At 37.2% G+C, this 144179-nt stretch overlaps 1 protein-coding gene across 1 annotated transcript; it reads right to left on the bottom strand.

The window, feature by feature from the left end:
• Window positions 1–35677: 35677 nt before the first annotated feature.
• Window positions 35678–142605, bottom strand: Pth2r (parathyroid hormone 2 receptor). The gene is made up of 15 exons (XM_077795092.1): window positions 142409–142605; window positions 138286–138371; window positions 123623–123658; window positions 118271–118378; window positions 109028–109138; window positions 108785–108900; window positions 99397–99494; window positions 97202–97391; window positions 95931–96084; window positions 89675–89735; window positions 81447–81510; window positions 55520–55614; window positions 48250–48388; window positions 46789–46830; window positions 35678–37046 (listed from the first exon to the last, which is right to left on the bottom strand). Exons 1-15 carry the CDS (start codon window positions 142603–142605, stop codon window positions 36654–36656), a joined length of 1890 nt encoding a protein of 629 aa, XP_077651218.1. The 3' UTR covers window positions 35678–36653.
• Window positions 142606–144179: the final 1574 nt, after the last annotated feature.

Here is a 144179-nt window from a genome sequence, read left to right as displayed (position 1 = left end):
AAACTCAAGATGAGCTTTAGAACGTGATGAGATCAAAGTTAATGTGATCATAGATCCAGTTAAATACTAAAATAATATGTTATTGTTACACTTATTTGGCTATCCCACAATAGAAACATTGCTTCCCTGTAGAAGCAACTACATCTAGTGAAAGCCTGAGAAAATAAGATTGGATTCTGGCCCAGAAGTTTAATCTCTTCCTAGACACCAAATTCGATTTTTTAAAATGTTTTGCTAGTTGAATTGTACTTCATTCCTTTTGTCAGGCAAAATAGGGATGGATTTGTTTATTGAAACCAAATTTGCTGATGAGAGATTAGTCATAGATAGCAGGGCTCTATTTCCTCCACAAATAGTAACAGCTCCTCCCCTGGATTCAGGACAACGGTTTAACCTTCATGGAACACCAAAGGCTCAATGTTAATAATGCAATTCATTTTGCTCACCAGGGAGGTATATAAGAGACTAGGATGTAAACATGGATACATCTGCCAAAACGCGACCTTGTCAATGACAAAGCTCCTGTTTCAACTTGAAATTCTATTTCAAAGGAACTGATTTATATTTATTAAAAGCTTGGAAAGGCTACATATGGTTAGGGAAAATTATGAGCAACCCCTCTATGTAAAGAGAGTATAACAAGAATTAGGGAGACACCAAGGGAAAAGGCAACATCAGCTCCAATACCAGGACTAAGGTGAGTAGTGAGGAGCATCAGGTCACCCAAGGTCCTGGATGGTAAAGGATTTTTTTTTTCCCCAAGTCCATAATGGTAGGGAAAAGGTAGGAAAATCTGAAATAATGGTGAACAGGAAACAGTCTTCATTTTTCCTTTTAGAGATAATGGGGCTTGGTAAATGAGTGATTAGTGAGGTATATAAGAGCTATACATCACAACCTTCCTTGGCCACTGGTTTCCTTCTTGTTCAGATACCTAGCCACCACCTCAGTTCTCTTCATACAGCCTCCTTGTCAGACCCTCGACTGTGAGTCAAGGTTCTTGCCTTCTTGAAACAGTAGACCTTTGGGAGATACCCTGTAATTTCAGTTGTCTCAGCAAAATGCTATTTGATCATCCTTAGCCAAGTTCTCCATGCTTTCTGCTTCCCAGGGAAAGGGACCTAACTCATCTCTTAGTTAGAACTGGAATGTATCCAAATTGTTATTGGCCTCAATTAACATGAAACTGTATCAGTCTTCAAAAATCGTTAATAATCCTACATACTGAATAGGATAATGGTGAAAGCATCTATAATGATCTTATGAGTTGTTAGGGTTTGTCTGACCAAAGTTATACATAACGATTGTTTGTCCTCTTTTTATTAGCAAGCTTTATACAAAAATTCTTAGTAGTACTTCCTAACCAGAGGAAATAAAATGATTTGATGTTGTTTTGTTATGTTTTGTTTTAATATGTGCTTTGGGGGGACCAGGAGAGGGGGAAAGGCCTATGGTTGCTACTAATAAATTTCCAGAATCCTCACCAGCATTTCTAAAGTTTGACTTTTACTTTCACAGTATTTGAGGTGCTTATTAAAAATTCACATGTCACAGTTCCTAGATAAGATTTTTTAGGCGCTGGATCCCAGGAACCCACATTTTTCACATATTCCCAGCTAATTCCAAATGACATAGATATCTAGAAATCCATAAGCTACATCTTCTCCATGTCCCGCATTACCCTGTTTACCAAGAATTGATTATAACATTTTTCATTAAAAATCCTTTTCCCACTCAACTGTATAAATGATTCTCTCTCAGATTCTATTTCAACCAAATTTATCATCATTCTTTTCCATTCATTAATTAGTTGAAAAATCTTTGACCCTTGTTCATTTTGTATTTACATAAGAATCACATATTTAGCTTTTGAAAAATATACTTGGAACTTCTTTTAAATTTTACCATAAGGTTAGTAGAGGATATTGGTTTTTTCTTCTCTCTCCTGACATTCCATGAACCTTGTTTATCTGAAAGCTTTCATCTTTTTACTCATTCTGAGAAATTCATCTTAATCATTCTTTCAAATATTTCCATTGCTTTCTTTCCTTTCCGTTCACTCCTGGAAACCTTCTTATTCATACATGAGCACTGTTATTGTTCACCTATATATTTTATGTTTTCTTTAATGTTTTTTACCTGTTCCTTCTGGGAGAGTGCTTTAGACTCATCTCCCATTTTCTTTATCACTGTTCACCCTACTCTTTAGGTACATGCTACATTAGGTAATGCTACATTTCAGGTTATTTTCACCAGCAGGTTTTTCGTAACATATATCCACTTTCTTATAATCTCATTTTCACTTTTATTTACTAATATTTTCCACTTCTTTTCAAGAATATCTAATACACTTAATTTTACATTACTTTTCCATTCATTATGTTAATTCAGCTTGAGGTGAAATATGACGCTTAGCATTCCTCCTCTATGGTGGCTGAGATCCTCAGCTGTTCATCAGCTGGAGTGATGAGCCTGTGTGTTTTCTGAAGGCATTCCGCCTGTGTTTTGCAATATGGAGGGGCTTCAGACCTCTCCCTAGCTTTTGTCAGTCTATAAATTTAAGGAAAGTAAAAAGATATGCTTTGGGGTGGAAAGAGCCCAGGAACCACAGAATTACTGCCGTGCATCCCTTCCTCTGCAGACCTTCCACCAAGCACACCACTGTGTCAGGTTTTTACTTTTTAACTCTTTAGAAGGTGCCTTGCTTTGAGATGGAGTCTTCTCAAATGTACCTAGCAGCTCTAGGGATTGGACAAGCCCAGGAGTGTGGGTTCCTGGTCAACTTACTCCTGCTTTTTTCCACTATTGCTCTCAAGAAGGCTTGGCACTGCCCTGATTTTTCCCTGCTGGCAGCAAAGACCAGGGGTAAGGCTGCCTTGTCTCTATAGTGAAGGGGCAGGCCATGACTGCTCCTGAGCAACACCAGAGAGAGAAAAGAGTGGAACTCAACAACCTGTCTACAACCTGTTCCCTGAATGCCTTTCTGGAAGCTTCTACCCCCAGCTGCCATCATCCACCTCCCATCCCTGGGGAATCCATCATTTACTGTTGGTTTTGTTATTGCTATTGTCAGCTGCTAGAACTTATGCCTCTCTTTTAAATCTATAGCTTCCTAAGGGTAGATTTTGGGAGATGGGAGTCATGGTTGTCAGAAACTGCATGGTGTCAAGCACCATCTTGACGAGGACCTAAGAGATCTGTTCTGTGAATAGTGGCTTCTTACCGTCTTCACTGCCTAACAGAAGCCTCATGAGTTTGTCTGCTGGGTGGGCCTCAGGTCACGTGCCTTTGCCAGCAATAAAACAAGGTTAATTCTGGCTTTTAACCTCAGTTGGCAACCCTAACCATATGGAAAATATTTCCAAATATTTTGTGAAAGATATTCACAAAACAGTCAATGACCATAAAATTCACAAAAGTCTACCATACCACACCAATGAATTATCCTACAATAAATCTAACCATTATATTAGCATGCAAGTTAACATTTTCCTTGAAGATCTTTAAAGAAATATATGTGAAAGGGATTAAAACATTATATATTTTCTAGCAAGAATGAAAAAATAATTGAATGCAATTAATCATTCCTGCAACAGATTTTAAGATAACATGTAATAACTTCAAAAAATTGAAGAATTTACTAAATGCAGAACCAACAGAGCTAATTAAAGATTAAAACGTGAATGTAATTAATCATAAATTATTTCTAATTTTTTTCACCTTTCTGTTGTCAGTCTTTCATTTCCCAAATACCCTTTAAAATGTCATAGTTCCAATCAGTAAGAGGTACAAACAAAGTAAAGGAAGTAGTGTAAACTCTTCAGTCACTTTTTGTCTCCAGTTTTCTTTTTTTTTTAAATACTTTTTAAATCATAGATGGACCTTCATTTTATTTATTTAAATGCAGTGCTGAGAATCGAACCCAGTGCCTCACCCATGCTAGGGAAGCGTTTTGCCACTGAGCCACAACCCCAATCCTTCAGTTTTTTTTTTTTTTTTTACAAATGCAGCTAACTATTGAAAGGATGTTAACTACATATTGGCATTTCTAGTTATCTTATAATTTATTTCATCTACATCATAGTCATAAAAAAGTCATTGCATGCCATTCCTATAGGGGGCGATTCACTTTCCATATATCTCTGTCTCTAGGTTTCTGCTTTTCTCCTGTGTAAGCCAAATGTTTTGCATATTTGCAAAAACTCAAAAATGTTTTCTAAAATTTTTTTTTCATTTATTGTGAAACAGTATTCTCAAGTGTTGTCTGCATTGCCACCAAGTATTTCCTTTGCCTTCTGTTCTATGTGGATGATTTTATTTATCCATTTTTTTGTCCTCAGCTTTCTCCAACATCAACTTATGGGTCTCGAGATATTCCCTTTTTAGATATGTGATGAATATAGCTTTCAGCTCAGTTTGCGGTGTCTGTCAGTTATTTATCAGGGGTGGGTCTGCTGGATAAGGGTTAGATATTTCCTGATCTGGTTGTCAGAAACTGCAATGACTTGATCCCACATATTGGAATATTTAGTTACAACCCATATGCCAATGGAGAGGAAATTAGGTTTGACTATTTAACAGAGCAAGATGCAACCAGACCAGGAGAGGAAGAATCTGTACAGAATTTGTTTAGAAGTCTAATGATTCACAGTTCCTACCACTACAGCCTTTTGTTGCATGATGTGAAGTGCCTTGTGAGCAGACGCAGGTGAGCTGCACTGGACATAATAATCCTTAGAAAGGACAAAACGATTTGGAGTATTGAAACTAATAGTGGAACAGGAAGAAAACAGTGTCCACTCCTTATCCTCCTTGCTTATATAAGAAAACAGGAAATTAGGAAAGGAGGGAATTTATCATAAATGAAGACAGAATGCAGGTATATAAGTTTAGTTGAATCATGGAATTCAGATTGGGTTCTAGAATAAAGTAATACTTTTAGTTATTCAAATTATCATCTGATCTATCCCCTGGGAAACTTTTGCTAAGGTTTTGAAGAATCACAGACAATGTTAAGAGGAAGAATGATGATAAATTAGGTCCATCAGTCACCAAAAGGAAAAGCATCCTGAGAAATATATGAGAAACTGAAAGCCCTCAAGCCGATTGTCTGGAGTTGTGGGGTGGGAGGTGGGTGCAAGGGTTCCCACCCAGTGCCATGCATTGACTGTTGGATCATAGCTCTGGAGGGCAGCCAATGGTCATGGACAGAAGGAGCTCCTGAAGCAGCAACAGGAAACAAGAAGCACCACTCACTATTCAGTGACTATTAGAAAGGAAAGCATGCCCCAAGGTGGTCAGAGGGAAGATACAATTCAGTAGCCCAGGAGCCATCCCCAAGGACTCTCAATGACAAAGAACAGCAGTGAGCATCAGAGCTTCCACCAGAAGATGACAATGCTAGTTGTGACTTGGCCTATCATTGGTACGCCAAATCACTGCTGCTTCCAGCTTCCTGGTTTGCACCTCTGCTTGAAAGGGAAATCACTGGGTAACTTTTGAGGATGAACTTTATTTTAAAGTCTGAGAACATTAGTATAGATAACTTGCCACTGGCAAGAAATTTCAGAGTGGTTTTCACAACACACTAATGAGTCCCAGCAAACTCAGAACCATCCAACATGAGACAAGGATGATCTGCCATGGAATATACTAGCTTTAAAAGTGGAAAGACTAGTTCAGTGACATGAGATTATGTAATTATGATTAATGAGAATTCCATTGTCTTCCGTTGGAAAAAGAAAATAGAATGTGACCTACTTTGCCCCATGTGAAGATAATTTAGTAGGGAAATAGTAGTAAGTAGCTGCAGTATCTATCCAAGAAAACTGAAGATGGCATTGTAATTATGTGCAGTGGAAAAGAGGTCCTTTTGAACTTGTTCACAGACTTTCCCTCTGACATGTTAACCTCACCGTACTGAGCCATCTGCTTTAAATTCACTCCGATTAATCTCATTTGGGGGTATTTGAAATGGCGATTTCTCTCTTTTTGAAGACCATGACGAGAGAACAAGAAAGGTACTAAAATATACCCATTAGCCCAATCTCCAATTCCCTATCCAAATAAAAGTAGAGAAAATAACTAATTTAGGCAAAACCAGCTAATAAGATAGAAAATTTAATTGGTATCTAAGATATCTGTCTTTTCAAAAATCAGTATTCAAGTTTGATGATCATGAGCCTAAAATATCCCCAACTCTTCCTCCTTGTAATTCAGACACCAAATGCTTAAACTAAAATACTGCTACTGCTTTGGAGGGGCAGCATGGTGAGATGACATGAGCTCTGGCCTAAACCAAGGTCTAGGTCTACCACTTACCCACTGCCTGACCCTGGGCAGTTTGTTTAATATTGATGGTCCCTGTTTTCTCAGTTGCAAAATACCAATGATATCTGTCTTGAGATAATGTATATGGAGCATTCTGAAAGGAAGGATCCAAGTTAGTTTATAAATAGAATACCAAGGAAAATAGGAGGTAAACCAGAAAAGGATGCTAGAGCTGAGAAGGAATTTTTAATTATAAAGCATAAAGCACATATAGGAACTTCTGAGAAGATGGCAGAATAGAGGGGTCGCTTCCCTGGTGGTGTGGAGGCATGAACCAAGAAAAGCTCACAGGCAGCTTTTCAACAAGGTGAGGAAATGATCAAGAATTAGGGGAGACTTTACTGGATTTTAATACTGAACATTCAAAACAGATTGGGGACTCGAGAGATCTTATGTAATAAATAAGAGGGAATGATCCCTTATTGTGCACAGCAGCAGCAGCAGCTGTAGGCACAAGCCAGAACAGTCCCTCCATGAATGCAGTAAAGCAATAAAGGAAGTAAAGTAATCCCCCATTCTCAGGAAGACAAGGCCTGTCGGGATACAGAGAGCTTAGAGATCCAAGACACTTCCCACCCCCACCCCCACCCCACCCCCCAAAAAAACAATAAGCTGTGCTGCACAGTTTCCATGTAGTGGAAAGAAGCCACCATCTCTCCCAGCAGTGTGCACAGAGGACAGAGGAAGGAACCATTCTGCAGTCATGGGGGGGGGGGGCAGATAGCTAGGGGAGCTGATTACTGGAAGACTCTAGTCTAGCTTGAAAAACAAGCCAGGCAAATCCACCCTGCATGACAAAACAGTGCACCTGAGTGACCAGGAGAAAATCAAGCATGGAAGAGGTTTACACAGGAAATACTGGTCACAGAAAACCCCCTGGCTTCCCCTGCCCCTTCTAACCCAGTTGCTTGCCAGACTGGCTGGGAGAGAAGCACCTAACCAGGAATCAAAAAGGGCAGGGGCGGGATTGACTGAGTTTGGAGACTGAATCAGAGACCAGGAATCGTGGGGTCTGCAGGCAATGTAGTGGTCTAAGAACAGGTTCCTACAATCACAGGAGAAGAACCAAAAGAAGATTCCTGGGGTCCATTCTTCCAGAGTAAACTGGCAACTGCTGGGCCCTAGAGGGGGGCTGATTTAAAATCTCCAGACCAATTGGCACCCAGCAAAGAAACCTGAGCAGAAGTAAGCTTACATCCCCACCCCATTCTGCCCTCTTATCCTGGCAACCACACCCATCCTGAGGGTGGAGCTAACATCATATAACTGACAACCCCACCTACCTGCTGAGAAACTTTTGAACTCTGATGGACATAGTTGTTTAATTTTTCATCAAAATCTTTTTTTTCTTTTTTTTTTCCTCTCTCACATTTCTAGATCTGGAGATTATTGGATCAAATGAAATAAGCCAATCCCCAAAGAAAAGATTGAATGTTTTCTCTGACATACAGAAGCTAACTCACAATAAGGGGGTGGGAGGGAAAGAGTAGAAGTGCAACAGAGTAGGCAATGGGGGATGGAGGGAAGGGGGGATAGGAAAAGGAAAGACAGTGGAATGAATCTGGCATAATTTTCCTGTGTGCGAATATGAAACCATCACAGCAAATCCCACCATCATGTACATCCACAAGAATTGGAATAGATATATCTATAACTAAATAATTGTATAGTTATATGGATTCTATTATGTATAATTAAAAGAACCAATAAAAAATTTTGATTGATAGTCATGTTTTTACTTCAAAATTATTTTGTACCTCTTCCTTCTTTGCCCTACCCAAATTCCAAATGAGTTGATCAATATCTCTTATAAGCAGTTAATGATATTTACTACCAGAAATTTCCACCTATAGAATGTGTCTTAAATGCCTGGATTGTTTTGGGTAAATAAACCTGCAATTTATGGAGTACTTCTGGTTGGACGATATGGGAGTCATGAAAACTGATTAATACACTGTGTTCTTTCAAGACACACTGTGTCTACATGCATTGCTCAAGAATTCTTAAGGATGCAGAGCAAGAAGATATTTTGGGGAACTGATCTGAATGTGAATGGTTCCAGTATCTTCTGGGGATGGACATTTTGTCTATGCTTGATACTTGCCTGTATCTAATTAATCATGGCCAGAAAGTTTGATTTGGGGTAAGTTTCAGTTCATATGACTCTACCTTGACAATTTAACTTGTTATGTTGACACACAAGGCAACTTAAGAAAGACAAAATAATTAAATATGAATTTTAGCACTGCTCAAAGTATCAAGTAAACATGTCTCAGTGTTTGCCAGGAAAGAGATATAGCTTTCCCATCTCTTTGGGGATGCAGCTAGTTACAACCTCACCTTTGCAGTTGTGTATAATTTTGATTACACTTGAGATGAAAATAGTGACAAGAACAGCAACACAAATCAGGGGGAAATTCTCTAACATCACATTTGGTTGTGGTCTGACTGAATCATGTTTGAACAACACCAAATAAATAGCAGGTTCTTAAATTATTTTAGTTGCAAAGCTTGTAATTAATGTCAGTTTATAATTGAAATTTTATCTATTGCAAACAACATCTATAATATTGAGGTGCTTTATTAGCAACATAGGTCAAGAATAGCAATGGTACAGAGATATTGATTTAAATTTTTGAGAGATGAAAACATAGGCTAATAATTAAATATCAAAAAGATAGTATTTTTGATATTTTAATTATGGTAAAAACAGTTTCAAAAAGAAGCAAGCAGCAATAATGTCCTAGTTCTTCAAAATATGTTTTGTTTTGGAGAAAGACTAATAGTAACACACAAGAATTCCTAGATTGGTAATCAAATACACAAGACTCCCTAGATGGGTAATCAAGAGACCTGGGAATTTTATTCATGGCTCACTGCATATAAAATGTGTGCTCTTGCATGAGTTGTTACGTTAAATTGAGTTTCTGGGATTGGGTCCAGAAGCCAACCCCAGAAAAAGAATTTGAAGCAAATGGCATATTAGAGGTGATGCCAGGAAGCACCCTTAAGGATGTGAGAAAATGTGACACAGAAGGGAGAGGAGGCAGTAGAGAGAGGGTGTGTGACTAAGCAGATCACTGCAATGGGCAAACCCTTGAGGAATGCAGGGAGGCTGCCTGGAAGGTGTGTTGGAGTTAATTTTACATGAAGGTGAAGGGGCCGGATGATGTATCCTCCACCTCCTGTCTATCTTTGTTAAGTGTTGCTCCATGGCTTTTTCTTTTTCTTTCCACCCATTTGGTACTGGAGATTTAACCCAGGGGCCACATTCTCAACCCTTTTTATTTTCTGAGACACAGTCTAATTTTCCTAGGGCCCTGCTAAATTGCTGGGGCTGGCCTCAAACTTGATATCCTCCTGCCTCAGCCTCCCAAGTTGCTGGTATTGCAGGCGTGTGCCACCCCCAGCTCTATATGTTTGAGATTACCCCTCAGTACTTCTGGTAGCCATAAAAAGCCTGCAAGCAAAAAAATGGCAGGTGCTTGCAGTTGGAAGTCATATGATCAATAAGCACAGAAACAATGACTCCAGTGAAAATGTGGCCAGGGAACCAGCAGCTTCTGCTACAGGTCTTTCACCTCCATGGTCTCGGTTTCCCCATCTACAAAGCAGTAATGCAATGCTGAGTGCACGTACCATTCAGTTCATAGAAGAATACAGGTGAGTATATGAGAAAAGGCATTTATAAAGTTTTTATTTAAATACACACAAAATATTACCTATAATGTAAAAAAAAAAATCAGGGTAGATAATGCCTAGATTTCTTTCATACTTGTACTACATGAATCATTACTTTTCCCATAAACTCCAGACAGCTAAGACAGGCAGAACCTTCCGGATAATACAAAGCAAATTGAAAAGATGAAGTACATGATTTTTACTGATAGGGTTTTAAACTTTTAAATTAGTAATCCATCTTTACATGTGACATCTGGAAGCATTTACTCCAGGATGATCAGATGGAGGATATCTAAATTTTTGTGATCCATCGCCTGTCATCTTATATACAAAAAGGTAAAAATTCTGTATCAAAGAAATTACTATCTCAAGTTGTATTTCTGTTGCTTATGTGACTCATACATTTAGTCTTTCTTTGGAATCATTGTTTTTTATAATCAGAAAGCTACAGTCTCTGCCATAGATCTTGTGGTCTCACTGAATTTGGAGATATAGTTCCTATTTAGTAGCTACTTTGTAGTATACCAGGGTACCAGTGGCTAGTCTACAGGTCCTAGGATTCTGAGACTCAAGGCAAGCATGCAACATTTAACTGTGACAATTTTACCTTCTTTTCCATCAAACTAAACTTTTGCTTTATTTAACAAATAGGGGTATAGAATATACATCCTTGTTGTCTGTTTTTCCTAAATCAACACACGAGCCTTTGAAATGATCATTATGGCTGACTGTCCAACATGCATCAGAGGATGGAACTAACCCCATAATGACAAATTATTTTCTCTTGACCCCCACTCCACTTCTTGACATTTAATAGGTCCGCTTCCATGCATAATCTTGGCTTTTTTGTTGTTGTTGCTTTAATTCATTTAGTAAGGGTTCATGTTTCTAGCTGTCCAGCATGTACTGAGGAGCAGCTTAAAAATGTGATCTCTAGATATAGCTATCAGTGCTATAGGAAAAGCACATGATCCAATGAAGGTCAAGGAGAAAGTCTGCAGGTCTGGAAAGTATCCCTTCACAGTGAGGAGGGAGTTAAGAAATAATAGTTCCTTTGCCGGTTTTCCTATTGTATCTTTATCCTTTGGCAGTTCAATAAAGTCTTTTGCTTCTACATATTAGGCAATACTAAATCTAATTGTCGTAATTAGCTGTCTTTGATACGAGTTACAAATATCCATCCTTTTTTAAAACTTTATTTTTCATAGGTTCTAGAGTACAGTTTTTTGTTTGGGGGTTTTGTTTGTTTTGGTATCAAATAATTTTTGAGGGGTTCTGTCTTTCAAGTCAGTTAGACAAGACTTTTTCACTCTGAAGCAGTAAAAGAATTTTCCCCAAACTTCTGCTACTTTTTTACTTTAACTTCTTTCTAATAATTATTTGATCTATCTTGAATTTAGCTTGGCAACACATATGAGACAAGAGTCCTTGGCTCTTACTCTTTTCCAGATTCATAGTCCTAAAATTTGTTTATCACATAGTACTTAAGTGGAAAGTTTACTGTTTTCAAGCCTCCATGTTTCCCACCTTTGTCTTAATAATGCTGCATTTATAAGTCCTGTGCTCTAGTATTATTACAGTCATCTTTTACCATTTTCCAATCACTCATTTTCACTAAAAACAAAGGGGAAATGAGTTAAAATGTTCAAAAAGATTCCTTAAGAGTATTATAATGCTGCTACACTGAACTGTTCTCTGGCAGACACACCACCAACTATACAGTGTGAAATGTTTATTCACGAATGATTTATAGAAGCAGCTCTTGGGCAAAGAAATAAAGATGGTTTAGGGATGTTATTGTAAAGTCTTTGAAAATTATAGTAAAACAAATATCAAGCATGTATAAGAATATATTACCTATATAAGATAATATATATGATTCAAAATATGATCTATAATTTTTCTAATAATTTAGAAGTACATTGAAAAAGATTTAAAATTGACTGTTAAATGTGATAAAACACAACCCTTGATTCTGTTAAATTTAACTGATTTTTCTATATCAGATAGAAATGAGTCTGCTAAATTTCTTTGAAACTGACACATCCTAGGTATCACGGTTTAGATATGAGTTGTCTCCCAAGAGCTCACATGTGAGAAAATGCAAGAACACTCAAAGGTGAAAATATTCAATTATGAAAGTTGTAATCTAATTAGTGGATTACTCCACTGAGATGAATTAATTGTTTTAACTGTAGGCAGGTAAAGTGTGGCTGGAGGAGGTAGGTCACTAGTGGCATGCCTGTGGGCTATATATTTTGTTTCTGATGAGTTGAATTTTCTCTTTGCTTTCGGTTTGCCATGGCTTTGTTGAACTCTTGACACAAAGACCACCGGCTCCAATTTTAAACAAAATTATATTGTGTACACAAGAAAGCTGGCCAGTGACTGTCTCACCCAAAAGCTAGGATAGAGAACAGCCTCTGATCTCAGTGCAGGAAGGTTTTTATAGCACAAAAAGTTACAAAGGCAGGTATCTTGGGAACTTACAGCTAACAGGGTTCTGGCAAGCATAATACGAGGGCAGATTGCAGGTTAATGATCTATATGGCTTAATATTTCCAGGTAGAGAGTAAATTGAAATGCCAACATCAGAATTTATGAGGAGCTGCTGAGGTTTTAGAAAGGGTTTTTATCTGGTCAAGGAGAGCCAGAATTTATGAGGGGCCACTAAGGTTTTAGGGAGGGTTGTTATTTGGTCAAGGAGAACCAGGCATAGGTGAGTTCAGAGCATGGGCAGGAATTCCAAACAAGTTTAAACATCAGAGAATGGTCAGGTCAAATAAAAACCTTAGTATTTTATAGTAGAACAGAAATGAATCTTTTCATGACTTTGTGATGAGATGACTCACAATCTTAAAATGGAATTAGGCTGGGTCATCGGCTTGAGCTGCCTTCCTCCACCATGCCCTGCCACCTCCGGCCCAGAGCTATGGAGTTGGCCCATCATGGACTGCAACTTTGAAACCATGAGCCCAAATAAAGTTTCCACCTCTAAGTTGTTCTTATCAAGTATTTTGGTCACAGCAACAAAAAGCTGACTAATCACCAGGCATACCTAATGGTCAAATGAAGACATTTCTACACTGTTCAAGTATCTGTGTATTGGGTATTACTTGCTTCCTACCAAGAAGAGTCCTTCGTTACTATTTCCCCCAGTGATCTCTCAACTCTTGTATCAATAGCAACTCGTTGATGCTTCTGAGCAATGTTTCTGGGATATAGTCTCCACGTAATCAACCTGGAGAAGATTTTGGGGGAGGAATTCAAACTCGTAAGCCCGGAAAATAACAGATTAGATCCCTAAACAGCTGTGCCATACCAGAAAGAGAAGCGGACAGAGATTGTCAAGCCCTTCACCTTCCAATCAGACGGAGAACTCATATTACTGGTCATGCTCATTCCGCATTCTCTAGAAAACTCATCTTCTCCAAGTTGTTTAGGTTTTCTGATTTTTTTGGTTGGTGTTTTTGGGTCTGTTTTGTGAACAATCACCTCAACCTGAATTTAATCAGTGGTTTCAGTTAAATGCTTTTTTAAAAAAGAGGTTTTTGTATGCTAATAAATGGAAAAGAAATGAACAAAAAAAAATAGTAAGCAAAAGAAAGAGACTACCATTGTGTATCCACATTACAAGAAACTATCCTTGGAAATGTACTGCAGTATCTTGGTGAAATTTCTTCATAAAAGAATGTAATGAGGTCTAGGGTTATGGATCTGTGGTAGAGCACTTGCAAAGCATGGGTGAGGCCCTGGGTTTGATCCCCAGCCCACATAAATAAATTCAATAAATAAAATAAAGGTATTGTGTCCATCTACAACTAAAAAATAATTTAAAAAAAAGAATATAATGAAATTTCTAAGAACACAATATTTTTTAAGCCTAATCTTTTGTCATCCAGAAATAATAATTAATATAATTTAGTCATTTACTTTGAAGACATGATCTATCCAGAGTGTTTTTTCATTAGTAGCAAAAATTCAGAATTCATATCCTACAAAATTCTCTCTGTTTCTTACAAGAGGGGATGAAATCTACCAAACAGTAGGGTAGAGATAGGAATTTGTTTCTGTCTGATAACAGCATGTTACTTTAACGACTTACATTTTCTTTGACACAAAATGTTGATGAGTTTGACAAGAAATGGCTCTCAGAGGGAAGAATTAAGTTCTCCTGTTGCTAAGGAGATAAAATCTGAATCTCAGACAGCAGAGAACATTTAGAAACACATCCAACACTTCACAGGTACAGCTTTTAACAATATTGAGGATTCCATTCTCCAGAGCAGGTTTTTTAATGCAAATTTTACTGTAAAGAACAAGGCCTCTACTCCCTCTAATGCAGTCCTCAGGAATGAAGAAAAGACAGTAGGGAAAAGGAGGAGTCAGAATATCTTCCTCATAAAGGGAGTTGCTGCAGGAAGAACCACCACAAATATGACTTAATTTTAAGCCTCAAGAAACTACAAGACCTGAAAGAGAGGCTGACTATAAACTTGTGCCAAAATGCATGGTTGGTTGAGTGTTGAATGACTTCTAACCTCCCACATAGTTAAATATCTCTAGAATGAGAATTTACTATCCCTGGCTACACATCTCTGCCCACAGCTTGAGTACCTGGTCTTTATACTGTTCCCCAATCAAGATGCTTAACCTTCAATACCTCTCCTGGAATGCTTACTGGTTTTATAGATAGCATCATGGGAAGAGGTCTACTTCCTCTTCCCTGGTTTCCTTCAAGACATAGCTACCCTTTGCTCAGCTCCTATCTAGAGAAAAATAAGATCAGGCAATTAACTCATGAACAAATGAGAAAGTAGGTGGTCAAGGTAATTTTCACACTGATAAGTCTCCTTGTTTTATCTGTAATTATAGAGACTTTGAAATGACTGCTCAGAAAATAATCAAGAACAACTGAAACCATATAGAACATACCTTTTCAACTGGAGGAATATTGACCCCAAAAGGAAAAATTGGTTTGGGCGTGAGAGGCAGGGAATTTTACAAATTACAATGATTTATAATTTACCTAACAAAGTATTATTCTTTAGTATTCAATTTTTCTCATTAGAGAAAACTTAAGTTAATTAATTTCTTCTCCATATGTACCTGATAATTTAATAATGGGTTGAAAAATACAGTAACAGAATAATAATTTACTAAATATAATTTGTGTACAATATCAGTTAGCTAGGTACCAATACTTACAAATGATATTACCTTTAAATCATGCATTGCTAAGGATTATCTGACTGAAGAATTTGTCCTGCCTCTGGGGGGAGGGAGAGAAGAGAACAGTCAGTGTAGGTAATAAATCATTGGATCAGGAAGCCTAGTGCTGATTCAAGAGGGAATAACATGCTAATACCTTCAGGTCACTTCCCTCTTCTCTCAACCTGTTGCCAAGGTTAATTGCCTCCAGGAAATGTTTCCTCTCAGCACGCAGGGCCCCCCCTGGGCCCCTCCCTTCCTGCCTATAACCCTGGGCAGCTTCATTCTGGGTAGCTTCATTCAGGCCTTGGGTCACTACACCTTTTGGCCCATCTTTTGATCACTAGTCACTTAGGCAAGAAAAGAGGAGAAGGGGACAGGAGACCAAAGGAAATCTGAAACCTATAAAAGGGGCAGGACACCCCACTTCCTGGTCACCCCTCTCTTCACAGAAGTCTATCTCTGTTCTATCCCTTAAATAAAACTTGCTTTCTGCGCTTGCCTAGGCATTTCTCCAGTGTTCAATCTTCACATCAGGGAAACAGGACTCTCCCTACCCCTCTCTGTCTCTCTCCTTCCTCCCCCATCCTTCTAACTGTAACAGGGTTCCCTTGATGCTTTGACTCTATGCCCTGTGATTTGGAACTTACATGTTTTATTTTTTCCCCCAATCTTCTTTTCCCTAAACTTCTCCTCCCTGATCTCTCCTCCCTAAATTCATTTCCTCTGAATCTCCTCTATAAAAAGGCCCTGTGTCTGCTGATGAACAGAGTCACAGCCTTTGGGTCAGGAGTCCCCTGTGTTTCTCTTTTGCTAGCAAAACAATAAAGCTTCTTTTTCCTTTTTCTCAAAACCATGTCCTCGTTATTGGATTGGCATCAGGGACAAGGACGGAGCTTTCAGTAACGGAGGAGCTGCTAGCATTGTTATTTTGAGTCACACGGTTCTAAGAGTATGAGGCAGTTTTCAGTTTGCATTCAGTTTTCAAAATGATCCCCCATCAAGCTGAGGTGTGGATACCATAAACCTTCTCTAACAGAACCTTAGACGAGTCCCTCTTATAGCAGCACCCCCTCCTTCACAGAAAAAGATTAATTAAACTTCTCCAGAGACCCTCACCATAACTGTTCTTAGACTCTCAGCAAGAATTCTGCAAAAAAAGGGGGGGGGAGGTGGTTTTTATTTGTTTGTTTTGTTTTGTTTTTTGCAGAAGTGTGTTTACATAGAAGCAGACTGGTAAGGGAGACTAACTCAAGCTCTCTAACCAGGCCTGGAGCCTTCACAGAGACATTTACATTTCAAAGGACAGTAGTTAGAGCCTAAGGAAAGTCCTTTACAATCCAAAAGATAAGAGTAAATGGTACAAATTAGATTCCCTGAAAATCCGGAGGTGGGGAAAGCAGAGGGGAGAGCTCCCTTTACCAGGCACTGACTTTTGCAGAATGTCCTTGATTTATTTTCTAGTCCTGGGTTAATTGCCCAGAACAGTAGGAAAAAACCTACTTTTATATGTATTTATGCAGATTGTGAGCCTCTGAGCTCCCACTCCCACTACACATTGAGTATGAAGTTCTAAACATTTTGAACTCCAGGTTCAGAGGGACCAATTGGTTTAGGCGAAAGCACCCCCTGGACTTGGCTGCAGTCAAGAAACCAGCTTCCTGCTATTTCCTCGGGTCCAGCCTCCTCTGTCCTACAACACTCTAACTGCTGGTAGTTAAGGTTTCACTCCAACTCTGACTTCTTTGAAGGCTACACTTATTGTTGAGTTGGTTTTAAGTTTTAAACTTTCAAGTTTAAACTGTTTAATGAACAGTTATTTATTGGACGTGACTGCTAAAAGAGAAAAAACTGAGATTTTACCCTCAAGATGGTTTTAAAACCATCTTATTGTACAAAGTCTACATTTGACCAACTTGATGGACATATTTTTAGCAAAGAATCATTTTGCTAACTCCTTGATTCAGCCAAGTCATCCATTCTCTTTGATATCATTACAACCTTACTTAAAATTCATGAAATAAACACTTAACAAAGTTATTTTGCGTTTTTTCTATTTCTTAAGTCAGAGAAACAGGAAACAACATACATACATACAATTTGACATTGTAACCCTTGATTTTAGGGAAACAATAAAAAAGTCAATGGTGAAAAGACAAATTTCCATTAGGTACACAGAAAAGAGGACTATAGAAATAATCTAGTCACATATGCCTTATTATTGCTTATTGAACATCCCCCAAAAGAAAACAATTAGAAGTTCATTGCATTTATAGTTAATTGTACCAAACTAGTTTTCTTACACCTGCTAATTTGTTTAATAAGCACAGTTGGCCATCTGCTATACAGACCCTATTTTGTATTTTAGAGACAATATGTTTGAACATAATTCTTGCTACAAAGAATTTACACTTCTTGGAAGGAAAGAATTCAGACTACTGTGTAATTTTTAAAAAGGAAGATAATGATTCAAAAAGGAATTTAGATGCCTAAATGCAATAATAATAAAATAATAATAATAATAATAATAATAAATAAAAATTAATAGCAACTGTAAAAGAGATGTGGTATGAAAATAAGAGCAAATGTCCAAGTAATTGTTTTGCCCCATTTTGCATACTCATGACATTTCACTGTCTAAGTCACATAACACCAAAAAAATTATTTGGAAATGTATTGTTAATTTAACTTAATAGAAGTTTGTCAGACAACTAGGATAACAAATACCCAGGGTTCCAAATATTTCCGTTGTTTATTCTAAGAATGGTATGAATTTTCATACCTTTATGCCAGTTAGCACCATGAAACTACATCAAAATATATGCTTGAGACAATAAACTCAGAATTCTATTTCCTTGGACTCTTAAGGAGAAAAATATATTTTTTCTGCTTGGTAGCAACCATGTCAAGTTTTTCTGGTCTCGGGACCCTCAAAAATTGAGATCCCGAAACAGGTGTTTTTTTGGGGGGGGGATTATATTCATCAATATTTATATCATCAATATTTATTTTTATATATATTTTATATATTTATATATAATATAATCAATATTGATTATATTCATCAATATATATCGATTATATTCATCAATATTTAATACATTAGAAATTAATACTATGATATTTAGGAATATTGTTTGTAAGTCATTATAAAACAGCAATATTATTCACGTTGTTTATGATATTCATTATATTCAACTTTTTATGAAGAATGACTGTTTTTCAAAAGAAAATCAAATATAGTGGGACTAACATTGTCTTCTATTTTTGAAAATCTATTTAATGTTTGATTTCAGAGAAGACAGCTAAATTTTTGTAGCCGATTTTAATTATAATTAATTATGATATATCATTTTTGATTAAAGTAGGTAACGGATCTCTGGCCTCACCCTGCAGATTAGAAGCTTACTGACCCAGTAAAACGGTCTTGGTGATACCTCAGTAGTCCTGGGAACACCTGGAAAACAGTGACTCTACAGCAGACCAGCTGAAATGGAGAAATCACTCTAGGTTTACAAAATAAAAGAATGTTTTCTGCACCCATAGTTGAGTAACTATTTAAAATCCTTGCTAGCAAGACAGATTAGCAGCAAAATTAAAGTCCTATATTTGCTTACTTTGTATTGCTAATGGGGGTCAATTTTTGCATAGTTCCTCCCTTTTAGCAAAGTGCCTGATGAAAGTGGAGAAAGACTGCAACATCTGCTTTCATGGTTCACTAACTTACACAGGAACAGGAAGAAGCAGTGTTGTCACATCTAGATGAAGAGAAACTGAAGAGGAGAAAAATGCACAGAAACAAAACAACCCATAGGTTTTAGTCAGCTTTTTTGTTTCTGTGACCAAAAAACCCAACAAGAACAATTAGAGAAGGAAAAGTTTATTTAGGGCCCATGATTTCAGAGGTCTCAATCCATAGATAGCAAAGTTCCATTTCTTGGGGATCAAGGTGAGGCAGAACATCATGGTGGAATAATGTAGTGAAGGAAAGCAAGTCAGGACATGGTCACCAAATAGCAGAGAAAGCTCCATTCACCAAGGACAAAATATAAACCCAAGGGCATGCCCCCATGACCCATCTCCTTCAGTCACACCCCACCTGCCTACAGTTACCAGCCAGTTAATTCCTATCAGGGAATTAATTCTCAGATTAGGTTAAGGCTCTCATAACCCAATCATTTCATCTCTCAACTCTCATCATTGTCTCTCACATGAGCTTTTGGGAGATATCTCACATCTAAACCAAAATACCATGTAAAAGGAAACTGGAACCTGCTCAGTGATGGGACAATTCTTAGGGAAAGTGCACTCAGGAGCATGATAAAATATAATAATAGGTTTATACTGAAAGAGATATTTCCAACCCTCATAACATCACAATTTCCTCTTAGGAATGTGGCTTAGGCTGAGAATGATATGATAAACAGTATCATCCCTAAGAGTTCTTTAACTAACTCAGAGTAAGAAAAAAATCAAAATATTGACATAGGCTCAGAAAAATAAGCATTAAAAGCCTACATGCATATGCTCTATATTCCATATTCCCTCTCACTTTAAAACCACTTCAACTTAGCAAACATTTTAAACATCCACTTCATTTAAAGATGTGAGGCTTTTTAAAAATGAAGAATACATTTAGCCTTTCATTTTTATAAAAAAAAACTATCAAGGAGAACAGCATCAAAACACAAATGCATTTATTTATAACACAGAATACACACAGTCATGCGCTGCATGTTTTAGTCAGTGAAAGACCACTTGTATATAATGGCTTCATAAGATTATAAGGGAGCTGAAGATTTTTCTATTGCCTAGTAACTTCATAGCCATCATAATGCCCTAGCACAACACATTACCAAGTGCCTGCGAAGATGCTGAGGGAGATGTAGAAGGGCTGAGGCAGTTGGGGAAGGATGGCAAGTGAGGAAGTGGTGGGCACAGGACCAGAACAAAGGATCACGGAGAGGATCTCCTGATGGAAGTCGACTTCTGCTTAACAAAAGTGTTTATGGACACAAGTGGATGATCCAATCAGAAAGACTATTCCTGTTCCCAAGTGGGAGATACAATAAAAAAAAAGCAGACACTTGGACATGGGGGTACCAATCAATAATAGTGAGGAATGCAAAGACAGAGGAGGAGAAAAGGATAGGAGGAAATTCCAGAGACCATAAAAAGAACAGGACAAACTCCCCCACCAGATTCCCAGCTCCCTGGGACCCCATCTCTTCAGTGAAGTCTACCTCTAAATCTCTAAAACCTTTGCAATAAATCTGCATCTTGCTTGCTATCTCTGTGTCCTGTTCTTCTATTCTTTGCTGAATGGAGACTATGGAGACCCAGTAGCCCTAGACAGTAATAATACTCATGTAAACAAATTTACTGTTGTCGGTCATATCAAATACAACACACACATAATAATTGATCATTATAATAATGGTTACTGGTTTATGCATTTATTACACTATATCTTTTTTCACTTTAGACTGTATCTACTTTTAAAACAGGTTGCTGTGTAGCAGTATACTGTTTCAGGTAAGCAACAGCCCATGTACCTCTCGTTTACCACGGGTCTTGATTGCATCTAGAGGTTACAAGATTAACCTACATATACCATCTTATTTTGGGTAATTACACTCTGATATTAACAAAAAATTGTCTAACACATTTCTCAGAATGCATCTCCATTAAGTGATACATACACACACATGCACACCTTGATCTCATTAATCCATCAACAAAATACTAAGCTCTTACCTACTGAGGACCCAATAAATTGGTGATTGTGATATTATTCATGTTAACAAGAATCAAAGGAAACCAAGCTAATCTCCACCCCCTTTGAACCCAATATAGAATTTTGTTGGCCCCATATACTATGAAATAGTGCTAGAGAGGTTGGCAGTAAATTTTCAAAAGGAGGTCATTTCTTTCTACAAATTGATATCATAAAATAGATGCATAGCTTTAGCAAAAATTGTATTAGCTGTGTGTATAATAGCACCACATACTTTAAAACATCATTGATCTTTTTATCAAGAAATGTTCTAATTTATATTTCATAACTTCTTGATTTTAGGCAATCAACTATTCTGAAAAAGTGTTCAATTATCACTCATCTATGGAGACATGGGAAGACCTAAAAGTTAGAAAATGACTACTTAGGGGTAAATCAGATATTAAAACCTCCAGTACTATTGTGCAGTCAGTCATTTGCTACCTGGCAGAGGTAAAGAGCCCCTGGTTGCTGCCCAGGAGTGCCAGGCTGTGCTGCCAGAGACTCCTCATCTGAGCTCCTGGAGGGCTCTTCTGCCCAGCTGTCCTCCCCACAGTTAATTGGGAGCAGGTGGGAAATGTGTTCCATGTGCCATAACACGACACCAAAGTAATTAGAAAACACCCTGTTAAATTTGGTATTTTCTTATTTTTTCAAAATGGAAAGATTAAGTATTATCCACAGAAAATATTTTTAGACAGGAAGATTTCAAATGGAAAGTCTGCACGTGAGAGCACCTGTTTTAGAATGGCATACCTAATAACCTCATGAGGCTTCCTCTCCCTGGCATCCAGCCCTGCATAGCTTCTATTTAAATGTGGTAAATTCCTTCATTTTCTAGTTTAATCCCAGTTGAGCAAGCAATTAGCAATTATGGTAAAAAATCATTTCTCAACATAAAAATCATCAGTATAACTATTAACATTAGCCTATGAATAATGACCTTTTAAGCCTGCCTATCATACTGTGGGTATCAATTGCATTGTGGTAAAGTAGGAGTCTGGTGATAACTGACGTCTAGCACAAGGTGGCTTCTCAATAAGTAGTCTCACTTGTTTACAAAACAATATTTGATTTGATCTACAAATAGGATGTTTATGTACACAGCGATGCAAAAGAAGGCAATATTTTCTGTCTTGGTAGCAACTCCTTTAAGCCTTAAGTTTTTAGGGCTAATATAGAACTATGAACTCTGTAAGAATTCAGTATGACTGACCAAGCAAGAGCATGAAAATATTGTTTTCTCCTTAAGAAGAGACAAGGCTATCTGACTTAGGCATTCATTGGTCACATATATTTAAGTAGATTTCATATTTTATTTCCTATTGGTGGCTGTTCCTGCCACCAACATTTCATCCCTTTCTTGAATGAAAGGATTAAATGAAAAGGGGTAACTGACCAGTTTTTCATCATGTCTTTATCCTTCTAAAAGGTCTAAATGAAACCCTGTTCTCTGATTCATGGAAAGTAACTTTATTTTTTATTGATTCTTAATGTCACTGTGATGAACACGCACATATTTTCAAGTGTTCTGTTTTAATATCTTTTCTATACTTAATAATATCTTTCATAAGGGCATTAATTTAAACTTATGCACATTTTTTCTGATGAGGACATATTATTTCCCAATATAATGTCATTGTCACATGAATCAGATGCTTCACATTTTTAGATCTATGCAGAAACTTTAAAATTAATCATAGGGACTATTGAAGTATTCTCACTGGATGTACAACTGCTCTTAAATTGAGTGTATTTCTGTACAAATTAAGCTTTTTGTTAAATTTTCAATTAAAGCACTACATATTTACCATGTTTCTCATTGACCCTGAGTTTGATTAATAATGTACAGCTTCATCATCTACAGTCATAACTTCTGCTGAATTCATTCATAAGCAGACACACATACACGCTCCCTACATCTATACACACACACACACACACACACACACACACACACACACATACACGTGAACACAAACACAGTAAGAAATGAGGAAGGAGGATATGGCTTATCCTGTTCCTTTGTATCTACGTTATGTCTTACTAATTTAGGATCATGGTTCTTTCCATGACTATAATGACTGTGGTTTTTTAATATTACTCATAAACTAAGGCATAGACCTTGACTAGGAAACCTCATTAGAGGGAGAGTAAGGTAATGATCCTTGACACTTCCCAAAACCTCCTAATCATGGAGGCTCCTAACTCCTAACTGATATGAAATTGTCATTCAGTTTTCATACATGATATGTCTATTACAATGTGAATCACATACCATTTACATATGCATTCTCTATCCTTGTTCATTGTCAAATTCTAAATATATCCTACAAAGTTCAATTCTTCACTTGAAAACAGCTTATGACACCTTCTAACTTACTCATCACCATGACAGTGACTTTTTGAAAAAAAAGAAGAAAGAAAATATGCCTTATCTTGCCCACTATACCTGTGAGAGATTAGTACAAACCATGTCATTACATATTTCCTTGGGTTGTAATCCCTTACCTCACCGACTCACTGTTTTCAATTTCTCTCTTCAACTAGGTTTCATTTGGATATTTACAAAGAGATGTTTTATTGCTTATAGAGCCATCTTTTGCTATTTCTCTTCACAAAAAAAAAATGTTTTTTAAAGGTTATCATGGTTATACATAGGCCAGAAGCCAGTTTTGTTTTAACTTTCTATACATAAAATAAGGATAGGACTGAAATTTCTAAAATGGATGGATCCTTATATCTCAGGATTTCAGGCAATGAATGTTTCCCTAGAAAATGAGTACAGCTGCTTGCTGTTTATTTAATATTCACAGAGTTTTCCTATTTATCAATGCACATCCTAAGTCTGACTTCTTTCACCAAGTCTTCCAGCTATAGAAACCTAATATACTTCATGGAATTGTTTGACTATTTACTTCTCAAGAATTAATCACCCACCAAATGATCATTATAAGAAGCACTTGAAATGGTTGCTTAGCATCCCAGTTCCTAAGTCTCTCCAGGCCCAACTTATCAGAATCCCTGCTGTGGTATATAGTATCCTAAATATTTAACAAATATTTAGTCAATGTGCACACTAAGGCTTTAAAATAATACATACTATATGATCATTTTACTGGTATCCTCTCAAGTAAAATTCTACATGTGGAATAAATATGTTATTTTTGCTTTAACAGTGAAGTATAGATTTTTTAAATCTTATATGTATAATCTTAATAAATGTATACACCTGTGTAATCTATACCCTTAACATAAAATAAAACATTTTGATCATCCCAGAAAATGCCCTCAATATCTTTTTCTTTTTAACCTTCCCTTACCCAGAGCATTGTTCAGTTTAAACTTTTTTCCATATTAATACATAGACATAATAGTCTATGTTAATACATAGACCACCTGAGATTCTCCTATTGATTCCTAAGACAGAGACCACTCTCACTATTTTCAAGCATGCGGTCCTTGTTTTTTCCTGGCTGGTAAGTAAATGTATTTCCAATGAAAATTAAATTTTAGTTAGAAATTGAATTACTACAAGTAGATGTGGGAATCTGGGTGAAATTGAGTATGATTGTGACTCAACTGTCCTTAATAAATTCTACCACACCTGCTATCTTGGAAATTTCCAGCTGAAAATTACAGGAATTACTGAAAAAGGAATTACTGAAAAAGGAATGAAATGTCTTAGGATTTAAAGGCATCTTATGCTGGATTTTAAAAAGTCCCCTCAATAGCACTAATAACACGTGCCTCAATGACTAATATTAGAATATTATATGGCTAACATCCAAATATTAATATAGATCCATATTAACTATAACTAACTCTTTAAGAATATAATTACATTCTCTTTATGTAGATATGGAACACTGGCATAGACTGTTTCATAAATTAAGTCTCAATACATTTTAAACGATTGAAGTGGTTCAGAGTTTATATTCATTGATTACAATAAAATTAGAAATAAATAACAAAAATATATCTGAAAAATTCCTCAAGTACTTAGAAATCAAATAGTGTACTTTTAAGTAACCCACTGGTCAACTTCACCATTTTGTTAAGTAACAATCACTTTTTTTATAGATACAAAGAGTAACAAACTATAGCTTGCACTATAGTCGACAGTGAAAGAAAGAAATCACAATAAAAATTAGAATATATTTTGAGAATAATAATGAAAACCAATATACCAAAAAATATGCAGTGCTTCTAAAAAATTTTAGAAAAGGAGGAGGTTCTAAAATGAATGATTTATGTTTCTAATTAGTGAGGCTACAAAAGAGGAGAAAGTTTAGAAAATAATAAAGATATAGAAATCTATGAATTTTTTAAAAATAGTCAAAAAGGAAACTTGAAGCTGATTCCTTGAGAAAAATGAAAATTTTGACAAACTTCTAACTGTATTAATTAAGAAAAAGGAAGAAAACACAAATATAGCAGTATAAGAAATGAAGAGACAAAAATAGAAATATTAAAAGAACAATTAAGTAAATATGAATGAAGCACAGAATGCCAGTGAATTTGCCACATTAGATAAACACTTTGAAGGCTAGAATATCAAAACTGAATCAAAAAGTAGAAAAGTGAAATCACATCCTATCAAAATTTTAAATAACTGAATTTATAATTCAAAATATTTCTACAGAGAAAACTCCATTTACAGATGATTCCTTAGTGAATTCTTTCAAACATTTAAGGAATAAATAATACCAACCCTGTACCAATTATGCTGAAAGAAAAAAAAAATGAAAAGAAGGACAATTTCTTAACTCATTTTATTAGACCAGTATTACCCTGATACCAAAAACTAAACAAAGATATTACAAGAAAATAAAACCACAGAAGAGTCATCCTCATGAATCTAAATGAAACTGTCTCTAAGAGCAAGATATAAAAATGAAAACACATCACAACCAAAAACTTTTCTCGAAGATGTAGAAAATAGGTTGGTTTAATATTAGGGGATCAAATAACAATAATTCACCATTTTGTTAAGTATTAAGCTCTCTACATCACTAGATGCAGAAAAAAAATTGACAAAATGTAGTTCCCCTTCCTGATAAAAGCACTCAGCAAACTATATTAGAAGGAAACTTTGTAATTCCAAAAAAGGGTATCTATTAAAAAAAAAAAAAAAAAACAAACCTATAGCTCTCACCATAGTCGACAGTGAAATAATGATCATTTTGTAAGATTGGGGAATATGGCAGTTTCCTGTTGCCATGTCTACTCAACAGTGTTGACACACATTTTTATGTTTAGACTGGTTCATTCACATCAAATATTAGGCTATATTTCATAATTTACACAGTTGGATTTACTTGTCACATGTCATGCTGAATTGCCTTTTGGAGAACTGCAGGCTATCTATTTCTTCTGAACACCACAATTTTTCATTGTGATATGTATATTTATGCTGTGCCCCTCATGTGTTCATGCTATTCTATTAGAATAAAGAATAAGGGAAGTGGCATTTTAAATAAAAGAATGATGCATTAAATACATCTATCTACTTACATATGAAATTTATAAATATATAGCTACATGATGACATTTTCTTAGGTATCCAGGGAAAATTAAATAATACTTGAGGGAAATAAAGTGTAGTTAATTAAGTGCATGTATTCATTTTCCCACTTGGCAATGCTTAGGGTTGATGTGAAATACTTGTTTTGCCATTCTGAATGGCTGAATTAAATGAACTTTGTTATATCTGAGCCACATTCTCAGAAAGAGCCCTTCCCTGAGGGCATCTCCTCCAGCTTTACCCTCTAGAGAATCAACCTATTAATTTTCTTCAAAGCAGCAAACTGCATCTGAAATTACCTCCTCGCAGCACACTGCATTTGCTTACTGTCTCACTGTCTTTGTTCAGAGGATACAACTACCTGAGAACAAAGTCCTATCTTGTTCACTACTTTAATCCCAGCTCCTTGAACACAGCCTGGCACGTGTTGCATATCTGTTGAACAAATAAATTCCTCAAACTGTGACGTATTTTTATATCAAGACCTCTTTGGCTGCAAATATCAGGAAAACTTCAACTAATAAGAGAAAGTTTACTGGCTTCAATATATATGAGATGGAAGGATTCATACCCCAAACAATGTCAACGGATGCATGTATCAGCTTTGCCTCCTCAGGGATGGCTCCATGGTCAAATTCTGTTTGGTGACAGCTCCAGGAACACATCCTGACAATTAGTCCAGTAGGAGAGAGCTACTCTATTGTTCCGTGATCATACACTCACCACTAGCCCAGTACCTGACCAGAGAGAAAGAGTAAGTCGGAGGATTAATACATAACAGGTTTCACCTGCGAATTACAAGTGGCCCAATCCCACCCAAACTGCACAGCTGAGAAAGGAGCACAAATGATTCTCCAAAGTAGATTTAGACTATTGTTACCATGAGAAGTGGCAGGTGCTGTGAGTAAACATAAGATGCCCTCTACAGTATCTTTCTTCTAATCCTTTAATCGCCATCAATCACAGCTTGATCCAAACCTATCCTTAGCTTCTGAGCTAAGGATAAAGCACTTCTTAGATTTACAAAATTCTAATATATCTGATCAGAATGAGGCTGTGTTCTTTAATATTCCTTCACTGTTATGAATATTTCTACAGCTTCTAAGGGCTGGTTCTTATTCTTCCTGAATGCCTCCAAAGACAGGGACAGGACCACCCCAACCCAGGCTCATTCTAGTCTTTAACAGCCTCAGACCAAACTTTTTTTTTTCTTTAAACTGAAACCTAGTAGCTAATACTTAGGAAAGTCTCAGTTGTATAGCCTGCAGAGCTCTGGAGGGAGGCCAGCTCAGTGGGCAGGGAGGGTCACTACTGGAGTTATCAGCAGACCAGCGATGGCAGAGAGTCTCCCCTCGAAGGTAATGTTCTCTCTGTCATCTCCCATCTTTAGGTGCCTTAACTTAAACAACATTACTAGCCAAATTTTCTCAGCTGGAGAGTTTTGCCTTATTGATTAAGGAAATCTTTATTGTAAAGACTACATCTCTGCCTCAATTCTCTTATTTGTAAAATAGGGATAATGATAATATTTACCTCATAAAGTTATAACAAGAATTAAGTGTTTTGTGTATACATATATACTCAAATAATGTATATGTAATTAAAATATGCACTGTATGGGCTAACTAGTATCACAAACTGATTTATTCATACAGAGGCCATCACAGACATTTTGTAGGAAAATAGGAATTGGTTTTTTGCATGGGTCATTTCAAAAGTAAGGAAGATTTCCAGTCAGCTCACACATGGTGAATACTGGTAATTCAAAAGATTGTTTCAGTAGAGTTATTATTGCTTCTAAAGTGAATAAATAGACTTTCTAAATCATAGTTTTTGTACCCAATGAGCTTATCATCTGATAATACCAGATACCAGAAACTCAATTAGCAAATTTGTCCCACAAGAGATAATCGGCTCTAAGCTGAAACTTTAGTTATTGAATAGCATTATTATTGAGTTATGACAAAATTCTGAAAAACCAAGTGCAAAAGTTGAGCAGTCTTGTAAAGACTCAATTCTTGTTAGTGTGTAGCTGTTCTTTTCAATAAAGAGTAGTCTGCTGGCCCGAAGCAGGGGTGTGGACACAGTGAATGTGTACAGTGTCTATGGACATAGCACCATATTTATTAAGATAGTAACTAAGTAACACCTTCATGTTTACTTATTGTCAAATAAGCTAAAAAGGCTCCTGTCTGCATTTTATTCACAATATTAATAGGAATATGGATAAATGCCCTCCAAGAAGGATTATAATGAAGAACTTCACAGTCATATCAGGGCTTTTGTAATTTTGGATCTCTGAGGAAATGTCTCTCTACAAGTAATAACCATTTACAAAGGAACTGAAGCCAAAACCCTGAAGCACCCACCTCTCTCCTGTGCTCCAGAATATCTAGACACCTTTAAGATCAGAACACCAGAACTTTCTGCAGGCATCTCAACTTCAACATGCCCCAAACCAAATCACCAGCTTTTCCTTAGTTATTCTACCTTCCTCCATGTTTCAAACACCTTCTCCTATCTACTCCAACTGCCTTTCTTGTAATTGACTATCTCAGAGCATCTCACCTGTGTCATCCTAATTGCTGTGGCATCCTAACAGCTATCCTCACTTCTATTTAAATCTTTTCTAGCTCATTCTTAGCCAGCTTGAGAGTTATTCAAAAGTGCATCTTACACCAGAAGCGACATGCACACCTGTAATCTCAGCGTCTCAGGAGGATGAGGCAGGAGGATTGCAAGTTCAAAGCCACCCTCAGCAATTTAATGAAGCTCTGAGCAACTTAGCAAGACCCTGACTCAAAATTTTAAATAATAATAATAAAAGGGCTGGAGATGTGGTTTAGTGATTAGGTGCCCCTAGGTTTAATCCCTGGTACTAAAAAAAAAAAATGTGCATATCATCTTTCAGTGTCCAGTCCCACATGTAAGAAGCTTTTCCCACTCTGTGTTATCAGGTGAAACACTGACCTGAAAAGCAACAATTTTCTTAGATCTGTAAGAGAAGTGAGGTCACAGGGCAAACCATAGTCCCAAACATGGACAGATAGCTTTAATCAATAGATGAATATGTGTATGAAAATTATAATAGAAGGAGAACAAAGGAATGATTGCGACTATTCTTTCACAAAGGGAATTACATAATAGGGATTTCACTATAGAAACTGATACCCTCTTGGGGCTGGGACTGTGGCTCAGTGGTAGAGCACTCGCCTAGCATGTGTGAGGCACTGGGTTTAAACCTCTGCACCACATAAAGATAAATAAAGGTACTGTCCATCTACAACTAAAAAATAAAGATATTAAAAAGAAGAAGAAGAAAAGAAACTGATACCTTCTCAAAAGGAAAGTGTCAAAAAGGAAATATTCAGAGAGGCGAGTGTTAGATGCCTGATGATTTTACAGTTGATACAGCAAAGCCCCAGGCCTGCAATTAGACTATTGCACCCATATTTATTTCCTAAATTTATACCTAAATTGCTTTTAAAAATTTAAATAGACTTTTTATTTTGGAATAGTTTTGGATTCACAGAAAAGTTCCAAGGATAATACAGGATTTCTGTACACCTGACATATGGTTTCTCCCACTGTTAACATCTTACAATATCAGGCCTCAAATATCAACAATGGCACAGTGCTACCAATTAAACTCCAGACTGTATTTGGATTTACCAGCTGTAACATTACTCTCTTTCTGTCTCATGAGTACGCACTGAATTTAGTAATCACATCTCCCCAGTCTCCTCCGACCTGTAAAAGCTCCTCAGTCTCCTTCTTTTTTCATAATCTTGACAGTCTTGAGGAGCACTGGCCAAGAATCCTGTAAACTGTCCCTCAATCTAGGTTTTCTTTTTAAAGGGAAAAAACACTTGATTAAATAGTTCTATTTTAAGTAGTCATTTTCCATGTATGAAGAAAGAAAGAAAGAAAGAAAGAAAGAAAGAAAGAAAGAAAGAAAGAAAGAAAGGTGAAAATCTTGTTTTATTCTGCCATGTTCAGACTCCAAAAAAAGATACAGCAAGATTACATCACATGGTGCATGTGCTGATTTTTTTTTTGATGCATGTGCTGATTTTCAAGAGTTCTTAGAGTTGGTGAAGCATTCTCTCCAAGTTATTCCAGCTTTGAAAACATTAAGTGCCCTAATAGTCAATTAAAATGGAGTTGAAAGGGAATATCTCCAGTGCCCCTTAAATTAAGCTAAACTGGGGTGACTTTCCTGCTCAGATTAGCATTTTTCTGGGGCACAGTTCTTTTTGCCATGCTTTGGGGTGCTCAATGTGAGCCTGCTATACATTCTAATAATGTGAATAAAGGTAATGCAAACTCATAGTTTCAAGTACAAATTTGTTTTCCTATTTAGCTATTTAAATCTTAATTAAATGAGCTACATAAGCTACTAAACTAAAATGTGTCTTTAAAAGAGATTAGAATTCTAAGGAGGAGCTGAATTTAAATGTTAATTGCATTAATTTAAGACTCATTGGGAGTTAAGAATGTTTATTCCTTTTACCTGGCTTCTGCACCATTTATAGATACTTCCATTGCCCTGGGTAGTTTTGATAATAGTGAATAAGTGGAAATCAACAAAAACAGCTATGTTTGAATGCAATAGAGGGGAGTAAAGATGGCTGTGCAGTCATTTTGCAAAAATATGTGGGCAAATTTCTCATGTTCTTGTGAGGCAACTTAAGAAGAGAATATAGATCTTTATGTCTAATTATAGACTTTGGATTCGATTAAAAGGAAAATTTAGATTCAAAAGTTATTTTTTGTTCTGATAGAAATAAAATACTGGGAGGTAAAAATGCTTTGATTCCAAACTATCATTGTGTTTTATTGTTTTTCACATTCCCATAATTATTGGTAATCCTACCATTAACATAGTTTAAACTAATTCTTATTTATTCCCTTTTTGACCTGGCTTACTATTAGGCATTGATAAAGAAAGTAAAACAGACCACATGAGTGAAAGATCAGGGGCCTTGGAGTCAAACAGAACTAGGTTCAGACCCTAACTCAGTCACTTTGATCTGGAGCAAATCACCTAATTATTTCTATATCTTTAAAATGAGAATAACAATACCATAGTGTGTCACAATGATTATAGGTATCCCTAACTTGATGGTTCAACTAACAATACATTAGACCCTGTGATGGTTGGAAAACAAACGTATATAACTATGCTGTTTTTCATTTTCAGTACAGTATTCAAAAAATTACATGAGGTATTCAAGAGTCTATAATAAAGTAGGGTTTGTGTTAGAAGATTTTGCCCAATTACAGGAAAATGTAAGTATTCTGGACATATTTAAGGTATGTTAGGCTAAGCTATGCTCTTCCAGTGGGTTAAGTGTATTAAATGTATTTTCAACTTGTAAAAGGTATACCAAAATGTGACCTCATTGTAAATTGAGGAGCATTGTGTATGATAAAATATACCAAAAACACTATGCTGGATTCTTCAAAGAAGGCAGGTGTACATTAATAGCTTATCCACATTATTCCTAAGCACCTTTATGAGGCCATCTTTGTAGCCTAGAATTTCTCTAGATGCATAGAGAATATCTTTCCTGAAAACCTGATTCCCTGCAAACCAATGTCTTAGAAGGCCTAAGACTGGAGAAACAGCCAGAGCAGATCTAAAGAGAGAAAAGATGAATATCCAACCCATAAAACAAGAAGTTTAAAACTCTAGAGGAAAAGAGAATGTCTTCTACATATCTTGAACAAAATCAACAATATAAATATTTATACTTCTAAGATAAAACAATTGTTGATACACAGAGGTTACAAATGACAAACTAGATAGCTTTTTTCCTTGTAAATGCAGCACATAACTTACCACGAGGACTGGCAAAATAATTGATCTCCATGAAGTAACCCAGAAAATAACAGTAATACAGCCTAAATCTAATAAACCACTGGAATTCTTTCCATACTAGAAATTGACATGAATCTCTGTAATAGCTTTCTATGTCTGCCATAACAAACTTCCACAAACTTGGTACCTTGAAACAACACAGATTTTGATTTTAAAGTTCTATAGACTAGAAGTCCACTGGAGTCTCACTGGAGTATGTCAGCAGGGCTGTCTTCCTTTTTCAAGGCTCAAAGAGAGAATCTGTTTCTTTGTCTTGTCCAGCTTCTACAGGTTACTGTCCTTTCCTTCCTTGGAGTACCTTCTTCCATCTTCCAAGCCAGCAACAAGAGTCAGAGTTCTTACATCACTTAAGTCTGCTTCCTCTTCTGCCTTTCTTTCCACTTGAAAGGACTTTTGTGACTAAATTGGACTTGCCCACATAATCTAGGATAATCTCCTTATTCTAAAGTCAACTGATGAGCAATTCTTAAGTCCACTTGCAAACTTTATCTGCCTTTGCCATAGAACCTAACACAATCATAGCCTCTAGGATTAGGATGTAGGCATCTTTAAGGGCCACACAAAGATGCCTATGGCAATATCTAAGAGAGATCATTTCTGGATTATGTAATATTAATCCCTGAGTGTAACATTATGCATCTCACTCTTACTCACTTTGTTCCAAAAGTTTGAAAACAGGACTGCTGGATTTGTTTGTTTGTTTGTGACAAACTTAAAACATGCAGACCAAACGTGTTTCCATGTTATTTAACCAGAGTAAAGTTATATGACCCAACCTTTTTCTGTTTATACATTAGGCAGTAAAAATTGGTTATCTCTAGTGTATAGTATTAATGTCTCTGTCAATAAGTCATACAAGATTATCATCACAAACTCCTGTAACCTATACTACCATTTAAATCTCTTGCATCTAGGACTTGCTATATTTCCAAAGAGAAAAATATCTATCACATTAGCATTAAGTACCTCGGCGTCATGACTTAGGAAGTGAAGATTCAAATGGTGTGGTTGGGATCTGAAGTATGAATATAGAAATTGTGATGGGTTTTCCTCTTACTGGGCTCATTTAAACAGAACATTGATATTTAAAGCTTCAATTCAAGAGCATTACATCTAAAACTATCTTGATTTATATGGTTACTTGATTTATTAGAAAAAATAAAAACTACATAGGATACCACTCCTTAAGAATATTTTTGAAAACCATTGCTTATTTCTATGCAAGTTCATCATCTACATTAAGAGACACATGTCAAATGTGTCCAAAGCCCAGGAATGTAATGGAAATAAATGGACAAGTCTAAGTAGACAGTAGGTGAATGTCGGCCTTGCCCTGTCTGAAGAGGCTGCTAGCCAATTCTAACCTCCACTCTCAGGAGATCCTCTGGCACTTTAATTGTTCAGAGATTATGTGATATCATAAAAATTTTAGATGTTGGCAACTAAATAATATGTTTTCAAACTTCTTGGATGAGCAAATAAAGCATAGGTATGAAGCAAAGTTACCTTATGGGCCCGTGGTTTGTCACTTTGCATCTAGATCAGCCACTCGTTTGTAACTGCCCAGTATTTTACCTGATGAAAAGGCTGACTATTTGAATATAAGCACCTTGAAAACCTGGACAGATAAGTGCACACTTAGACAAGACAAAGAGTCCTCACAACTCAGGGGTTCTTTGTTCCTAGAGGGAATAAGTTGTACCTCATTCTCTATTGTAGCCTCAGCACAGAGCAGAGTATCTGTCACATCATAGATTCTAAGTGTTTCTTGAATCAGTGAATAAGTAAAATTGAAGAGAACCTTGGAAAGTCTGAAGGTTCTACTCACAGCTGTTAAAAATGTAAAGAAGTAGTGATCTAGCTTTAGAATTTGGAATTGACTCAGAAGCAATAACTTGGTATTTTCCTTATCATCAAAATATATCTATTCTAACAATTCCTTATAATACTGCAATGACCATTGAGGACTTTTATAGTATAAAGAGACAAAAAAATAATTTGAAATGATAATAAACAATTACCTAATCTTACTATCTATACAAAATGTTCATGTTAGAAAATATTTTAATATATGACTTCTCTTATTCATCAGAACATTTCTTGGAAGTAGACTAATACTATCTTCTTTTATTTTTGTGGGTACTGGGGATTGAACTCAGGGGCACCCAACCACTGAGCCACATCCCCAGCCCTATTTTGTATTTTATTTAGAGACAAGGTCTCACTGAGTTGCTTAGCGCCTCACAGTTGCTGAGACTGACTTTGAACTCATGATCCTCCTGCCTCACACAGCCTCCCAAACTGCTGGGATTACAGACATGCTCCACTGCACCTGGCTCTGTCTTCATTTTTTAAAAAAAATGGTGAAATTGAATTATAAAAGAAGTTAAGCAGTTTTATAAAAACTTGCAGAAAATTATCAAAGAGCTGAACTTAATCTCTGACTCAGCTCATGACTGACAGTTTCCTCCTGACTAGGGTGTGACAACATAGAATTGAATCAGATGAATTAAATACCCACAATAGCACCTTCATAAACAGGAAGGGAAGTAAATGACCTATACTATAGCACAGAGAATGAAGAAGGAAAATGCATGGAAAAGAAGTAGAGTATTTTTCAAAAAGGTATGTAGACATCAGAGCACCTCATTCATTATGACACTATTGCAAATTGGTTAAATCATTCCATAGAATAGATAAGACATTATGCTGCAACTTTGTCATTTTGCCTTGGTATATGTTGCTCTGTGATCCTTTTCATTTCCTATATGAGGGGACAGAAATTTCATGAGGGAACGGAAGCTAAAATATATTACAAGTTCCCATAACACTCTCTACTCAGAAGGCATTTGTTGAATTATTTGGTTGGCCAATGAGCTACATATATATTGGTGACAGTATAGTACAATGGCTATAAGCACCTGAGACTTGAAGTGAATGAAGCTGTGTCACTGACTAGTTAGGTAACTCTGGGCAAGTTGCTCTACTCTGGGAGTCGTCTGTGGAAATGATGACAGTGGTAAGACTTATTCCTAAGTTTGTAGTGAAGATCAACCAGGTTGAAGTTGTAAAAACCTAACAGGATGTCTGCTTCATGGCATGCACTCCAAAAAACATTTTCATAACTTCCATGCTTATTGACATTTCAAGCTCGGTAAAGCACAAGAGCTAAATACTAATGACTGCAGATCTGGAGAAGAAAAGTTTGGTTAGTTCTCAAAAATACTGTGAGAGGATGAAAAGAAATTTTTTAAAGGGACACAAAATGCATTTTTAAAACAAACTTTTAATTTATCCAAAATGCCATCTGTAATAGAACAAAAAAATAAAAAGATATAGATGCAGTGTAATTTACTAACATAAGTAAGTACAAACAAAACCAGTTTGCAGACCCAAGCTTACAGATGAGCAAAACCCTTGATATGTTGTGGTTTACAAAGAAAGAGGAGGGAAGGCCTGAGGTTTGGCTGGTCATGAGCAGCATATTCAAAAGAAGGGATATGTGAAATATTCATTTTTGGACAATTTCCCTTGTTTCTAGGAAAGAATCAATCATAACTGTTATAAATTTATTATTTGGCCCATGTCCAGCCAACTGAATTTCCAGTGCATACATGTTCTTAGATCTTTAATCTTTCAACACGCATTTTCCAGATCCTAGCTGCTCCCGTGCACAGGGGGAACAAATGAAATGACAAAAGTACAATAAAGTGAGAAAGAGAAAAGAGAGTACTAATTTCTCACAAGGAAAATAATGATACACATCAAATGATCTCTATCATATTTAGGGTGATATTTATGAGACAAAGCTAGTGCCAAGCAATTGAAACCTTTTCTTTGCAAATGCAGCAGAAAAAATGAACAACCACAGGGTAAGTACCACACATTAATTTAGAAAAGAATTCGATGCCAAAATAAAGTAACTACCTCCCTGGCACTTCCTCTTTTGTGCCCCTAGGAGACACCTCACAGAGCCTGAAAGCATTAAGTAACACCTTAACCCTGAACTTTTCAGCTCAGGCTCAGGCAGAGGAATTTTGTTGGGGGTTGTACCAGGGATCTAACTCAGGGCCACCCGGCCAGATCTATTTTGTATTTTATTTAGCGATAGGGTCTCACTGAGTTGCTTAGCAAGCCTCACTTTTTTGAGGTTGACCTTGAACTCATGATCCTCCTGCATCAGCCTCCTGAGCTGCTGGGATTATAGGTGTGCACCACCATGCCCAGCTGCCACAATCACTGACTCAGAAAACATCCTTGGTTTCTCCTTGGCTTACTTCTGTGACTAGACTAAATTCCATTGGCCTGGAAGACTCCACTGGAATATCATCTGCCTGCCTCTCAATACCTTCCTTAGTCTCCTCTTGGATGCAGTGTGGCAGGCAGTCCTGGTCTGAGTTACTCCACACATAGCCGGGTAAAGTTACATGGCTGTCAGGCTGTTGGGTGGCTGTCTTGGCCGTTTTGCCAGAGAGGAGCACCAGGCGAGTGCTGGCAGCCACCTGGGAATGGCTGCTGGTGCTGTGAGTCACCGTGGTGAGCACGGAGCCGTATCTGTGGCTGCCACATGGTGGCGTCCTTTTCCAGTCCATGGACAGATTCCACCGACTCCACATCTTCTTCACCTCACCCTGAACCTGAAGGACAGGAAACAGGTATCAGAAACAAGAGATGACTTGATTTCAATTATAATAATCATTATTGAGCTTCCTCTATGCACCTGGGACTTTAGAGATACATTCCCTCTCAACCACAAAATAACCTTCAAGAGGGCTGGTGTTGTAACTCACAGGTAGGGTGCTTGCCTAGCGTGTGGGACACTGGGTTCAATCCTCAGCACCACATTAAAAAAAAAAAATAGAGGTATTGTGTCCATCTACGACTTTAAAAAAATTTTAAAAGATACAATGTTATTTTTAAAAAATCTTCAGAATAGGAGCTATTTTTGGAGATGAGCAAACTGAGGTATAGGGAGAAATAAAGGACTTGTCCAAGATAGTATTTAACTAGAAGTTGCAATGCAGCTAATAGAAGTATCTGATTTGGAGAGGAAAGCAGACTTTTGTCTGGAAGACAAATAAGCTACAAACAGTGACACTGAAGGACTGTGCAGAACCCTTTGCACATGGCTACTCCATTCAAACCCCTGACCAAACTCTTGTAACTTCTAGCAGCACAGAGTCGGAGGACCCTGTGGATGATCACATCCCTGCTTTGATCACATCCCTGCTTAAAGTGCCTGCCTGAAAAAGCTTAATGCTGCCAGAAGAATGTGTCCTGGCAAATACACCAGATAACAGTTCCCTGACCTCTCAGAACATTTACTAACAAGGGCTCACAGTTGTAAATATGTAGTCCTGGCCTCTCAGAAGCCTCTCTCTGAAGGAACTGAGAACCACTCCTTCAAGTTGAAATCATCAAGAAGGATAAGGCCTCTGTCTCCCAGTCTCGGTGGGAGGATAAAACCCTGCCTTAGAGAACTGCAGCCAGCAGGCACAGCGGGCCTATCACATCCACACTGGCGGACTTTATACTTTTTCATCTTCTGACTCATTCCCCTTTTAAAATGCTCCCGCCCTAATTAGATGGAGTTCAGATCTTTCCCCTACTCTCAGTAGTTACTGAGTAAAATCTGTTTCCACCACTTTAATGACTCTCGACTGAGGAATGGCAGGGAGGTCCTCAGCTTGGAGTGGAACTGCCACCCTCTCAATCTATAGGCAAAATGAAGAAAGAAAAATGAGGAAAGAAGGACATTCCATGGAAAAGCAGTCATTTCAAACACATTCCCAGGAGGGCAGGGCTTTTGTTTCCATTTCTGCTGCTAAAGATTCAATTCTCCTGCTACTGCCCATTTCCAGAGGAGCTTATTTGCAAGTTCTAAGGGAAGCAGTAGAAACATGGCAAGCTGACATCACTTAAATCAACAACCTCCTATCTGTTCATCATGGCAAAAAATAAGCACCTGATTTACTCCCCCTTCCTGCAAAATGAGGTAAAAACGGTACAGAAGTAAATCTGGGGAATTAATGAATTGTTACTTAAGAGACTGACCTAGCATCCCACAATGTCCAAACCCCAAATGTGGTCAGAAGCATTAGCTGATCTATAGCAACTGGAAATATCTTTGCACTTCTGAAACTTGTAGCAAGTTCCAAATTTGAAAGAAGAAAGGTAGCAACTCATCCAACATGTTAAAAGTGAAAAGATAAATCTATCATTCAATGTGCTGACCTCTCCCTGGTCAACTCCCAGCTTGTCATTTTAAAAAATATATTGAAGTATTTTAATGGATGTGCCCAAGAAAACTTACATTTGAATTTTTTTGTTTGTTTGTTTTGTTTATTTTTTTTTTATTGGTCGTTCATAACATTACATAGTTCTTAATACATCATATTACACGGTTTGATTCAAGTGGATTATGAACTCCCGCTTTTACCCCGTATACAAATTGCTGTATCACATCAGTTACCCTTCCATTGATTGACATAATGCCTTTCTAGTGTCTGATGTATTCTGCTGTCTGTCCTATTGTCTACTATCCCCCCTCCCCTCCCCTCCCCTCCCCTTTTCTCTCTCTACCCCTTCTACTGTAAATCATGTCTTCCATTTGTATTCTCTTGACTTACCCCTCCTTACCTCTTATATGACATTTTGTATAACCCTGAGGATCGCCTTCCATTTCCATGCAATTTCCCTTCTCACTCCCTTTCCCTCCCACCTCTCATCCCTGTTTACTGTAAATATTCTTCTCAAGCTCTTCGTCCCTACCCTGTCCTTGTTTACACCCCTTATATCAAAGGAGTCATTTGGTATTTGTTTTTTAAAGATTGACTAGCTTCACTTAGCATAATCTGCTCTAATGCCATCCATTTCCCTCCAAATTCTATGATTTTGTCATTTTTTAGTGCAGAGTAATACTCCATAGTGTATAAATGCCACATTTTTTTTATCCATTCATCTATTGAAGGGCATCTAGGCTGGTTCCACAGTCTTGCTATCGTGAATTGAGCTGCTATGAACATCGATGTAGCAGTGTCCCTGTAGCATGCTCTTGTTAGGGCTTTAGGGAATAGACCGAGAAGGGGAATAGCTGGGTCAAATGGTGGTTCCATTCCCAGCTTTCCGAGAAATCTCCATACTGCTTTCCAAATTGGCTGCACCAATTTGCAGTCCCACCAGCAATGAACAAGAGTGCCCTTTTCCCCGCATCCTCTCCAGCACTTATTGTTGTTTGACTTCCTAATGGCTGCCAGTCTTACTGGAGTGAGATGGTATCTTAGGGTAGTTTTGATTTGCATTTCTCTGACTGCTAGCGATGGTGAGCATTTTTTCATGTACTTGTTGATTGATTGTATGTCCTCCTCTGAGAAGTGTCTGTTCAGGTCCTTGGCCCATTTATTGATTGGGTTATTTGTTATCTTATTGTCTAATTTTTTGAGTTCTTTGTATATTCTGGTTATTAGGGCTCTATCTGAAGTGTGTGGAGTAAAGATTTGTTCCCAGGATGTAGGCTCCCTATTTATCTCTCTTATTGTTTCTTTTGCTGAGAAAAAACTTTTTAGTTTGAGTAAGTCCCATTTGTTGATTCTATTTGTTAACTCTAGCGCTATGGGTGCCCTATTGAGGAATTTGGAGCCCGATCCCACAGCGTGTAGATCATAACCAACTTTTTCTTCTATCAGATGCCGTGTCTCTGATTTAATATCAAGCTCCTTGATCCATTTTGAGTTAACTTTTGTGCACGGCGAGAGATAGGGATTCAGATTCATTTTGGTGCAAATGGATTTCCAGTTTTCCCAGCACCATTTGTTGAAGATGCTATCCTTCCTCCATTGCATGCTTTTAGCCCCTTTATCAAAAATAAGATAGTTGTAGTTTTGTGGATTGGTTACTGTGTCCTCTATTCTGTACCATTGGTCCACCCGCCTGTTTTGGTACCAGTACCATGCTGTTTTTGTTACTATTGCTCTGTAGTATAGTTTGAAGTCTGGTATCGCTATACCGCCTGATTCACACTTCCTGCTTAGTATTGTTTTTGCTATTCTGGGTCTTTTATTATTCCATATGAATTTCATGATTCTTTTATCTATTTCTACAAGATATGCTGTTGGGATTTTGATTGGCATTGCATTGAACTTATAGAGAACTTTTGGTAATATCGCCATTTTGATGATGTTAGTTCTGCCTATCCATGAGCAGGGTATGTTTTTCCAACTTCTAAGGTCTTCTTCTATGTCTTTCTTTAGGGTTCTGTAATTTTCATTGTATAAATCTTTCACCTCTTTTGTTAGGTTGATTCCCAAGTATTTTATTTTTTGGGGGGATATTGTGAATGGAGTAGTTGTCCTCATTTCCGTTTCAGAGGATTTGTCGCTGATATACAGGAATGCCTTTGATTTATGCGTGTTGATCTTATATCCTGCCACTTTGCTGAATTCATTTATTAGCTCTAATAGCTTCTTTGTAGACCCTTTTGGGTCTGCTAGGTATAGAATCATATCATCTGCAAATAGTGATAATTTAAGTTCTTCTTTTCCTATTTTTATGCCTTTAATTTCTTTTGACTGTCTAATTGCTCTGGCCAGTGTTTCGAGGACTATGTTGAACAGAAGTGGTGAGAGAGGGCATCCCTGTCTTGTACCAGATCTTAGAGGGAATGCCTTCAATTTTTCTCCATTCAGAATGATGCTGGCCTGTGGCTTATCATAGATTGCTTTTACAATGTTGAGGTATGATCCTGTTATCCCTAATTTTTCTAGCGTTTTGAACATAAAGGGATGCTGTACTTTGTCGAATGCTTTTTCTGCATCTATTGAGATGATCATATGGTTCTTATTTTTAAGTCTATTGATGTGGTGAATAACATTTATTGATTTCCGTATATTAAACCAGCCTTGCATCCCAGGGATGAATCCTACTTGATCATGATGTATAATTTTTTTGATATGTATTTGAATCCGATTCGCCAGAATTTTATTGAGGATTTTTGCGTCAAGGTTCATTAGAGATATTGGTCTGTAGTTTTCCTTCTTTGATGTGTCTTTGTCTGGTTTCGGAATCAGGGTGATGTTGGCCTCGTAGAATGAATTTGGAAGTTCTCCCTCTTTTTCTATTTCCTGAAATAGCTTGAAAAGTATTGGTGTTAGTTCCTCTTTAAAGGTTTTGTAAAACTCTGCTGTATACCCATCCGGTCCTGGGCTTTTCTTAGTTGGTAATCTTTTGATGGTTTCTTCTATTTCCTCTATTGTTATTGGTCTGTTTAGGTTGTCTATATCCTCCTGGCTCAATCTGGGCAGATCATAGGATTCAAGGAATTTATCTATGCCTTCACTATCTTCTATTTTATTGGAGTATAAGGATTCAAAGTAATTTCTGATTATCTTCTGTATTTCTGAAGTGTCTGTTGTGATATTGCCTTTTTCATCCCGTATGCTAGTAATTTGGGTTCTCTCTCTTCTTCTCTTCGTTAACATGGCTAAGGGTCTGTCAATTTTATTTATTTTTTCAAAGAACCAGCTTTTAGTTTTGTCAATTTTTTCAATTGTTTCTTTTGTTTCAATTTCATTAATTTCAGCTCTGATTTTAATTATTTCTTGCCTTCTACTTCTTTTGCTGTTGTTTTTCTCTTCTTTTTCTAGGATTTTGAGACGAAGTATGAGATCATTTATTTGTTGGTTTTTTCGTTTTTTGAGGAATGAACTCCAAGCAATGAATTTTCCTCTTAGAACTGCTTTCAATGTGTCCCATAGATTCCGATATGTTGTGTCTGTGTTTTCATTTAACTCTAGGAATTTTTTAATTTCCTCCTTGATGTCTTCTAAAACCCATTGATCACTCAGCAACCTATTGTTCATTCTCCAGGTGATGCTTGCTTTTTCCTTTCTTCTTTTATCATTGATTTTCAGTTTCATTCCATTATGATCAGATAAGATGCATGGTATTATCTCTACCCCTTTGTATTGTCTAAGAGTTGCCCTGTGACATAGTATATGGTCTATTTTTGAGAAGGTTCCATGTGCTGCTGAGAAAAAAGTGTAGCTACTTGATGTTGGGTGGTATAGTCTATATATGTCAATTAAGTCTAGGTTGTTAATTGTGTTATTGAGTTCTATAGTTTCCTTATTTAACTTTTGTTTGGAAGATCTGTCCAGTGGTGAGAGAGGTGTGTTGAAGTCTCCCATGATTATTGTATGTTGGTCTATTAGACTCTTGAACTTGAGAAGAGTTTGCTTGATGAACACAGCTGCACCATTATTTGGGGCATATATATTTATGATTGTTATGTCTTGTTGGTGTATGGTTCCCTTGAGCAGTATGAAGTGTCCTTCTATATCCCTTTTGATTAGCTTTGGCTTGAAATCTATTTTATTAGATATGAGTATGGACACTCCTGCTTGTTTCCGCGGTCCATATGAGTGATATGATTTTTCCCAACCTTTCACCTTCAGTCTATGTATATCTTTTCCTATCAAATGCGTCTCCTGTAGACAGCATATTGTTGGGTCTTGTTTTTTGATCCATTCTACTAGCCTGTGTCTCTTAATTGGTGAGTTTAAGCCATTAACATTTAGGGTTATTATTGAGATATGGTTTGTTCTTCCATCCATATTTGTTTATTGATGTTACTAAACCTGATTTGTTATCCTCTTTGACTACTTTCCCCCCTTTACTGTCCTACCTCCCATTGTTGGTTTTCAATGTTATTTTCCATTTCCTCTTCCTGTAATGTTTTGCCAAGGATTTTTTGAAGAGATGGTTTTCTAGCTGTGAATTCTTTTAACTTTTGTTTATTGTGGAAGGTTTTAATTTCATCTTCTAACCTGAAGCTTAATTTCGCCGGATACACGATTCTTGGTTGGAGCCCATTGTCTTTCAGTGTTTGAAATATGTTATTCCAGGATCTTCTAGCTTTCAGAGTCTGTGTTGAGAGATCAGCTGTTATCCTGATTGGTTTACCCCTAAATGTAATCTGCTTTCTTTCTCTTGCAGCTTTTAAAATTCTCTCCTTATTCTGTATGTTGGACATCTTCATTATAATGTGTCTAGGTGTGGATCTCTTATGATTTTGCACATTCGGCGTCCTGTAGGCTTCTAGGATTTGGGATTCTGTCTCAATCTTCAATTCTGGGAAGTTTTCTCCTATTATTTCACTGAATAGACTGTTTATTCCTTTGGAATGGAGCTCTGTGCCTTCCTGTATCCCAATGACTCTTAAATTTGGTCTTTTGATATTGTCCCATAATTCTTGGATGTTCTGCTCATGGTTTCTTAGCAGACTTGCTGAGCTGTCTATGTTCTTTTCCAGTTGAAATACTTTGTCTTCATTGTCTGATGTTCTCTCTTCTAAGTGATCTACTCTGCTGGTAGTATTCTCAATTGAGTTTTTAAGTTGGTTTATTGTTTCCTGCATTTCTAGAATTTCAATTTGTTTGTTTTTTATTACCTCTATCTCCCTGTGAAATTGATCTTTTACTTCCTGGATTTGTTTGTCAATGTGATCTTTCATTGTCTGATTTTGCTGTCTCATGTCTTCCTTGAGACTCCAGATCATCTGAAGCATATATATCCTGAACTCTTTATCTGATATTCCATCTGTTGCAGCTATTACCTCTTCTAAAGTTGAGTTGACCTGCATTGCTTGTGGTCCTTTCTTTCCTTGTCTTTTCATACTGCTCGCGTTTCTTTCTGCTTGGTGCAACTGTTGTGTTTTGAAATTTACCCCCTATTTATTTATGTTGCTCTTGTATACTTGAAAAGTCTCCCTTGCAGGTGCGGGCGGCGGCTGTGCCCCTACTCCAATTGGGGTGACGTGTCTACCACGCTGGCGGCTCTCTGGGCCTGTTCCGGGAGTGGAAGGCGGCTCTGCTCTGTCCCTATTCCAATTGGGGTGTCGTGACTACAATGCTGGCAGGTCGCTGGGCCTGTTCCGGGCGTGGGCGGTGGGCTTGGCTGGCGGGATTCCACCTAATGGCAGTCCCTAACCTCCCTGCTTGCTAATTAATGGCTTCTCTGAGGCGCCACGCCTTCTGTAGCTGCGGGGCAGGCCGCGCGAATCAGTTGGCCTGGATCTCCGGGGTCCTGCTGCTGGCTGTTTTGATGTTGCAAGCTGTTGGAGAGTGGTGGTGTATTCTTCAGCTTTCCCGGATGGTGGCCGCTGACTGCCTGGATGGAGTGTCCGCTGTTTTGATGTTGCACTCTGAAGGAGAGTGGCGGTGTATCCTTCAGCTTTCCCGGATGGTGGCCGCTGACTGCCTCGGTGGAGTGTCCGCTGTGGGGGATGGGACTGTACTGCTTCCTTCCCCTTCTGAGAACCCGTGCTCGACCCAAGGGTCCGTGTGGGCTTGGCTGGTGGGATTCCACCTAATGGCCTTCCCTAACCTCCCTGCTTGCAAATTAATGGCTTCACTGAGGCGCCACGCCTTCTGTAGCCGCAGGGCAGGCCACTCGAATCAGTTGGCCTGGATCTCCGGGGCCCTGCTGCAGGCTGCTGGGATCCCTGGCACTCTATCACTTTGATTTTTTCTGCTTGCCCCTCCCCCAGCGCTGGCTAGCCAGGTTTCATTTTGGCTGCTACTGGGAGGAGGGGTTGGAGGTCAGGTGTCTCTGGATTCCCCCTAGTCTGTATGGAGGCTCAGCTTGATACTCCCTCTCCCGGCAAGCCTAGGAGAGATTTTATGCGAATTCCCGCTGTCTGGGGGGTGAGCTGAATGACACCGACCTGTTTTGATGTTGCACTCTGAAGGAGAGTGGCGGTGTATCCTTCAGCTTTCCCGGATGGTGGCCGCTGACTGCCTCGGTGGAGTGTCCGCTGTGGGGGATGGGACTGTACCGCTTCCTTCCCCTTCTGAGAACCTGTGCTCGTGCTCGGCCCAAGGGTCCGTGTGGGCTTGGCTGGTGGGATTCCACCTAATCACATTTGAATTTTTGACAGAACTTTAAATGGAGTATATTTCAGTATTTACCGGAATTTGAAGTTCACTGTCGATGCAAATATCAACCTATACTCCAACAAGTTGCTTTTAATATGAGGGTTTGCAACTGAGTTGTCATTTCAAAGTGCTTAGAAAAGGAATACATTGGTTAATTTACATTAATGCTTATCTTCTTGAAGCAATGTATGATTAAATTGCCTTCATTCTCCCTATCCATCTGTCTTGTAAATCTTGGGAATCCTCCAAAGAGATTCGGCTCACATTGTGATGACCATTTATATGCTGCTCTGGTTTGACTGTATCCCCCACAAAGTACTTAGATTGCACACTTAATCTTCAAGAGAACAGTTTTTCTGAGGTGGGGACTAATAGAGACATTTAGGTCCTGAGGGCTCCACCCTCATGAGTAGATGAATGCCAGTTAGGAAAGAGCTTGAGGTTTTAAGTTTGATCCTTCTCAGTGCAATCTCTCTTGTCTCACTGCCTTCCACTGTGCAATGACGCAGCAAGAACACCTCTGCCAGAGGGGGGCCCCAACTTGGACTGTCTAGCTTTTAGAACTGTAAGAAATTTCTGTTCTTTTTAAGCATACTATAGGGATACTGCCACATCAATGATCATAGCAGCACAATTCACAATAGCTAGACTCTGGAATCAACCTAGATGCCCTTCAATAGTGGATAAAAAAAATGTGGCATTTATACACAATGGAGTATTATGCAGCACTAAAAAAGACAAAATCATGGATTTTGCAGGGAAATGGATGGCATTTTTAGAGCAGATTATGCTAAGTGAAGCTAGCCAATCCTTAAAAAACAAATGCCAAATGTCTTCTTTGATATAAAGAGAGCAACTAAGAACAGAACAGGGAGGAAGAGCATGAGGAAAAGATTAACATTAAACAAAGACGAGTGGGGGGAGAGAAAGGGAGAGAGAAGGGAAAGCATATGGAAATGGTAGGAGACCCTCAATGTTACACAAAATTACATAGAAGAGGATGTGAGGGGAAAGGGGGGGAACAAGGGAGAAAATTGAACAACAGCAGAGGAGGTAGAGAGGGAAGATGGGAGGGGAGGGGAGGGGGGATAGTAGGGGATAGGAAAGGTAGCAGAATACAACAGTCACTAATATGCCATTATGTAAAAATGTGGATGTGTAACCGATGTGATTCTGCAACTTGTATTTGGGGTAAAAATGGGAGTTCACAACCCACTGGAATCAAATGTATGAACCATGATATGTCATGAGCTTTGTAATGTTTTGAACAACCAATAAAAAAAATAAAATACATGAAACTTTGCATCTCCAAAAAAAAAAAAAGAAATTTCTGTTCTTTTTAAATGATGCACTCTCAGGTATTCTGTTATAGCAACATACAATGGACTGAAGTACAAGCTTATCTGGGGCTAGTTCTATTGACATTCGGGGATTCCTTCAGACCTACCTCTCCATTGCAATAGCAGTAGATGATGGACACAAAGAAACCCTGCAAAACAAAGACACTGTTAGCCCACTGACAACTCAATTACTTTTTCTTAATGTTTCCAAACCCTTATATTTACACTAAATTTGTTACAATTCTCTCCTTGGTGTTCACTAACTGAATGGAATAATTAACTAGATATAATGCTCCAAGACAGCAAAAATCTGATTTCTTTTCTTTTTTTTGGGGGGGGGAGGGGTACTGGGCTTTAACCCAGAGGTACTTAACCACTGAACTACATCTCCCCAGCCCATTTTTTATTCTTATTCTTTTTATTTTGAGATAGGGTCTTGCTAAGTTGCTTATGGCCTCGCTAAGTTGTTGAGGTTGGCTTTGAACTTGCAATCCTCCTGCCTCAGTCTCCTAAGCCACTGGGATTACACGCATGTACCACCACACCCAGCTACAACTGATTACTATTAACTAGTTTCATCTATGTTGCCACTCAAGGATTACATCTTCCCATCCCCAGACTGGTAAAAGATATGTATAGATTATGAATGCTAGAAACCAGAGACATAAAATAAAATATGATGAGAGTAAAAAGAATCTGTTCATTTACTCAAAAATCTCTATTGAGCTTATACAGTGTGTTGGGATTGGCTCAGCAAGACAATGCAAATATAAACAAAACAGTTCCGGAAAAGAGGAAACATGGACAAAACACAAACAAATAACCATATGAGGAAAACAAGATGATAAGCATTTGCAGGTAATATAAATAGTGTTGGAGAGACCAACAGGTATAGCAGATGAGGAACCAATATATAACTGAAGACGTGACATCTAAGTTGGTTTGAATGATAAGAACAAGAAACCAGCTGTCTGAAGCATTCCAGGCCCAAAGAACAGCAAGTGTGAGCCTCTTGAGGAACAGAAGTGTGGCAATGATAGCACACTGGGGTGCCTACAACATCCTGGGCTACCTCACACCATCTCTATCCAGGCAGGATTATGGATGCCAGAAAATTGCATTTCAACTTTAAATATGTGGATATTTCTGGCAAGTTAAGTACCATGGTCAAATTTCTATATTTCAAGATTCTTCAGACTATTACGTATAGACTAGAATCAAGGAGGTAGGAGGTGGCAAGGTGAAAAGTGATCAGCGCAAGGCATCATGGCCATCCTATTTCAAAGGAGATCAAACATGTAGTGGCAAACTTTTCCTCTTTTTTTACCTTTTAAACCTCCCCACCCGCTTTTTTCACTCTTCCCTGCCAGAGCCTTCTTTGGCTTCCCTTTATTTTCCACACACAAAAGCTCTGCAGGAGTTACATATTTTATAACAATATGCTTGCTGATCTTGCTGCCTAGGCTTGTTCCTGTGAGAAACAGCTCCAGGGCTGCTTCTGCTGGGGTCAGGGAATTAACCAGACCTCTAGGATGGAAAACCACAAGTGACTAGACGGCCCCCTTTACCTGGAAGGAGTTGAAGAAGAGCTCACAGTGCATGCGGATCTCCCACCAGAGCCCTGTGAAGGAGTGGGGCTGGCAGATGAACACGATGTAGTGCACTCCAAAGACCAGCACCAGGACCAGCGTGGACTTGGCAAGTTTCCTGAAAGACAGCAGCAAGCCTTTTTATTCATCAGCCTAGCGTTCTTTCAGCAGAGGCAGCTTGCTGGAAAAAATTAAGTTAAGCATTGTTAACAGAAGCCACCTGTCTTTGCATTCCACCACTCCTGCTAGGCCCCCCACCACCACCTTCCTTCTCTTCCTGTCAATTTTATACTAAATCAGGTAGTTGTTTCTCACTTCCCATGATTAATATCCCCTAAATATCTCCACTCATTTCACTCTTCTTGATTACAGGAGGCTATTTTTACAAAGTTGTTAAGTGCTTGGCTTCTGTCCTCAGTCCTCTTGTGTTTGAGATTTAAAGATGCAGATCTCCTCCATCCACTTTAACTGCCTTCATCTTCCTGGACAGGATTTGGATGTTTTGTTCATCTTAAAATCAACTACTCTTGAAGATATTTTGTATTTCTTTCTGAGCGACATGCACTTATTTCCACCTGCCTCCTCAGAATATTCTCTGTCATACACTACTCTATCTTAAACTTTATTACCTATATAGTTCTATTTGTCTACTTTTTTTTCTATCTTCAGACTAGGTGATTTCATGATATTATTTCCCTTAATGGGCTTGTCATACACATTTTCTTCTGTATTTAGAGGAATCCTTCCTGGGTTTTTCCAAGAGGATGGTGTGGTGGTTGATTGTAGGTTTTGACATGCTTGGATGAAGGGAAACCCTGAGAAGTGGCAGAGGATTCTCCAGGGTGTGTTTATGAAGGGGCTTGCAGGGGAGGCTGCAGGGGGCCATCTAGTCACTGGGGTCTTATCCTTGCTTTCCTGCTCCCATGCAACCTCCTCTTCCACCCCTCTCTGTGGCTTTGAAGTGCTGTGTGTCAGTGAACTGAGAGGGGAAGACCTGCCCTGAATGTGAGCAGGCCCCATCCTATCAGCTGGGGACGCAGATAGAACAAACAGGCAGAGGAAAGGTGACTTGGTCCTTTCTCTTCTGGACAGCTCTCTTTTTCTCCAGTAGTTGGACGTGAAACTCCAGTTTCTCCAGCTGTTGTTCTCTGGCACTTGAAGCAGCAGCCCCTTAGGTTTTCCAGACTTTTCCCTGGACTGAGGGTTCTATCATTTGCTCCCCTTGTTCTAAAGCTTTTGGACTTGAACTGAACCATGCTACTGGTGTCCCGGGTATTACAGCTTTCAGCAGCCTTGTCATTGGATCCCTCAACCTCCATTATCATGTGTGCCAACTCCCCCCCAAAACCCCCTCTAGTATATCTCTATCTATCTACCTACCTACCTACCTACCTACCACCTACCTATCTATCTATATCTATCCTATTGGTTCTGTCTCCCTGGAGAATCCTCAACAAATACAGATGGTCTTACTCTAAATGTCTCTTGATGACCCTACCTCTTGTTATTTATGTCCTTGTAAGCCCCTTCTTCCTGATGTGGGCAGGTCCAGCAACTTGCTTCTAACCAACAGACTTTAACAAAGATAAGAGGATGCCACATGTGTGATTATGTTGCATAAGACCTAACTTTCCTCTTCCTAGCAGACTCTCTCTCTCTCCCTTGCTTCTTCAGTGAAGGATGCTGCCGCATTGTGAATTGCTGTCGGGAGGCCCAAGTGGTGAGAAAAGGTGGCATCTAACAATATCCAGCAAGTAACTGAATCCTACTAACAGTCATGTGAACTTCCCCAGTCCAGCCCTGACACAGCCCCAACTGGCCTCTCAATTGCAGCCTTGAAAAAGACTGAAGTGGAGGCCCTAGCCCTGGATTCCTGAGCTACAGAAACAGAAATGGCAAGTATATTTTTTTAAGCCACTTTGTGTGGTCATTAATTTTGCAGCCATAGCTAGTTAGCACATCCAAGTGCACCACTTTCTGGTTGTTGGATGGTTTTGTTTTGTTTGCACTTTTTACCCAAGAAATTGCCAAATGTGTCTTCATTCTTACTTGTTTTTCATATTGCCCTCTTTCTCTATGAATCATTTATACCTAATAATCTCAACCTTCCTCTGTTCTCACTAGTCTTGTGTCCAGCTGCTTTATCTATTGATTTAATTTTCTTCTTGGAAAAAGAAATTATTTAGGTAAGTTGAGGCCACACTGGACTAAGACTAAAGAGAACTGAATTCAGATTCTAGACTTTCTAAATACCCATGCTGACAGTGGTTCAGTTTCCTCATCTCTGCAATGACAGAATAGGGTACAGAAGTCCACAGAGCTCTAATATTATGATGCTTTACCAGGGATCATCCTTCACACACATGTATACTTTTCTATCACATCCTTCTTACCACTCTTATAGAAGATGAAGAGTCTCACAAAATCATATAGTAATACCTATTGAGATGTTTAGAGTTGCACATTTGCTCCACCTCATTCTCTGTCGTCTGTCTTCTCTCTCAGGAGTGCATGGACCACATGTTCCTCTAGGCTCAGTGCCATCCACCTGTCCCTAAGGCCCCTGGTTTCCTCTGCTGCTCCTAGTGCAAATACCTCATACCTTGCATTACCTACAGTCCATTCAATTTGAAAATTCTACATTAAGTCCATTTAATTCAAGACTTTCCTGAGGAGCAATGGGTTTCTCTGACCTTTAGCTTTCAGAGATCTTTGCATGTGCTTGTCTTCCTGAACCTGAACCATAAACCCTGTCTTCCCATTGTGACAAGACTACAGGACACTTTGAATACCTGCAAGCCATTTTAACTCCAGCTAATCATATACAAAGTGACAATATCAAATTTACTTGCAGAAGCTTAAATGTTTTGTCTAACATCACTCAGAAAAGAAAATAATATTTCCCTCTTCAAGAGGTAGAGTAAATCCCCCTAGGAATTGTTCTCAAAATCAAGCTAACTCTGTTCTTACTATGTGTGGCTAAGAGCCCAAAACTAGATTAAAACAAAAAATAGAGAAAAGCAATAGATCGTGAAATGGTCTCAAACATAAAAGTTTAGGAAAGTTGCATTAGGCAACAGAATAAAGGAAATACCCTTTTACCTGAATCCTCTTTTCCATCTTTGTCTGACTTTTTTTTTATTCTCTGTGTAGAGCTAAAAGTTGATATGCAGAAAATTGATAGTAATTATATTTGTTTTCTATTGCTATATAATAAATTACCACAAAACTACTGTCTTAAAGCATTACCCATTTATTATTGCTCTGTTTTTATGTAGTACCGGGAGTTCAGGCATGGTATACTTGAGTCTTATGCTCAGGGTCTCTCGAGGTTGAAATCACAGTGTCAGCCAGAGCTGCAGTCTCCTCTGGACCTCAGGGTTCTCTTGTACACTCATTCAGATTTCTAGAAGACCTTCTTTTCTTACAATGGTAGAGAGGTCTGCTGGCTGCAAACAGGGTCACTCGATTCCTACAGGCTGCCCTCAGGTCCTGGTCACAGGCTCTCACAGCATGTCAGATTACTTCTTTAAAGCCAGCAGGAGAATCTCTCCAGGCTGCCAGGGTGGAATCTATATAACACATTGTAGGAGAGACTAACTCATCTCCTTTGTCATACAATGTAACCTAATTAAGGGGAGAGCAACTGTCTCATCACGAGTCTTGCCCAAACTCCAGGTGAGTGGGGGGACAGTAATTATACACGGCATGTACACCTGGGGCTAGGAATCTTAGGAGCCACCTTAGAAACCAGCCTACCACAGAAATGCAAAGGATGCCCGAGAAGGTCACTAACTGTGCAGCTCTGTAGTTACTGACAAGTTTTTCTGGTGTGCATCCATTTGTAAATTCATTTCAGCATCCATTATCTGACTCTATCTTCTCTGTTGAACCATTTGCAATATTATACCACTTCCCTCATTGATGAATGAGTTAAATATTTAAAGTGTGTTCATTTATCTCTGTGTAAACTGTGATCACATCCTCTTTTGGAATGTATTCTGCAAGGGAAATGAATGAATTAAAGCAGGGGTATGTGCCAAGCAAATGTACACACATCATCATCTGTCTGTTCACATTAAGATCGGGCATCCAGCAATTCTGGACACTAATATTTTTTTCAGTGTCCATCTGGTCACCCGTGCACACTGTACATCTTCATGGCTTGGCTATCAGCAAAGGCACAGCTGTCTAATGAGATGATTTAGGGATGATTCACTAATGGTGGTCTTCCGGCTTGCTAGAAATGGGTTATGGTCTGTGTCCACAGGGAAAGCCACAAGAAGAAAACAAAGGAGTCAAATGGTTTTTGAGAACTCAGTGTACTGCCTAGAAAATAGATGCCCATTTTTTGTGCTATCAATCCCTAAGTGATGTCTCCCCAATGAAGGGCTCTGGAAAAATCTTTACATGTCTTTAGACAATCATATTTTCCTTAAAAAAAAAAAGAAAGAAAGAAGGAAGGAAAGGAAAGAAAGAAAGGAAGGAAGGAAAGAAGGAAGGAAGGAGGGAACAATACTAATTTTCTTGATCCTTCCTGGTTTTTAATTAATTTTTGTTCTCTTTCTGTGCACATAGCATCTCACAGATACATGCCTACTGGTACCTTCCTCCTTTAAGAGGGAGATTAAATTAATTTCTCCCTTTCTCTCTCCCTTCTTACCCTCCTTTTCTCCCTCCCACTAGATTGTGGTTTCAAGGAGGTCACACCATGTCCCTGTTGCATCTGGCACTGGTTGCATCATGTTATTCTGACAGTATCCATGTGAGAGAGCTATCATTACCCCTTTCCAGGTCAGGTTAGAGGTTCAGAGAGAAGTACTCACCCAGATTATACAGTAAGTGATAATTCTGTCTTAAAATCTGTCCTCTTTACTATCATTGTGCATGTAAGTATTGGTTGAATTTATTCTAAAAACAATAAACATGAAATATGATTTTTGTTTGTCATTGAGGGGAAAAATCAAATTAACCAAAATATTGAAATATTCTTTCTCATTGAGTCTTGCATATGTAATCTTTCATAGTTCAAAAGTTTTTCCAATCCCGGCAACTTTTCTTACTTTGCAAAGGAATCAAATTGTGATTTAAAAGGGGAAAAAATGTAAGAATTTGCCATTAAATCTAAGAGATTAATTTTCTTCACGTCAATCTTGTTTTAAAATAACTATAAACTATACACAGTATGTCATCACTGGGGAAAACTCGGAGAAAGATATATGAGTCCTCTCTCAATTATTTCTGCAACTACATGTGAATCTATGATTATCTTAAAATGAAGTTATTTTAAAAACTGATTGTATTCATCCATTTCCATTTTAATCCACTTTATCAACAAAGGAGTCTTAGGTACTTTTCAAAAGTCTTTTTAAAAAGACTGTGTGTAAAGGATGTGTGTAACCACATCCTCACCTGGAGAGGACCTTAGCTCTAAGGTGTTTTTTAGTCTTTCACAGTATTATGCATTGAAATGTGCTGTTTTAGATGTCATCACTGGACACTTTATATTTTGTATTGTTTTATTTTATCAAGAATAGTTGAACATTTGTTAGAGAAAGCTAATAACAAAATGAAATATGTTTTAAAGTACAAAAATGAATTAATATAAATTTAAATACTCAACAACTGTGGATACAAATTTAAATACCAAAAAACCTCATTGAGACAGGGACACAAATTTCATTTTTTTTAGTCTATTTAAAAGGTGAAACTTGACAATCTAAGGCCTCAGAAACTGAATACTGAATTGATTTTCCAAATTGCTGCCAAGTAGTTTTCCATATTTTTTCCTCATAAAGAAAATTTTCTTTTTCTACTACATTTTATATGTGGTTTAACTCTGGACATTATTAAGATTATTAAATATGTTTCAGCTATGAAAAAAAGATCTATATAGCTGAAAATAAACTTTCCCTGACTTCTATTAGTCATTAACAACTTCAAACTTTAAAAACTTCTGAACACCAGATTATTAAAAACTTATTCTGAATTCTGAATAGTAGTTAAATTATTCTTCTCAATTATTCTGAGAAATAATTTTCCCATGAATTAACTCTAAATATTTTCTTTTCAATTAATATTAAAGATAAGCCAATCTTTGTTCCCTTCAGTTTCTCAAATATCTTGGGTAATTTTTTTTCCTAAGAACACAAGCTCACATCATTCAGAACTGTAGAATTATCAGCTTATATTCAGAACTAAAGAAATAAGTAGTTTCCAAATACCATTGCACTTTTTTAGTTTATGAAGATTGAAAGGCTATTTATACCTTCCATTGTTCTAGCATCCTTTAGCCCCTGCCTTCACCAATGGGACCTAACACATGACAAAATAGTATAGCCCAGGTTCTTTGCTATAAACTCTTATACACAACTTATATTACAATACCACCATTTGCAGCACTGTAAATATCTGGAGCTGGGAGCTGGTGGTTAGTCCAAACCATGCATCCTGTCTAGACTCCAAGTCATACCTGCAGTCATTGCTGTTCAGCAACAAATGTTGTCTAAATATAATCAGCAAAGGGCTTAAAGAACATAAGTGAAAGAGAATCAAAATGTTGACCATGGTTTATTCCTTTCTGTAACTGAGATAACAATTCATAACAACCTGAGGCAGAAAGAAATAGTCACCTTTTTAGGAATCGAAAAGACTAATCCACATCCACCTGGTTATGTGCATGTTTAGTTGGATAGAGGTCACTATTACTCAGAATATCCAAAATGATCATTGGGAGAAATGGACATACTCCTAAGATAGTTTGACTTGATTCTTATTAATACTCAATTTTCCCCTTTTTTTTTTCATGAAAGGCTAAATAACGGACCTCCTTCAATCAGGACATTCGAAAGTTCTTGAAAGTTTATATTGGTAGGTGCCCATTCAATAAAAGGATCGGACACAAAACAAGAAGTCTTCTTTCTTGATTATTGCCAGTTATGACACATTTTTAAATGCAGACAAAATTCTCTAAATCATCAATAAGAGATTGTCCAAGAGTTCATATGATTTATAGAAAAATACCAAACTACTAAAAACTGATTAAAAATATACTTAAAATTTAAGCATGAAGGAAGGTTTGGGATTATTTACATGTTGAAAATATGCATATATCTAAAATTACATAAATGAGACACAAACACACATTGATAAATTTAATCCCTTAAATACATTTCAAATCAATTGATATTTGTTTTTTTTAAATAGTAACTAAAATATTTCCTCTGATAGAGACCTGTTCTGGAGTTACCTGTATTGTTTTCTCATGTCATGCCCGACTGCATTGGTCTCCCAAATTTTAGTAGCCAGAACTCTAACAGTGTTCAGAAACAGAATAAAATTAAGCTGAAAGAGAAAGTAACATTATGAAGAATTATTAAATTAGTCATCAACATTTTTATAGAAATGTACATAAAATTGAACCTCTTTGTATGCAAAGACTAAAATTTACCCATTCCATAAACATAAATGAGCCTGCGACAAGACATTGGAAGGTTAGTGATTCTTGATTTGCCTTCATAAAACCACAAAGAAAAATACAAAGAAAAATAAAAAGTTTCAACAGTACTAGAAACCACAAATTCCAGAAAGGAATCTGCCAGGATCCAATTTCTAATTCCCAAACCAAAGTTCAAACTATGTTCTGTGGCAAATTGGTAGAAAAACAACAACAACAACAACAACAAATTATTTTATTATAAATGTGATTGCCCCTTTTAATGAATTAATACTTAGCTTCTGTCTCTAGGGTTATTTTGAGGATACTGTCTCTCCTATAATGCATGCAAAGCATTGGGGAATGTGTATTAAAGTTTAAAACAAGAAGAAGGAGGAAAGGTCACAGGTCTAGAAAAACAAATTAGATTTGAAATGTTATGGGTGCTGAGCACCAATAGAAACAAGCAAGTTCTGTCTTCCAAAAAGAGAAACAGGGCTTTGAGATTGGTGAAGAGATCCAACAGGAAGAAGAAAAGGTCTCCACATCAAGGGTCCTAAAGAGATGGAAGCCTGAACCCCTTGGGTCCCTTCATTCAGGGAGGTGGCTAATGTCCAGAAAGTGCTAGTCTTAGGAATAATGAGAATGTAGCTTGCCCAGAGCAGTCATTGCATCAACACCAGAGCAGGGGACAGGAAAGAGGACCATCAAGTTCTGCATACATGAGATAGGCCGTGTTGCAGAGACATTTCTCAATTGTTTCTGGAATTTGGAGAATTGGGCTATTGGGTGATTCATATGCCTCAGTCTCCAAGTCAGCTGACTGCATCAGCCCTGAGCCCCCTGCCACCCTGTTTGCTATCACCCTACCATTGACAGCCCTGTAGGCACCTGTCCATCATTTCAGCTTTCTATACAAATGGTGATGGGGGTTGGGGGGTGAGTTAATGGAAGGATGTTTCCAAATTAATCATAACTGCCATTTCTTGAATTCTCTAAAACTTCACATGAACCTGGAGCACTTTCATTATGTCCATTTATTACTGATGAAAAAACTCCAGTTCAAAGAGATGAGCTGATTTGACCTGGGCTACCCAGCTACCAGCTGGAATTTGAACCGGGTCTGTGTGAGTTCAAACAGTGATTTCTCAACCACAATCTCCTACTTCCTTTTCAGGTGGATAAAAAGATGCAAACCATGAGACTTGAGGATTTCCATCTTCACCCACTACCACAACCTGTTCACAGATACAACCTTTATCAAAAAGAAGGTAAGAAGTTGTGCTACTTTATGAATACTAAATTTATGAATACTAAATTTATTACATGCACCATTAATTTCTCTCTCCCCAAGACAATCAGTTCCCTGTTGGTGCAGGATGGCTGGAGTGAAGACATTGGGAAGGGCTAAGGAGGAAGTGTGTACAGGACTAAGTGTTAGGAACTGAAGCTGGAAGAACTGTGAAAACAATGCCAGCTATCGACTGTAATTCCCTCTTCCTTGAAAAGAAAGAATAATAAATGCCTCTTCAATAGGCCAACCTTCAGCGCCACCATATTTTTTATATTGGTGCTTTATAATTATACATAATGGTGGGATTCGTTGTTAAATACTTGTATGTGCACATGACATAACGATATAATTTGATTATTTTTTCCCAGTATTTCCTCTTTCTTTTCCCTCCTCCCTTCCCTAGTCCCCTTTCTCTGTTCTACTGGTCTTTGGTCTGTTTCATGAGATCCCTTCCCACTTTTTTTTTTCTTTTTACTTTTTTTTTTCTCTCCAGTTAGCTCCACCATATTTAAAATGCCCAGAACAGAGGGCTCTGTCCTCAGATGAGTCAACCACACATAAATACTGCAACCCACAAGAAAGCTGACTGGAAGAAATACACACCAACTCATCCATCCGTTTAATAACTGAGAAGATACATTTAAGAACACCCAAATGAATTATGGAAAGAATTAAGGATTAGGGGGAACTAAGATTGAATAGAACTTGCTGCCTCAAAAGATTGGGAAACAAGGCTGTAATCCCAGTGGCTCAGGAGGCTGAGACAGGAGGATCCAAAGTTCAAAGCCAGGCTCAGCAAAAGTGAGGCACTAAGCAACTCAGTGAGACCCTGTCTCTAAATAAAATACAAAATAGGGCTGGGGGATGTGGCTTAGTGGTTGAGTGCTCCTGAGTTCAATCCCGAGTACCACCCCCAGCAAAAAAAAAAAAAAAAAGATTGGGAAACAAAACGCAGATATATTGATGCATGTAACAATTATTTAGATGAAATTATTCTGAATAATTTAGTAAAACACAGAATGTAGAGTAATTATAAATTAAGTTATTAACTACTTAATATTCTAAATGCTTTATATGAATTGACTATTCTTCACACAGCTCTATAAGACATGCATATTATTGTCCTTGTTTGACAGATGAGGTATCTGAGGCACAGGTTGGTTACACAAATAACACAGAACAACAAAGGTAGAGTCCTAGTGCAGTCCCTGCAGCCTGGATCCACAGACTGTATTTTTAGCCACTATACATTTTTCTGCCCATCAAATGAGTGGACTTAATAGAGTATTAAAACAGAGACACATTTTTTTTTAAAAGAGAGAGTGAGAGAGGAGAGAGAGAGATAGAGATAATTTTTAATATTTATTAATTTTTTTTAGTTCTCGGCGGACACAACATCTTTGTTGGTATGTGGTGCTGAGGATCGAACCCGGGCCGCACACATGCCAGGCGAGCGCGCTACCGCTTGAGCCACATCCCCAGCCCAGAGACACATTTTTTTTAAGAGCAGAATAGATTAACAAAAGATTGTAAAGAAATATAGCCAAGGTTTGAAATCCATATTTAGAACAACAGTAGACCCAACAGAGCAGGACATAGATCCCACGATTTAGAAGATTCCCAGAGAGTCCTCTCAGACTTGTGTGATAAGAGAGGACATGGAACTGAGAGCCAACAGGCAGAGTATTCTCTTTCTTAAGAAAATATCATGAAAAATAGAATCAATCAATAAAGACACAAGAGAAATTCTAAAGAAAGACAAGAGTCTGCATATGGAAAAGTAACATATGGAGTAGGAGAACTTATAGGGAACAAGACCAAGAGGAGGAGACTACTCGTTGTATTATTATTATTATTATTACTATTATTATCTACAATAATAAATAAATTTATTATTATCATTATTATAAGAGAAAATCATTTGGAATGCCCTTGCCTATCTCATGTAAACCTTCTTAGAGGTCAAATTTTGCTTGACAAACTATGTCAAGCAAAGTACAGATAAAGAAAACAAAACCAAAAAAGAATAAAATGACTGCTAATAAGCATTAAAGCCAGTAACACAAAGAATGAGTGTTTTGTAAATCGGGCTTTTAAATAATGCAAATATAGAAATGGGATTCTTTCTCAGAGATTTATATAAATTTAAAGATTTGTTCCAAGTGAACCACAAATGAATTAAAATAGAGAATGCAAAATTTCAGCCACGAAATCTCTGGCTCCTCCAACTATCCTTCTGCTGACACTTTGCCCCAAGTTCCCCCCCTAGGCTCCTCCACACTCCTCCCCTCACTCATATTCATCAGATCAGCTTATTCCAGGCCTCTTGCTGAATGTCACTCTGTGTCAGCAGCTATTCCTGAGACTCCAGCCCCAGCAAAGCATGCCACCCATTTAAATGTCTACTTTACTAAGTTTAAGTTATGTGAAGATAAATGGGCATCCAACTCCCCACCCTCTCATCTCCACTGCCTCAGAGTGCCTGCAGTGTTCTTGGTGTTTAATTAAGATTTGTTAGATGAGCAAGTGAATAAATGAGTAAACAAGATATGCATACTCTAATATTGGGGAAAATCAGCATGTCCCCTTCCGTGTAGATTTTAACCTGTAGGTATCTCTAAGAGAAAGAAATAAAAATTTAGGTATAAAAGAGCCGACTGTTACAAAAGGCCTACAAAATCATTGCTCTACATTTGAAAGTTTCATCTGGGTCTTTGGATACATGCTGGGGAGGGCTAAGTCTCCCCAGTTCAGATTCTTCCCTTCAGGGAAGGAGATTCAACTGATATGCATTTCCTTTCTCTCCCCCTTGCTTTCTGCAGAAAAGATGGACTGAATCATTTGGTGAGTGAATGTGGGAAGGGGTACCAAGTTTGTTTGAGGCAGCTCATCCTTCTGTCTTGGGAGCTTGCAGTGAGCCCACTCCAGCATCTCCCAGGATCAGAGCCCCTCTCACTCCCAGCATCCTGTACCTGGTAGGTGATCCTCATGAATTAGGGGGAGCCCAGCCGCCAACTGCAAGAGGGTTTTGTGTTGGTTCTCCTTTCCCCCTTTGCTGTATAACTAGACTCGTTTAAAATCAGGGCAGCAAAGACAGATGCAATGTATTAGTGCCGCTCAGAGACACTGAATACATCTCATCTATTCACCTCCAAGTTTTTCAATATCATGAACATAAGAAATGTTTTTGCTTTGTTTATATGCATATTAGTACTAAATATTGAACTGAACTTTTAAATGTAGGTGAGAAATTCTCTGGTCTTTATTAAGCACTATAATTAATTATCTATGAGACAGGTATAAAAACAAAATACGTAACTCATTTCTTATCAGTTGGAATTCATATGACAACTTAGGACGACATCTATGGTAAGTCTTAAGAACTTTCATTTGAAGTTCTATTTCTGCCTCATTTAGGGTTCTGGAAGGGAGATTTTTCTCTTGGTAAAAATAAAAATCATTTGGTATTTGCAATTCTGTCAAAGATTACAGGTTAATTTCTATCCATTTTTCTTAAAAGTTCTTCTCTACCTATCATCCCTGTCCTCCCTATCCCTTGTTTTTGGAATGTGAGCCTCCTTTAATCACAACTGGGGAAAAATGAATCATGAACAACAGAGAGGAGCTGGAACCTTTTGTGTCTGCTTCTTTTCATATCTTAAAAAAAAAAGGACTGGATGTGATATTTTTAAAACTTATCACTTCAAATTTTTCCAAAGGCTTTTATGAGAGGTACCATCTTATTCCTTCTGCCAGAATTCTCCGAGATATCCTTTGACAGGTGTGTGGAACAAAACATATTTTGAGAGGGAAAAGAAAAGAAAATCTGGCGCTGTCTATTTAATGTGCTCTAAGTATTATGCAGCCTCCTCAAGAGTCACTGCTCGGTTAGTCACTCCAACTAGATCATTGCTCACACACTGAGCAAGGCCTGTGACAAATACCACGGACTATTTGTTGAACACAGAGATTAGTTCTTAGCCTGGATTCACAATGGTGCTGTGAAGCACACATCTAAAATCATGCAAATACATGCCATTAAAAAGTGGCTCGAAAGAGAGATTGTCAAAAAAGCCATCTGTAATTTCGCGACTCTCACTGCTATAATGTCAACTATCAGTTTCCATGGTTGCATCAATTCTCTGTGGGGTTAAAGGTCAAAAATATCGGCAATGATGTTGTCAGATTAACATCAGGCAAAATATCCCCAAGTGTTCTCCAGCTAGAGTTTTCTTTGATTCTATGACTTGTTTTTGAGCAGTTACCAGAAAACAAACTACTGCCTGCAGAAAAACAAGCATCTAAATTCAAATGTCTCAATGAATAACTGACCCTGAGTTCCACTTTCAGCTTTTGGTTCCTTTTTTTAATGCCAGATGGGGGTTGCTCAAAGACTTGAATTTTAGATTTTCTATTTTGTTACTACCATTCCGTAAATACTGCTTAACTGTATCAACTATAAGAAAAGTGATCCTGGAAGACTTTTCTGTCCTTCTGGTATAAAAGACATGTTATTAAATTAAGTATACATATACATTTTATTGATGGTAATGTTTACGTTTTCTTGATTCCTTAAAAAATCTTTTTCCTTATTGCATATTCACATTTCTATTCAGTTAAGATGAAGCAACACATGGCACAAGGAAATTGAGGCTTCATGTCTTCTCCAAAGGAACAGTTTTAATGAACTGATTGAACTCCATGAAAACAGTAAAATCCATGGACTGTGGTCACAAGCTGCTGCAGTATTTGTGCCTCTGAGTTACTCCCATTAGCAGATTACAGTGGTTTGTGGTTGTCTCCATTTTAATGAGACTCTGTAAGCCCTGTCTCTTTCTCCAGAAGGCTGCATCAAGAGTACAATCTCTCACATAGAAATATCAAAATATCATAATTGATGTCAGAGTCAACCAGATAGGACCATGCACTTAAAGGTGAGTAATCACTTTCTCTCTTAACAGATACCACTTCTCCAAACAAGTTCATCTGATCTGTCCACCAGAATTTTCTTTTCAAAACTCAAATCCAGTCAAATCTGCTTTAAATATCTTCATGCCTCACCATAATTTTAAGGAAAACTCCAATGTACTTAACCTGGAATAGGAATCCCATCACGATTCCACTTCCATCCAACTTACAGTCAGATCTCCCACATTTTCTGCAGACGCACCTCGTTCCACAGGAAACAGGGCCCTTCCATTTACACCTGGGCAGATATTAATCTCTAGGCTGGGAAACCCTTCTCTACTCTGTCCCTTGGGTGATTTCTACTTTTCTTTTGTACTTTTCATTCAGATCTCACCTACTTGATGTTTCCTTTTCGAAGTCCTCCCCTTATTCGTAACTTGATGATTGACATAGACAGACTTCAACAAGACTGTATACACCCCCATTTCTGTCATTACCAAACCTGCTATCCTCATGCTACTTCTACTGGTATTAGTTGTTGCTGCTACAGGCTTCTATTAATTGAATGCTTCTCATAGGCCACACTAAGCACTTTCATTATCTTATTTGGTCCCCATAATAAGCCTCTGAAGTCAACATTAGAATATCTCATTTCCTTTTTAGAAAGCAAAAGCTATGAAGGGCTAAATCATAGCAAAGTCAGCTTCTAAGAGTTAGAACTAGAATGCATACAGTTGCTCACACTTTGAAACAGTCTACACAAACTATTATGAGCTGTACCTCTTTCAATAATAAACTGTATGACCTTGGACATAAATTTTATTGCTGTAGACTAATAAGTTTAGTGAAACTCAACAAAATCTAACATTCCTAAAGTTCCAAAGCCCTGTGATTCTAAGTCAAATACTTCTCTGTGTAAGAGTATTCCAGTCATAGTGACAGCTGTAACATTATTGATATACACTCATTTTAGTTAAGGAAATTCATTTTGTGAAGGAAACTACATGTTAAATGATAGTAGGTAAGTACCTACTATAATGGCAGATGTTTCAGACTTTTGGCATATTATAAAATATAACTTCATAGGATCAAACTGTAACTTCATAGGATCCACGAGAAGTAACCTTGTTAAATATATTTGTGCGTTTTTCATTCATTCAATGTTTCTGGGCACCAACAAGTAGCAGGCACTCTAGGAAAATTAAAAAAAAAAAACAGGAGATGTCCCTGTCCTAGAAGATGTCCCTGTCCTGAGGAGACAGAGGCAATAACTAAAATGTGATGTAGTTCAATTTCATGGAGCCTGATCCCACAAAACACAACCTACATCCTACCACCATGGACACTTCCTGATTACGACGGTCAGATCTTTTAGAGAAATTTCAGGTTTTGTTGTTGAATAAATTTATCTAGTTCAGTGTTCTCCAAACGGATCACTTAGGATACCACCACCATGATTTTGTCATATCAATATTATTCACCCACTGATATTTACTAAATACCTTTCACTTGCATTACATTATTAAAATTTAAATCCCATACCATTTTTAACTACATAGGGGAGAAGCAAGAAGAGACAACTGTAAAATCAATACAGTGAAAACAAAATGTCTTGTGGAATTTTATCTAGATTATGTTACCGGTCTTGCTGCCCCCATGCCCCTGAAAAAGATATAGGAACATATCTCAACATCATAAAAGCCATATATGCTAAGCCCCAGGCCAACATCATTCTAAATATAGAAAAATTGAAAGCATTCCCTCTAAAATCTGGAATGAGACAGGGATGCCCTCTTTCACCATTTCTATTTAACATAGTTCTTAAAACACTGGCCAGAGCAATCAGACAGATGAAAGAAATTAAAAGGATATAGATAGGTAAAGAAGAACTGAAATTAGCACTATTTGCTGATGATGATTCTATACCTAGAAGATCCAAAAAAACTCCACCAGAAAACTTCTAGAACTAGTAAATGAATTCAGCAGAGTAGCAGTGTACAAAATCAAACCCATAAATCAAAGGCATTTCTGTATATCAGGGACAAATCCTCTGAAAGGGAAACAAGGAAAACTACCCCATTTATAACAGCCTCAAAAAATAAAATAAAATATTTGTCAATCAACCTAATGAAAGAGTTGAAAGACCTATACAACAAAAACTACAGAACGCTAAAGAAAGAAATTAAAGAAGACCTTAGAAGATGGAAAGATCTCCCTTGTTCTTGGATAGGCAGAATTAATATTGTCAAAATGACCATCCTACCAAAAACACTATACAGATTTAATCCAATTCTAATCAAAATCCCAGTGACATTCCTCATAGAAATAAAAAAGCAGTCATGAAATTCATCTAGAAAAATAAGAGACCCAGAATAGCTAAAGCAATCCTTAGCAAGGAGAGTGAAGTGGGTGGCATCGCTATACCAGACCTCAAACTATACTACAGAGCAATAGTAACAAAAACAGCATAATATTGGCACCAAAACAGACTGGTAGACCAATAGTACAGAATAGAGGACACAGAGACTAACCCACAAAATTATAGTTATCTTATATTTGACAAAGGTGCCAAGAACATGCATTGGAGAAAAGATAGCCTCTTCAACAAATGGTGCTGGGAAAATTGGAAATTCATATGCAACAAAATGAAATTAAACCCCCCCTCTCACCATGCACAAAACTCAAAATTCAAAGTGGATCAAGGACCTAGGAATTAAAACAGAGACAATGCATCTATTAGAAGAAAAAGTAGACCCAAATATCCATCATGTCATGTTAGGTCCCAACTTCCTAAATAAGACTCCTATAGCACAAGAATTAATATCAAGAATCAATAAATGGGATGGATTCAAACTAAAAAGCTGCTTCTCAGCAAAAGAAACAATCAATGAGGTGAATAGAAAACCTACTAATTGGGAACAAATTCTTAACCACACACACGTCAGCTAGAACACTAATCTCTAGGATACATAAAGAAATAAAAAAAGTCACACCAAAAAAAACAAATAACCCAATCAATAAATGGGCCAAGGAACTGAACAGACCCTTCTCAGAAGACGATATACAATTAATCAGAAAATACATTAAAAATGTTCAACATCTCTAGCAACTACAGAAATGCAAATCAAAACTACTCTATGATTTCATCTCACTCCAATCAGAATGACAGCTATTAAGAATACAAACAACAACAAGTGTTGGCGAGGATGTGGGGGAAAAGGCACATTCATACATTGCTGGTGGGACTGCAAATTGGTGCAGCCAATATAGAAAGCAGTATGGAGAATCATTGGAAAACTTGTAATGGAACCACCATTTGCCCCAGCTATCCCACTCCTCAGTCTATACCCCAAGGACTTAAAAACAGCGTACTACAGGGACACAGCCATATCAATGTTTATAGCAGCATAATTCACAATAGCTAAACTGTGGAACCAACCTAGATGCCCTTCAGCAGATGAATGGATAAAAAAAATGTGGTACATATACACAATGGAATATTATTCAGCATTATAGAATAAAATCATGGTATTCACAGGTAAATGGATAGAGCTGGAGAATATAATGCTAAGTGAAATTAGCCAATCACAAAAAAACCAAATGGTGAAAAATTTCTCTGATTTAAGGATGCTGATTCATAATATGCTGGGGGGTGGTGAGGATTAAATAAATTCTAGATAGGGCAAAGGGGAGGGAGGGGAAGAGAGGGGGCACAGGGGTAGAAAAGACAGTGGAATGCGATGGTCTTCATTACCCTTAGTATGTGTATGAAGACACAAAGGATGTGACTCTACTTGTATACAACCAGAAATATGAAAAATGTGCTCTATATGTGTAATATGAATTGTAATGCATCCTATTGTCATATATAACAAATTTTTTTAAGTAAAAATAAATAAATAAAAATATCACTATAGTCATTAAAAAAAAAAGAGGAATAGTGCTTGCCCTATAGAACTGCTGTGAGAATTAAAAGAACTATTAGGTGAAGTGCTTGGCCCAGTGCCCACAGCAAGCTTCCAATAAGGTGTGTTCTTATTATCATCATACATTACCCAACCTGTCAGAGGTTCCATGAGCTCGAGGTAACTGCAGAACTCAAGATTTCTGATAAACTTATAATTATGTTGGCTGTTTTAAATGTATTTTAATTAAATGATAATATCTTAGCATTAGATTTTTGTGTTAAATTTTCAGTATTAGGCATATGTAATTAACTTAATAAAAAAAAAAACTTATCCTCTTGATATGACTTCTGATGGCTCAGACTTCCTTTTCTCTCCTAAATTTAGTTTGCCTCACATCATTTAGAAATTCTGTCTACAATTTATCAGATTTTACTTTCAGATATACAAACATCCAATGAATAGATCTACATTATTATAATAACCAAAGCCAGAATTAAGTAAGGGACACAATTTAAATTTAAAATTCTAGGCAAAAAAAAATAAAAATAAAAATTGGGATACAGAACCTATCTATCTGTATAAGACCATGTTATATGCAAATGTAACACTAAAAACCAAACAAATTTTCTATCTTATAGTTAATATATTATTTTAAAGTGTAAATATAGGCATATAAGTGGATAGATTTTTTTCCCATAAATTCAAGAAACAGTCTGACATGTTTTTAAATACAAGTGAAAAGAACATAGTTAAAAACTGCAGATAGTCGTCTGTATTTTGTCACACTAGCTGTGTGACCTTGATCTGCTTGGGTTATAGTTTACTTCTCTAGAAAATGAGAAGGTTGCCTAGAACAGACTCAGAAGTTCTGTGATTTTACTTGCATTGTGCTCTTGTTTCATCTCTTCTCTGTTCCAGTTCCCTAGGATGTCTTCTTTGTACACATATTTTACTTTTTCAACAAGGGTTGATTGAGTGGCCACTATGTGCCTCGAAAATCTTGCTAGACACTAGGAATGCAGAGGTTTAGACGTTTAGGGGGAAACATGGTTTCTATTCTGTCAGGCTTTTGTTTTATTTTGTTTGTTTTTTTGTTTTTGTTTTGTTTTTTGTTTGTTTTCTGTGACTAAAATACTCAACAAGAACAACCTAGAGAAAGAAGTTTTCTTAGGGACCACAGTTTTGTGGGCCTCTGTCCATTGATGGCCAACTCCATTATTCTGGGGCCAAAGTGAGGCAGCACATTATGGCAGAAGGGCATGGTGGAGGAGTGCTGCTCCTTCAAGGCACCAGGAAGGAGAGGGGGGTGGGAGGGGTAAGGGAAAATGGAAGATGAAACCTTCCAGCGCTCTTCTCCTCCAGTTACCACCCTGTTAGTCGAGTCAAATGAGGATGGATTGATCAAGTTACAGCTCTCAAAATCCAATAATCTCATTTCCAAACATTCCTGCATGAACACAGGAGCTCTGGGGGGGACACCTCATCCAAACCATAACCTATTCATATAAACCTTGCAGTTTAGTGGATATGATGGATATCGACAGGCAATCAGAAATGCTGTACACAGTGATAACGTCAAGAAGGACAAACACCACACTGTGCTCTGAAAATCCAAAAAGGTGATCTCTTTTAGACTGAGGAGCATCAAAGAGGCCACAAGGAAGAGATGGCATTCAAAGCAAGAAAGAGAAGGAAGCACACCCCAGCCTTCCAGAGTGACTACAAGACAAGTGGAACAGCCCTGAGTTGGCAGAGGTGGATGAGTTCAAGGAACTGGCAGGAGAACAATGCACTGGGTCAGTGTATATAGGGATGTGAGCAGGAGTGATGGGCAGGGGTTTGCTGCATTATCAGGACGCTTTTAGGAGTGCATGGAGCTCAGTAGTGGGGACACCGATCCTGAAGTTAGGATCCCAGCCTCGCCATTATTAGCTACATGGCCTTCATCAGTTTCCTTATTTAGAGTTGTTTGGGAATTAGGTAAATCAATATAAATAAAAGATGCTTAAAACAGTACCTAGCACAGGGTGAGCATTATCTTGCATTGGCTGTAATTTATGATCTCTATCCTTTCTGGCTTCACAACACAGAGGAACCAAGAGCAAGGAGGACCATACTATAGAAATTGAGCTCTTTTTCACACACTGGCTGTACAGTAAACTATGGGTTATGGGCTTCACAATTCTAAACTCCCTTAAAGGTCTGAAATCCCAAGAGAAAATAGATATGAAAATTTCCCTGGAAATCACTGCAAAACAATTTCACATTCAAATTAGCCCAGAGACTTCAGCTTCTGATTGGGAGATAGTGTACGGACAAATATAAATCAAAAATCAGAAGTTTCACTCTCCCTGTTGAAAACAGATATTTCCCTCCTTTTCTTTTTCTCAGAATATCTCTCTGATTTTTAGATTAGATAGGCTTTTTGTCAGCCTTACGACTCAGGAATGTCTTTCTCAAAAACCTGGAACCACCTCCTTAAAATATAAACTTTAAGGGAGATATCACCAGCTCCTGGCTTTGGGGGGAATGGCAGGAGCCAACTTCTACAGTGACCTATCTTCAAATTGCAAAATTACCTCTTGCCACAAAGAGGTGACAAATTTATTTTTCTTCCACATAAAGACAATTAGCTCACAGGTAATTATCACAATTACCGGGTAGTTAGTATGAATCATGTGTAACAAATGGTGTTGTCATGTCCTCTTACTTGAGAACTAGTTACCCATTCCTCTTGAAAGCAAGTATACAAAGGGTTGTTTTTGCTTGACTTAAGAAAGGAATACGATTTCTTTGTCTTTGCACTCTTAACAGATTGCCTGTGATGCACGTTTCATTCTGGTTTAATCATTTTTAATATTAAAAGCATTTTCTTTCTCTACTACCTTTGTAGAAAGGATTTCAGGGATTGGGGAAGATTTTGTTTTTAATTACATTTCCCCATAGTAGAAAACTAGAACAAGCCTTGCTCCCATCCTTATACACAGAAATGTTAGATAATCTGTAATACAAACAACAACAAAAAAATTAAACTTTTTAAAAATTCATCAGAAAGCAAAGTTGCAGGACAACCAATTGACCTGAAATCCAAGACTGGCACCATAGAGAAGATATGGAGGATGAATGATTGCTTCCCTGGGGAAGATATTAAAAGCTGCCAAAAGACTAAAAAAATTTCACAAAAAATAAACTATCCAAAAGGAAATTAAGAAAACAATCCAATTTAAAGCAACAGCAAAGAAAATATGATCCTTAGGAATCAAATTAACAAAAGAGGTAAAAGACTTATGAACTAAAAATTACAAATATTGATGAAGGGAATTAAAGAAGACATAGATAAATGAGACTACGCCCTACATTTATGGGTTGGATGAATTAATTTGTCCATACGATCCCCAAAAGATTTATAGATGTGGTGCAATCCCTATCAAAATCCTAATTACATTCTTAAGAGTAGGAAAAAAACAATTCAAAAATTCACTTGAAACCACAAAAGGCCCTGAATAGCCAAAGCAATTTTAAGCAACACCAAAGCTGGCAGCACCACATTAACTGACTCCAAATATATTACAAAGCTATAGAGACCAAAACAGTATGGTATTGACATAAATATAGACATATAGACCAATGGAACAGAATAGAGAGCCCAGAAGTCAACTAACACATCCATGGTCAACTAAAAGGAGCCGAGAAGAGTAAAATTGAACCTTTAACTTACACCAAATACAACACTGACTCAAAATGGACTTCAATGTAAGACCTGACACTATAAAACAACTAGAAGAAAACATAGTGGAAATGCTTCCTGATATTATGACATTGGTCTGGGAAATGATTTTTTTTTTTTTACTTGAGATCAAAACATACACACACACATACACCCCCCCCACACACACACACACAGGCAACAAAATAAAAAATGAATAAGAAGAATCCTAATAAGGGGTGTCTGGCCAAGAGACTAGGCTCAAAACTTCTGGCATATTTGGCTTCACTCCCAAGAAAGACCAGACTGCAGTGTGGAGCACTAAGGAGCGATTTCTGAGCATATACAAAAATTGGTGTCTAGACCAGTCCTGCACCAGAGTTACACAGCTTTCCATCTCCACGCAGACCCAGAGTGCCAGGCAGGCTCAGCACAGCGGTGTCTGCCTGGTTTGCCAGCAAGTCACTGGGAAGACCATGGGATGGTTTCTTTTTAATCAAATATTGATTGAATTCAATAACAAGACCTCACCTAGGAAGCAAGAAAGTGAAAGTGAAAATAAGATTATGGCTATACTTTTCTCACCTCATGTTTTTTTGAACAGGAGAATCTTGGAATGATTTACCTGAAAAGTTACAAAATTAAGAGTTTAATGACTTTATCAAAATCTAAATATCTATTTGGTTTCAAAAGAAAACCTTCCAGTTGCAAAAAACAGATAATACTAAAAATCTTAATAACAACGGTAAAAAAATAACCTTTAATCCTATAAGAGATAAATACATTATTTTTAACAAATGTCTTGATGGTCTTATTAATAATAGTCAAAGAAATGTCATGCTAGCCCTCACGGATAAGGAAGAGAGGACATTCCCAATCAGAAGGACAGATGGCCAGAAGAGTGCTCATGGTGTCACCATGACTGTGGAGTCAGGAAGCCAGATGGTTCCTGGGAGACCTGTCATGTCTAAGACACACTTACAGATATATACAAGGCACAAGTAGGAGCATTATTGTTGTCCAGAAAGTGACATTATTTCTATTACTTCATTTTTATGATAACGGGGTGAAGAGAGTCTGCCTGGGCTGTGAGCAAGTGATTAACACATAACCAATAAAAACAATGGTACCTAAAATGCTCATCGTGCTCCATATGCCAGTCACTGTTCTAAGGCTGTCCAATTATTCACTCCCCTCACCTGTACTGTTCTCCCTATTTTACAAATTGCAAAGCAGACCCTGAGTTTGAAGAACTTGGCCAAGACCAGCCTGCACAACCATTTCCACCTTGTACACCAAAGGGCAGCCCTGGGACTCTTAACAAAGGCAGCCGGGCCCAGAGACTGTGCTCCTAACTACTGTGACACTCATCAGTCAGATGGAGAGAAGGCCTGTCTGGGGAGGTTACCTTGAAGCTGGGACCTGAAGGGAGGAAGGACAGCAGGCAGGTGACAAGTAGGAGGAACAGCGTACCAGGCAGAAAGCATAGCCCAGACAAAGGCCCCGAGGTGAGAAACAGTGCAGCAGGTTCACAGAAGTTACAGGGGAGCATTGTATGGAGCTGAGGCAGCACAAACAGATGGTGACATGACACGGGGTGAGGGGAGGTACAAGGGACTGGGTCCTGGAAATGAGGAAAATAAAGTCCAAGTGTAAAAGCAAAGCACTCAGAACTCCAAACCCCAGTTCTTGGTCTTCTTTGCCCACCAGCTCTCAGATCCCTATCCCTATCCTGGTCACTAGATAGGTAGTTATGCAGGCACCCTTTATTGCCTGACTACCCACCACTGGTCTCCACCAAGTTCTGGTACTTTCTGAATGAGAAATCTAATCCCTTTTTCTTTCATTTATTTTATTTTTTTATTTTAATATTTATCCATTCATTCATTCATTTGCAGAAGTAGGGGTGGAACCCAGGGCCTCCATAGGTCTCAGTTCTTTAGTGAGGTGTATGAGCCCCTTCAGAGTCTGGCCCCTGCTCTCAATGCAGCCTCATCTCTTGACACTTCCTTCCACACAGCCTTAGGTCAGACCCATCAAAAATCTCTTATGACTTCTCCTGATCAAAAAATAATAATAATTAACAAATCTTCCCTATGAATCACTAGTTTCTTTGCTCATGATTTTGTGTTCATTACTAATGTCCACTTTCTTCCCAAGTAGATGCTAAGTGAACTTATTCTTTCTCAATGCCATTCTTGCTGATAAAGCCCTTTGGAATTCCTAGTAAACACACCAGTGTCCTTGGAATCCAGGTTTAAAAACAGTCCCACTTGGGGTCCTTGCATGTCCTCTAATTACTGGCTCTCTGGGACTTCTGTGCATGCTCTGAGCCATTGCCCTGACAGTCTCACTACCTGGCATATTGTCACCCGCAGGAGTCTTCCACGTCCTTCTTCCCAAAGGCCAAATCTGCCTCAGGAGCTCTCTGTTCATCAGGTTTGTCTTCTTGTCTCTCGAGATGTTTCCCTGACTTTATTGCTAACTCCACCTTAGTGCTTCTCTTTGTAATTCTATTGTTTATTTCCCTCAGGATTCCACTTGCCTTTTTGATTTTTCTTTCATAACTCAACCTCTTCTAACTTGTTGGTAAAACCAAGTGAGATATTGATTTCAAGCCCAATTTTTGACATTTTAGGAGACATTTCAGATACATGAGCAGACTGTGTGTAAATTAAAAGTCTTCAAGGGAATTCTTACATCCCTGAATTATAATAAAGAGAAGAAAAGGTAACTCTAGGTAAACAGAAAGGTGCCCCTGTGATTGTTGATTAAATGGACTTTGTAATACTGGAATGTATTTTGGAATTCCTGCTTTAGAGCTGTTATAACTTTAGTTCAAGGTGAAAATGGACGTCCACTTAAGTTTTCTTCAAACATACCGAGTATACCACCACATCTGGTTCCCTTCACCAATGGTGAAGCTTTTAGCACTCTTGGATCACCTAACTTCACGACAATTTAGAAACCTCAGCAAATAAACTTTTCATTCATATTGATGATGTGAGTCACTTATATCTATAAACACAGCTTTGGATAAACATCGATGGTTACAGTGGAAAACGTCCTGTGATTGGCTTTTCTTCACTGCCTTTGCTTTATTTCCTAATAATGTTGTAAGGATACCTTGGATTTTAATAGGTATTTCCTTTTCATCAAATGAAAAAAAAAAGCAAAATTAATCATTACATTAGAATGTAGGTAAATTTAAGAGCATTAAATGAGCATCTCTCATTTAGTAGTAGCAGTACTGGGCAGTGAAGATATAAAAATAAATAAATAAATAATAAGATGTAAGTTTTCTCCCTAAAAAGGAGAAACTAGAAAGTAAGAAAATGAAAGTCATGGAAATATGGATAAGGAAGAGTTCCAGGGGATGAAAGGGAAATCGAAGTGGTAAACACCAGACGCTACTTTATAAAGTTAAATTTTCAAATTTATTGATGTTCTCTCTGGAACACAGTTGTAGTTCTGGGATGGCTTTTCACTAGATTAGCATAGTAGCATGTCATTACATTAAAAATTAAAATGAAGAGAGTTGATAATTTTAAGTCATTCTTTTGTCCCTAATCCATTTTTTAACTTCTCCTTAAACAGAATTGGGTCTAATTTGGTAACAGGATATTTAGCAAAGATAAAAACTGGTTTCTCCAAAAATGTTCCATATTTTATTTCCACTTCTAAATATTATATCAATGGGTCTATAAAATACAGATTCTTTTGTTTTCTTTTATTTTTCTTTTAGCATCTTTCCTGTGAAGCAAATAAGCTTTTAACTAATTCCCTGGATGATCCTACAAAACCTCAGCTGTATTAATCACTACCCATCTTGGTTCCACCTGCAATGTGCTGACAAACTGGGTGACACTTTGTCCAAAAGAAAAGAAAATAAGAAAAATAAGAAAGTGAAGAATGAGGACCCCCTCACACACACACATACCCCCCAAAAAATCAGTTAATAACCAGATTGTGGAATTATTTTTTAATGACTAAAGTTTTAGGACTGGAACAAAAGTCCTGTTTTTAAGAGGCTCATAATCCTGCATTACATCCATGAACATCAGGAAACCACATGACATTGTAACTTCCTCATCAAAACCACAGCAAAACTAATGCTATAAAGTCTCAAGGAAGGTCAAGAGTAAACGTTTTGGTGAGTTTGTTGGATGCAAAAATTGTGCAGTTTTGTTTTCCTTAGTAACATAGATGCAATAGACAGCAGAAATCTTACAAGTATATAAGCTCCTGTGTAAGATGCATTGGCAACTCTAATCTTTTTCCCTATTACCTACAAGCAGGATTCTTCAGGATATTTCTTAGTATAAAATTCACTTAACTCAATGGGCATGATAAGGCAGTCTATAATCTCAGCAGCTCAAGAGGCTAAGGCAAGAGAATCGCAAGTTCAAAGTCAGCCTCAGCAACTTAGCAAGGCCCTAAGCAACTCTGCAAGACCCTGTCTCAAAATAAAAAGTAGAAAAGGGCTGGGGATGTAGCTCAATGGTTAAGCACCCCTGGTTTTATTCCTGATGCCAAATAAATAAATAAATAAATAAATAAATAAATCCCCCCAAATCCACTGAACTCCTTGGGAAAAATACATCAAATAAAAGTTTTAGGTTCCTAGCATGTGTGAAGGCCAGAGTGTGATCCTCAGCAGAAAAAAATAAAATACAAGCTTTAGGTAATGCTTTATAATGGATCATATTATCGTCCTCTCCCAGAAATTTCTCTGGTCTCCTTCTATTCCAACTTTCTTTCTCCATCATCCCAAATCATTACTAGGTCATCAGAAAACTTGAAGTGGAGATATAATAGCCAAAAAGGGGACCCGCCCGGTTCCTAACCACGAGGTCGCAGCTACGCAGCTCCACAGGTGGCCCCGCGGCGGGTGCAGAAGTCAAGTCCTGAGGAGGGAAGATGGCGGCGAAGGGAGTGCATCACCCCAGTGCGCCACGTCACATTGGCAGCGCTGAGTGCTGAGTTCCGGCTTTGAGGCAGAGGAGAGAAGCGGGCCAGATTGGTTCCAGACACCGGTCGGACCACAGAGGAGGACAGCAGCGGCCATTTCGGAGAGATGATGTAATCATCCCCATGTTCTACTGATCTCAGCTCATTCAGCTATGGAACAGGTGATTTCAGGCTGGTACTTGCCGGCGTCTAGCAGACAGAATTCTTGCTCAGGCTCGGGACTGGGGATCTTGTGGAGAATACTCCTAGAGGCTCGTGCCGGGAAAGGCGTGCACCGGGCACTGAGCAGCTGGATTCTGGTTCCCGGGGCTAACCTGGCCCAGGTCTGAGGAAACTGCCGAGACTGCCGGTGGAGGCCAGCTCCAAGTGGAGCGTGCGCTGAGCTTGGGGCGACTGGGTTCTGACTCCCGGAACAGTTTTGGCCTGGGGCTGGGGAATCCGTGGGGGTCGCTCGCTGGAGCCAGCTCCCAGCGGAGAGTGTATCAGGATCCGAGAGGCGGGGTTCTGGCCACCGAAACTGCTTCGGCCCAAGGCTAGGGAACCATCGGTGACTGCTTCTCAGTCAGGCTCCTGCTGGGTGCTGTGGGGTAGAGTGGAGCTTTCCACCTGCACCCAGAGCAGGCCAAGTGACCCGCCGGCGTGGTATCAGGACACACCAAACGCAGCTGGGGCTGAAGAGAGCAGCTGCCCACGCCTAGAATAGGACCAGCGACCCCGCGGCGCGGTAGCCAAGTAACCTCATCTGGAGTAGGGGCTGTGCAGAGCTGACATCTGAGCAAGCAGGGCAGGCAGACCTGCAGCCCACTGGAAAGTCAGGCCAGGTAGCTTGCCAGCGTGGTGGACACGTAACACCGAGGCAGTCGCGTCACACTGGTTGGAGTGGGGGTGGAGCAGGGTCGCCGCCCGGGTCCGGAGGGGGCTCAGCGACCCGTTGGAGAGGTAGTCAGGTACCCCCATTGGGAGTGGGGGCTGTGCAGAACTGCGACCCACCGGCCTAGAGGCCTGCCAGCGTGGTAGACACGTCACACCAATTGGAGTGGGGACTCAGCAGAGCCGCCACCCACATCCAGATCAGGACCAATGACCCCAGGGCGTGGTAGTTACGTTACCACAATTGGAGTGGGGGCAGAGCAGAGCCGCCACCCCTGCCCGCAGGGGGGGCAGACCTGCGACCGATCAGCGTGGTAGACAGACCACCATAATTAGAGGAGGAGCACAGCCACTACCCGCCCTGCAAGGGAGACTTCCCAACTATACAAGAGCAACATAAATAAATAGGGGGTAAATTTCAAAAACACAACGGTTGCACCAAGCAGAAAGAAACACGAGCAGTATGAAAAGACAAGGAAAGAAAGGACCACAAGCAATGCAGGTCAACTCAACTTTAGAAGAGGTAATAGCTGCAACAGATGGAATGTCAGATAAAGAGATCAGGATTTATATGCTTCAGATGATCTGGAGTCTCAAGGAAGACATGAGACAGCAAAATCAGACAATGAAAGATCACATTGACAAACAAATCCAGGAAGTAAAAGATCAATTTCACAGGGAGATAGAGGTAATAAAAAACAAACAAATAGAAATCCTAGAAATACAGGAAACAATAAACCAACTTAAAAACTCAATTGAGAATACTACCAGCAGAGTAGATCACTTAGAAGAGAGAACATCAGACAATGAAGACAAAGTATTTCAACTGGGAAAGAACATAGACAGCTCAGCAAATCTGCTAAGAAACCATGAGCAGAACATCCAAGAATTATGGGACAATATCAAAAGACCAAATTTAAGAGTCATTAGGATACAGGAAGGCACAGAGCTCCATACCAAAGGAATAAACAGTCTATTCAGTGAAATAATACGAGAAAACTTCCCAGACTTGAAGAATGAGACAGAATCCCAAATCCTAGAAGCCTACAGGATGCCAAATGTGCAAAATCATAAGAGGTCCACACCTAGACACATTAGAATAAGGAGAGAATTTTAAAAGCTGCAAGAGAAAGAAAGCAGATTACATTTAGGGGTAAACCAATCAGGATAACAGCTGATCTCTCAACACAGACTCTGAAAGCTAGAAGATCCTGGAATAACATATTTCAAACACTGAAAGAAAATGGGTTCCAACCAAGAATCGTGTATCCGGCGAAATTAAGCTTCAGGATAGAAGATGAAATTAAAACCTTCCATGATAAACAAAAGTTAAAAGAATTCGCAGCTAGAAAACCATCTCTTCAAAAAATCCTTGGCAAAACATTACAGGAAGAGGAAATGGAAAATAACATTGAAAACCAACAATGGGAGGTAGGACCGTAAAGGGGGGAAAGTAGTCAAAGAGGATAACAAATCAGGTTTAGTAACATCAATAAACAAATATGGATAGAAGAACAAACCATATCTCAATAATAACCCTAAATGTTAATGGCTTAAACTCACCAATCAAGAGACACAGGCTAGTAGAATGGATCACAAAACAAGACCCAACAATATGCTGCCTACAGGAGACGCATCTGATAGGAAAAGATATTCATAGACTGAAGGTGAAAGGTTGGGAAAAATCATACCACTCATATGGACTGCGGAAACAAGCAGGAGTGTCCATACTCATATCTAATAAAATAGATTTCAAGCCAAAGTTAATCAAAAAGGATAAAGAAGGACACGTCATACTGCTCAAGGGAACCATACACCAACAAGACATAACAATTATAAATATATATGCCCCAAATAATGGTGCAGCTGTGTTCATCAAGCAAACTCTTCTCAAGTTCAAGAGTCTAATAGACCACCATACAATAATCATGGGAGACTTCAACACACCTCTCTCACCACTGGACAGATCTTCCAAACAAAAGTTAAATAAGGAAACTATAGAACTCAATAACACAATTAACAACCTAGACTTAATTGACATATATAGACTATACCACCCAACATCAAGTAGCTACACTTTATTCTCAGCAGCACATGGAACCTTCTCAAAAATAGACCATATATTATGTCACAGGGCAACTCTTAGACAATATAAAGGGGTAGAGATAATACCATGCATCTCATCTGATCACAATGGAATGAAACTGGAAATCAACGATAAAAGAAGGAAGGAAAAATCAAGCATCACTTGGAGAATGAACAATAGGTTGCTGAATGATCAATGGGTTTTAGAAGACATCAAGGAGGAAATTAAAAACTTCCTAGAGTTAAATGAAAACACAGACACAACATATCGGAATCTATGGGACACATTGAAAGCAGTTCTAAGAGGAAAATTCATTGCTTGGAGTTCATTCCTCAAAAAAAGAAAAAACCAACAAATAAATGATCTCATACTTCATCTCAAAATCCTATAAAAAGAAGAGCAAAACAACAGCAAAAGAAGTAGAAGGCAAGAAATAATTAAAATCAGAGCTGAAATTAATGAAATTGAAACAAAAGAAACAATTGAAAAAATTGACAAAACTAAAAGTTGGTTCTTTGAAAAAATAAATAAAATTGACAGACCCTTAGCCATGCTAACGAAGAGAAGAAGAGAGAGAACCCAAATTACTAGCATACGGGATGAAAAAGGCAATATCACAACAGACACTTCAGAAATACAGAAGATAATCAGAAATTATTTTGAATCCTTATACTCCAATAAAATAGAAGATAGTGAAGGCATCGATAAATTTCTTAAGTCATACAATCTGCCCAGATTGAGGCAGGAGGATATAGACAACCTAAACAGACCAATAACAATAGAGAAAATAGAAGAAACCATCAAAAGATTACCAACTAAGAAAAGCCCAGGACCGGATGGGTATACAGCAGAGTTTTACAAAACCTTTAAAGAGGAACTAACACCAATACTTTTCAACCTATTTCAGGAAATAGAAAAAGATGGAGAACTTCCAAATTCATTCTACGAGGCCAACATCACCGATTCCGAAACCAGACAAAGACACTTCAAAGAAAGAAAACTACAGACCAATATCTCTAATGAACCTTGACGCAAAAATCCTTAATAAAATTCTGGCGAATCGGATTCAAATACATATCAAAAAAATTATACACCATGATCAAGTAGGATTCATCCCTGGGATGCAAGGCTGGTTCAATATACGGAAATCAATAAATGTTATTCACCACATTAATAGACTTAAAAATAAGAACCATATGATCATCTCGATAGATGCAGAAAAAGCATTCGACAAAGTACAGCATCCCTTTATGTTCAAAACTCTAGAAAAATTAGGGATAACTGGATCATACCTCAACATTGTAAAAGCAATCTATGATAAGCCACAGGCCAGCATCATTCTGAATGGAGAAAAATTGAAGGCATTCCCTCTAAGATCGGGTACAAGACAGGGATGCCCTCTCTCACCACTTCTGTTCAACATAGTCCTCGAAACACTGGCCAGAGCAATTAGGCAGACGAAAGAAATTAAAGGCATAAAAATAGGAAAAGAAGAATTTAAATTATCACTATTTGCAGATGATATGATTCTATACCTAGCAGACCCAAAAGGGTCTACAAAGAAGCTATTAGAGCTAATAAATGAATTCAGCAAAGTGGCAGGATATAAGATCAACACGCATAAATCAAAGGCATTCCTGTATATCAGCGACAAATCCTCTGAAACGGAAATGAGGACAACTACTCCATTCACAATATCCCCCCAAAAAATAAAATACTTGGGAATCAACCTAACAAAAGAGGTGAAAGATTTATACAATGAAAATTACAGAACTAAAGGAAGATATAGAAGAAGACCTTAGAAGATGGAAAAATATACCCTGCTCATGGATAGGCAGAATTAACATCATCAAAATGGCGATATTACCAAAAGTTCTCTATAAGTTCAATGCAATGCCAATCAAAATCCCAACAGCATATCTTGTAGAAATAGATAAAAGAATCATGAAATTCATATGGAATAATAAAAGACCCAGAATAGCAAAAACAATGCTAAGCAGGAAGTGTGAATCAGGCGGTATAGCGATACCAGACTTCAAACTATACTACAGAGCAATAGTAACAAAAACAGCATGGTACTGGTACCAAAACAGGCGGGTGGACCAATGGTACAGAATAGAGTACACAGTAACCAATCCACAAAACTACAACTATCTTATATTTGATAAAGGGGCTAAAAGCATGCAATGGAGGAAGGATAGCATCTTCAACAAATGGTGCTGGGAAAACTGGAAATCCATTTGCATCAAAAAGAAGCTGAATCCCTATCTCTCGCCATGCACAAAAGTTAACTCAAAATGGATCAAGGAGCTTGATATTAAATCAGAGACACGGCATCTGATAGAAGAAAAAGTTGGTTATGATCTACATGCTGTGGGATCGGGCTCCAAATTCCTCAATAGGACACCCATAGCGCAAGAGTTAACAACTAGAATCAACAAATGGGACTTACTCAAACTAAAAAGTTTTTTCTCAGCAAAAGAAACAATAAGAGAGATAAACAGGGAGCCTACATCCTGGGAACAAATCTTTACTCCACACACTTCAGATAGAGCCCTAATAAACAGAATATACAAAGAACTCAAAAAATTAGACAATAAGATTACAAATAACCCAATCAATAAATGGGCCAAGGACCTGAACAGACACTTCTCAGAGGAGGACATGCAATCAATCAATAAGTACATGAAAAAATGCTCACCATCGCTAGCAGTCAGAGAAATGCAAATCAAAACTACCCTAAGATACCATCTCTCTCCAGTAAGATTGGCAGCCATTAGGAAGTCAAACAACAATAAGTGCTGGAGAGGATGCGGGGAAAAGGGCACTCTTGTTCATTGCTGGTGGGACTGCAAATTGGTGCAGCCAATTTGGAAAGCAGTATGGAGATTTCTTGGAAAGCTGGGAATGGAACCACCATTTGACCCAGCTATTCCCCTTCTCGGTCTATTCCCTAAAGACCTAATAAGAGCATGCTACAGGGACACTGCTACATCGATGTTCATAGCAGCACAATTCACGATAGCAAGACTGTGGAATCAGCCTAGATGCCCTTCAATAGATGAATGGATAAAAAAAATGTGGCATTTATACACAATGGAGTATTACTCTGCATTAAAAAATGACAAAATCATAGAATTTGGAGGGAAATGGATGGCATTAGAGCAGATTATGCTAAGTGAAGCTAGTCAATCTTTAAAAAACAAATACCAAATGACTCCTTTGATATAAGGGGAGTAAACAAGGACAGGGTAGGGACGAAGAGCTTGAGAAGAAGATTTACATTAAACAGGGATGAGAGTTGGGAGGGTAAGGGAGTGAGAAGGGAAATCGCATGGAAATGGAAGGCAATCCTCAGAGTTATACAAAATGACATATAAGAGGAAAGGAAGGGTAAGACAAGATAATACAAATGGAAGAAATGATTTACAGTAGAAGGGGTAGAGAGAGAAAGGGGAGGGGAGGGGGGATAGTAGAGAATTGGACAGACAGCAGAATACATCAGACACTAGAAAGGCAATATGTCAATCAATGGAAGGGTAACTGATGTGATACAGCAATCTGTGTTCATAACCCACTTGAATCAAACCATGTAATATGATGTATTAAGAACTATGTAATGTTTTGAACGACCAATAATAAAATAAAAAAAGGAAAAAAATAGCTAAAGAGGGGAAAGAAAATTACAATCTTCTGAAAAAAAATATATTCTTATATATGAATATATATATATATATATATATATATATTCATAAATATATTGAAATCTTGGAACTGTTCCCAAATGCTTAAAAGGACCCATGATTTCTGTATGGGTCTCAATGTTTACCACAAATCAGGGTCTGATCCCCAACCCAACTCTTCCAAAAGCTATTGTTATACATGAGAGAGTTTCCCAAACCTATTACAGACTATCAGGACAGACAAATTTTCTCTGGGTTTTAGCAGCAGTTTAATTATTCACCTTTAAAAAAAATTATACAAGCTTTTCAACTTACCCCAATAGCTGCTAAGATTGGAGCTTGATAAATCCACCTGTCTCCCGCACTAAGTTCCCAGCACCTGAAATATGAAAAGGGATTTTCATGAATAAATTTGGCAAAGCAAAAGGTAATAAAAATTAAGTAACATTTCAGTTTTACCAAAATCTCTAGCCCTAAGCTTCTGATTAAGGAGACAAAGAGATGAAAAAAATCTTGAAACATCCAAACTAGTGAAAGAACGTGTCACAGTCCTGATTTCATGCTTTAAATGGCCCTTACATAAGCAGGGTATTCTAAATGTTAACATATTACTTTCATAGTGACCAGAGTCAAAACCTTGTTTGTAGAGCCACATCAAGTACAGTCTTCTAAATGTGGTACAATTTATACTTTGCTTCTACTACTATTGAAATATAATATTACATCTTGTTGAGAAATTTTTCATTCTATCAGACGTTATTTATTTTGTGAGTTCATAAATTGTAGGACACTGACAAGAAAGCAAATCACTCTTATCCAGGAAAATGCAACAAAAAGCTGAAAGCTGACTATTCTTGCCATAGAAATAAAAATTAGCTTGTTCAGTGAAATGGAATTGATGAGTTTTTGTATTTATTTTGTAAATTTGTAAATTTTCAGCATTTGTTTTCCTGAATATGAACATGTTGTTCTTTGATTTCTGTTTTGAACCAATTATGACATTTTATGAGCTCCTTCATTTAATAAGGATTTTAAAAAGCTTTGACAATGTTTATTTTGTATATCATCCATAATTTTTATATTGAATTTTTTAAAAATTGTCTTAGCAGCACTTAATAAAAATACCACATAATTTATCTATTTCTTATACTTACTTTATGATTACTAACTAAAATTCAAGTTCTATACGGGTAGGCATCGCTACTGCTTTTGTGTAGTGAGGTATTACAAGTGCCTAGAAAAGTACATAATAGGTAGATAATCAACAAATATTCATTGGCTTGCATTGACATAAATGAAATCTGAGGTAAGTTTGTCTCAGTCTCACCCCATCTAAATTGAACTGAAGAAAGGTCTTACACACTGGAATGAAGAGCACAGAGTAGTTTTAATTTTAAAAAAGAAATCTAGCTCCACTTAAAACTCCAATGTATCAATTTAAACAGTTTTTTTAAATTAAAAACACATTAATAACACCTTTCTATTTATTTCTCCTTGGAGAAAACACAGCAGTGTCTGTACGAACAGTAAATAATATCAAGAAATTCTGAGGATATAATGATAATTTTTTAATTAATAAATAAGTTACATTTTGTTTGTGAACAAGTTATGAATAATAAAACTTTTTCAACAATGTCTTACAGGAATATTCTTCCATACACACCTAACAATTTCTTAAAGTTTAATCTAATATGTTCTCATTTCAAAAATCAAAATATGCAAAAAGGCAGACATTGAGATGTCTGGTCTCTCCTGTGGCTGTCTTCCTTTGTCCTTTCCTCTTATAGATAACATCTTTTACTGCCTTATTGAATGTGCTTCTAGTGTTTCTGACAAGAAGGCAAATCATTCTTATCCAGGAAAACGCAACAAAAAGCTAAATGCTGACTATTCTTGCCATAGAAATAAAAATTAGCTTGTTTAGTGAAATGAAATTGATGAGTTTTTGTATTTATGAATATATTAATATAAAACAAATACAGAAACTATATGAATATAAAACAAATACAGAAGTTACATGCTTATTTTCCTCTATTGCTGTAGTTTGGATCTTGACTATCTCTTAAAAGGTTGTCCCAGGAGGCAGGGCCAAATGGAAGGAAGTTAGGCTATTAGGGGCATGTCCTTTATGAGCTATTAGGACCCCAATCCCTCCTCCCTCCCTCCTTCCCTCCCTCCCTCTCTCTCTCTCTCTCTCTCTCTCTCTCTCTCTCTCTCTTTTTACTTCCCAGGCTCCAAGATGAGCAGCCTCCTCTCCACATGCTCTCACCATGGTGTACTGTGCCACCACAGGCCCAAACCAACAGGGCTGAGCAACCACAACTGAACCCATGAGTCAAAATAACCTCCTCCCCTTTTAAAGTTGATTATTTCAGGTATTTTGCTATAGTAACCCCAAGCTAGCACACCTATATATAAATTTCTATATCAGTGCCAAGAGAGATCAGTCATACAGCACACTTGTCAGATAAGTCATATATTCCATTGCAATAATGTATCATAGAAATCAAGCAGACCCCACCCCAAAGTGTAATTCTGGTCCACTCCAGTGGAAATATGCAAAGTGGATGAAGTTAATGTTTGAATGACATAGAAACCCGAGGCACAGAAATTTCACGTTATTGAACATTTCCTTCCATTTGTACAGACATCTATTTTTCACATTACTCAACCAGATCAAAAAGACAAAAGATATTGTTAGACTTGTGCAAAATATGTAACATACTACCCTAAAAAGCTTTTTTTCTATAAGGAAAGTGGCAAATGTACTGTCTGAATAATAAACTAAACACTGATTTACTAGCTACAAGGCTTTTGGATGCCATACATTTCTTGACATTTGATAATAACTTCACAGTCCTTGCTTCACTTGGATGACACTTCAGAATGATGCCTCCGAACACAATGAGATTCAATTATGCAATTCTAGTTCTTAAAAAAAACTTGTATTTAGAAAGTCAAAATCAGCTACCTTGAAAACCTTGATTTTGGTGGTTTTCAGTGTCAACGTTTCAAATTTACCCTTTGATATAACATAGGCAACTGAGATTTTATACCTTTTAAAGAAACTGCTACAAATCCTTGTTTTTAATTAGTTTTTCGATGCCCTACCTCACACTATGTTCGTTTACATAAATCTCTGTTCAGAGTTTTTAAAATACACTTTAGCTGGAAAATGCCATTCTGAAGGATGGGGTATGAAGCACAAATGTACGACTAGAAAAAAAAAAAGAATTTTCTACATCAGGGTTGGAAATAGATGCACTGATTCTGCCAGAGGAACCCAGTGAATTGACTTAATTGAATACTGCATTCTCTCCACAACTGACAATCAGTAAGAGTAGAGAAGGCAAGAGGAGTCCAGCACCCCAAACTGGATATCCATTGTAGAAGAATGAAACTAGCTCCCCATCTCTTACCTTGAATGAAAACCCACTTACAGTGTATCAAACACCTAGGAAGTAGACCAGACACAGTGAAACTGCTAGAAGAAAACACAGGGGCAACACTCCAATATATTGGCACACATACTGACTTCCTTAATTAATAAGACTTCAAAAGCTCAAGAAATAAATCCAAGAATCAACAAGTGGGATGGCATCAAATTGAAAAGCTTTGGTACATCAAAGAAAACAAGAGCATGAAGAGAGAACCTACAGAATGGAAGAAATTCTTTGCCACTAGAGGATTAATATCCGGAATGTATGAAGAATTCAAAAAAAACTGAACATCAAAACACACACACACTCACACACACACACACACACACACACACACACACGTTGGATGCAATGGCACATACCTGTAATCCCAGCAGCTCCAGAGGCTGAGGGAGGAGGATTGTAAATTCAAAGCCAGCCTTAGCAACTTAGCAAAGCGCTAAGCAACTCAGTGAGATCCTGTCTCTAAATTAAAAAATACCAAAAAATGTGGGGCTGGGGATGTGGCTCAGAGGTTAAGTGCCCCTGGGCTAAATCCCTGGTTGAAAAGAAAAGAGAAGAGAAGAGAAAAGAAGAGAGGAGAGGAGAGGAGAGGAGAGGAGAGGAGAGGAGAGGAGAGGAGAGGATAAGAAAAGAAAAGAAAAGAAAAGAAAAGAAAAGAAAAGAAAAGAAAAGAAAAGAAAAGAAAAGAAAGGAAGGAAAGAAGAAAAAGGAATGAAGAAAGGGAGGGAGGGAGGGAGGGAGGAACAGCCTTACAACTCACTCACTCAATAAATGACAAAAGGTCTAAATTGGCATTTCTCAAAAGAAGAAATACAAATTGCCAACAAATATATGTTAAAAAATGTTCAACATCCTAAGTGATCAGGAAGATGCAAATCAAAACTACACTCAGATTTCATCTCACCCCAGTTGTAATGACAATCACCCCAAGAATACAAATGATTCCTGACGAGGATGTGTGGAAAGTACACTTAACATTGTTGGTGGGACTACAAATTAATACAACCACTTTGAAAGTAGTATGGAGACTCCTCAAAAGACTAGAAGTGGGACCATCTTACAGTCCAGCTATCCTACTCCTTGAAATCTATCCAAAAGAACTAAAATCAGCATACTATAATGATACATGCATACCAATGTTTATAGCAGCACAATTCACAATAGGCAATTAAGGAACCAGTCTAGGTGTCCATCAACAGACAATGGATAAAGAAAATGTAGTATAGAAACACAATGAAATTTTACTCAGTCACGAATAAGAATGAAATGATGTTATCTGCTGGTAAATGGATGTAACTGGAGAACATCAAGGACACTAAGTGAAATAAACCAGACTCAGACAGTCAAGGGTCAAATGTTTTCTCTCATGTAAAGCTAGAGAGAAAGAAACGAAAGATGGAATCTTGAAAATAGAAAACATAGCATTAGAATAGAGGTAGGGATCAAGGGGGAGGAAAGAAGGGAAGAACAAGAGAAGTACTAGAGACAGAATTGGAGAAAACTAGATTATATGCATTTATAAATGACAAAATGAATCCCACTATTATGAATAACTATAATGCACTAATAAAAACATTTAAAAGAAATAAAAGTTTTTTAAAGAGAAGCCCAACCCCAGAGCCTATGCAGACGTTAGAGTATCTTCTCATCAGAAGCCCCACCATGAAGCCAGAATTAAAAGAGGCAGTCAGTATAAATAGGGAAATCAGTTCAAATAGATCAAGGAGGCCAATTTGTGTCCAGAAAATTGGAGGCCATCCCTGAGGGATTGACATATTAATGCCTTCAGAGCCCTTCCTCCACCCTAAGATAACCTGCCTCTGCACCAATCCATTGCTAAGGTAACAGGTCTCAGGAATTGTCCCTTCCCAGAGAGAGTTGTAAAAGTTGTTAGCTAATGTGTCCTGGGCTGTTCCCCCTGTCCATCTGCTTCTCATCTTTTGGCCATCCTACCCCTGAGCATCTCCTGGGAATCTATGCAGGATGGAGAGAGATAAGGGGAAGAGAGCAGGTAACAAAGGAAGCCTAGGACATATAAAAAAGGCAGAACACCCTCACTTCTTGGAATACCAGGATAACAGCTATGACCCCCTTCTCCCTCCTGGGAGAAGTCTATGTTACCCCTTTTTAAATAAACCCTACTTTACACGCTTGCCTTGGCATGCTGCTCTAACGCTATACTTCAACATGTGAGGGAGCAGAACTCGTCACCAGTAACCTCTCCTCCTGAATGGTAAAACAAAAACATGGCAAAGAAGCTCCAGGTTCCGCATTCATTAGTGTTATGGTCTCCTTTGAAGGAGGCAAGGAGAAGGGAATAAGGGCATCTGTATGGTGTTGCTGCTTTCATAAGAAGAAAGAAAGAAAGAAAGAAAGAGTGTCAAATTATTCACTCTAAGTTTATTATCCTGCCTAAGCTATTGAATTATCTCAGCCTCCCTCAGCTAAGTCCCACTCTCAATGGCATTTTAGAATGGGAAGGAACTTCTACATATATTCAATAGCATTTATAATATCTTTTAGAACTGGGTTCAATCTGCTTATCTCTGAATGGCCACAATGTGGACAAAACCAAAGTTCTAGCTTTGAAAAGCTAAGCCAGAAGAAGTTGAGTCTCAGATGCACAAGTCACGAGGGTGAACCCATCCATTCTTCGGAGAGCTGTGAAGTCTGTTCTCTTCAGCTGAGCTTTGTGACGTACTCTTTATGTAAGTCAGGTTTCACCCAAAGAAAACTAAAAAGCTTTCTTTTCTTTTTGAAATCATGAAATAAGTAGTAATATAGTTTATGTGCAAAATAAAATATAAAATGATCCCTTCACTCATATTTCTCAAATGAGAGTACTGTAGAATTCAAGATTTATTCTGAGTAAGGAAGAAGAAAAGTGAAATATTCTGCACAGCAGAGCCACATGATCTAACTTATATTTAACATTCACATTAATTCACTTGTTTTAAAGAAATATTTAGCATCAGTTATATTTTGTAACATTTTATGTGCTTAATGAATTGTGACCTCAAAAAAATAAATTTATATTGCTTCTTTTTCAGTAAAGACTTGTGATTTTAATGTTTCAAAATTAATTTGTAACCTTTAAGGAAGAAAATGAGAAAAAAGAAAGCTAAATATCTAAATCAATATAAAATGAATTGTGAGTATACATGCTTTCCTGTGGTAAAGGCCTAGAATACATGTTAAATGAGTGAATAAGTCAAAAATTCTGCTTAAAAGCTGGTGGTGTGCTCTGAGAAGGTGTCATGATGTCTCTGGGTCTCATTTTATTTATGTCTAAAATTAGTGTTGGACCAGAAAATACCTTAGATCCTACCATCTCTAAAACACAATTACACAGTTACACATCTCAGAATGTGATTACTGTAGCCTCAATAGTACCTACTTACTGACTCAACCTCCCTCCCCTAAGAATCAAATAACAGATGCTGCGAGTTGTCTTTGAGATCCCTCACATCCCTGTGTAAACATAGCAATAATAATAATAACATAGAAAATATGAATCCAATTTGCCCATGGTAGACAAATCCAAATAGTATAACGAGGCCAGGTATCCTGTAATCCCAGCAGCTTGGATAGCTGGACACAGGAGGATCGTGGGTTCAAAGCCAGCCTCAGCAACTTAGTGAGGGCCTAAGCAATTCAGTGAGACCCTGTCTCTAAATAAAATACAAAACAAGGCTGAGGATGTGGCTCAGTGTTTAAGCACCCCTGAGTTCAATCCCGAGTACCAAAAAGAAAAATGAAGCCAATAAGTCTTGGAATTGAGAGAAGCGACACCTAAGACAGTGGCCAGGAGTGTTCAGATCTTCAGGAGCAGATCATGGCACGTTCTTTAAAAAGCTCAGGTGCTCCCATAATGTGGCTTTTTTTTTCCCAGTGCTCAGCAGATAAACTAATTTCTGAAGGAAATAGCTGGCAATCCAAAACAAACACATTGGTTCAAATTAAAGAAAAGCTCCCAAAGAGCTGAAGCTGGAACTGCTATCATGAAAGGTATACCACACGTACAATCCCTGGATGTTAAACTGTATTCTGTGACCAAGGCTTCTACTATTAGAAGAGAACAAATGAGATGGATGAAACCTATAATTTTCATTAAATATAGATAAGTGATTAGTACACAGAGCATTTATGTGTCACCGTCAGGTACTAAGGACGTATGAGACAACAGGGCACTCAACCTTCATGATATTAAACAGACAAGAGACACCGACCATTCCTGGTAGACAGGAAGGACTCAATATTCTTGAGGTCTTAATTTAGCCACTGATGGGTGAAAAACATTCTCATATGTCCTTTGCCCCCCAAAATAAAAATAAATCCCAGAGCTGCTCAGAGGTCAATTGGGAAGGGATAGCTATGGCCAGTGTCCTTGGCCCGTGTCTCTGACACCGTAAGTAGGTGTCACTGGCCCAGAGCACTTTCTCTCTGGGTGCCCTGGCCACACTCTCATGGCCTTATTTCTGGTCCTCATAACAACCAGTGAGGAAGGCCGAGGACGCATGAGCCTTGCCTCTCCCACAACTCAGGTAGTGGGATCCCTCCACCTGCTCACCCCATATGCTAAGTGTGTCCCCCTTAACCTCCTTTCCCTTTGCTCCTCACAGTATGTTTTAACTGACTTCATAAACCATGGAGTTTTGGCATCTAATCTGATCTGTGACCTGTGGGATGGACAGTTTGTGAGTACCGTATTGGGGACTACCATGGGGTCAAGGCAACTTCCCACAGGACATCCCTAAAGGACAATGGCATGAAGAAGAGCAGCCAGTATGGATTCTAAGCAGAACATCTGAGTCTGGAGGAAACCTGAAGTGGTCCTCCTCCTCCTCCTCCAAACCTGAGGTGGTGGTCCTCCTCCTCCTAACCTGAGGTCCTCCTCCTCCTAACCTGAGGTCCTCCTCCCCGTCCTCCTCCTCCTCCTCTTCCTCCTCCTCCTCCTCCTCTTCTTCTTTTTTTTTTTTTTGGTTGTTGTTCTTTTTAGTTATACATGACAGTATGACAGTAGAATGTATTTTGACGTATTATACATACAAGGAGTCTAACTTCCCATTCTTGTGGAACTTTTTTTTTTTTTTCACTCACCTGGCATCAGCCAGAGTTGCTCGCACCACAGCCCAGGCCACAACAAATGCCACTGGAAACCCTGTAACCAGAAAAGGATTCAGAGACCACATTTCTCTTAAGATTAAGGATATATTTTTTCACATTCATCACACATAGGAATATACCATGAGCAGTTGAAAAAGCAAAAAAAAAACCACACAAAAAAATGTTGACATGTGAATAAGAAAAGTCCACCTAATTTTCATCTTGTCAATTTGAGAAATGAGTGAGAACAATGACGTTATTTATCCCTGGGAGTCTGAAGATGATGGTTGGTCATGTTTTCAATTAAGGGACTTAGGGCCAAGACACATTTGGAGGGGACTGAAGTTCTTGGGATCAGAAGGAGGCAGGGTTGAACACTTTGATTTCAGGCACATTGAGAGCCACCTGCTTTTAAGAAGAGATGCAACCAAAGAGACTCATGAGAAGCTGAGATAAATTGCTGTTTTAAAAGCAGTGGAGGGGCTGGGGTCATGGCTCAGTGGTAGAGAGCTCACCTAGCATGTGTGAGGCACTGGGTTTGATCCTCAGCACCACATAAAAATAAATAAATAAAAATAATAGCAGATGGAGTAAAAACAACAACAACAACAAAAGCAGTGGAATTGGAGAATATGATGCTAAGTGAAATAAGCCAAACTCAGAACCTCAAAGGCCAAATGTTTTCTCTTACGTGTAGAAGCTAGAGTAAAATAAAGGAAAGGGGGAGGGAATGATAGGATAACACAAAGAATCAATCCAATGCAAATTAATAGACAAGAGAAAGGAAGTCTAATAGAGTGGAGAGAGGAGAGGGAAGAGAGGAGGGGGGACAGGAAGTAAAATGGGGAGAGAGAAGAGGAGACTCATAACCTGAAATCAATTTCCGTGTGTATGTTTGTCAGGATGAACCCAACTGCCATGTATAACTATAAAGCTCTAATTCTTTTTTTTAAGTATTAGAACATTCTTTTTATTCTTAAAGTACAGTGCATGAACACGGCAAGTTATAAAATCAGGAAATCATAACCACTGTGGCCTTTTCCTTTCTTTGACTCCCAAATTGTCTCAAGACAAAGCATTTGCATGCGTTAATGGCTCAACAAAGGTGACCCTTATGATATTTTGATACTCTGAGCATGTGACATTTGTTCTTCATAAGTGATAACCATCTATGAGCTTGCAATATCAAATCCATTATAATGACTTTGCATGAGTCCTTTGCTCCCCGGTAGAGAATGACCCTTCAGTTCATGCTGTGGCTAATTAAATTCCAACATCACAAAAAAAAAAAAAAAAACTTAAGCCAAAACTTTAAACATGTCAGTAGGGAAATAAGAATTTTAATGTGGGAGTATTAATTTTATGGCCTTTGAAAGAGGTTTAAGTAAAGGAAATAAAGAGAACATAATTAAAGGACTGCAGATGCTAGGAAGTACCATACAAGGCAAGAAAAAAATTTTTAATCTAGCTATGAACTTTTTAAATCAAGCATACTACTAAATTCTTTATCTTGTAAGAACATATTTGTAATTTTTCAAGATTTCTTTATAAGCAACTGAGTGAAAACAGAAATAGCCTCAGACAAAGAAATATTTCACAAATTGAAAATAAGCTCATACCCATTATAGAGAATTTCTTTGGTCTCCTTAGTGACCAACTAACCAATTAAATTTAACTTCAGCCTGTCTATATGACTATTGAATTTTATGATTCTACACTTAAATTTTACTTATTGTTTGCATATAATTCTTTTTTAATCTGCTCAAATGCTGTGGTTTAAGATATTTTTGTTATTTCTTTGGTTTAGCTTGCATATTCTTTCTTCCTATCCAACCATCTGTGTATCCATCCATCCAACTATTCATCCATGAAACACTTACTAAGTACCCATTTATATGTTAAAGACTATTCTAGTCTCTGAAGAAGAAACATTGATCAAATGTTTTCTTCAAAGATGTATATTGATGAGAGAAAAATTTAATAAAAACAAACTTGGTTCTCAATTAATGCTTATTTTAGAAAAACAACAATGATTCCATGCAATGGAAAAGGCATGGATGTTTCTAATGGGATGGTTAGAAACCCTGACAGATTCCTTTGGTGTTCTACTGTTTGCTGCCTTTAAAGTGTCTATCTTTGGTCCAAATGTTTGCATCTTCTCATTCTCAGATATGCATCAACATTCTCCTGGTCAAGCAATTTCCTGAATGATGCCCTACACAATATTGGTTAATGATGTTTGGGTGGCCATTGTGTTTTAGATGATAACTATAACAAATATATCAGACCCTATGTCTTAATGAAGTTTCTTTTCTCACACTCTCGGCACACCCATATTTATAAGACTAGTACAGAGATAACCACAGATGATTAAAGAACAGAAAACTGCTTTGGTATTCTTTGAGGATTTTTGATCACCAATTTCAATATCACATTATTACATATTTTAGAACACATAAATATAGGAAAATAAATTTGAAATTTAAGTGTTATTTTAAATTTAACTTTATTTAAAGTTAATTTAAATAAACATTTATTTTAATGTTAAATTTAAATATCAATATATGCATTTACTTAAAATTGATTAATTTTCATAATAAGTAAAAATAACTTTTGAAATAACGGAAGTTACTAATTAAATTTTTGAATATAATACATACTATCAGAATAGTCCAATGGATAAACAATATAACCTAAAATGTCAAACTGCATGTTTCTCATATGGGATATGAATTGGCTCCAAAGGTGCTGAAAGTTTATGATTCACAACTTGGCAGTGTTAAGAGATGATAGAATCTTTAGGAGGTGGAGACTAATAAATGGTGATTTTGTCACTGGGGGAACTACCTTAAAAGAGATTAACATCCATCTCATGGGAATTGGTTGGATCCACAGGAATAAATGAGTTACTGAAAGAATGGGCTGCTATCAAATGAGTCTGACATTACTGGCTCAGTCTCTTGCTCCATCTTTACCATATAAACTCTCTTACATGTACTAACTGCCATCTGATCCTATCCACCACAAGGCCCTCACCAGAAGCCCATGCTCTTGAACCTCAGGAACTAATGAGCTAACTAAGTTTCTTTTTTAAACAAATTATCCAGCTTCTGGTATTTTGTTATAGTAACACAAGATAGACTAAGGGACTGTATTTAAATTATATTTACTAACAAATGATGATGAAAAAGTGTTTGCTAGGTTAAGAATATTTACACAGAGATAATAAAACTGGAAGTGCCTTCTTGACTATTTTCAGAGAACATGGAATGTGAAAACATTGGACATGAAAGCTTGGCAACAGGGACATGATTTAGGAACAGAGAGTGTTGAAGGAAATTACTATTCTTTTTATTATGTAAGCCCTAGACTAAATTATTTTTAAAATAATGAAGTTGTAAAAGGAAAGTCAGAATGGAATTACCAGGAGAGATACTTTTATATGATAATATTCACATACTGGTGTCTCATCTGACAGTTGAAAATTAAGGATGGCTGCTGATATAAAACTTAATCACTGTATTCAGTAAAGATGAAACATTACTCCTAAAACTTTAAGATACCGAATTAAAATAAAGAAAAAATATGTAGATAAAAGAAGATATGGAACCAAGAGTAAAGTGTCTTATTTGTGAGAGAACTGAGAAAGGGAGAGAGAAAAGTAAGTATATGTTTGGTTGGAGAAAAAAATCAATATTTGCCTTTATTCCTCTGTACATTTTCTTTGTGATAAAAAAAATGTGTAAAAAAGTCACTTTAAATATCTGTCTTCATTTTAGTAAAGGTCAGCTATGGGTCCTCTTCTTCAGATTGTAATTTTCCTTTTCTTCCAGTTTATTACTAAGAATCATCAAAATCAATATAAATAATGTAACCATTCTCACTACAATGTGAATAATAGGTTTCTAAGTATTTAAGTATGAAGAGAATGTGAAGCTATAATAATTGGGTCCAAATGAGAAATAAAAAAAGCAAAGCAAGTTCTCTTTTTTAGTGAAACCAATAAAAAGAAAATATCTTTGGGAGAAAAAGTGTGAAATTTGGTTTACTCTGAATTATTCCAACAAAGAATCCTGCAAAGCAGCTATAGTTTTGATCATGTGGAAAACAAATGTGGAAAAATGAGTCAGATGTAAAGTTAAAAAAAATTGGAGTGGGAGGGGATGGCAGGGATTGAACTCATGGGCACTCAACCACTGAGCCACATCCCCAGCCCAATTTTGTATTTTATTTAGAGACAGGGTTTACCGACTTGCTTAGCACCTAGCTTTTGCTGAGACTGGCTTTGAACTCATGATCCTCCTGCCTCAGCCACCCAACCTGCTGGGATTAAGGTGTGCGTCACCGAACCCAGCAAACAAAATATTTTTAAATCAGGCGCTCATATTAAGGTAGGAGAAAAATAATCTATTAATCAAAAAGATTTGGATATGTCCTTCATTAAATGGTAGCTATGATTTGGAGAGAAATAGTACTATTACTATTCTTTTGATTGTAAATGACCTAGACTGTTAATTTTTAAAAGGATGAAGTTGCAAAGACAGAAACTGAATATAGATAAACTAGCCATGGAACTATAATTCTATGAAGAGTGGATATCATAGTCTTTTGAGACTATGACTAATTAAATGAGCATAATAGAACATGGAAAATGCTCTCACAGTGAGCTGTCATGAAAATCTTACTTGCTTTTGTGTGCATTCTTAAGCTAGTCCACAAAATGAAGATTTCAGATAACAATGCTTATCTATTTTAGTTGTCATTTCTATGCCAAAATTTTTGTGGAAAAATTGATAAAAGTTGTAAAGAAGGGTTAGAAGACCATACTTACGTAGAAATTCACCAGCACCATGGCGATTTTTTAGTCTTTTTTTTTTAATAGAAAGATTGGAAAACTAGTTTCCTAAGTTTCATTATGACAAAATCCTCACTTTAATTAAGAAGGGAGAGACTAAGGGATATTACACAAATAGAGTTGGTAAAAGGTCTGCACCAGTTATCTGTCAGGTCAGTAACAGAGGAAAAAACAATTCATTACACATGTGACCACTGATGTAGACATTCAAGAAACAAAATATAACTCAGATAAACTTCCACATTCATTACTGAATTTTCTACCAAAGCCTTTATCAACGTCTAGTAATTATGTGGGTACACAGATAATTTTGATTCAAAGACAAACTATCAAAAACTGTCAAGAAATTATTCCTAAGTGTTCTAAAAAAGGAGACTCTTTTTTTTTTTTTTTCTCTTTTAGGAACTTCTATCTAAAAGAGCCTTAATCAGATGAGCTGGCTAGCTTCAGAAATAAAAACTTTTTATTTTATTATTTTGTAATAAATGAAGTGTTGCTGTGAATTGATCTTTGTCTTTTTAAAGCTTAGCAGGAAATTTCATATATGTCACATTTTCAAATAATATTAAGGCAAAGGAATGTTCCTATTTTGAAGGGAGGGGAAAGAAACACCTTCAAATTAATCTTGAGCCACTTAGTGACTTTTTGTCCTTATGCTGAGCACCTCATAATATGAACATTAAAATAGCAATTGAGATCTGCAGTTGTTAACCTCCAGACCCTTCTCTATTTTCACCACATATGAACTTTCATTTCCCTCAAATTTTAACAAACAACATCTTTTTCTCTGTGTCATGCTGAATCAGTGCCTAACCCACTAATTGCTCCAGTACTAAGTCATTTGGGGGATGGTAGCTGAATATCATTTTTTTTTAAATTTACTCTGCCAAAAGTAATTTGAATCATCTCCTAAAGACATGGTAAGTCCTCATAATTAGTTTGTAATTTGTGTATGTTAAATGCAGTCCTGATGGTCCTATGGTCATTTCTGGCAATCTTATTATATGACTTAGAAATACAAATCAAAAACATATTATTATCACTTAGAAATTCACAAATAAAAAAATTTAGGGAGAAATTATTGATAACGCAGAACACCGACACAGGGCATGAGCCAAGCATTCCTAAGTGCACGTGGCTAACAATGCATTCTCTTAAATGTCCTCCAAAGAACTTTCATGAGATTCTTGGCCTAAGAACACTAAACATAAATTAATCTTGAAAAGTTGGTTAATGCTGGGAGGATTATAGAATTGATCTTAATAATTTTCATTTTAGAATAGGACCATGAAAGAAAAAGCAGAGGGGATAATGACAAGATGAGGAGGGAATATTTCAGGAAAAGGGCTAATAAATCCATAACCTGTTTAAAGGAAAGGAGATAGAAATGCTTACCCCAGCCAATCAAGATGAAGCCCCACAGGTATTTGGTGTCCGAAAAGAAAGACACAAAGATTAAATTATGCAGGTAGAGACCTTCCACGAGGATCCAATAGTAGTTTGTTGCCAAGAAGTAAATAAACATCACAACAGCAATCTTGCACCCGATCTGTTATAAATAAGCCAGAATGGCATCATATTAGAACTCTCAATTGTATATGAGACTACTAAAAAATACTTCTTCAGTTGCTTTCTCAAAGTCTACTATTTTTCTGTGCATAGAAAAATCAAGAACATTGAAACAAACCAGAACAAAGTTATTTCAACACAGTATTTTTAAGACTATGAGGCTAGATTCTATTATTAAAATTAAAATTTTATTAAAAGTTAGGAAAAAATCACTTTTTCATTATTTTTCCCCTTAAGAAAAATAATATATGATCATCATAAAAAAATGAGAAGTATAAAAAAGTATATAGAAAAAAATATGATCCATCTTTCTACTAGGAATTTTATTCTGGTCTTTCTGATGCCACTATTTCAACAAAACAAACTGCCCCAAAAGTGGATGACCTAAAACAATAACCATTTAATATGTCTAAATTCTGTGGTTTGGTGAGTAGGTCTGCTGATCTGGGATGATCTCTGCCCATCTCATCCAGACTCGGCTCACAGAAGTCTACCTCCATCTGCCTCACTAACACCGCCACTTCCTGCTAGTTGGTAAAGCAAGTCACAAGGCCAGTCAAGAACCAGATTATCAGGGACTATAAACTTACCAAGTAAAGGCAGAGATGCAGATTGGGCTTTAATCTGTACCGTCAAGATGATCCATCTACTATAAATTATTTCCAGATACACTGCTTCAGTGATCAAATTTGCTGGATTATTGGGTGACTACTTACTAATTTAAGAGGAGACTCAAGTACCATGGAATTTTATATGGGAATGAGACTCCAAGTATATAATAAAGGAACTAAATGTCGTGGGCTTTTACATCCCAAGGTTCTGGTTTTGCTGACGAGTCTTTACTGTTAAAAGCAGTACCCATGGCCGTTGCTATGCTCCATACATCATATGCCATTTGAATCGCATGCTTTTGCAGTTTCCATTCCAGAATGTCTTGGAGAAAAACCACTTTTGATAATTCAAAATAAGTGATTAGACTTGAGGGGACAGAATTGAGGAAATAGATATTAGAAGTCTAATTTAATTACTTTAGAGATCATATAAAATAAGACCAAACAAGTTGACATTTAGTGGGCTGTGAAATTTGACGCACTCACATATTGTGATTTGTCCACAGAAGGTGCTCCAATGGAATTGTGTAGGTCATCCTGCATTATCAGGGACTGCAGCTCTTCTACTCCCAGGTGAGCCTGGGCCACTCTGTCCTTGACAAAAATACTTATAGCTCTCAGCATGAAAGACACAAATAAGTGCAGGTGGATATAGTTCCTAGTGCAATGCAATCGTCTGTGCAGAGAAACAGCCAGTATTTAGAATTGAAAAAAATGAGAACTAGGGAAATAAAATACCCAAAGGATCCCAACCTTCCCCCCCCCAAAAAAAAAGCATGGTGAACTCAAAAACAGAAACAATATTGAATAGCTCTGGGTTATATTTCATAATATAAGAGATAAAGTTCAAATGAAAATGAGCTAAATTTAGATGCTTAGGAAGTGATTACATTGTTAATATTATATTATTAACATATTGTGGACATGGATTTATTCATGTCCTGGCTCCTCATCAGGAGTGTCTTCACTGGACATCAGTATTTGGCCAGAGAGCATTATCAGGTGTGTACGGCCATTATTTTTTTGTACATATTGCTATTACAATGTATAAACAGGTTTTGACTTTCAAGAGATTCAACACTATCTACCAATAAAGGAGTATTTTATAGAACCAAAACAAATTTTACATAACCTTTTATTTTAGAATATATCAATTCTATTGAAAATAATTGTGTACCAATTATAGAGAATCTACAACTAAATACTGTAATGAGTTATTATGTAAATCAAAGGACTATTGCTGAGTTCTGAGAAATTCTTCTTGAATTTCTAGTCATCTGTTTTCCTCACAAAAGTTTGTCCATTGTTCTGAACAACCAGAGCCAAGCTTCGAGCAGGGGGAACAAACCCTGGATGAAGAGACAAGAGACAAAGTTTCCATTTCCAGGTCAACCTATGACTCTTGGTCTTTAAAATTTAACAAGAACTGCCAGGCCAGATTCTCAAGACCATTTTCAGGAAGCCTTTATAATCCCACAGGTCTGATCATATGATCCTTCCATTTAAAAAAAATCATATTTTTTCTCCTTCCTTCTGTTGAATCTGTTCCTTGATTTGCATATGTTGAAACAATCTTGCCTCCCTGGGACCAATCCCACTTTGTCATGGTAAGTCAACTTTTTAACGTGCTATTAGATTAATTTGCTATTATTTTGTTTTTGCTTTTTTTGTTGTTGTTGTTCTTCCTCCTCTTCTTCTTCTTCTTCTAATTAGTTATATATGATAGTCAAAAGCATTTTGACACATCAACACATCATACTAAATTGAGTATAACTTCTCACTCTTCTAGTTGTACATGATGTAGAATTACACTGGTCCAGTAGTCGTATATGCACATATGGTAATAATATCCTATTCATTCTACTATCTTTCCTACACTCAAACCTCCTCCCCTCCCTTTACTCCCCTCTGTCTAATCCAAAGTTCCTCTATTCTTCCCTAGCTCACACCCCCTTATTGTGAATTAGTATCCACATATCAGAGAAAACACTTGGTCTTTGATTTTTTTGAGATTGGCTTATTTCGCTTAGCATGATATTCTCCAGCTCCATCCATTTATAGGCAAATGCCATAATTTCAATCTTCTTTGAGGCTGAGTAGTATTCCATTGTGTACATATGACACATTTTCCTTAGCCAGTCATCTGCTAATGGGCACCTAAGTTGGTTCCATAGTTTATCTATTGTAAATTGAGCTGCTATAAACGCTGATATGGCGGTATCACTATAGTATGCTGATTTTAAGTCCTTTGAGTATAAACTGAGGTGTGGGATAGCTGGGTCAAATGATGGTTCCATGCCAAGTTTTCTGAGGAATCTCCACACTGTTTTCCATAATGGTTGCACCAATTTGCAGACCCACCAGCAATGTATCTGTGTACTTTTTTCCCCTACATCCTTGCCAACTTTTAATGTTGCTTGTATCCTTAATAATTGCCATTCTGACTAGAAGGAGATGAAATCTTAGTTTTGATTTGCACTTCTCTAATTGCTAGAGATGTTGAACATTTTTTCCTATGTTTGTCTCAAAAAATGAATCAAATAATATAATGAACATCAGGTTTAATTTAAAAAAAAACTTCTGGTAAAATATGTGGTGGCACAGATTATGAGACCCACGTTTTCTGTGGACAGGAACCAGAGCAGGTCACTTCATGGAGAAGGTGGCTGAGAATGACTCACCTGAAGTAACTGATGATGAGGATGGCCACAGCCAAGGAACCCAAGGAAATGGAGTAGCCCACCGTGTACAAGATGTGGAGGCTTTTGAAGAACTCCTGCTGCAGGGGAGGAGATAGTCACATGTGTAATAGGGCCATTTTACCAACACACTGGTAAGAACAAGATGTCATTTGGGGGATGTTCTTTCTAATTCTCTTTAGCTTTTCTGAGCTGTAATTCACACACAATAAAATATACAGATCTTCAATGAGCAGTTTGATGGGTTTTGATAAACCCAGTTCATTTATGCCTCTTGCGAGTAGAAACCTGCCCCCTAACACCCCCCCACACCCCGTCACCACGACTCCAATTCTGTCACCATGAATGAGCTTTCTCTGTTCACATGCTTCATAGACTTCTGGACTGTTCTTAAACTTCTTAGAATTATATAGTATATATTCTTTGGGTTGATGTGCTGCTTTTGATAACCACCAATAATGTTATGTGTGTTAGTACTTCATTCCTTTTTAATTTTCTTTCATTTTAAAGGAATGATAGATGCACAAGAAGTGAAAATTTTACTAAGGAAGGTCCTGCAATGGTTTGGATCATTCATAATTATAGTAAATATCAGAACAAGGAATTTGACAGTGGTCCAACATGCTTATTTGTAGTTCCGTGTCATTTGATCACATATATATTTGTATGCAATCATCACTGGAATTAGATTGTAGAAATACTCCATCAGCTCAAAGTTATACCTTGTGATAGTCCTACACATCATATCTACCATTCTTCTCCCACCGTTCCAAACACCTGACAATGATTGATTTGTTTTCCATCTCCATAGTTTTGTCATTTTGTAGTGTTATATAAAAGTAGAATCATATGAGACCTTTTGAAATAGAATTCCACCGTATGTATATAATCATTACATTTTATTTTTTTATTGGTTGTTCAAAACATTACAAAGCTCTTGACATATCATATTTCATACATTAGATTCAAGTGGGTTATGAACTCCCAATTTTTACCCCAAATACAGATTGCAGAATCACATCGGTTACACATCCACATTTTTACACAATGCCCTATTAGTAACTGCTGTATTCTGCTACCTTTCCTGTCCTCTACTATCACCCCTACCCTCCCCTCCCATCTTCTCTCTCTACCCCATCTACTGTAATTCATTTCTCTCCTTGTTTATTTTCCCATTCCCCTCACAACCTCTTATATGTAATTTTGTATAACAATGAGGGTCTCCCTCCATTTCCATGCAATTTCCCTTTTCTCTCCCTTTCCCTCCCACCTCATGTCTCTGTTTAATGTTAATCTTTTCCTCCTGCTCTTCCTCCCTGCTCTGTTCTTAGTTGCTCTCATTATATCAAAGAAGACATTTGGCATTTGATTTTAGGGATTGGCTAGCTTCACTTAGCCTAATCTGCTCTAGTGCCACCCATTTCCCTGCAAATTCCATGATTTTGTCATTTTTTAGTGCTGCATAGTACTCCATTGTGTATAGATGCCACTTTTTTATCCATTCATCTATTGAAGGGCATCTGGGTTGGTTCCACAGTCTAGCTATTGTGAATTGTGCTGCTATGAACATCAATGTGGCAGGATCCCTGTAGTACGCTCTTTTAAGGTCTTCAGGGAATAGTCCGAGAAGGGCAATAGCTGGGTCAAATGGTGGTTCCATTCCCAGCTTTCCCAGGAATCTCCATACTGCTTTCCAAATTGGCTGAACCAATTTGCAGTCCCACCAGCAATGTACAAGAGTACCCTTTTCCCCACATCCTCGCCAGCACTTGTTGTTGTTTGACTTCAGAATGGCTGCCAATCTTACTGGAGTGAGATGGTATCTTAGGGTGGTTTTGATTTGCATTTCTCTGACTGCTAGCGATGGTGAGCATTTTTTCATGTACTTGTTGATTGATTGTATGTCCTCCTCTGAGAAGTGTCTGTTCAGGTCCTTGGCCCATTTGTTGATTGGGTTATTTGTTATCTTATTGTCTAATTTTTTGAGTTCTTTGTATACTCTGGATATTAGGGCTCTATCTGAAGTGTGAGGAGTAAAAATTTGTTCTCATGATGTAGGCTCCCTATTTACCTCTCTTATTGTTTCTCTTGCTGAGAAAAAAATTTTTAGTTTAAGTAAGTCCCATTTGTTGATTCTTGTTATTAACTCTTGTGCTATTAAGGAATTTGGAGCCCGACCCCACAATATGTAGATCGGAGCCAACTTTTTCTTCTATCAGACGCAGAGTCTCTGATTTGATACCAAGCTCCTTGATCCATTTTGAGTTAACTTTTGTGCATGGCGAGAGGAAGGGATTCAGTTTCATTTTGTTGCATATGGATTTCCAGCTTTCCCAACACCATTTGTTGAAGATGCTATCCTTCCTCCATTGCATGCTTTTAGCCCCTTTATCAAATATAAGATAGTTGTAACTTTGTGGATTAGTCTCTGTGTCCTCTATTCTATACCATTGGTCCACCCGCCTGTTTTGGTACCAGTACCATGCTGTTTTTGTTACTATTACTCTGTAATATAGTTTGAAATCTGGTATCGCTATACCGCCTGATTCACACTTCCTGCTTAGAATTGCTTTTGCTATTCTGGGTCTTTTATTTTTCCATATGAATTTCATGATTGCTTTATCTATTTCTACAAGAAATGCCGTTGGGATTTTGATTGGCATTGCATTAAACCTATAGAGAACTTTTGGTAATATCGCCATTTTGATGATGTTAGTTCTGCCTATCCATGAACAGGGTATATTTTTCCATCTTCTAAGATCTTCTTCTACTTCTCTCTTTAGGGTTCTGTAGTTTTCATTGTATAAATCTTTCACCTCTTTTGCTAGGTTGATTCCCAAGTATTTTATTTTTTTTGAGGATATTGTGAATGGAGTGTTTTTCCTCATTTCCGTTTCAGAAGTTTTGTCGCTGATATACAGAAATGCCTTTGATTTATGCGTGTTGATTTTATATCCTGCTACTTTGCTGAATTCATTTATTAGTTCTAGTAGTTTTTTTGTAGACCCTTTTGGGTCTTCTAGGTATAGAATCATGTTGTCCGCAAATAGTGATAATTTAATTTCTTCTTTTCCTATTTTTATGCCTTTAATTTCTTTTGTCTGTCTAATTGCTCTGGCTAGTACTTCGAGAACTAAATTGAATAGAAGTGGTGATAGAGGGCATCCCTGTCTTGTTCCAGATTTTAGAGGGAATGCCTTCAATTTTTCTCCATTCAGAATGATGCTAGCCTGAGGCTTAGCATCGATAGCTTTTACAATGTTGAGGTAAGTTCCTGTTATCCCTAGTTTTTCTAATGTTTTGAACATAAAGAGATGCTGTACTTTGTAGAATGCTTTTTCTGCGTCTATTGAGATGATCATGTGGTTCTTACCTTTAAGTCTACTGATGTGGTGAATAACATTTATTGATTTCCGTATATTGAACCATCCTTGCATCCAGGGATGAATCCTACTTGATCATGGTGCACAATTTTTTTGATGTGTTTTTGTATCCGATTAATCACTACATTTTAATGAGTTTCTTGTAGATAGTATGTAGTTTAGTCGTGTTTTAATTAGTGTATTTATACCATTTATTTTTAATATAATCCTGATATGTTAAGGCTAAATCCATCCTTTTATTTTTTTTTATTTTATGTTGTACTATTTCTCATTTCTGTTTTATTTTTCTTGCAATCCTGTGTGTTGCTTGAATAGTTTTTAGAATTCCATTTGGTGTATATTTTGGTAGAGTTTTAAGCGGTCACTCCAGGAATTACTTTTTTAAAATATGTTTTTAGTTGTAGATGGGCACAATGTCTTTATTTGTATTTATTTACTTTTATATGGTGTGAGGATTGAACCCAGGGCCTCATGTGTGCAAAGCAAGCATTCTACCACTGAGCTACAACTCCAGCCCTCTAGGAATTATTTTATATAGTTTAATGTGAAATATTTGATCATTAAATTCTGACCTTTCTTCTTTCCTAATTAAGTTCCCAAAATTATACATTTACTTCTAAGCTCTGCTTATGGTATTTTCCACAGTTTTTCATATTTTCTGCTTTGGTTTGGTTTATTCAGTTTGAACTTGTACCATGAGTCATATAATTTCCAACTACTTATAAAATTATATAAATACTATAACTGATTTTTAATTAACACTTTTATAGTCAGAAATTATGCTCTGATTTCAATGTTGAAATTCTCTGAAACTTACTCTGTAAATCAACAAATATTGGTGAAACTTTGGTGTGTACTTTAAAAGAATGTGAATTTTGTAGTTATTGGGTATAGTGTTCTATAAATGTCCACTTAATCATTGTTTGAAAGATATGGAAATTTTTGTCTAATGGATCTATGAGAATAATGTTTAAAAACTCCTACATGCTGAGATTTCACTATTTCTCCTCTTAGTTCAGACTAGTTTTCCTTTCTGACAACACTGAGGCTGTTTCCATATCTTGGCAACCGTAACTACACTGCAATGATCACGGGAGTGCAAATGTCTTCAACATGAGATTTCTTTTCTTTTGACAAATTTCCAGCAGTGGGATTGCTGGATAATATGGTAATTATTAATGTTCTGAGGAATCTCCACCCTGTTTTCCGTAACGGTTATACTCATTTACCTTCCCTTTCTCTAAAGCCTCTCCATCACTTGATATCTTTTGTCTTTTTGATAAAGCCATTCTGGCAAGTGTAAGGTGATATCTCTCTTTGTGGCTTTAATCTACATTTTTCTGATGATTGGTGATGCTGAGCATTTTTTTCATATCCACTGACCATATGTATGTCCTCTTTTGAGAAATGTCTGTTCATATCCTTTGTCAGTTTTATAAATGGGTTGTTTTATTGCTCTTGAGTTTTCTGGATTCCTTAAATATTTTGGAGATTAGCCCTTATCAGCTTATGCTTTGTGAGTATTTTCTCCCAGTCTATAGGTTTTCTCTTCATTCTATTGATTGCTTTTCTGGTTTTCTTGAAGCTCTTTAATTTAAGGCAATTCCATTTGTCTATTTGTTTTTATTTTCTGAGCTTGGGGGACCATATCCAAAAAACTCATTGCCCAGACTAATTTCATCAAGAGTTCCTCCTATACTTTCCTCTTGTTGTTTTACAATGTCAAGTCTTAAATTTATCCACTCCAAGTTGAGCTTTGTACGTAAGGGCCTAATTTCATTCTTCTATCTGTACATATCCAGTTTTCCTAGTACTCTTTACAGAAAACACTACCCTTTCTTCACTGTGTGCTCTTGGCGTCTTTGTTGAAAATCAGTTGGCCATTAATGTATGGATTTATTTCTGGGTTCTCTATACTGTTTATTGGTTTATGTGTCTGTTTTTATGCTAGTACCATGCTGTTTTGAATATTACAGCTTTGTAGCACATTCTGAAACCAGATAATATGAACACTCCAGCTTTGTTGCTTTTTGCTCAAGATAGCTTTGGCTATTCAGGGTCTTTCATGATTCAATACCTATTTCAAAATTATTTTTCTATTTTGGTAAAAAAAAATCAGAATTTTGATAAGGGCTTCATTGAATCTGTAGATCATTTTAGGTAGTATAGACATTTTAACAATATTAATTCTCCCAATCTGTGAACACAGAAAAGATATTTCCACTTATTTGTTTCTTCAGTTTCTTTCATCATTGTTTTATAGTTTTCAGTATCCAGGTCTTTCACTTGCTTTGTTAAATAATAAATTTTTTATTTATTTAAGAATTTTATTTAACTATTATAAACAGTATTTTTTCTTGATTTATTTTTTTTCTTGATAGTTTATTGTCAGTTTATGAAAACACAACTGATTTTTTATAGATATTTTGTTCCTGCAATTTTAATGAATTCATTGATTAGTTCTAATAAATTTTTGTTGGCATCTTTAGGGTTTTCTATATATAAGATCATCTCATCTGCAAACAGGCAACTTTGCTTCTTCCTTTCCAATTTGGAGACCTAACTTTTTGGTTAGGACCATGTTGAACAGAAGTGGCTTCAGTGAACATGCCAGCTGATTTTCTGAGTCCAGGAGATTTTGTTCCAGCTGCCGCCCTACCAGTCTTCAGCCAACACTGTCTTGCCTGAGATGAAGTCCCTATGTGCCTATCAGGTCTTCCTCAGCTTCCTTTGTCAGATTACTGCCTTGTAGACCTGCACATTTTGGGGGATAAAATGGGTTTCTCTTCTTCTGGCCCCTGGGCTATAGCAGTCCTGAACTCAGTGAGGGTTCCATGCACCTCAAGGGATGTCTCCCAGCTCCTCTGTTCTGTGCCATACCCTCAGCTTAGACTCTCTTTCACTCGGTGAAGGTCCTGTGCACATCTTGAGAGATTTATCTTACTCTGCTCTGTTGTCCCAGCCTTAGGCACAGTGCCATTCTGTGAAGGCTTCATGGGACTTCACTGTGACTAGAGCTTGCTGCTTTGAATTCTATGCCCTTATGCTAGCCCTTGTCTGTTAAATGTGGTTAAAAAGCTTTCCTCCTTTCTTTTCTTCTCAATCTATGGTCTGGTTACTCTTCTTTTGCTATGGACCCAGCCTTTAGATTTTTTGAAATCCTCATTTTACTGGTGAATTTTTACAGATTATTAATTTTGCATCTCATACAACTTAATCTTATCATTATACCTGCCTATATTCTGGCTGGAAGCAAAGGACTTTACCTCTTATTCCTTTTTTTAAAAAAATATTATTCATTGCATATTATTTTTATTAATAAAACATTAACATGTTTATAGAAAATACTAGATAATATGTAAAATATATAATGAAGACAAAAAAGCCTTCCAAGTTCTCACCAAACAAATGAAACACTGCTAGCACCTTAGGTATTTTTGTTATTCTTTTTCTATATACCCTATCCTATCCTTTTAAGGATCTAAATCCTAAACTTATACTTAAGTTTTTTCCAGATAATTACATGACAAAAGAATTTTCCAATGCCACAAACTCTTTATAAAAATACATATTTGGGCATACTTAGCCAGTTCCTCTTTTGAAATTTAAGTTCTTCAAAATATTCACTGTAATGACTTATTATTCAATGAACATTTTTTTCATTCAGTTTCTCCACCCCAAATCATTATACTTAACCGTAGAAGTGAAATTATAAAATCAAAGGTTATGACCCCTTTGAGGTTTTTAAATATGTATTGCTAAATTGCATTCAAAAGTACATACAGCCTTTAGACATGAGATATATTATATGATAATTTATACAGTATGCCATTGTTTCAAATATCATATCAGTGAGGGTTCCATGCACTAAAGAATTTAGTAACCTGTGGCCTATCATTAGAGTTCCTTCTCTTCTTTTATTAAAAATAATTACCTCATTTGGCCAACAAGTGATATGGAAATTATTTAGAATTAAAAAAAAATCATGCTAAAAATAGTTTAGTATTTTCCCAATAGTGATGTGGCACTTATTCTTCTATCAAATTATGGGTCATTTATTCTCAATACATACTTTTTCAGTTTTATACATTTCCTTCCTTACAAAAATTTTTATATTAACCATTAATAATTTATATCTCATAAATAAGGAACATCATTTTGCCTGACCGAGCATTAAACTTTGGGAGCCATCTAGTTTTCTTATTAGAGAATATTTGGTGTGGCTTTTTTCTTTTTTTTGAGTCTTCTTAAATTATACCTTAAGGTTGATAAACAATTGAAAATATGGTTTTCACTAAGGAGATAAAATTAATTTATGTTAACAAAATTCTTAAAGTTTTAGTTAGCCTTTAAGTCATTTTTATAGAAACAGAATACATCTTAGGTTTATTAACCATTTTTTATTATTTTGATACTTAGAATATGCATTAATCACAAGAAATGGTTGTAAGATTCGAGTTCTGGTGGGGCAGTTGGTGCACACCTGTTATCCTAGCAACTCAAGAGGCTGAGGCAGGAGGATCACAAGTTGAGGCCAGTATCAGCCACTTAGCAAGATCCTGTTTCAAAATTTAAAAAAAAAAAAAATTTAAAAAAAGGACTTGGGATGTAGCTCAGTGGTAAAGTGCCCCTGGGTTCAATCTCAGTTCTAAACAAATAAATAAATAAGATTAGAATTCTGTGTGAATAAAACAATGATTTAACAGCCAACTGAAAGCTGTCGAAGAACTATCTTTGTCATCATTTAACACACAGCTAAAGATCATCACGGAGTACACTAAATACCGGGGAGTGCTTGTTTTTGTCAGTGAAACTCCAATCATTCTGAAGTATTTATATTAACTCAAAGTTAGCCTGAGTTGCATCGTGGAATCTATAAGAATCTCCTCATATTGACTATTTTTATATAAAAAATTTCAAACCTTGAAGTACAAAACTGAAGGTCTTTAAACAAGCTATCAAAGAGCTCATTAAGATATTAGTACTTGATGACAGAAAAGAAAGTTAAGAAAATTCAACCTATTTGTAAAACTGAACAAAGAAACCTTCAACTCATCACTTCTCTCTACTGTTCTCTCTCCACTCCCACCCAAAATCAATAGGCACTAAAAAAAAAAAAAAAGTAAAATGTGAGGGAGTTTATGTACAATGGACTGTTCTTAGGGCCCTCTTAAAAATTACTTAGCCATCAATTTATCATATCCATTCCTAGCATCACAAGCATTTTCATCCCATATCTCTACTCACAGGTCAAAGGGATAGGAATTTGAGGATGACTTTTAAACTCTCTAACATAACTTAAAAGTAACTCTAGAAGTTTTTGAAGTTCACATATGATTGCTATACTGCACACAATGCTGATGTGAAGTTAGGACCCCGGGGCTCTGCTCTAGACCCTTCCATCCGCATGCTTTAACCAACACTGCATCTCTGGTTCTCAGTAGACTCACATCGGTGAAATAAAGGTATTGTGCTGCAAAACTCAGACGATGCTCTTGTTCCTCTTGAATGCTACTGCTCTAACCTTTCATCTACTAATGAAATCACCTTCAGGCAAATTTTATGAGACAGAAAATACCTCTCTAAAATGCAAAGGTCCTTCAGGATATAGAGAGTGGAATGAGATGTAGTCATCCATAAGTAACTAAGAATAAATCATGAATCATGCTGCTGGCTACCTATGTAGATTTTTATATACAACATAATATTGTATATATGATATTATATATAAAATAATGTGACAAAATAAATACACATAGTTATTTATAAGTATATATGTATGTATCTCAGCTAGAAACCTCTAACTTAAGGAAAATACCACAAAGGTTCAGATGCATCTAAAAGGATTCCAATATTGCTTTTACCTTTGATGGTATGTGTGTCATAGAATAAAATGGTTTTTATATGTAATGGCTGACAATCAAGAATTACATAAAAGCATTATTCTGCTTTTCCTTAGGGATTCACAAATTCAAAAACATGATTACCTTTCCTATGCTGATATCTGGTTGCAGAAAGCAATCTGAATAATTAGCCCATGTTTTATTTGAGCTGTGAATAAAATCCCATGTTCCGTTGGGAGTGCAGTGTCGGAAGGCGGTTCCTGTAAAGACATGGAGGGTACTGAGATGCTCAGTTTCAGTTCCCATAGAGTCTGTTACCAAAAAGGAGGCAGAGGAGGAGAAAGACAATTTCTTTTTCAAATTAATAGTTTCAGAAAAACTCAATACCTTTATGATTGAAGTCATAAATATAAGGAGGGCATGGGACAGCTGATATTTTCCCCACTGTTCCTCTGGGCCAACAAATGAGTCCATCCCATTCTGGGAAACAATTACCTTCTGATGAGAAAAAAAAATAGAAAGCAAATAAATAAAAATTAGAGAACAAATGCATTCAAAATGCAAAATTTCAGATCACTGCCTGTGGCAAAAAGTAAAACAAACTGGTAACTAACATGTAAATGTCCCAAAATTCACTTACCTGGTCTCTTCATAGACCCATTAATAGGAAACTTTGATTAGCAAAATTAAAATATTCAGACTATTCCAGTATATCCACTATAGTAGTTCTAGCAATTGGTATATAGAAAACACTGGAAACCACTGTGAACAACTATGGTATAGTTCTTCTACCTGTCATATATACCAGCTACATTTTTACTCTAGATTTTTTTTAAATGCTGTTAAAGAACATGACACACAAAACAAATTTAAGATTCAGGTTTATCTTTTTTACCTATAATTTCTTTGAGTCTAATATTCATCTCAAACAAAATTCTCATTAGTTCTGTGGTTCTCAAGATGAACCCAGAGCCTTGTCTTTCTTATAACCTCCACTGCCACCATGACAGTCCACAGCCACCATATGTCCAGCCAGAATTACAGAGATAGTCTTCGGCAGGTCTCCCTGATATTCATATTCATTCATATTTATTCATTCCCTCTCTCTCTCTCTCTCTCTCTCTCTCTCTCTCTCTCTCTCTCTCTCTCCAGGAGTCTTTTAGGTAGACTGGAGCCATCCAGTCCTCCCCCACCCCCGTTTTGCTTGCAGTTCTCAAGATTAACTATATAGAATGTGCTAGGGAGACTGGCTAGAACAGACCAGTCTCCCACCCAAAAAAAAAAAGATGTCTTCCAACACGTGAGCCTAATAGCATCAGATGTTCGCTGGGGTATACAACCCACTGTGGGTGGTTTTCCTAAGCAACTCAGCTGCAGTGCAAGTGGGATAAGAGCAATGGAGATTCCATCCACCCAGGACAGCTTTCAGAGTCTGGAGAACTGGCTCAGAATAAATCCTAGGCTGCTGTTAATCTTTGCAGCCTGTCTATAAGCAATGAATCCACTTCCTGTAACTTGTTGTACATACATATGAGTGCTCCATCTTACTCAACTCAAAAAAGTTGGTAACCAATGACACACACTCTTTAACACAATAGCCCCAAGTCTTCCAAAAACTCCCCATCTCACTCAGAGGCAAAACCTAGGTCTAAGCAATGTGTGAAGGGCCTGCAGACCTACTCTCTGCCCTTGCCTCTCACTGACTTTAGCTCCTGCCTCAGCTCTCACCTCCACAATGCCACTTGTTCTTCCTGGATTCCAGGGCCATTTCCCCACATGGCCCCCAGACTCATTTCCTTACCTCCTCCAGATTTTTGCTCAAAGGTCAACTTCTTAGTAAATTCTCCAACTTAAAACTGCATTCCAAAATACTCCCTATCCCCTTTTCTCCTTTCCCTAACACCTGAGTTCTCACTGCCTTTAGTATCATTCTCTTAATTATTGCTTTCGAAAGTCATAGGATTTAAAAAATGTGAGGGTGGAGATTTTTTGACCGTGGTGTCTCCTATGCTAACTACCTTCCTGGAATAGCCTCTGGCACTTGGTGGGGCCTAAGGAACATTCAGAGTCAATACTCTGTGCTCTGCTGGGCTTCTTTCTACTAGTTATATATTGAACATCCAAGAATAGAGCCTGTCAGTCATGTCAGATCCCAACAAGGCAAAAAGACATACTTTCAATAAGTGCCAGATTAATTTACTACCACAAATTTAGCAGCTTAAAATCAAATTTACTTTCTCACTATAGTTTTGTAGGTCAAAAGTCTGGCAGGCTCAGAGGGACCTCTGCTGATAGATTCGCAAGACCAAAATCGAGGGCTGAGCAGGGCTGCATTACTCTCCAGAGGCTCTTGAGGGAAATCCATCTCCTTGTTCATGTCAGCTGTTGGTAGATTTCAATTCCTTGAAGTTGCAGAACTGAGGTTAATTGTTCGCTGTCATCGAAGATTCATGCCAAGTTCTAGAAGCTGTCAGTCTCCTTTATCTCATGGACTCCTTCCTCCATCTTCAGAATCGGCAAGACAGACTAAGTTCTTCTCACATTTTGGATCTCTCCTCTGCTCGCCTTTTCTGCCACAATTCAAACTCATTCTTTTGCCTTATCTTCCTCTTTTAAGGGCACAGGTGATTGATTGCATTGGGCCCATCCAGATAATCCAGAATCATCTCCCCACTTTAAGATCCATAACCTTCCAGTTGGTCATGTGTGTAGCACGCACGCTTAACAGCAGGTACTAGGTGGTGGATGTCTTCAGGGTTCATTATTCTGCTACCATAAATGCTATACATTCTAATTCTCCCAGATGTGTTGTAACCACTGTGTTGTTATACTAACTGCCGTTGCAGATTTCTGTTCTAGCCAGTGTCATGGTATCACACTATTTGTTGGGTTTTGAATCATCAGCCTAACACAATCTCACACAAACACCCATTTCTGTGACAAAAAAAAGAAAAAGAAAAACCTGAAATTAACTTCTTAGCATCCACCTATCACACAGAAACAAATATCTATTTGCTCTGTGCACTGCTGAAGAGAAAAGAAAAACGTCTTCCTCACCCACAATGTTGTTAGAAAAGAACATTTTCTTGGAAACAGCCTCACTTTGTTCACACAATGAAAACCTGGGCTTCACATATCACAGGCAACCCAGGAGCTCATCCCACGGGCTCCTGCTTCAGGAGCACAGCACCACCTGCCTCTCTTTGCAGCACTATCAGGTCTTTTTTGTTGGTTGATTTTCCTTCTTGCTAATACAGGGTAGAATGAATCAATCTTATCCATCAACTTTGCCCAAGATTGTCTTCTATATCTGGATAGAATTCCATGCACCTTGCCATCCATTTACTTTGTCATTTATGTATCTGTTCTATCAACTGCTTATTAACTATTATTAGTTTGGAAATTAATGCCCCCCGCCCAAGGCTCATGGATTAAAGCTTTAGTCACCAACTTGGCATTACTGGAAAATGGGAGAAATGTTAAGAGGCAGGGCCTAGTGGGAGGTCTTCAGGTCACTGGGGATGTGCCTTTGAAGGAGAGTGGGATCTCCATCCTGTCCTCTTTCTTCCTTTCATGTCCAGCCATGAGTTGAATAGCTTTGCTCCACCACATACTTCTGTCATGATGAGCTGCCATGAACCCAAAGCAAGAGGCCCAATCAGTCATAAATTAAAATCTCCAAAACTGTGAGCCAAAATAAATCTTTTCTCTTTCTAAGATAATATATCTCAGGTATTTGTTACAGAAATGGAAAATTCACAACTGTGCAATAGATTGTACCCAATATCTACTATACAAACTGCATAAACTGGAGCTGAACCTGTGTTCTTACCTTTCTCTAACTAACTGTCCCTCTAAAATGCATACTGTGATGTCATGTATTGTTTTCTGCCAAGAGTTAGTCCCATGATAGAATACAGTCTTCATATAAAAGTAAAATCTAATGACCAGTTTATTCTATAAATACTTGCTTTTAAAACAGCTATGGAAAAATATTTTTCCTCATGCTCGTTAAGGGAGATTTTTCTAGTGCCCTGTGAGACACCAGCCCACCCACACATGTACTCAAATACACCCTCCAAAATTCAGAAAACCAACCTCCCCCAGAATAATGGATGTTCAGATCAGGTTAATTTTTTGTGGTTCTTTGACAACAAGAATGATAAATAGTCACAAAAAGATGAAAAGATTGAGAAAGCCATGCCCTAGCATAGAAAATACAGAGATGGTAATTAGCATCTTCTCCTTGATCATCACGTGAGTAAATAACTTTCATTATTTGGCAAGAGACTAATTAATTGCCTAATGAGTCACCAATCTTTCTTTATAAATTAACACCATTAATTACAGCTCTATAATCCTTTGTGTGTGCCAGGAAAAACTAATTATTAGTGAAGCTTGTTCAACCGTGATATTTACACAGAACAGCCTAAAATTTGGAGACACTAGCTTTTTCTCTTTTTAGTTCTTCAGTTACTCATAACAAAATACAACCACCCTTGGAAGAAGAGCCAGGATGAATAATATTTCACTTTTTATTTTTAAATATGTGAATAGTTTTATAATGAGGTATTCATGTTTACATTGCCATTTCTGTCTTTCATAAACTTTAGGAAAATTTTATGATCAGTTTATTACAAAAAAATTTCAGAAATATAACAGAAAATACATACCCATAATTTAGAATTGACAGTTTTAATAGTTTCTGATATTTATTTCATCTAATTTATTTTTGGTATAATTTTAAAATAAATTATAGGCAGAACAAGAGCTTATTCTTAAACATTTTGATATGCAATGCTCAATTTTAAGAGCATTTTAAAATGAAAATTTCTTAAATTAATCAGTGAACTCAAAATGCCACTCTAAGTTTTAAGACTTCAAGTAAAGAGATGATTATTCTTCCAATAAGTCTTTGCTAATCCCTCCCATATTACATGTTTTGCAGTGACTACATAGTTGTGAATACCCTTGTTGTTAAAATTACACACCAGCCTAAAACATGTCTACCCTCCCTGTGCAGCCATCAAGCCCACGGGGCAAGGACAGAATCTTATTCAGGCTTTTCAGTGCTTACTACAGAAGCAACACACTGTGGGTACATGTGTGTTTACTATTTAAGGAACATCAAAGATACTGTTGGCCCAGGTAATTGCCAAGTATATTCCAGCTCAAAAGTTCATGAGGCGTCATGGGAAATAGTTTTTTCAGCCCTTATAGATAATTATCAAATTCCTTCATGATGAAGCTGATCCTTGTCAGTAGATTTACATGTCTAGGATGAGTGTCAGTGTTATTTAAAGGTAAAATGAGTGATTTCCTGTTTAGACAGGTCATTCAGAAAACTCTCTCCTGGCACAAGATACCTACAAAGGCTGGATGAATAGAAAAGTCTTCTGTGAAAACATGATTTAGCAGGTTGCAAAGTAAAGGAATAAACCTAAAGCCAGAAATTATTCTATGGGGGCAACAAGTACTACAGTTAGGGGTTACCTTACAGATCGCTACGAATCTTTTGGCTTCGGGCTTGTGCTTTGATAAAGTCAGGTGATGAAATTTGAGCCTGAGCCCTAATAACTTGGGAAAATTAGATGGGAGACCCCTCTATAAAATCAGTATCCCCCAAAGATGACACCCCCCTCCTTAGTGGGTGAACAAGAGACAAAAACATCCTTCAGAAACAGATTGACTCATTTCATTTTTGGCTATATTTAGAGGTAAAATAGAAAATAGTGACCCCCCCAAAAAAAATTGTTCTCTAGAAGCTTCTAATCAAATCCCACACTCCTACATTATCTAAACTCAGTTAAGATAGACTTACATCAATAGATCCTCTAGGCACCTTCCATAAGCAAACACAAATGTTCCCTGGAGGAAGATGCTTTAAACCAAAAGTTCCTCATCATAAATCATTAGACACATAAGGAAATAAGCTATCAGGTGTGATAATCATCATGAACCGGCAAAATCTGTGGATATAAGAATTATCAAGTGCAGAATATAAAATATATGTCTAAGAAAATAAAAAGAAATTGAAAGATTGCTGAAGGTACAAAAGACCATCAAAATTAAATATGAAATCCAGACACTGTGGCTCACACCTGTAATCCTAGTAACTCAGGAGGCTGAGGCAGAAGAATCACAACACTCACAACTCAGCCTCAGCAATTTAGCAAAGCCTTAAACAATTTAGTGAGACTGTTTCAAAATAAAAATAAAAAGGGTGGGTATGTTGCTCAGTAGTAAAGCACCTCTGGGTTCAAGTTCCAGTTCAAAAACATAAAAAACAAAAATGAAGATATCAGAAAGTAAAAAACAAAATTAACTAATGAATAGATTAAAGAGCTGTAAGACAAACCTGAACAAAGAGTTAAAAAACTAGAACACATATTTGAAGAATTTACCAAAACAGCCGTAGAAAAACAACAACAACAACAACAAAAAACGAAAATATATAAGACATGGACACCCTGAGGGTAGTATGAGAAGGTTTCACATTTGTCTACTTAAAAGTTCCTGAGGGAGATAACAGAGAGAATGGAGGACAGCAAATTTCAAGGACAAAATAACTAAATAAAGACAGATCCTTAGACTCAGGAAATCCAGTGAATTCAGAGTAAAACTATAGAACATCAAAGTCAAAGAGAAGCTCTTAAGAAGAGCCAGAGAGAAAAGGCCAATCACCAACAAAGACTGAGAACTGATCTGTCAATAGTAGTAATGGAAGTTAGGGTGGAAAATGAAATAATATCCTCACGGACTAAAAATAAATAATTTTCAATAACAAAGGTTACATATTCAGAAAAAAATATTGCTCAGGATTGCAACTCAAGATATTTTCAGACAAAGACTGAAGGCACAATGAGCACATTCTCATGTAAAAAAATTCAAAAAAGAAATAAATAAAAGATATTTCCTGGAAGAAGAAAAAATAAAATAACATAAAACAACAATCCTATATGACAACAGCATATACTTTGGAAATAAATGAAGTATCCTAAACTGCTTATATTATTTATTAAAAAGAAGTTCACAATAGCTAAACTGTGGAGACAACCTTGATGTCCTTCAGTGTATGTATGGATAAAAAAAAATGTGGCATATATACACAATGGAATTCTACTCAGCATTAAAAAAAAAATCATGGTATTTGCAGGTAAATGGATGACATTGGAGAAGATAATGCTAAGTGAAGTCAGCCAATCCCGAAAAAACAAGTGCCGAATGTTTTCTCTGATATAAGGAAGTTGACTCATAGTGGGGTAGGGAGGGAGAGCATGGGATGAATAGATGAACTCTAGATAGGGCAGAGGGGTGGAAGGGAAAGGAAGGGGGCAGGGGATTAGCAAGGATGGTGGAATGTGATGGACATCATTATACAAAGTACATGTATGAAGACATGAATTAGGTGTCAACATACTTTAAAACAGAGATACAAAAATTGTGGTATATATGTGTATTAAGAATTGTAATGCAAAAAAAAAGTACATGCATAAAGGCAAAAAAAATAAATATATTTAAGTGATTTGAGAGAAAAGAAAGAAAATAGACCAGTAGTGTAGGGGAAGGAGATCGGGGGAGGGAGGAAGGAAGGCAAAGGGAAGTACTGGGAAAGAAATTGATCAGATTATGTTATGCGCCTGTATAAATATGTCTCAATGAAATCCACTATTCTGTATAATAAATATGCAACAATAAAAAATTTTTCTTCAATTAAAACTGTATGAAAAAGCCTCCAGGGTGATCACTAAGAGAATTAAATACAATAAACGTCTTCCAAACTAGTTATGGCAAAAGTAGAATAAAATAAGCAAAAAAATCCTCAGTTAGTCCAAAAGCAGATTGAAAATGGGGGAATGGGAGGGATACATAGGAAGAGCTGATGAAATAAAGAATCCAAATTAGACAGCAGAGTTAAATTCAATTACTGTACATCAGTTCTCACAATTAATATAAGTGGAGTGAACTCTTCACTTAATAGACAAAGGTTATCAGAACAACAAGAAAATGTATCCTGTTTATAAAAGATACTCCAATCAAAGTTAACGGGGCAAAGGGGAGGAAGGGTTGGGTGTCGATCAGGGGGCAGGAAAGATAGTGGAATGAGATGGACATCATTACCCTAGGTATGTGTGTAACTGCACTTATGGTGCACTGCTACATCGTGTACAACCAGAGAAATGAAAAGTTGTGCTGCAATTGTGTACAATGAATCAAAATGCATTCTGCTGTCCTATATACCAAACTGAAATAAATAAATAAATTTTTAAAAAGATACTCTCAAAACATAAGTATATGGAAAATTTAATAAAAGAATGAAGAAATATAAGGAGATGCTGTTTAGTGGACTTAGAGTGTCAATTTTGTAAGATGAAAAGCTTGTGGAGATTAGCTGCCCAATAATGTGAATATACTTAACATAGCTGAACATTAAAAATGGTTAAGATGGTTAATTTAAAGTTACGTGTATTTTATCACAGCACATTTCTTTTTTGGTAAAGTTATACTAGGCAAATGCTAACCAAGAGACAAAGAAACTATGTCATTTGTTTAATATTGTTATTTTAATAAAATAATTTAAATTATATTTTAATAACTTAAAGCAAAAATATCCTAGTGACAAAGAAGACTACTTTTAAATTGATAAAAAATTTAATTCACCAGGAAATACATTTTTAAACTTGTATATACCAATAACACACTTTCAAAATATATGAAAGAAAAAAGTCAATGACTTTTTCATTGAAAATTCACCATAATAGTATAATTTAAGATACATATCTCAATAAACAATAGATCAAGCATATAAAAATAATTATGGACACAAAATTCATAAACCACATTAACTAAAAAGCTTAACCTAGTGGACACTCTAAAACAAAACTTGAGAACATATATTCTTTTGAAGATCACGTGGAACATTCATCAAAATCGGCTACAATGTAAGCCATTAAGCCTCAACATATTATTCAAAATAGATATCTTGAAAGCTGCATTCTTTGATCATAACCAATTAATACATCAGTCACAATGTTTTAAAAAACATTTAAAGACCAATATGAAGCAGATATTGAACTGTACATTTTATTAGAGAGGCATAACTTTAAGGACACTCCAATTTAGGGAGCTTGGTACATGTCATCCCACTTCTCACTTGAATTTAGAACTAAATAAAGAGTCAGGCAGATGGAAATAAAAGTGGCATTTTATTAGCAAAAATAGGCTTTTTGGAGAACATGGCTTTGGTGTGTATAAATGAGCTGGTTTATTGAATTGAGTTTATCTGAATTGAGTTTGCCCTTTAAAACTTCAGGTAATATCCCCAGGGACAGAGCCTCCCCCTCCAAGCGTGCCTGTTCCCTACCGGCAGACAGATCCCAGGGAGGTGATGTGCGCATGCCCAGTTGCTTTCCCCAAACCTGCTCATCAGACAAGCCACTCCTTCCACAGGGAATGAAGAGCAAGTGGGGTGGAAAGGAGAAAAGAGTTAGTCTGCTACCAATTCTGCCACATGGAAACAGGCAATGACACTGAGGATCTTGCCAACACCAAATACCAAGGCAAACCTGCAATCTTTGTGAGGACTGGGGTGGGGGCACAAGAGGAATGCAGTTCTGTCAGGGTCTTTACCTCCTTCCTGGAGCTGGGCTGTGATGTTGAGCTCACATTGCACTTTTGCTTTCATAACAAGGATGATCTGCTCCTCAATGGTAACGGTGCCATCAGAATCCAGCTGTGGAAATGAACAAAACGCAAACATTCCCATCACCTCTTTTTAAAAAGCCATGATACAAGCTTTCATTATTCCATCTTCTAATATAATTGGAAATTAATTTTAATATCAAGCTGTCTGGAGCAGTTCTTTATCAGAGACAAAATTCAAAATCCATCAGTGTATAATATTTAAGGATAATTTTACCTGATTGGCCTAAAGAAAAAAAAATGTCATAACAAAAAATATGGATTAAATATGATTAGATAATTATATAACAGAAAATATAACTAGAAAAAATAATAAATGAAAATTTCTTGGAAAGTCATGAAGACTTGATATTTTATTGTTTTTTTCACAATATGTCAGAAATTGAAATGGACTAAGGACCAAATTTAGCTCTACCAAAAAATTATAAGTGAAATATAAACAAAACATTCAACATCTTTAGGCTTTGGATTATTTATCTACTAAATGGGTTAATCCAAAAGGCCTCCAGTCATCCTTTTGCCTTAATGTTGAGTCTCTTCCCATGAATTTAGTTCTAGAGAGAAGACAAGGAAGAAGCCACAATGTTTTGATGACCTACTCTCAGATGTTACTTGTGGTTAGTTGCACCACATTTTTTATGTTAAAAGTGAGTCATCATCTTAGGCCACAAAGCAACTCTTACCAAATTAAAAAAAAAAAAAGGAAGAAAGAGAGAGAGAGAATACCTTATATTCTCTCAGACTTTAATGGAATGAAATTAGAAATCAATGTTAAAAAAAAAAAACAGAAGCTACTCTAATATCTGGAGAATAAATAATACACAATTTGAATGACCAATGGACCAACGGATACCAGAAGAAATCAGAAATGAAATTTTAAAAAAATACTTAGAGGTAAAGGAGAATAGCAACACAACATATCAAAATCATGAAGGCAGTGCTAAGAGAAAAAAAAGTTCATTGCATTGAGCTCATTCATTAAAAGAATAAATAGTTAACAAATGAATAACATAACATCTCAAATCCCCAGAAAAAGAAGAACAAATCAATGCCAAATGCAAGTGAAGACAGGAAATATTTAAAATTAGAGCTGAAATCAATGAAATTGAAAAATTGAAACAAAGGAAATAATCCAAAAAAATCAACAAAACAAAAAATTGGTTCTTTGAAAAAATAAATAAAAGTAATAAATCCTTAGCCATGCTAAAAAAATAGAGTAAGAATGTGCAAATTAATAAAATTCACTATGAAAAAAGGAAATATCACAAAAGACACTACTGAAATATAAGCAATAATCAGAAACTATTTTGAAAATTTATATTCTAATAAAATAGAAAATCTTGAAGATTTTGACAAATTTCTACAGACATATGACCCACCCACATTGAATCAGAAGGACATGGAAAATTTAACCAGATCAAATTCAAGCAATGAAATTGAAGACACAATTAAAAGCCCATCAAGAAAGAAAAGCCCAGGACCAGACAGATTCTCAGCTGAGTTCTACCAGACCTTCAAAGAAGAAGACCTATCCTCCTCTATTCCATGAAATAGAAAAGGGAACCCTTCCAAACTCATTCTATGAAGTTAGTATCACCCTAATACCAAAACCAGACAAAGGCACATCAAGGAAAGAAAATTTCAGACCAATGTCCCTGATGAACATAAACACAAAAATTCCTAATAAAATACTGGCAAATTGCATACAAAAACATATTAAAAAGATAGTGCACCATGATCAAGTGGATTTCATCCCATGGATACAAAGTTGATTCAACAAATAGAAGTCAATAAATGTAATTCACCACATCAATAGACTTAAAGACAAGAATCACATGATTATCTCAATAGATGCAGATAGTTTGCAGAAAAATAGATGCAGAAAAAAAACATTTGACAAATTCAGCATCCATTCATGTTCAAAACACTAGAAAAATTTAGGGATAGTAGGTACATATCTCAACACCGTAAAAGCTATGCATGCTAAAGCCAAGGCCAACATTCATTCTAAATGAGAAAAAAATGGAAGCATTCCCTCAAAACAGGAACAAGACAGGGATGCCTTCTTTCACCATTTCTATTCAACATAGTCCTGGAAACTCTAGCCAGAAATTAGACAGAGAAAGAAATTAAAGGGATAGGAATAGAAAAAGAAGAGCTCAAACTATCCCTATTTGCTGATAACATGATTCTATATTTAGAAGACTCCCCAAAAAATCCACTAGAAAACTTATAAGACTCAGCAAAGTAGGAGGATATAAAATTAACACCAATAAATCAATTGCATTGCTATACATCAGTGATGGGATCAGCTGAAAGAGAAATTAGAAAAACTATTCCATTCACAATAGCCTCAAAAAATGAAATATTTGGTAATCAGTCTAACAAAGTGAAAGACCTCTACAATGAAAACTACAGGACCCTAAAGAAAGAAACTGAAAAAGACCTTAGAGGATGGAAAGTTATCTCAAGTTTTTAGATAAGCATAATTAATATTGTCAAAATGGCCATATTACTAAAAGTGCTATACAGATTTAATGCAATTTCTATTAAGTTTCCAATGACACTCTTTATAGAAACAGAAAAAGCAATCATTAAATTCATTTAGAAAAATAAGAAGCCCGGAATAACCAAAACAATCCTTATCGAGAAAAGTGAAGCACCAGGCCTCACAATACCAGACCTTAAATTACACTACAGAGCTATAGTAACAAAAACAGCATAGTATTGGCTCAAAAACAGACACAAAGACCAATAAAACAGATCAGAAGACACAGAGACAAGTTATCTCATACTAGACAAAGGTGCCCTAAACATACATTGGAGAAAGGATAGCCTCTTCAACAAATGGTGCTGGGAAAAGTAGAGATCCTTATGTAAGAAAATGAAATTAAACCTTTATCTCTCACCCTGCACAAAACTCAACTCAGAGTGGATCAAGGACCTAGGCATTAGACCAGAGATCTTGCACATAAAAGAAGACAATGTAGGCCAACTCTCCATCATGTCATCTTAGGAACCAAATTCCTCAACAAGACTCCTAAAGCACAAGAGGTAAAATCAAGAATCAATAAATGGGATGAATCAAATTAAAAAGCTTCACAGCAAAGAAAACCATAAAGATGGTGAAGAGAGAGCCTACCTGATGGTAGAAAATCTTTACCACATGTACCTCAGATAGAGCATTAATCTCCAGGATTAAAAAGAACTCCAAAGACTTAACACCAAAGAAATAAATAGCCCAATCAATAAATGGGCCAAAAAACTAAACAGATACTCCACAGAAGAAGATATACAATCAATCAACAAATACATGCAAAAATGTTTGACATCTCTAGCAATTAGAGAAATGCAATCAAAACTACTCTAAGATTTCACCTTACTCCAGTCAGAATGGCAATTATGAAGAATACAAGGAACAATAAATGTTGGTGAGGATGTGAGGAAAAAGGTAAAGTCATACATTGCCAGTGGGACTGCAAATTGGTGCAGCCACTCTGGAAAACAGTACCGAGAGTCCACAGAAAACATGGAATGGAACTACCATTTGACCCAGCTATTCCACTCCTAGGTTTATACTCAAAGGGCTCAAAATCAGCATACTACAGTGATGTAGCCACATCAATGTTTTCAGTAGTGCAGTTTACATTAGCTAAACTATAGAACCAACCTAGGTGCCCTTCAACAGACAAATGGGTAAAGAAAATGTGTTATATATACACATGGAATATTACTCAGCCATAAAGAAGAATGAAATTATGGCATTTGCCAGTAAATGGATGCAAGTGGAGACTATCATGCTAAGTGTTCTCTCTGATATGTGGATGCCAACTCACAATAGGCTGGGAGGTTGGGGGCCAGGTAAAGGGGAGGGAGTTTCACCAAATTGGACAGAGTGGAATTGGGAGAAGAGAGAGAGAGGATGAGAATGGGGAAGATAGTAGAATGAATCAGACATAAAATTCCTATGTTCATATATAAATACATGACCAGTGTAACTCCACATCATGTACACCACAAAAATGGGAAATTATACTCCATGTATGTGTGATATGTCAAAATATGTTCTATTGTCATGTATAACTAAAAAGAACAAGTTGGTTTTTTTTAAAGTGACTCATCAATGCTCATTTGAGAGGAGAGAATTTATCTCTACCTTTTAATGGGACGTATCCAAAATTTCATAAATATATTTTTAAACAACCACAATTTTATGCTGGTAGTCTTTGCTCTAAATTTATTAATAATAATAGGATCCAAAGCTTTACATCTCTGTCTACTGGGGAATTCAAGATTCTTGAATCAAAGGAGATTATAAAGCCAATAGATTTACCTAAATAACAACTCCCAATAATATAATAATTTACAAATCCCAAATCTTTCATTTCAGCTGCAAATATACTCATTCTCTAGAACTATTCTTTAAGTGAGGAAACAAGCCTTTTGACATTGTGCAATAAGACATTATAAGCTGAACAGCAGAAATACATGCTCATGTCGTTGGCCATACAAAGTATACATAGAGATTATTGATAATCATGATTTTAAATGATACATAAAATGATATACTGGTAAAATGAAGAATACAGAAAGAAAATCTAAGGTAAAAATTATTTTGAGCATGAACAAATTATCATTATTTCTGAACATTATTATTTTTGTTATTTTCTATTATAGGACAACGTGAAGCTCAGTCAACAGATATCTAGTGTGAGGATTATCTAGTTCTGAATTATATTCATAGCTCAATATCTACATTTATCTTAATTGTTTTCAGAAAGATGAGAATAAGCAAAAATTAATTTGGAGAGTTAAAATACACACCAGAGTCTTTGGCTGTCAGGGTAATACAACATCTTCTAAGTCACTACACTAAAGTCAATCAGAAAATCTCAGGTTTCGAAAAGAGAGAATGAAATGACAACAGATGAGTCATCTGAATGGGCATGACAGGAAAAAAAAAAAAAAAAGACTCCTTACCATTTGTTCTTGAGGAATAGTCAGGCACCATTCAAGCATTCAAGTTGGGTTTTTGTTTTGTTTTTCTGCCTTTTATCCAGTTGAATAATTATGTCTTTTCCTTCAATCCTAGAAATATTGGGTAAGCCCTAACCAAGTTTCAGAACTATAAATTTGATTCAGAGAAATGTGACTTTATTTATCAAACATGAACCTTTCATATCACCCCTTGCACCATTTTTACTTGAACGTATTCATTTTTGTTTCTCTTTGGGCAGATGCAGCCTTTTCTGGTGGGGGTAAGCATTTCAGTAATATAAACATTTTGTAGTATACAGCTTCTAATGATACTTTGTTCTGAAAAACGTCATAGCTTAGTCAGTAGTAAGTTTGATTAGAATTGTCTAATTCATAGTCTATTACATTCATCTTTAGTCATTTCTACTGAGAGCACAAATATACTTCATGTCCTCGGTATTGTATTCTCTTCTTCCTTTGTTACCAGTGTTCCTTACTATGGAGTGACATGAAAATGATAATGTACTTAAAACACAAAAGAAGTTTTCCAAGTCAATGTCTATTAATACAAAAGCAACAACTGCATCCAAAACAAAACACAACATTTAGAAAAGCAGATGTTAGTCATTTGTCCTGGACAATGATCATTTATGATTTGACATAAAAAACACTGAGTTCCAACATCACACATTTAATGGCTAAAAGAAGCCCTAATTTGATAATGTGTATGTCATTGGAAATCTCTAAAGTTGTCATTAGAGATACCAATTGTTAATGTCAGAATATGAAAATCATCATGAAATTATAATGTTTATTCCATTTTCAAGCAAACATGAATCCATAAATTAGATGAATTTAAAAGGAAGCATTCTGAACTTCCACTTCTGGCACCATGGAGTAGACATATTTCCCCTATTCTTCCCAGAAAGTATAACGAAAAATGCCCTTGGTATTCAATACAAAATGAACATCAAGATAATTCTGAAAGGGGAGAGGAGAAAGCAGACCAGGTGGGGAACTCGGATCCTGAAGAAGGACCCAGGAGTAGGCTCCCTGGGTTGGTTTTGATTTTTGTTTTTTAACTCATATATCACTAAGTTAGAGTTGAAGTAGTTGGAAACTCTGAACAGTAACAGGTACAGAAAAATCAGCCTCAAGGGAAGCCTGTTCTCTACAGAAAGGAAGGAAAGGGCAGCCTGAGTGCACAGAAAATCATGCACATTAATAGTTGACCCAAGTCAAATACCACACACACACACACAAAAAAAAAAAAAAAAACCAAAACTATAGTCCTATACACAACGCACACTGGCAAAGGCCAAGCAGGAAGCCTAGATTTCCACCCCAGCAAGGCTGCAAGGAGGCACCCCTGCCACCTCCCAGAAAGGTTTGAGAGAAAGTAGAAAACCAGGACACTTACCCACACTGTCCTACCCCCCACCCCACCCCACCCCACCCCCTCTGCCTTTCCACACCATAGCCTGCATGTCGGTAGAGACCATGTGGGGAGCCAGGACTTCCACCTCCACCTGCCAGAAACAAGAGTGGGGCTAGAAAAAGCCCAGTGGGGAATCAGCCTGGCAGGAACAAGGCTACCCTGATTGTGTGTCAGGAGAGACCACCTTAGGTGCAGAACTCATTCTCCCACCCATCTGGTACCAGTGAGTGCTGCCTGGGGACCTAAACTTCCATGTATACTGAGCAGTAACAATGTGGCACCCCTATTTCAACAGCTATTTTAATACCAGATAAGCCAGATTTCAGAGCAAACAAAATTACCAGAGACCAAGAGGAACATTATGTAATAATAAAGGGGTCGCTCCACCAGGAAGACGTAGCTATACTAAATCTGTATGTATCACAAAGCTACAAAATAGGTGAAGCAAAAACTGATGGAACTGAAAAAGAGCTAAATCCACTATTACAGCTTCAACAGCCCTCTCTCAACTGTTAATATAACAACTTAGATAACCAGCAAGGATACAGAACTCAGCAAGGCTGTCAACCAATAGGATCTAACAACCAACAGGATTTAACAAACACTTACAGAACACACAGCAATGGAGAATGCACTTTCATTCCAAGTACACTTACACCAAGGTAGACCATATCCTGAGTTTACAGATAGCAGATCCTGGTACTACTTAGCCTCCATAATGTGTCAGTCACCCCCTCATAATATATGTAATATGTTCTGTAATATATATTATATATTATACCATGTATATTATACATAATATATATTATGTAATATATTACATATATTATGAGGAAGTGACTGATACATATAATACATATTATATATTAGATAGTGATTATATATATACATACATATATATACATATATATACATATATATATATATATATATATATACACACACACACACACACACATATTTAATCTCCTACTGGTTCTGTTACTCTGAAGAGTTCTAAGTAATATTGTTAGACATACTATTTTCCATAGTCCATGAGAAAGGTAAACTGGTCTATAATAAGAAATTTGGCATGGAATTCAGGGGTTTTCATACATAATAGGATTGATGGGCCAAATCATAAATCAGTTTTATTAACTCTCTACTCCACACTTTCATATAGACCTCAGGAATTCATATAGACTTAGGATTATTTTGATTTTACTTTCCTAAATGCTAATGTCACTGTCAAGAATGTTTCCTTTCGGGATAGCCAAACAAAAGGAATTTAAAAATGAAAATAAGTTTTTAATTATTCTGAATTGTTGTCTGTAATATTGGATTAAAATAGAGTAAAAGAATATGTTCTAATAAACTGAGAGCTTTGGGGACGTTATTGAATCATCCATCTTTAACTAAAGCACTATGAAAGTATTTCCATTTTTCCTTCTTTTTAATTCAACATAAAACAAGCAAACAGATGAAATACACAGCATAAATTTGTTCACAAATGCACAAACAAACATGCACACATACAGATATTATAAATATCAGGGCTCCCAATTTTTTAATCCTTTCACAAAATGACATTGTTTTATACACTTGGATTTTTAAAAAAAAAATTCCAATGCTTTGTTCATGCAAGAAATAAATTGAAAACTAGTTACAATAGATATCTATAGTGTGTCTCAGAAAGACTTAAATGACAACATTAGATATGAGATCACATTGAGCTGTCACCCTTTCAACCTATTACTCATTCCTTTCTCTTTCATTTTGACTACATGTGAATTTATTGTAGATATTTGTAGAGCTCCAATTACCAGTTAGAGAGGAAGCATGGTTATTTTCTAAGAGTCATATAATGGTTATAGAGATGGAGAATAAATCAGCAGTTGCCATGTGTTGGAAGGGAGAGGGAAAGGAAGTGGTCATGGCTATAAAAAGATAGTAGAAGACATTCCTGTGCTGGAATGTCTCTGTATTGGAACCAAGATGGGCCACCACATGCAACTACACGTGTGATAAAACTACATAGAGTTAAACACACACATGCACACACATACATGTGTAGTCTTTGGAATCTGAATTAGGTAGGTAAGTCCTATCAATATCAATTTCCTGAATAAGATATTGTACTACACTTATGAAAGATGTGACCACGGAGAGAAACTAGGTGAAATGAATTCGGTACCTCTATATATATGCTTTCTTATGTTGCATGTGAATCTATAATTCTCTATAGATAAATATAAATATAAATAATCTATAATTATTTTTCAAACTCATGAAGTTTTTAATGAATTGTTTAGTTTAACTATAAATAAGAGAAACATCGACCACATTTTAAATTAAACACAAGGTAGTCTCCTAGTGTGATGGTTAGGATCTGAGGTGTCCCCCCAAAGCTCTTGTGTTACTTCAGGAATGTTCAAAGGTGAGATGATTAGATTGTGAGAACTGTAGCCTATTTAGTCCATCCTAGTTTGAATGGACTGACTGGGTGGTAGCTGTGGACAGGTGGGACATGACTGGAGGAGGTGAGTCAGCTCCCCGGGAACCTTCCCTGGAAGGATTCATCATGAGCCCTTTCCCCTCATGCTTTCTTTTCCTCTGCTTCCTGATGCCATGAATGGAGCAGTGCTCATCCCCCAGAACTTTCCACCATGATGTTCTGCCTCACTCTGGGCCCAGAACAATGGGCTTGGCCAACCATGGACTAAACCTCTGGAACTACAAGCCAAACTATACTCTTATATCATTCCTGGTCCTATTGGTGTACTTCTAGATTCAATGGTTTTTAATAAATTCTCATGGTTTTTTCATAATAGAATTACCAAATGCTGTAAATGCTTTTGTCTAAAAATGAGGGAACCCACAGAAAGTCCAAAGTGTTCATTAGGAATGTGTATTCATATAGAGCTGGGATTGATTTTTCATGTTTGCCAAGTCGGTAAGACTGATCTATCTTTGTGATATTTGACTTCTCTACCTTCAAGAATGGCTGACCTACATAGTTACTCCTGGATTGACTATTCAGCTCCTCTTACTTTATCCAGCTCATTCTAATAACCTTCCATTCCTATTAGACCATAGATTTCTACCATGAATAGTACTTCTTTCTCAACAAGTACTTGTGTTTAATGAGCAAATTTATTGAGAGAAATGGATCTGGAATTTGGTTAAATACATAAATCTGTGTCTTGTCAACATCACTTAAGACAGAAAACAAATAACTACCCTCCAATTTCAAACTTGTACTTCAGATTGATATGGCATATCACGCTCCTTTTTCTGCCTTCCTTATGCACATCCCTAGTTCTCAACTTCCAAGATAGAGCAAAAAAGGACTAATTTTACAATTAAGTAAAAAGATCTAGGAAAGACTTTAACAATGTCCACGATTTTCTTGAAACTTATATGGGAGTCACTTGTCATTACTAAAAAGCCTTTTCTTAAAAAAAAAAAAAAGTACCAAAACTCAAGAATCTCTTGTTAGATAGTTAAAATTGAACTTTTTTTGCATTATCCTTTTTTTATTTCTTTCTCAACCTTTGTTCTGAGGGGTACATGTGTCAGATACCTTGAAAAAGCAATTCACCTACTTTCAACATTTTAACCCTGAGCTCAGATAAATCAATGTAAGATGTTACCAGGACTAAGACATGGCAGGGAAGTCAAAGTATTCAACTTCTATCTCAGACAAAAATTTAACCATAGTTAAGTCCACAAGAGTGAACAAAATTGTCTATTAACATTATTGGTTCAATGACATGATAGATTCAAATACTTTCCACAAAGTCTTTGCCAATAAATCGTACAACAAATAACACTTTACATTTTCCCAAGCTTTGAATTTGTCCAGCTAATTTGTTTTAGAAAAGGGGTTAAGCAAGTAGAACTTTCTTTCTACTCCACAGAAGTTATTAACACCATCACTTATAACACATATTAGGAGCTTCTACTTCAGATTGAAGTAAATTAGTGTTTTTTCTCAACTTATTTGGAAAAGTTCACACAGAGAGACAATTCATAAAGGCAAATCCTTCAGTAACACCAAACTCAGCATTGACTCCTCAAATAAACCTCTAACCAATATCAGTAACATTTGTTAACTCATCAAAAGCCCAGGAAAATCCCTTAACATCATTTGCTTTGCTTTCTAATTGACTATTAATATTGTTACAACATATTCAACTCTAAGCAACTATTCTCTCCAAAAGATAAGCAGTCTTAAACTAGCTCCTTTCTCAGGATACTTTTCTTTAGCTGCTACAATCAAACATGATTTAAATAGTTCGTCTTTGGTAAATGTCCTTCCTTGATTGGCTTACTTCAATTGGAGCCTCATTTATTAAAGAAATTTTGCAATTCAATATCCCATCTTAAATCATCAAATTTTTCTGACTCAGTGCTACACTATGAGTTGGGAACACTGTAAATACTACTTAGTCTAGTGTAACATATATTACATTCTATTAGCACAACTATAGTATCATTGAATAACAAGACTTTTTATTTGATTTGATAACAAAAGCATCTGTATTACACTGTGTCTTAGAAGCAAAATATTAATTCTGTTTTCCTCCTCTGGTTGACCTAATGGGTTTGCACTGGTAATGTTTTAAAAAGTAAAAGTAAAGCAAAAATGTACAGCGATGCATGCAGCAGCACTGAAAAAATATTGGCTTAAAACCACATCACTGCAAAACATAATGGACCAACCAGCCGTGAAAACAATGTTCTGTCATGACTTCTCAACTCTGCCAGGCCACATTAAAGCAGTTATAGACAATAAGTAAGCAAATTAATGTGTATTCATATAAAACATTTTAGGAACACTGAAATTTTGATTTCATACAATTTTCACATCTATAAAATATACTTTTAACTTAAAATTTTTTAAATTTTAGAACAGTTTTTGCTTTACAGAAAAATTGCAAATTATGGGAGATGGTACAGGGAATTCTCATATATCCCCATACTTATTCCCCTCTTAATATCATATGTAGCTGGACGTAGTGCACATACCTTTATCCCCACAACACAGGAAGCTGAGGCAGAAGGATCGTAAGTTCCAATCCAGCCTCAGCAATTTAGCAAAACCCTCAGTAATTAAGCAAGACCTGTCTGAAAATAAAAAGGGTTAGGGATTTAGCTCAGTGGGTTCAATCCTCAGCATCCCCCCCAAAAAAAACATGTTAATGTGGCACATTTGTTATAAATGATAAGCCAATGTTGATACATTATTGTTAACTAAAGCTTATACTTTGTTGGGATTTCCTTATCTTTAACCAAAATATTTTTTGTTCCGAGACCCCACCAGGATACCCCACTGTGTTAAGACACCATGTGTCCCCAAGTTCTTGATTGAGACAGTTTCTCCAAATGTCCTTGTTTTTAATTATCTTGAGAGTTCTAAGGAGCACTGATCAGATTATTTTTTTATAATGTCCCTCTTCTGGACATTATACTGGTTTTATTATAATTGAAATGGGGTAATGCTTTAGGAAAGAAAACCATAGAGGTAAAGCAGCATTCATAAAAAAGTCATATCAAAAGTTCATATAACTAGTATTACCTCAATGTTGATATTAACCTAGGTTCTTCTTTTGATTCTGATTAATTTGTTTATTTTTATTTACTTTTTTTTTTTTTTTTGGTAGTGCTGGGGATGAAACCCAGGGGCTCATGTTGTTGGGCAAGTGCTCTACCACTGAGCTACGTCTTCAGCCCTGCTTCTTCTGATTTTGATTCAAACATTTAAAAATGTGAAAACCATTCTTAGTTCACAAGGCACATAAAAATAGGTGATGGGCCAGATTCAAATAACAGACTATAGTTTGCCAATTCTTGTTTGAGTGGGTAAAAATTCTGGAATAAAATCTGCACAAACTCAAAATTACCTATTCTAATGAGAAAAATTGAAAGAAATGAGGCTCCACCCCATTAGCTGACAAAAGATTTATAAGATAATCAGAAAAAGAAGCTGTCTACTGGCTGTTGCTTCAGAGGACTTAAAGGAATCTGATGCGTGGTGTATCTATACAGGATATTTATCTATATAGAGACAAGATTCAATTTAAAAAATCAGTAACTATGACTATCACCACCTACATCAAGCTTGTAGGTTATGAAGTGAACATTACTTTGGTTTTAATTGTGAAATTACTCGAGGTAGCTAATTAGGTAATATGGATCAATAAAAGATTTTATTGATCAATAAAAGATTTTATTCAATAATAGAACCTGTTAGAAATGTGAAAATAATACAGGACTAATTTCATCAATATCTTACACTCCCCATGTCAAATATGCTGAATGCAGGAATATTTAAGTATACTTCTTTCACCACTGAAATCATAACAAAACTCAAATCCATTCTGAAATGACTCACTTTAATATTCCCAAGCTCAGAATCTTTCAGATGCCCTCATTCCTTTAAGCCTAATTTTTCTTTCTGCACATCAGCAACACTGGATAGTGCCCATTGACTCTGTGGCTGGGTCTGAAATTGTTATGTTGGTGTCACAAGGAGAGCATGTGAGAAGATACAACCAAGATCCCAAATGGCAGCTCTCTGCTCTTTTGTAACATAACTTAAAATTCTAATTACCAGTCTTACATTTTTGTAAACATTGTGCATGTGTGCGTGTGCACATATGCACACATATGCGCACACATGTTTGCTTGGTGGTAACTTTTTAAACAAGCAAGACTAGAATAAGGCTTATACTTTATATATTGTTTTCAAATGAGCTAGAGAGAAAGGGACATAAGGTCATACCTTACAATCTAAGTGGAACTGGGAGGTGATAGAACAGCAAGAGAGGGAAAGAAAATGAATCTATAAAACAGGACAGTAGTTGCAGGAACATGAAAAAATGGATTGCATCATGGGAAAATGTAATATATAAAATTTCACTTATGATACAATGAAAAGTATGCATGTTGAATATGCATAGAGCCAAGAACTAAAGGTAGATGTGGGTGTTTTTTTCTTGAACTCCCATTATATTTATATTTATAATTATATTATATTCTAATGACAAAAAATATCTCATATGCAAAAAATTATATTATGTTATAATGTATTATAATTACATTATAATGTGAAAAGTTCTCTTTAAAGCTAATGCTGTGTTGATAACCTAAAGAAATCTGAATCCTCTGTATATTAGACTTCAAAATGTTTTTTTCTTCATTAAAAAAATAAAAAATAAATTTAAAAAGGGAAGAGATTGGCCCCTTATCTGTGGCTGTCCAGTTAATTTTTACTAAAACATGGACAACAAGCCAGGTTCCCTATCTCCCAGTAGAACTTTCATTCACTCCTTTTGTCATTCAAGACAATTCTACAGAAGCACAGTTCTCTAATGGAGAATGAAAGCAGACAGTGATTATCACTATCCACACAGTGTGGACCTGCTTTTGGACATGACAGACGATCAAGAAGATCATTTCCTTCAGGCAGTTGGCTATCAGAATTCAAAATTATACAAAATCAGGCTTTAAGCCAATTACAGGTCAATACATAATAGTAGCAGTGGCCAAAGTTATACCTATTTGTAATTAGCATCACACCCGAGGCAACATATCTGTCATACAGCACAGCTTTGCCAACCTGGGGAAGAGTAGGGACTGGGGAAAGTAATATGGTTCATATCCATCAGCAATGAGAAGGCCATATTTGAGCAAAATCAATGAGGTAAAATCACCATTCACAATAAGTCAACAAACTATAACATAAATTTATACACAGTAGAAACTCTGTGCATCCATATTTTAACAACTATGCATACAGCTTAGGAGCATAAAGGAAATTTACTATGAGGCCTTATCAATTAAACAATTTTCTGTGGTCTTTCAAATAAAAAGGCTTATACTGGAACTCAGCCTCAGTTTCCCTAAATTTTGATGTAAAGTTATAGTTATTCATCAGACAACAGTCATATTTACAGGTGAAAGGGAGGAAGCCAAGGAGAAACTATCTCTTTATTTTTTTAAAAGTACCTTTATTTAATCACATACATACAGACAAGCCCATTTTTTTTTTTTTTTTGCATTCCTGGAGAAGCACTAGTGCTCTGCAAGTACTTGACTCAACCACTGAGCCACATCTACAGCCAGAGAAATTATTCTCAGTTGAGTGAATATATTGGGAAAAAAAATAAGAAGATGTCCTGAGGCAATTTAAATAACAGATCTGGGAACAGTGGCACATGCCTGTAATTCCAGCAACTCAGGAGACTGAGGCAGGAGGAATGCAAATTGGAGACCAGCCCTAGTAACTTAGCAAGGCCCTAAGCACTTAGGCAGACCTTTTTCAAAATAAAAAAATTAAAAGGGCTAGAGATGTGGCTCAGTGGTGAACATCCTTGGGTTCAATCCTTGGTACCAAACATGGATGCACACATACATAACAGATCTGGGAACAATCAAGGGTTTCTAAAAGAGTTAAGAGTTTGTGTGTTGTTACTGGAAGCAAAGTAAAACCCAATGAGAGCCAAAAAAAAAAGTTCTATATATGAGAAGATCATGAGATCTAAGTGTAATCTGGGGACAAACTTTTAGACAGACAAGGAGGAGAAACACAAGAAGTAGCTGATTAGATTGACTTCCTCTCCTACAGAAACCATTATCACTCAAAGCTTATTTCAAACATCAATTCCAATTTAGAAGCATTTCTAAAACGACTGCATGATGCTTTTGAAAATGTGGGCATGTGTTTCATTGTATTGTCGTTTCCAGTGACTCTCAAGAGCGTCTGGCCCAGGAGAGGCCCTGGGCTGAGTTGAAGGGCCAAGAGTTGTTGTTTGCATGTTTGTTGGGGAAAGCGATCTTTGTTTTCCAGAACTCATACAAAGAGCAAAACTTACTTGCTTTTGATGTAAAATTGTCCCTATTATACATTTATCTATTAAGAAATTTCTTGGTAGATGTATTTGAATTTACAGGTAGGACAGGCTTCTAGAAAAGGAGAGAATGCAAACTTAATGAGGGACAGGGATTTTCAGTTTTGCAGTTTTTTCAAAAAATCCTTACTTTATCACCTATCTTTTGTTGTTGTTATTTATTTATTTATTTATTTTAGTTGTAGTTGAACACATTACCTTTATTTTATTTATGTTCATGTGGTACTGAGGATTGAACCCAGGGCCTTGCACATGCTAGGCAAGCGCTCTACCGCTGAGCCACAACACCAGACCTTTTTTTTTTTTTAAACTGAACAATTAATTGGTGAGGAATGGAAGGATGTAGTGGGATGTGGTGATCAAAAGATCAAAAGGTGCATTTACCTTCCTCATAGGTTGTTTTTGAGGGTCACAGAAAATAAGGCATACAGAACACCTATGTAAGTACTTTTTCATATAGCAAACACTGCATAAATGTGGCCTATTATTATTGCTATTATCATCAGATTTGTACTTTTATCACTGCCTAACTATAATTGACCAAAATAAATATGATGGAGGAGAAAAATGGAAAAAAAATTGCTGAACATGAGGAAGCTGTGGCAGAGATCAGGCAGTTTTTCTTTGCTCTAGTTGAGGAGGTACCACGCACACTGCACAGATATGAAAGTAACGGACAAACACATACATCAGGAAAATAAAATTCCCTCCTACTGAGGAAGGGAGATGGAAGTCCAGAGCAGATGCAAAGAGCTCATCTTTACAGTATTGGAAGTCTGTCTCTTTCTCTGGAGTGGAAATTCTTTGAGGATTGATACGTGTCTTCCCCACTCCAAGAACCTGCACGGTAAATATAATACTTAGCAGTCCAGTGCAATTTTATTTTAAAGACCTAGAAAAGAAGAATTTTAACTGAAGGGCACCTCCTTATTTACACATACACACACACACACACACATACACACACACATACACAAGATTTTAGCTGATCATCTCCTATTCTACATTGATTGGCTGGTTTAGTAGTGAGGCATCGTAAGCATATTTATTCTGCAAGTATTTGTTGAGACCTAACATGGGCAAAACACTATCTATTGACCATATGTTAGGAGATAGATATAAAGAAATCCAAGCTATGGATTTGGCCCTCAGTAGGACAGGAAGTGTTATATGGACACTGGACTTTTATAACACAATTATCATGAATGATAAAAATTCAGTATACTCACATACAAAAAGTCATTACTGATATATTCCTAATATAATGGGAAATAGAAGGATGCTATCTCTAAGATTGATTTTTAAAAGATATTTTTGAGGGCTGCAAAAAAGCCCCATGAGTCTACTCAAAGTTTCTTTCAGCCTTTACAGAACTCCAAGCTCAATTAATCAACATGAAAACTGTGCTTACGTTTTGTTTACATAACTACTGAAAACTCTGGATATGATGTTACACATGCTAATCCATCCAGAAAATAAGACACTAGAATACACGTTGAGTGGAGTTCACTTTGATATTCATTATGTGCACGGTGCCTTCCTGAAAGCATTTTCTCCAGCAGTCTAGGCAGGGGGCGATGCAAACGTAGACCTAGCTCATGCCCACAAAATTGTTTAAAATGCATTATGAAATCATTGCTCTCAGAGGAAAAGAACTATTTAAAGACATAAATTAAAAAACAGCCATCTCAGAAAACAGAGGTAGTCTCATTACACAAGCAAAGAAAGTAACAAGTAGTATAAATTATTCTCATTCAGGAAATGTCAGCCAATTTGCAATCAGATACAAGCAGTTTCATAAAGGAGGGGCAGAAATTTACCTTCAGGGACATTACACATATAATCTTATCACCTCTGTATTTGGCTAGAAAGTTTTAGGCAATTTGGGGGTTACTGAATATTTTCATTTGTTATCAAGCTGTATCTTATTATATCAACAAAAGTATTTTACATATTTGCTAATTCAAGTAGTAATACACAATTGGCCACCTTCCTATGCTCATGCAAATATTTAACAATATTTAATGAGCATTTTCTGGGTACTACGCACTGTGGAAAAATGATTATGAATCTGGTTTTCTCTCAAGTAGTTCTATATCCATGGCAGACACTCAGTATAACTAATATGACCTGTGCTTTGCTTTTTGGTACCTGGGATTGAACCCAGGGGCATTTAACCCCTGAACCACATTCCCAGTCCTTTTTCATGTTTTATTTTGACACAGTGTCTTGCTAAATCCTTAGGGCCTCACTAAGTTGCTAAGTGTGGTCTCAAACTTGTAATCCTTCTGCCTCAGCCTCCCAAGTCGCTGGGATTATAGACGTGCACCACCATGCCTGGCTAATGTGACCTGTTTTTTAAAAAAATAACATGCTTAATGTCATTTTGATTAACACAGCAAATATCATGCTTAATGATAAATCTCTAGAAGCAATCCCATTGAAGGAGGAAGCATAAGGTGCCCACAGTAATTAATACCATTCAATGTTGTACTGAGAGTTCTAGTTAATGCAATATGATAAGGTAAATGACAAAAAGAAATAACAGGTGCAGATATGGGAGAAAAGTGTTGCTGTTCAGGAATAAACTTGGCATATATAATAAATCAATCAATAAAAGTAACAAGAGATTTTATTTACCAGCAATAATTGACTAGAAAATATAATAGAATTTATGACAACAATGATTATGGCAACAATGACAACCCTGATAGCCAGCACTTACAGAGAACCAACTCAGTTATAGGCCGTGCGTTAAACGCTGCTCCTGAGAAGCAATGAATTTGGTATTAGGCCATCTCCACTTTTAAATGAAGAAGCTAAGTCTTTTTGAGATGTTAAGTACTAGCTAGAGAGGAGAAAACATAGACTACAGATTCAGTTCTGATATCACAGTCCCTAACTTTTTCTATTTTGTATAGTCCCCTTCCGCCCCAGAGAGCTACAACTTTTCTTTCTTCGAAAGTCTATAAAACTCCATCAATCCATAGAATACCAATCTCGCTAGAGACAGCCTGCTCCTTTATCAGTTACGAAGGCAAAAGATTCCAGAAACATCAAACTCTACAAGAGACATGCATTACCAGGCCAGCAGCACTCACCTCTCTGTATGTCATTGTGACCAGACGCATGTTCAGCTGCATCATTAGTACCCCACTTCTGCCCCAGAAGAGAGGGACCCTTTCTAAAATTAAACTGGAGCAAATGGTTAGAGATTTGAGTTCCAAGATGAGATCAAAGAAGATGAATTTTCTTGGAATTAAAGAAATACAAATGAGCATATTCAAACACTTATGGGGGAACCTGTAATCCAAAGGCACTATGGTAATTGTCACAAGGAGTTCCAAATGGTTTATTATATAGTCCTTTGCCCTTGTGAGTTTACAAATCAATTAAGAATTTTATTTTTAAAAAAAGAAAAAAAAACAATTACATGTCCCTTTTAAGCAACTTGGCCAGCCCTTTTAATTCCAGTATATTGTCATTGTGCATGTGGACTCAGGGATTTTCTACAGGCTAATGATGCTGAATACCTTTTCTGCATTCTTTCTTAAGCTCTATAATCCAACATCTAGACATCTACTAACAATCTTCTTCCTTGCATCTCAGCTTCTACAAGGTTACACCAGGGATTATTAGGACTAAGGCAAAGAGCTTCTGATAGTTACTCTACCTTCAGAACGAAAGAGGGAGAGAGCTATCAACCAAGTATTCATATTAATGGATCTATTCTAAGTCATCTGCTTTATGAATAAAACGTACAATTGCTATCAAAAAGAAGTTAGGAAGGAGAAACCATAAGGAATAAAAGAAAGTTCACAGCTGGGCAGAGGAAATAGCCTCGCAAAACTCTCACACACACACACCTCCATTGAAAACTTTCAGCAGCTCCCAATCAGATTTAGAAATACTCTCTAAAGAATCACCTAATTAAAATGAAATCTTGACTAATCTGCTAGGGAAAAAAAAGAGGAAAGGACTGGCATATTAATTCTCAAAAAGCTTAAGGCTTCTGCTTGTTCGTATATATTTTTAAATTCAAGACTCTTAGATTTTATAGGCAGATGCTATTATTGCCTCTGTTTCACAGTGGAGGAAATAAGAGTAAAGAGATGAAATGCACTTTCTAAAATCACACAGGCATTACAAATTTTAAAGAATAAGCCAGGTGCAGTGGTGCAGGCCTGTAATCCCAGCAGTCTGGAGGCAAGAGGATCACAAGTTCAAAGCCAGCTTCAGCAATTTAGCAAAGACCTTAGCAACTTAGCACAACCCTGTCTCTAAATAAAAAATAAAAAGGACTGGAGATGTGGCTCAGTGGTTAGGCACCCCTGGATTTGATCCCCAGTATATATAAAAAAAAATAAAGAATAGCTCAGAGAAAGACAAAAAAAAAAAAAAACAGAGAGGGAAGAAAGAAGGACATGGATGTGTTCTGGCAGATGACAACTGAGGCCAGATGGAAAATAAACAGAATGCATGGATGTTGGTTGGAAAGTCATATTTTTACTCACAAAGAATTGAGGACATTCTGGATAAATGAAGTCTACTTTGTGTGCACTGCCAAGAAAAAAAACCACATCTGGCTCCCTTTGATCCCACTGCCTGTGGGCTACTGGAACTGAAGAGACTACCGGCAATTAGTGCAGCTACTGAGAAGTCCACCCCTTCAGGAAGAGAATGCTGCCGTGTAACTAGAGGACAAATGGAAACAGTCTGGCTGTCAACAGGAAAGAAAAAGAACAATCCAAGTATGGGATGTGCAGCTATAACCGTGCTGGTAGTAATAAGCACAATAAAGTGACAGCAGTCACATTTCCATTTAACTGTGCTAAGGATCGTCTCCCAGCTTAGCTAACCATGGAGGACATGCCCATGTCCTGTGACTGTCCTCATGCTTAATTCTACAGTCATGACCTGTTGGTAATTCCATCTATAACCACATTTTCCAATTAACACAAGAAACTTAGAGAGGTGCAGAGTGTAAGCTTATTTGGTTGATTGATTTGCCCCCTTTTATCTCTATCCCCCTCCTTCTCTACAGACATTTAGGTGAGACACACACATCTTTGATATGGGTATACACAACATGTATTCCTGTTTTGTGTGCATATATTTTAAGGTATAGAAATGGTGTTATACATGTCATTGTTTCTCTGTCACATCTTGTTCTTACAATCTCAACATGCTGGTTTGCATACATTTAATGCATTGCTTTTTATTGCTGCATAATAAACCGTTAAAACACTCAGACTGTGCCCAATTTTCTAACATCATAGAATTGCCACAATGATCATTGCCTGTGTGAGAAATTCCAAAGGCTAGATTCCCAGGGGTGGGTATTGCTGTGATAGAATGTGTGTATACAGTGCCAAACTGACCTCACGGCAAGGGCACACATGGGGGGGTGGGGGTTAGGCTCTGAAGACAGAACCAAGAGCATAAATCATGGCTACACTACTGTTAGGCATGTGAGTTGAGTATACTAACGTCTCTTAGCACAGTAATCTCATTTTTAAAAGTATAAGTAATTATAGTACATGCCTCACAGAGCTACTACAAGAATCCAGTAAGAGAATAAAGTACTTGGTATAGCATTTGGTACTTGATAAGTAAATAAATGGCATGAAGAATTGCCCTTTTTTTCTACCCAGTAAGAGATTTTTTTTTTTTTTTTTTTTTTTACTTTCTAGTAGACGCTGAATCTTCTTTCTAGAGGTCATTAGAGCTCACCCTCCTTGCTGCACATAAGAGGAGGCTGGGTATCACCTGGGCAGGAATCTAAATGCAGCTTTCAGGGTTTCCAGTCCAATGCCCCTTCTCCTGCACCAGAATGCTCATGGCAACACTGGGACTCCATGCAGGAAAAATTAGTAAGAACTAGGAACCAAAATCTGCCCATTGGGATCTGCCCACATCAAGTACCATGAGAAAATCACATACTTCGACTCTACATCATGAGCTTCTGGTGCTTTTTTCCAGTCGTAGTGATGATTTGCATTCATTTCCCAACACTCACGATGTCTCAGAGCCACAGTAGGCAACCAAGTCATGCAGCAACCATCCCACTCTCAAACCCAGCAAAACCAAGGTTATTTCTTGATAATTTTGTAATGGAGGCAGTCAAGAAGGGATGGTCCTTCCAGAAAGAACAACTCATTCATCTGTAAAGAGAGCAGTTCCCTGACAGCCTCCAGCTGAGGTGCTTTAAAGCATGTGTCTCAGCTTTTGAGCTAAGTCTCTGATCTTTTAAACAAACTCCAGCTGATGACTGAGCACAAGAACTAGAACCTGGCCATTTTTCATAACCTGGGACTCCCCATGGGCAACCTTTGCCCCTAGGACTCTCCATTGGTGGCTGAAACTGTCCCAGTTTGCTAGCTGTACCTGCTTCATCCCGCTTCCTCACTCCTTTATCTTTCACGGGCATTATCCCCTCCCCCAACAAACTTCTTGCACCCCTAACTCCATCTCAATGTCTGTTACCAGAGGGACCCACTCGCACAACAATGAAAGTACCAAGCACATTTATATAATGGTCCTCATTCCCATGCGATAACTTGACTTCAGGAAATGCATTGCTAGGCTCTGCACTGACACACAACGAATGAAGGCTTGGGTTTTGAACTGGGCATTGAGGCAAAGGCAGCATCTTTACCACCCAAAACCCACAGAGGTCTTGCAAACAATTGATGAGCACTAGTCTATCATCTATTTTGTCATATGATCTGATGTTTCTTATACTAAGTATTTATTCTACACAGATTCATTCTGCTTTGGTGAGTTCCCTTTGGTGTTCTATCATTATAATTTAAGCTAGGAGAATATTCATCCATAACTAGGTGCTTTTAAAAAGCAAATTGAAACATTTTCATAAATGCCTGTCTCTCATACTTGGGCTAATAAAATCAGCAACTAAATCTTGGAGTAAATAATACACAGAATGTGTTTGGTCTCTATTGAATTTCAAAGCAGATAATGACTGTAACTTCATGTAATAAACCAAAAATAATAGAATTAAAAGAATCTTAGTCCAATGTGACTCTTTTGAAGAATTATAAACATGAAGGTCAGAGAATTATAAACATGTCTGCAAGTTTTCTTTAAAGCCCCCAAAATTGATGAATGAAACATTATCACAAATTGCCATTTTATATAATTCTTTACCTATAAACATAATTAAATACCAATCAGTGTAAGGTAATGATTTTCAACCAGGAGTGATCTTGCTACCCAAGAACATTTGGCAACATCTACAAACACTTCTGGTTGTCACTGGGTGGTGGGGGAGAGATGCCACTAGCATCTAGTAGATAGAGGACAAGGATAGTACTAAATATCTTACAATATACAAGACAAACCCCAAAACAAGGAATTGCATGGCCCAAAATGTCAATAGTATCAAAGTTGAGAAACGGATCTAAAGTTATTATAAGATGTTCAGTGTCTGTTTTATTGAAAGCAAAAAGAAAAGGGAATATTCTATGTGGTTCCCTAGTGTTTTAAATTGTACTATGTAATATCTCCCCATTTCCTTAGAAATGATCTAGAACTCCGAAATAAATAAATGGTTAGAATTAATTTGCCCCTTATACTAAGAGGTGGTGGTTTCAAGCATATTTTCCAAATATGAGAGGAAATGTAGTACATTAGAGATGTAGTACATTAGAGATCACCAGAGTTTAAATAGCTGTAATGAAAATGTATCGCCAAATCCTTGGGGACTTTTTCCAAATTCATATTCCTTCTGTTAACTTGATGACTTTTGAATGTACCCTTCTTTTAAGCAGCCTTTGCTAATATTATTAATCAATGTATGAGACACAAATTGTTTTATTTTTAACAAAATAAATTTACATGAAATATCCTGCTCATGATAGGTAAATCTCAGTAAATCCCAAGACATTTATTTCCTAGAAACTCCTGAGTTTTACTTTATGTGATTTTTGACTATGATAGGTCGATTTTTAACTACCATTTAGAATGATTAAAATTTAAACCAGTTATTTGAAATTCAAGAACATAGTTTTAAGTTTAGAAAATGCCAGAACATACATTGATCCCTCAACGCCTTCATTTTGTAAAACGAAAGATTTTTTAAAATAAAATTTGGGACTTCATTTGACGGTCAAATGCGCCCTCTACCGAATCGGACAGAAATAACCTTGAGTCCGTTTAAATTCACAGGTCTCACACTGCGTAACACCCACAACCACGTGCATTTCTTTCTAGCTCATCTGAAAAGCTGTAAACCTTACATTGGATTTGACTCAAAAAGGGAAAAAAGTGCCGATGAATCGTGCTTTGTGCATTAAAGAGGCTCCGTTGTGAAAGATCACTCAGCAAATCCCTAAACAATAATACAGTAGGAAAATGACAACCAGCACTTACTCCTAACAGGAACAAACCGAGCTGCTTGTTAACATTTAACACTATAGTTTTATTCTATCTAGTCTCTTTGCTTTAATGGTACGTGATCCTGTATCAGGGCTAGTGATCCTTTCAGACAGTGGCACCATCGGATCTAGAAGTTTTTAGTTCTCAAAAGCGATGGTTAATTTCCAGCAGCCAAAACTCATTTGGATTATTTAAACGAGTACCATGGTCTAGGAGAAAGAAAAGTTCCTTCACCTTCCAGCTGCGCATTCTGATGCAGAACTCCGCTGTTCAAAGATACCCCGTTAGTTTGCAGATGCCAAGATGCTGATCCCAACAGTGCGTGCCCCTGGACAGCACTCGCCTTGCAGCTCCACTAACCTGCCTGTCAAACCTCCCGGGTGCGGGTGTGTGGATGTGTAAGCGGGAGAGCCCGCGTGCGCCTTCTGGGTCTTGGTAACGCGGGAGGCTCCGGAAGCAGGTGCCCCGGGTACCGCGCTTACCTGGGCTTGGGCGAGGAGACAGCTGCCGAGAATCAGCCACCAGCACACGTAGGGTGAAGCCCCCAGCCCGGCCATGCCCGGAACCGCAGGAGCCAGAAGAGGGGAGCTTCTTCCTGGAGCTTCCAGACTCTCCAACTTGGCCGGCGCGTGGCAAACTTCTGGCCGGGAGAGAGACGCAGCTGGGGCGGCGGAGCCTGGGGCCACCAACCAGGATGCTCGGGATCGCACCGCCAGCGCCCTGAGCGTTTCAGAGATCCGTTTCCCAGGTCCTGCCGCCCCGCGGCTCCGGGAGGTCGCGTCCTCCAGACCGAACCGCTCGCGTTTCGGCCTCCACTCGAAGTCCTGCGCCGCCCCCTGCGGGAAAGGGGCGGCCCCAGCGCCCCACCGCTACCCGCGCTCCTCCGAATCACTCGGTCCCGCAGCCCAGGAGCCTCGAGAGCAACAGATCCAGAGATGCTCCTGCCGCCACCGTCCACTGCCACCGTCTCCGTTTCCCTCCACTAGGTCCTGTGTCCTAGAGCCGTCTCTAGGGGCGCCCTGGGTCCCCGAGGAGTGATGGAAAAGTTCCCTCCTGCACAAACGCGCGCTAACCAGCTATCAGCCAAGGGACCTCCAACCGTGTAGTTAAAGGCTTCTGAGGCCAGGCGGGTCAGGATCTGGCTCTGAACAATGTACAGCCCTCTAAAGTTCTCTGATTTCCTCCTAACCCCTATACTACAGTGTGTGTATGGCACATGATATAATCATCCCCAAGTACCTACGAAAAACAGAATTTTGATAATAAAGGAACTCAATCCTGAGACCATCACAGTGCCAAGGACATGATCCGGTATGCCTGGCAAAGTTTTGTTTTGTTTTGTTGCTGTTATTTGTAGGTTTGTTTTGTTTTTGTTTTGTTTGGAGGTTTTTTGTTTGTTTTTGGTTTTTGCAGGTCCACTATGTCACAGTCTGACCTCCAACACCAGAGTTAGCTGCCAAGTTTATCAAAATGCATATTCCCGAGCTTTTCCTCAGGCTCACTGCATGCTGTAATGATTATCCTTGAACATGTAGTTTTACGTAAATCACTGAATATTGTCTGCAGTAAATTTTTTAAATTAAAACTGTAAAAAAAGGTATGCTTAAACTGAAGGCTTATTGTGAACTTTTAAAAACATGAACCCATTCTATTTCTGGTGAAGCATTTCTCTGCACTCTTGCCTTGTTTGCTAGTTTGTGTGTTTGCTTTTTTTCAGAAACTTGATAATTTAGCAAATATGACATCTCATTATTGCTTTAATTTTTAGTTTATCAGTATGGTTGACCATACATCTATACATTTATCAGCCCATTGATTATTTTTTTAAGGCTTCTGTTCTTGCCTCTTAAGGGAAGAAATGAAGTGGCCCACCCTCTGAAGCTGGAGACTCTGAGTCTGAATCCTAACTCTTGCCATTTCCTGGCCACATAATGCTGGGCAAATTAGATGGTGACCTCTTTTTGTTTTAATCTCCAATTTATAATTACAAAATGGGGAAAATAAGAGAGCCCTTGCCTGATGAGGGTCCACTGAACTGCCACCATCCTCTCACAGTACCTCAGGTGGCAGAAGAGGTAGGGGATCTCCCTAGGGTCTTATATGAGATCATGTCTTGACCAAAGCACCTGCC

Source organism: Urocitellus parryii, chromosome 1 (genome assembly GCF_045843805.1).
Source record: "Urocitellus parryii isolate mUroPar1 chromosome 1, mUroPar1.hap1, whole genome shotgun sequence".
NCBI lineage: Eukaryota > Metazoa > Chordata > Mammalia > Rodentia > Sciuridae > Urocitellus > Urocitellus parryii.
Note: the sequence above shows the minus strand (reverse complement) of the source record. Positions and strands in the feature narration are given on the sequence as shown.

What these genes read in the sequence shown, in the direction of transcription:
- Pth2r (XM_077795092.1), bottom strand. Translation starts at nt 142,605, where the DNA reads ATGGCCGGGCTGGGGGCTTCACCCTACGTGTGCTGGTGGCTGATTCTC. An exon ending in AGTAGCTGCACTAATTGCCG is followed by an intron (nt 123,659 to 138,285) that starts GTAGTCTCTTCA and finishes GACGTTTTTCAG; the next exon opens with AACAAAGTATCATTAGAAGC. An exon ending in CAATCTTAGCAGCTATTGGG is followed by an intron (nt 55,615 to 81,446) that starts GTAAGTTGAAAA and finishes TTTCTCTTTCAG; the next exon opens with CTTAATTTTATTCTGTTTCT.